Source organism: Melopsittacus undulatus, chromosome 9 (assembly GCF_012275295.1).
Source record: "Melopsittacus undulatus isolate bMelUnd1 chromosome 9, bMelUnd1.mat.Z, whole genome shotgun sequence".
Lineage (NCBI taxonomy): Eukaryota > Metazoa > Chordata > Aves > Psittaciformes > Psittaculidae > Melopsittacus > Melopsittacus undulatus.
The window spans coordinates 15265353-15409531 of NC_047535.1; the positions used below are offsets into that span (position 1 = coordinate 15265353).

General features: G+C 40.9%; 4 protein-coding genes and 2 long non-coding RNA genes across 20 annotated transcripts; 1 reads left to right on the forward strand and 5 right to left on the reverse strand.

The window, feature by feature from the left end:
• Positions 1–778: 778 nt before the first annotated feature.
• Positions 779–2711, reverse strand: LOC115945957 (uncharacterized). Its single transcript, XR_004080126.1, has 2 exons — positions 2480–2711; positions 779–2003 (listed from the first exon to the last, which is right to left on the reverse strand). It is a non-coding gene; the product is annotated as an uncharacterized lncRNA (long non-coding RNA).
• A 13-nt stretch (positions 2712–2724) lies between these two features.
• On the reverse strand, positions 2725–28452 carry RAB8B (RAB8B, member RAS oncogene family). Its single transcript, XM_034066116.1, has 8 exons — positions 28282–28452; positions 12295–12355; positions 11108–11168; positions 9633–9710; positions 8449–8538; positions 7597–7662; positions 5509–5559; positions 2725–5017 (listed from the first exon to the last, which is right to left on the reverse strand). The coding sequence occupies exons 1-8, from the start codon at positions 28403–28405 to the stop codon at positions 4925–4927; spliced, it is 624 nt and encodes a 207-aa protein (XP_033922007.1). The 5' UTR covers positions 28406–28452; the 3' UTR covers positions 2725–4924.
• A 5644-nt stretch (positions 28453–34096) lies between these two features.
• On the forward strand, positions 34097–38473 carry RPS27L (ribosomal protein S27 like). The gene is made up of 4 exons (XM_005145753.3): positions 34097–34218; positions 34438–34546; positions 36831–36941; positions 37358–38473. The coding sequence occupies exons 1-4, from the start codon at positions 34213–34215 to the stop codon at positions 37384–37386; spliced, it is 255 nt and encodes an 84-aa protein (XP_005145810.2). The 5' UTR covers positions 34097–34212; the 3' UTR covers positions 37387–38473.
• On the reverse strand, positions 38468–48389 carry LACTB (lactamase beta). The gene is made up of 6 exons (XM_031045941.2): positions 48147–48389; positions 47826–47892; positions 45592–45782; positions 44921–45266; positions 43153–43318; positions 38468–42359 (listed from the first exon to the last, which is right to left on the reverse strand). Exons 1-6 carry the CDS (start codon positions 48387–48389, stop codon positions 41816–41818), a joined length of 1557 nt encoding a protein of 518 aa, XP_030901801.2. The 3' UTR covers positions 38468–41815.
• A 13634-nt stretch (positions 48390–62023) lies between these two features.
• TPM1 (tropomyosin 1) lies at positions 62024–82467 on the reverse strand. Of its 15 annotated transcripts, XM_031045924.2 has the most exons (10): positions 82091–82455; positions 81374–81499; positions 81069–81194; positions 74855–74988; positions 72867–72984; positions 72593–72663; positions 71699–71774; positions 71119–71181; positions 70794–70863; positions 62024–62971 (listed from the first exon to the last, which is right to left on the reverse strand). In XM_031045924.2, exons 1-10 carry the CDS (start codon positions 82202–82204, stop codon positions 62889–62891), a joined length of 981 nt encoding a protein of 326 aa, XP_030901784.1. In that variant the 5' UTR covers positions 82205–82455; the 3' UTR covers positions 62024–62888. The 15 variants fall into 15 exon arrangements, with proteins under 15 accessions (XP_030901784.1, XP_005145746.1, XP_005145747.1 ...); XM_005145689.3 differs by lacking the exon at positions 81069–81194 and having other exon boundaries at positions 82091–82457; XM_005145690.3 differs by lacking the exons at positions 71699–71774; positions 81069–81194 and adding an exon at positions 72264–72339 and having other exon boundaries at positions 82091–82452.
• Positions 82468–99372: 16905 nt separating this feature from the next.
• LOC115945947 (uncharacterized) lies at positions 99373–103599 on the reverse strand. Its single transcript, XR_004080124.2, has 2 exons — positions 103499–103599; positions 99373–99693 (listed from the first exon to the last, which is right to left on the reverse strand). It is a non-coding gene; the product is annotated as an uncharacterized lncRNA (long non-coding RNA).
• Positions 103600–144179: the final 40580 nt, after the last annotated feature.

Here is a 144179-nt window from a genome sequence, read left to right on the forward strand (position 1 = left end):
AATATATCCTTTCAGCTAAATACAGCTAAAAGTTTATTACACAAACACGTAAAAAGCAGACTTAAGTACTTCTCATCCATGCATTTCCTATTCATTCCTAAGGGTGCCCACTTGGGTGCCTCAACTATTAATCTGCTTTTGTCTTGTGTATACAAAACAATTCTTTCCTTAGATTCACTAACTTTCATATCAGTTGTGAGTTACTGCCAAAGCACATGAATTTGAAAATCAAGCATTACCGCTAATTTAATAGCCAACAAGTATTTCTGTCAAATCTGGCAATATTCAGTGACAAAGCCGGATAACCAATATTTCAGTACTAACTCACGGTATTTGTGCCTCAGGTTATTGAAGTCCTTTCACATAATGCTGATTTAAAACAACAACAATGAAAAAGAAAACATTAATGGCTTAAGTGAGTTGTGTCTCCTATTACCTTTACTGGCATTACTCAGAAGTTACTTAGGAAAGGTATTTCATGACACTCGATGTCTGGAGAAATGGTTCCTTATGACGCTGAAGGTCACTGAAATAATATGCTTAGATTTAAGCAATCACTGCAGGAACAGAGGGTATTTCAGGAGCAACCTAAACAACAGTCAAGTTTAGGAACAACCAAAGCCACACAAAAACCCTTGTGGTTTGCCACTGAAGTTAAGCACAACTTTACATATACAACTCAGGTGGATACCTTTCCACAACAGATGTATGGAAAATAAGACTGGAAATGCCAACAGTATAAAAACTATGTGGAATATTTCATACAAAATACTCCAAATACTTTTCATTATGTAACTTTTATTTGAGACACACATTGTTGTAAAAAAGTTCACATGGAATAATAAAACCACTGGAGTGTGAAGGTTTGGGGTTTTCATAGGGGTTGGGCTTGGTTTTTTGTCTATACACATCAATACACAATTATTGATCAGGTTTACAAGTTAACCACATGACAAGTTCACTTTTATCCGCAGGAGCTTTTCACATTACATCTTTATATCAGAGATAAAATGTGTTTGAACATACAGAGTAGAACACTTCTATTTCAAAACTAAGCATTTTCTCAAGGACTATAGTTTTTATTCTGAATTTAGTAGCTATATAGCATTAAAATAACTGTAATTGAAGTTTTATTTGCAAAAATGTCCGTAAGGCCATAGGAATGCACTAAAATAGTTAAATCCACCAGAAACAAGAAAAATCAAATAAATGGAAAACCTGCTTTTGTGGAAGAAAGAAATACAAGTTTTATTTGTGAGAATGAAAACGACATAAGCAGTTCAGTGAATGGAGGAGAAAAAAAAGACTTATTTATCACCTACAGACCAATCCTTAAGGTTAACATTGCAAAATTTAAGTTACATTAACAGGTAACCAAATAACAGATGCTTTTTCACAAATAACACATTTATGTATTTTACACATTATTCATGTACTTTCAAATCATTATCCATTCACAATATTTTAACGTGATATGTATATTAAAGACTCCTTTATTCTCTTGTGAGAGTGATCAACTTAATTCACTTGACTTCAGCAGACTAGTACAGGAAAGGTACTTACAATAGGAAATACTTTCTGTAAAAAGAACTACAGGTCTGAAAAGTCAATGAGCATTTTAAGACTGTCCCCCCAGTAGAAAAGTGAGTGCGTTAAGTTTCGCTAGTGGTTTAAGCTTTAGCAATAATAGAACTTCCAGGCAGTAAGTAAATCAAATATTCTGTACACACTCAACAAAACCTCCTTGTGCACATTTTGCTGAGCACAGGCTGAAAGCTAAAACTGCAGAGCACTGAGAGCAGTTTGGGGTTTGTTTGGCGCTTTTTTTCTGGTTTGTTATTTTTTTTTCCTTAAACCATTTAGAAAAATATTGGTCAAGGTAATAGTGCACAGACACGGGGCAGAGGAAAGAGTGCCTACAACTCCATAGCACAAGCAGCATTTTTGTTTTAGCGAAATCCACCACAAAACGCCTGCCTTTCCTGAAAGGTTAATGGCAGTTTCTGGAACAAAACAGAAATACATTTGCTGCTTAATGAATAATCATTATATGACTTTCATTCTAATGGCCATTAGAATACTAACTACTTGACTGAGGTATAGTTAAGAGTCCTTCAATGTTGAGATTATATAGTCTTGAGCAAAGTAGCAACAGAGGCTGCACAAAACAATCATAGTGATATTAGAAAAGCCTGTAGTACCCAGCATCTGATGCGTAGGCAAAACATACCATCATCACCCACCTGTCTAAAGGAAAACAGAGCTAAAAAAAAACTCCCAGTAAAACATACAGCTGATCTGCACGCTAGGATACAGCACATTTCTCAATGTCTGACAAGTCAGACTGTATACAGAAAGAGGTCTACACTGACCAAAAGTTAGCACACAGATAAAGTGCAGCCACTCAGCCATTTAATACTGCTGGAGAAAAGGGGTGAGGGCAAAACAGCAAAAAAAAAGAGAGAAATTTGCATTTTACCTTATCCATAAGACCACATGAAATTAGAATTCTTCAGTATCAGCAGGGGACAACAAAATTGCATTAAATTCTTCTACAAATAGAAAAAGATGAACTTTACATGAACATTAAGCAACGTGAAATATTTACTGCATTATTTTATCATGCATAAAGTGAGTTTCCTATGGTCTTACCTCACATTTATGTACAGTTTAGCACAGCTAAATGTAAGAAAATAGCAAGGTTTTTTTCTCCCCACTCCCACCCCACCCCCTACATGCCCCCCCCCAACAAAGCAGATACCCCAATTCGCTGCTGCTTCAAGAAGCACTTCATAGACTCTACTACTTACAGGCTCTTTCAAAGGGAAGTTCATGGAGACTAATATTGAATGAACATTTTAACCACACAGCGAAGACAGGAAAAACAATACAAAGCATTCTGTAAACGGTGCCAAACACAGAACATGTCAGTTTTGGTTTGCAGACAACCCCTGAGATAAAAATCAAAGTATTACGACACCAAATAAGTCAGAGGTAAATTACTGAAAATAAACAACATTCATAATTGGTGTCACAACACTTTCTGTATAGAAGCACTTTTTTAACCATACAGAAAACATAACTGCTTTAGCCCATCCAAGAAAAACATCAAGGGTAGACAACACAGCAGTTAGGGTTGCTTTGTTTTTTCACTGAACCTTGGTGCCATGATAAGATCTTTCTGGTTTAATGCAGCAACAGCAGTTTATGAGATTCACCACCTAGTTACAATAACTATTTCTATTAAACCACAAATGGGGACAGGTTGATAACCACTTAAAACTTCATGGAACCAGCTACTAATGTTAAACCTTTTAAAATCAAAATTCTTTTAAGTCTAACGCTATTGGCCGTTTCACTTTCAAGATATTTACAACAGACCCAGAGATGACAAGTTCAGTACCTGACACCACAAAATGAAGCAGGTATCTGTGCTAACAACCAGCTCACTGTTTACGACCCCAGACCATGTAAGTGAAGCAAAAGCAAGCACATCAGACATGAACTTAGACAACGACAGAATGCACCTATCCCCTAGTAACAAACATGCTGGACACAAACTTGTAGTTAAAGCTTACAATGGTCCAAGTTTGGCACATCAACAGAACTAAAGCACCTGTTTTAATTGCTCATTGAGGAATTTTTTCAGAAGACAATAAAAAAGTAGTAGAACAAAGACTAGGTTATACAATGCTCAGTTGAGTAAAAAAGGCAACTATGTTTGAACTCTGCCTCTAACAGTCTAGGTCACTGTACCAGTTTTTGATGAGAAAAATAACTTAACTGCTTGAGCAGACCAAGGAAGGGCTTCACACATTCAGCATTAACTGCACAACTAAGAGTACATTACATCCCTAATATGACCCTTTCCTTAGTGCCACAACTTGATATACTCTAGTAACTGCACAGGAAGCTAGTTTTTGGACTGCATCAAGGGTTGATGCTCACACACATTAACGAACTATGCTTAGAATTACAGTAGAAATGGAAGTCACCTTTAGAAGCAGTCACTTCTGAACAAATGAATCCACAGAGGTTACTCAAAACTCATGCATTCAGCTTCCACAAGCCACTTAAGTGGTAGTGATGAGGCTAATTAGTGATGATGATTTCAGCTCCAGAGTGCACTTCCTCATCAGAAATAAGAAAGGTGCAGATGGTTTGAGCTAACAAAGGGAAGTTAAGTGAGGAAAGACACTGTGTTTATTCAAATAACTGAAAGGTGCATCTGTGAATCAGTGACTGGCAATTCAGAACACAACTTTGCTAAGTCTGGTAAAGAAAGAAAAGCAACATACTACATTCAGAATAGAATGTCATCGCTTCTGCATGAACAGATTTGTGCATCTAAGACAAAATGCATACAAATTGTTAAATGCCAATTGTTCTGGTAATTCTCATTACTAGAGTGTTGACATCCATACTGCAGTCATGGCCACAAGTATACAGCATAGGAAATAATGGAAGTGAGATAATTTTACCCCTAGCTCTTCTGCTTGAAAATAAATTTGTTTAAAAAGAGAAAAACCTGCACAAATCTGTTAAGAATCTTGTATGTCAAACTGTGCAAATACAAATGTAAGATTGTGCTGTAACAGGCAGTAAGAGGCCAATATGGATGTGCAAAGTTAAAAGAAACATAGCAGCTTTTGCAACAGGCAATAAAACAGAAAGTAAAAGAGAAAACAGGTTAACTCTTGCATTTGTGTCTCCACTTCATAGCTTCCATATCTGAGAAAGAAGAGCCTGACAGGTCAATAGGCTTAGTGAGCAAAATCCACTCGATATTTTGTGTATCGCAGTCTACGTTCAATGGAGCTCTCAGCAGCAGCTTGGTGGTATTATTTCTGAGGCTTTGTGACCCTGTGCTTTCAAAGAAGCAGAAAAGGTTCTAAGTGTGCTGCAGTCTATCATTAGAAGTTCATCAAAGTAGCGTGCATCGAAAGAAGCTGCTCTTCTTAGATCGATTTTCTGTTATTTTTACTGGCCCACCTGCCCCTGATGAACTGTTGTCATTCTGAAAGACACAAGAGCATCAACATCAGGATATGCAGAAAAAAGTAAGTCTGGCTTTCCTAGTCTCCCTCCCCCCTTTCTCTGCTTTCAAAGCAACAACCAAAACAGAGGCTTGTTGCAACCCATGCTCCTCAATTATCCACTGTTAATCACTCAGTAAAGCTGCCTCCTTTAAAAAGAAACATTTAACAATCCAGATCTCAAGGATTAGCTGAAGGAGTAACATGATTTGATGTTTAATAAAGCAAGGATCACATTGGTAACATTTTAAAAGAACACATCAGTTCCAGGCTGCCCAATGTTAATGTCAGTGCACAATAAAGAAGTTACACACTGATGTGCAACAAAGTGTGGTAAAGCACTGCTTGCTCAATTTCGATCTATTGTCCCCACTGTAATCCCCAGGAGTATCTTGGTAGGGCTACTATTCAGCCAATTATTATAGCAGTCATTGCAACCTAACTAGTTTGCATGGCAATTTGAAATACAAACCATTTTTCTGTTGAGCTTTGTCATAATGTCCCGTGCAAGTGTGAAAAATGCCTGGTGAGGAGCAGAAATGAAAAACAAAATTAAAATAGAGTTAATCACGGGCCATGAAAGACAAGATAGATCTGAAGTAGCCAGACACAATAACAATACAGTATACTGTAGGCCACTGGTAGCACTCTGAGTTGCAAGGCTTTGTGTACTAACAGGTGTTTACTTAAATCGCAGTCAGCATGCTTTAGAAGGAAAACCTGTTTCTTTTTAGTCACCATTCCTCAAATCTTTGCAGCAGGTGAACAGACTTGCCCATTGCATATCTCTAGGGCAATGAAAAAACACGATGTGCTGAAGACAAGGCTACATACACTATGTGCATATAAAGTTAGTTACACTTCCAATACCCATATTAGAACAAACCAAAACAACCAAACCCTCACAAACAAAAAATAAGACCACACTCTGGCAAAACTCAGCATCTCAGACCTCAATGTACAAAGGAACAAAGAAACTTCTGTAGCAGAAAAATTCTGCCATTCTCCAGTTCTGCAGAAGCAACCTAAAATCTTGATTTTCCCTATCTGGAGTTACCAACAATCCAAGGATAGTTCCAGAACGTAAAAAACTAAGTATTTCCCCCTTCACTGTGTTCAGAATATATCCAAGGACAGAGACTGATTTAATGCAAATAAATCACAACAAATAATACAAATTAATTCCCTTCTGAACACATGATTATCACAGTTGTGTCATTTCCCACAAGTATTTAGTAGAATGAAGACTAAATTGTTACTTGCTCAATGCCTGTATCAGCCCCATTTTTTAATGCTTTCTTCACTATTCATGTGACAAATATTCAGATAGCCGTGTTGTTCGGAGTAAGCACAAAGTAATGCTTTATTTAGTGACCTACAGGAGTTAAAATGAAATTAAAAGGCGTGTCATGAAAAAGCAAGTCAATCATCTGAAGGAACTAATGAAGATGACTGATAGGTACTTTTTATTAGGAGACTACTGCTATGCACAGTGGTATTAGCTGTTAAGTTCACACTTCCATTGTCTGTTGTAAGAATCACAATGACACTGTGAAAATCAGGTCAAGCACTTTTCCAGATGCAACACAATGAAAATAGGTTAAAACTAAATATACTGTGTAACAATCATCCTGCAATTACAAAAAAATGTTTGAGTGGCATTGTAACAGTCATGTTATTTTGAAGTAACAATCTCTTTCGTTTCCAGTTGATTTGTTAGCTGCATGATCTGCACTAAGTACATGTTTGGAGGACATCTAAAAGGAATCCAATCAGTACACAAAGGAAAGCTTTCAGACTGTTAGGTATAGGGACAACATCTAAGAATCAGTCTATACCTTATCTGAAGGAATGAATCTTGATATAGCTGCTTTTTTGATATCACGTTATTTTCTTGTTCACGCTTTTCATGGAATCAAGATCCTCCCCCCACCCGCCCTGACATGACAAGAGTGATTCATGGTAAGACAGATTGGAGCTGAGCCACTCTTCTGTCCAATTTATTTCCTTATGTGCTCATAAATAGGGGTCTTAGGCTTTTAGAATAAAATTCACTTGCAGGGAAACAAGCTGCAAGTCTAGAGACTTCCTCTTCTAACATCAGCTTATGACAGTCTGTGCTGGTATTCCAGGTTAACTTCAGTCTCATCTGCACAGCACCTATCTGGTAGCAACCTGAAGGCTCCTTGACACAATGGCATGTTATTCTCAAAGTAAATCTGGAATCCGACTTCCTGCACAAAGCATTGTTCTAAAATTACACCCGCCTGTCCAAAAGCACTTGAAATTTAGCAGCAAGGCACAGAAGTCTAAAGCAACTGTTTCCTACAATGATAATAAACCACTGTTAACACCCACTTAACAACAAATTTCAGACATTACCAGAAAACAAGAAATGCTGGATTTTACAGCAACTCTCTAAATATAACAAGATTGCTGACCCTGGAGAACAGCAGGAGCTTTAGGTCCCAGATCAGGTCAGAAAGCCCAATAGATCATGAAACATGTCTCCATAGCAATAGTTCAACAAGCACACCCAAGTGTAACACCCATCTCTTACCTCTTCCACGTTTATGCTGGATTTTGCACTTGTCTCCAAAAATTTGATTCCATAATCAATCGCTAACTGGAAGAGAGGTTAAAATTTTCCACTGTTATTGAAGTTCCTTTGTAAAACTAGTGTTTCATATGGGTTTGTAATACAATAGATGCTGTATACAGCAGCAAGCTTGAAAACTGAAACCAAACAAGCTTCATTTCTGCTCTTCTCTTGCAAAACCGTAACAGTTACTAGACAATTAGAGAAAAATATTAGAACAGACCATACCCTCATGTAAATTCAAAACAACGAGATTAATTGCACACAAAAAGACCTATTTAGCGCCTAAAAAACCATCAAGATAAAATCTTCATTGATATGGATTTACGGACCAGATAAGTACATACAGTCATCCCATAAGCAGTATTACTAGTGACTACACTGCTTTAGTTTTATGTGTAGATAATAGATTATATAGTATTCTTAATTGTTCATTTGTTCTGAAGAACCGCTGATTATGTAAGTTTTAATAGCAGAAGTAAGTAATTACCATGATGAATTGATTAGACCATATACAAAGATTCAGACTGAGATTTAGAATAATTCATGCTATAGCAAAGGTCAACATTCTTCACAGGATCCTCCTCTCAATACACCAGTATCGTTAAGTTTATTCAGACTTTAAGACTGTCAAGTGCTATTTAAAAACAATCCCCCCCAAACCTGGTATCCCATAATATATAGAAGTTTCTGGAACAAGAGGTTTGAGGCCCATTATCTCTCATATGCCTAAAACATCCCAAAATATCCAGCAGCCAATGTCCCAAGAAAAGGAGGCTGCTAAATCAGGTATGTCAGTCACCAAAAGCTCACCTTCTCCCCTTTTTCCTTGGACACTTGTCTTTTTTCATTCATATCACATTTGTTACCCAGGATCATTCTTTCCACATCTGAGGAGGCATGCTGAAAGAAGAAACCGTAACCTCTCAGAAACAAAGTACATCACTGCTTAAAAGAAACCAACGTGTCATGCTCATCCACCAGTGAACTTCTTTTCCAGAAATTATCTAATGTGAAGGCATTGCTGAGGAAGAGACTGACTTCTAAACCAGCCAAATTAACACCTACATGGTAAAACTGGTTGGAATAAATCCTCCTAGATTAAATTTGCCTGAGCATTAAACTAGACCAAATATAATGCTATGAGCTCTGTACCAGGCTGCACACATGCACAGGCATTTGGCTATTCTGGAAATGTAACAGTACTCACTTCAAAGCGGTTGGCAGACATCTGAGCTATTCGGTTGCAGTACAATTATGCAATACAATTGCACTTTTAAAACAGATTGTTAATAAAATACTTTAATAATCACTTCAGCAAAAGAACTTTTCCAGCCCAATCAGTATAGTACCAAACTATAATTTGATATACAGGAATCTGGCTTAGGAACCAAGTATCAATACTAAAGAAAAGCCCATGGGTTTTATGTTTAAGGAAAAAAAAAACTCAAACCAGCAAGATTATGTTACCTAACTATAGCTTCACTAAAATTAAGGTTTCTCCTCCACTTCATAATGACCTCTTCCTACTTGACAGTATGTCCCACTAAATGATTTATAGTAAGTTAGTAGAAAGGAAGTTTAACCAAGACCAAATGAAAAGGTCAAAATCTCTAATCAAACGAACACACCATAGTAACAACCAAAATTAGACATATCTGTCATCACCTCAGCAAAAGGCAGACACCCTAAGATCTTCCTTCTTCCCATTCCTCAGACACACCCATAAGTAGAAAAGAACAATGAGAGTCCCGTAGTAAAAGCAGCTTTGAAACACTTCATGCTTACTTTTTAAACCTTCTACTTTTTCTACCTTCTATCCCTACCTGAATAAAAAAATCTTCTCCGCGTTAATAACCACTGCTGCATTCACTGTACAATCTAACTTGACCATATATTTTGGCTACTATAACAAGAGTGAATAATTACTTGGTTATTATTGGTCCCAGGAAAATCCTAAGATAAATGTGTTAAGAAAGATTTCCCAAAGCACCTACCTCCTCTATGTTTCTTATCCAGTTTTTTATGTTGTCAAAAGACTTTTCGTTTGTGATGTCATACACCAGCATAATTCCCTAAACAAAGTTAAGAAAATCAGTTAGATGAGCTAGCACTATTGGGTGGCTTTTGATGTATGCTGTTGGTTCGATTACACTTGCAAGAAGGTCAACAGAACTTACAGACCTACAATCTTTTCTCAAAACATATGGTACTGCTGAGAATTTACCCAAAATACTACCATTTATCATCTTTTCCCCCTGTCAGAGGTAAAACACACCACCTATGTGAAGTTTTAAATTATTAGCCTAGAGTCAGAAAAAGTGTAGAAATTCTACCACAGTAGCAACGACTCTATTATTAGTCAAGTTTAGAAGCAGCAGCTTTAAGCACTCGAAGATGGCAAACCTGTGTGATCCAGTTTGCTGGGGCCAGTAGATCCTTACAGCAAAGCTGACACTAGGCACTGTCCCAAAAGATTTAGCCCTTTCAGACAGTTACATACATATACTAGAGTGGGCTCTCAACAATTAGCAAAGCATGGGGAAACACACAACAGTTGCATTAAGGTCGGATTGCCAGGTTCACTTCCATTCCTTATTGTCTTTCCAACCAATCCTCATAGGACAAAGAAAAGTCCTTGAATGGATGGGGAGGTGGGGAGAAGACCATGTCACTGCCATAACCTTTTTAAGTACTAGAAAGCTTTAACATAGAGCAACAACCATTACTGTTTCTCCCCATCTGTATTCCCTAACAGTGGCATTACTTGGACCCACAGCCAGCCCACTAATGGAATGGATCCCTTCATACAAAGTGATAAAAATATGTAATAGCAGTACAGCTAGTAATCAGCAAGTTGAGATTAACAGTGTTCCAATACAAAGTACCTCAAATCTTAGCATTAATTAAAAGAACTATTACAAGCAGTTGCAGCACAAAGACTGCAGGCTCCAACTCAGTTATTTGACCTCAAGTCATTCTCAATGGCGGACAAAATAACAGTAGCTTTTGTAGGTGATTACATTTCTAGCCCAGATTTTGCCTTCTCTACTGGTTGAAGGGAATCAATTCAGTGAAATGTACTTTGAATATTAAAATCAGCCATTAGCTATTTTTCAAATGTTTCAAATGTTGGAAGGGGTTGACTGCAGTAAAAAAGCCATGTCCCATTAGAGCTTGGGAACTTCACCTTTTATTATAATCTGCAGAAGTTTTAATTATGTTTCAAGAGACAATAGGGCTTCAAGTTTCATCACGAGAACAGGACTAGACAAAGTACCAACAGGTTTAAAAAATTAAAACCAAAAAGAAGCACAACACAAAAAACTTCAACCAAACCACAAACTTAATTCCTTGCATCTCAAGCCACAATTATCCTATACTTCAGTTGAAGACTTACATGATAAAACCTTCAGAACAGCAAACCAGTTACACTAGTTGTGCCTAATTATTCTGAATTGAAAAGACTCACCATGGCTCCTCTGTAATAAGCTGTTGTGATTGTGCGGAACCTCTCCTGGCCTGCTGTATCCCTAAAATGCAGTGAAAACAAGCATTTGTTTGAGATCTTTATACTCTTCTGTACTTAAGTGATCTTTTTAAATACAGTAACAATATAAGATACTCACTGAGAAAAAATACCATTAAGAAGCTGTTTGCACAAGTTTTTTCAGCCTTCAACATCCCCCTCATTCCCAAGCTATCCTACTTACATGGGTGGTTATAGCAGCACCATAAATATGGCACAAAAGCAGTTAAATGTGCATGCATGCATCAGAACTCAGCACTACACAGCCTCCCCTAGAATAATTCAAAAAGGCAGCTCTGATGCACCCGAGTCCTGCATTAAACAAAAATGAAAACATGCAGCAGTACAATACTTTAGTGCATTTTCACATACAGTTAGCTACGAAAATCAGCCACTATACCTCAGTGTGCTGACATTTTATCCTAGATGACTTCAAAGCAGTGTCTGTGAGTGAACAAGAGGACCAGAGTGTTTGGCTACTAGTCACACCTAGGGGGAGCTGAACCCCAAAGGCCTGACAGAAAACAGCTTTTTGACTTGTATTACAGACAACTTGTACCAACCACTTCTGGCACTTCACTTTCTTAGTCACAAGAATTCTAGCTTGCATGCAAATCTTACATCTTTGTTAGAACTTGAGAAATCAGGAGAACCCTACGTTCAGCAGTAGCATTTTAAAGAGCTTGGCACATGTAATAATGCTACTCCAGAAATACTCCTCTGCTGCTGTCAGGAGGCTCAATGTCGACTAACCCATCATGCAAGGAATGAGAGCATTATAACTATTCTGTGCCTCTAAGTACAATTAGCTATGAAAGTAGCACAGGAGATTACATTTTGTTAGGTTGTGTGTTTTAGTTTACACATACGGAGTTAATGCTTCTCTTCCACAGGGAATAGCTAAGACCACATTTAAGAGGCCAGCTTTCAATAAAACAGGCTATTTCCTGTGCTACTGAAGCACAACCACTCCAAGATCAAGCCAGAAGAAAGCATAAACCTCATGGACAGTCAGTGAATAAAAGGTATAAAACTCCTAGTGCAGCAGGCTCAAAAGCTATGAAGTATTTGTTCCTGCTCAAGATTAACTCAGTGCTCACCAAAATCTTAAATTACTTGGCAATACTTACCATATCTGTAGCTTGATTTTCTTTCCATCTAATTCTATTGTTCTGATCTTAAAGTCGATTCCTGCCAGAGAAAGCAATAGTCTGAGTTTTGCAATAAATTAAAAGGAAGTGTTCAGTTTTGTTTTGACAATTTGGTATGAGCAAACTTGGGCAAAAGAATTATTCTGAAGTTGCCATTTCTTCCAAACACAGGGAAGTGCTGAGGATGCACAAAGATTTGCAGCTGCACCCAAAGTGTCAAGGATAAATTAATCTGCACAATGAAACAGACAAAACTCAAACTCACTATTAGAGTTAGTCAAGATTACAAAAGGAAGATTTAACCTCAGAATTCTTCCATTTTACATCAAATAAGGTCATGAGCTTGAATGTATATTTTCTCCACTTTTGACAAGTCTCTGCAGGTTTTCAATTCCCTCAGCTGGCTCCGAGTTAAAAACACATACTATGTATGACCCCTTAGTTCCTTTTCAAAGCTGTCATCTACTTTTGAAAACTTGTGTTTCATGCAGTCTAATCAGGCACCACAGTAAATGGTAAAGCATCAGGAGATAAAAGCTACACACAGAGCTGCTGAAGCACACCACACATGGGACTTTTTCAAGAACACCAGTCTAGGATTAACTTTCCTAGTTTGCTCCAAAAGGTACCAATGAAACACCTTTCTCCTTCCTTCCCACCCCCTTACACTTCCACAAGGCACCCAGCAGTTCTGAGACTGGTTTTGAAGGCAGATTTCAAGCCATAGGTGGAGAAAAATAATAATTCAGAAGGGCTTAATATCTGTTAAGGTTTAGAGGGACCAAACGACTCCATGAACCGAAGCCAAGATTTCCAAACAAACCAGCCTTTACCCTGGACTGTTTTAACTTCAGCGTCTCTAAACCTACACTATAACATAATGACCAACATATAGTGACATATAACCTACACTGTAACAAGTTGAGACTGCTCAAGTCCCATGATGTGACTGCCGGATTTGTGCGTCCCAGGACAGCCAGCCCTATGTACCCTCCAATTAATCTGTCTTAAATCTAAGGGCCCATTTTTTTTCTTCACTGAATCTTAAATAGTTACTTGATATTTAGTCACAGTTTGCAAGAGATTTGGATGGGTGGGGTAGGGGTTGGGGGATTTTATTTCTTCATATGTAATTTAAGTGACAATTATCAAAAGTATCTCAATTGGGAAAATGCCATTTCTAGCTTTGAGAATTCATTTATCACTTAAACAGGAAGCTATGGGACTTAAATAATATACTACAGTAACATCTGAATATGAAATATGGACATTCACTAACTATTAGGCTTCCATTCTCACATGTGATATTAACATTTTAAAACACTGAAAATACCAAGTTTCGGCAACTTCATCTTGATGCATTAGGGATGCATCATTCAGCCCATTAGTTAGAATACAAATTACACACAGAAATATCACCTCAGCACTTTTAAGAGCATACAAAATTAATTGCATTCATTTAAACTGCTATGACTACTGCTACAATTGCAGTTTCCCAGGACTCATAAGTAGATTTACAGGCAAAAAGATCCTCTCATTAATTCATATTCTTCTAAAAATGACATAAGAATGATGTGTACTTTAAAAACAATCCCTATCATGTGTATCAGGAGTTTGGTAGCATTTCCATTTCACACTCAATAGGATTTCGCATCTCCCTCGTTGTAAAGATTTCTCTCCTAACTAGGTGCAACACTTGCTGAAATCACAAATGACCTTTGCTCTGAATAGATTTTCTTTTGGCCTCAAAGGTTATAAAGCTCAAATTAAAGGTTCTTCTGGAAAGGGTATTGCATCACAGACAACAGCAAATGATACCAGTTTTAAAAGCTCCTGTGGCTAGGCTTGGAGTCTCAGAATTAAGTCCAACAACTATTGGGAAAACTGGGTTCAGAGACTACTGTGGTTTAAAGGTAATTCTGTATGCACTGTCAGCTGCTGAAGCTAAGACACGGCAGCAGCAACAGTGAGATTCCTGTAGGAATGTTTTTCTGAGTTGCAGTCAGGTATCTGTGTGCACCAACCCATGCCTTGCACAGGCTGGTTTCTTGTGGTTAGTCATTTCCCCTGCAGCACTAAAATGATTTGTACAACGACCCCTTCGATTACTGCTAAACCTCAGGATCTGCATCAAAAGATATCTTCTTGGAACTTCATATTTCTAGTAGGAACCTCCACCAAAATTCTCAAAAAAAAATTTCAAAGCTCAAAGAAGGCTATAAAAAGAAAGGCCATAAATACCCCTGTTACAATACTAAAAAGTTTAACAAATGCAACTGCAACTTTTTAGAGGCTAAAATGAACTAGAAACGAGTGTTTCTTTTGTTCTTTCACTTCAGTAACAGGAAGTGGTGAGCTGCAAACATTCGCAGAGCAAGCCTGGTGGCATGTGCTACCACTTCCTGCCAAGTGCACTTGCATGGCTCTGTGCGAGCAATGTCCTGCTACAGTTAACTTTAATTACACCATGTAAAACACTCCCATGACTACAGCATTGCAAAAGTAATTACTGACAGTTTCTTTTATCAATGAATTCTTATTTTGCAGTCACACACTGCAAAATACAAAACTTTAAAAAGATAGCTGGATCTAATACAGAGTCATTTGTGAATCAGAAGGTTTCACTGCAAAGGATCGCAGAGCTTTCACAGTTTAAAAATGCAATGTGCAAAGTTATACTCCCCAGCAGGGAGAAATAGACCAGAAACATCTGGATGTCCATCTTAAGTTAAAATTTCAGAAGCTTTTAGAAAGCACAGACCTAGATTAATTCTCAGAATGCAAAGGCTAACAGGTAATTATTCTTAACCCCTAAAGTGGAGTTGCCACAAAAGTCTGACACACCAGCATCCACCTAGCAAGTCTGTTATGTATTAGATATGGATGTAAGAGCATCTCTTGCAATAACCACAAGCTTACAGTCTGCAAGGATGAAGTCCAAGCTGGGACCTCAGCTGTGCCTTGGTTAGGACTGTAACTGCTGGATTCGCCTTGCAGCATAGTAAATGCAGCCGAGGGATTATTCTTCAAAATCCTTTGCAGATCCTATAGGCCAGGGATGCACCCTCTCACCTGAGAGTATTTTCTGCCATAGCTTCCACAATGACAAAGAATACACTGAGCAGAGAAATCTGCAGACTAAGGAAGTCAGTCCTTAGTGCCACAAAGCCATACACAGAAAGCCATGAGTTGCATGTTGCCATATCTACCTTGCATGCTACACAAAGCTAATAAAACTTGCTAGGTAGGGTCTACCACTGCCCAGCACCACACAGCCAAATACTAGAAGCCAGGGAGACCAGCCTCATCTAGGCGTCTTTTGGTTTAAGCCAAGAAGTTATGTTCATCTCGTACAGCAAGAGCCATTCTGCTTCTACTACTTCTTCTTCCATCACTCCACTCCCAAGTTAGACATTCCTTCTTATTCCAGCCAACCTAGGAAGATTTTACCTGTAATTACTCAGTAATTTTAAAGAGACATTGGGACATGTTCCAAAGAGGTACATTGCAACACTAAATACACAGGACTGCCCAGCAGTTCATACTGAGAGGTTCCTTTTCCAGCATTAGTACTAATGGTTTTGTATTATGAACCTCCAGAAAACTACTCTGACACAATTCTCACCAGAATGCAAGGACAAACTGATCAGAGATGCTGAAACAGTTCATTTTGCTAGTTGAGTTCTTAGAACAGTAGCTTACTCTTATGGCATCACTGTTACTCTTTTGTTCTCTCCTCATCTAGGATTTTAACCCTGTAGTCATCAAAGCTAGTACCTCAAGTTTTTCAGTGCTACAGTACTGGTTTCAAATAGAGCTTCACTACAACTTTTTCCTACATAGTCCAGATCTTGTTTCTCCTTTTAAACAACATTTCTGTTGCAAAAGATGCTACAGCACAAAGAAACCAAACCAAAGTACTCTGTCTGGAACAAATCAACTGTTACAACAGTTCCAGAAAATGCTTCCTGAAGGTAAAGGTTTCTCTGGCCTTCAGTCTCCTCAGCAAAAAGGTACTACTAGAAGGGCCACATTCTTCAATAATACAAGCAGTGAAAGACAGACAGAAAAGAAATACATAAAACTAAACTAAAGAAGAAAAAAATACCTCAGTTGCCACTGGCAAATAAATACTGTAATTCTTAACATTTAGCTAAATTATACTGTTGTTAACCAGGATTTTAAGTTAATTTTTCAAGTGACTCAACATTAGCTTGCAGCAGCTGGACCTTACATGTGAGACAATCAGGTATGATCAGGTGACAACTCCTGCTGATTTTAACTCAAGGTGATTTAAGAAGTTTCCCATCACTGAGCTCATAGAATCTGTATATTAATTACATTTTTCTGGTGCAGCTGAAGCAAAAGATCAGCCAGGAAATCCACAGTTTTCAGGATGCAAATAAATGTCAACGTCTGATAGCGTACACTGGCCTCTGCATCTAACCACAGTAGATGATTTCTCCACCTCTGGCAAAGCAATACTTCATTTAAAAAAACCCAAAAAAGTAGCTATCCATGTAGTAGCATTTTAAATGGTTCAGTTGTACTTTGGTTTTAAAATATACCAGCCAATTGGATTTTAAAAAGTGATTAAACACTACAAATTGGCAAAGAAGCTGTGAAAACAAATTAATACCTGGTTTGCTTGCTAGGAAGAGTCTCATTTTAGACCCATCTATCAATGAATGTACAAGAGGCACCACAGGATCGGATCTTATTTATCAAACTAAAAACTGAGAGATCTGTTTTGCATGACCTGAAAAAAAACAACTCCTCACCCTCCCAAAGAAGTTATCCTCCTACTTATCAAACATCACCTTACTCTTTTGAAGAAGAAAAATGAATGGAAATGGTTTTTTTCCAGTGGCATTCCCTGATAAACAGAAACTTTATGGCTCTTATCACCATTGGACACAGATCACAATAAAAAGGAATTCACTACAAGATGGGGAAATGCGTCAAGGTCCAAAGTCTCATTACCCTTTTGACCAATGCAGCATCAGAACAACTGAAATTTACACATCAACTTTCAAGCTGAGCTTTCTCCAACTTCATGGCACTGATCCTTCCTATCCCACTGTGCCTTTACGTGAGGTTGTGGGGGGTTATTTAGTTTTGGTTTTTTTCAACGGGCAGAGCTGGAGAGGGAGAAAAGTTTACAACTTCTTTACTGCAAGACACAACACGTGAGAGCCTTCAAGATATACAAAAGGAGAGGAAGATATTTTCCTGCAGTCACTCAGAGTTAAGGCTGAATTAAAAGCAAGTTAGAAATGACAAGCAGATTTGTAACCTACCTTCAAAAAAAAGGAAGTGAGTAGAGGCACATGACTGAAAATCAGCACGCTTCACCTTCAGTTGGTTGAAGTCTGGGAGAGAATTACTTGGAAAATGCTCTCCCCATAGGCTTTGCATCTTGTGAACAGCAAGCAACTGAGTTGCATAGGTGAACATCAGACCTAGTGAGCAGTAGTAATTCTGTAGTACAGCTGTAACAGCTGGTATTGTTCTGCTGGCTCTCCAAAGGCTGGGTTTGAATTTGAAAGGGCTGTCACAAGCCTGTCTGCCCCACACACTGCAGCAAGACATGCTTTGGAATCAGCTGCTGCCACCGCATTTGCTTTTCATTATACTTTCAAGGAGTTGTAAGCAACTGGTACTGAGGGACACTGAAGCCCTCATTCACACACCTTGCTCACCACAAGGTGACAAGCATGCAGATACCAGCACTGATCACACATTTGAGCTTCATGTGGACACATGAACAGAACTGAAGAGTTTTCAAGGGAATATTTTCTTGTGCTACATCAGTTATTGCCTCATCTGTAAAAGCAGATAAATAAACCCTCAGAAACCTGCCTTTATATTAGATCTTTCTTGAAGGATTTCAGTAAACATAAGAAATGACCAAGTAGGGAACATGATCAATGTAAAAGGCAGGGTGGGGAACACTTGCAACACACCAGTGTGTCATACAGCCTCATGCAAAAGAACAAAGTCTAATCATTTTGAACTTGAACATTTGGCTTTAGTCCCTAGTAACATCTGCAGTGCATTTTCAGATGATCTCAGCAATGTCTTGTATCACTATGTAAATTAAAGACATAGCAGTCTTTTATTGGGACCATTCAAAAATGCAGCAGATTAACACAAAGCAATGCATTAAGGTGAAGGTCTATGGTGTTTGAAAGTTGAAAGATAAATTTATTTTAGAATCCACACAAGTGCAACCAGTTTTATTCATCCTTTCACAACTTGGAGGTACAAAGCCCTATTCTATTCCTTCAGGACAGCCCATAAGAATCCACAAAACACTTCTAAATTCAGAGTGGACTGAATAGGCTTCTTCAGGTTAACTAGCCTTTCTTTCTTCATCCTACTATTCACCTGTACAAAGAATCTAATACCCGTGTCCTACACAACTGTTCCCAGAGGAGTGTCCTGCACCTTGAAAGATAGTAATAAAGTTCTTAAAGTTTAAATATACTACACTGGCAAACTAAATACACCCAAATAGGTCAAATATGTAAGGCAATAAATATATATGTTACATAAGGTGGTTTCCTGCTTGTAAGACCTTGAAACTTACTACCAAGATCAGCTCAATGCTTATGATCCTAAGCAAACTGCCACTTCCTTCAGCATGTGTCTCCTCACCCACAGTACAGCTACCACTTTAAGCTTCCTTTCTTAAGATAAGCTACTTTTTATCTACAAGAGAATGAGGGATTCAGAATACAACTTAACATAATCAGAATTAGACCACCCTACACATTGAAACATGCAGGTTTCTGGCAGCTCAATAACTTATTGGGTAATCTGGTTATCATACTTAGATTTGAATCCAGTGCTCTTCAGCCACTTGCTCCTAACAGCGTCCCTATGAGCTCTGCCACCCCAAATGTGCATTGCAGTGCTTCAGTGGGAACACTAGAACATCCTGCAAAATTAAATTATCCTTCCACATCTTAAATTCAGAATTTACAGACTGATTTGAGCAGCCTCTGAATTGCATGACTTTAAATACCAAAAATACTCAACCCAAATCTTAAGACTATAAAACAACACAGGAATAGAAACTTACAACTGTTTGACATGAGTAAAATTATCAACTGTCACAATAGACCAACTTTAAAAAGAGCTGGGTTCCTGCAGAACGTCTTGCAGGGTTTACAACATGAGTACTATAGCTCTTTGAAAGTGCACAGAAATAAACCTATGTTTACCTCTTGTTCTATTTGAATTTGAAATATGCTACACTTGGTGGTAACTCAGTTTCCCCTAAAATAATTTTGGAATAGATTAAAACTGCACTACTGATACAGACAGCAAAGTTTGTTTATTGTAAGGACTATTTATAGACCAAGTGTCTCCAAGAGGAATGCACCAACTTAGCTGCTTTGAGAACATATTCCTTGCAAGCCAATGCGCAAATGGAGAGCAGCAAATGTTAAAATTGGCCACAGACTTGAGCTGAGGCTACAGTTCCACAGCTAACTGAAACTAGGGTAGATGCTGCCGCTGAAGAGTCATGATCAAATCCTTTTTCTCTTTTGATCAGGTTAGGTTTCCTCTGGGCGAGTTCCATGCTTCAGCTTATCATCATCTGTGATGGCGCAACTTAAGAGGACAGGTACACACAGTCACAGGTCTCCTCTGAGTAAAGACCACAAACTCCATTAAACCGATCATTAAACTGAAGCCCTGGTTAATACAGACCAAAAGGTGGCCCGTGAGTAACCTGCAAGCAGCTCCACTGTGGATCTTACACCAGGATATCACCTGACTAGCTGCAAGTCCATGCTAGTACAAGAATTGCTCTGTATTTCACCCTCCAACTACAGCTAGATATGGAACAGAAATGGCTGCAGCCATCTCCCAAGGACCTGGCCCACACTCACTGAACCTGTAATTCCGCAATGTGAGATCAGAGGATCTGTTATCTACTTTGAAGTTCTTTTGCTCAGGTCTCTGGGATGTGCAGCACATGGCTTTCTACTGCACAAGAAAAAACAAGTTTGCCACATTTATAATGGGTAAGAACACCAGATTTTTACATTTAGGAGGTGCCTTAGGAATACAAACTTTAGATTATTCTTTCAGGAGAGAGGACACGGGATGAGTCTTTACCAAAATCATCATTTAAAAGGAATGAGGGAAAAAAAAAAAGTGGAGCCTGCAATTCAGATATGCTTGTAAATGTAGAAAGCACAGAAAATGAGATCTTTAACCAAGGTTCTGCTAACGGAATATTGCTGTCAGGGAAAGAAGAAAAAAAAAACCCAAAAAACCCAAATGCCCACTTCATCCAAAATCTAGCATCTTAAGCACTCAAAATGTCAAGGAAATGCCATTTTTAAAAAAATCTTATATAACCAAGATTAACTTGACACCATGGTTTAAAGTTCATTGTTCACTATTACAGAATTATGGAATAGTTAGTGTTGGAAAGGACCTTAGGATCATCAAGCTCCAACCTCCCTGCCATGGGCAGGGACACCTCACACTAAACCATGTCACCCAAGGCTCTGTCCAGCCTGGCCTTGAACACTGCCAGGTACTGAGCATTCACAACCTCCCTGGGCAACCCATTCTAGTAAATATTCTATTCATATATTGTCCTATCCTATTAATATACTACACTTCAGTTGAGACGATGACAACAAGCCAAAAAGGTTAGGGTTATCTATACTGAACTGGTTACTCAGAGTGACTTCTGCGGGCCATACCACTCTCTGATTACAAGAGAAAAGATGCTACCTGAAAAGGAAGCATACAGTGTGTCCCAGAATTCATAAAGGAAAGGAAGATTTGGTAAGTCATTGACCACTTGGAGATAAAACACCCTTGCATGGTACAACCAATGCACTTTGCATCTTCTATTCCAATAGTACCCATGACAGGTACTGCACACATACCTTGTCAACTACAGATTTAAGACAGATAAGAAAGACTACATACAGTTAGTATGTACAGTTAAACACTGCTATAGCCCAACAACTTGGACTGCCAAGCACCTCCTTGAGAGATTCAGGGATATCACGACAGGATCAGAAGCAGAAGAGAAAAAAAAAATTAAAAACAATGGAAAACGCTAAAAGGCCAAAAATCAAAGCTGAAAGTCTGGAGTCACTGGAGTTATTTTTAAAGATGGCACTCTCAACAGCCCTTGGAAATATCATTTTATCAGAGTTTTTTTAAACCCATGTTCTTACATGGGGGTAAGGGGAAGGGGGGCCTGAGAAGCAAAGGACACGAGGGAAGAAGGGCTGCTTTATTTAACTTATATAAATGACAAATAAGGCATTTTTTTAAAAGGTTTTACCACTTTATTTAACAGGCAAACCCACATAACTTATTAACAAGGGCCACACTTGTCTTTCTAGCACATAACAGTTTTCCTACATTATGCAAGGTTCTTTTAATGGCCATTTCATCTCCTTTTCCTGCATTGCATATTCAAAGTACTCTTCCCTCATCACTTCTGCTAAGCCACAAGTTCTTCCAGTCAGCAGTTCCTCTGACTTACTGTATCTTCCTCCTTCCTTCCACGCTTGGGTTGACACAGATACCTTACTTCATCTTTAATCCCATCAGAAGTCACACCATACAGACAAGACATTTTGCTTCAGTAAAGGGAAGCTCTTTCTCTCTAGTAGATAAGGAAAGGAGGATCTTACTGGGGGTGGGGAAGCAGTGTATGTGTTCCCTGGCTGGAAGCCACGTTAGCTTTGTCCAATTTCTGATACTCAACCTGTTCTTCCCGAGTTCCGGATTTGCTGCCAGAGTCCTGTTAACGAACAGTCTGCTTTACGTGTTCTTAGATGCTGTCATACATATAAGAGAATGCCACTGACATTCAGCACCAGGCTTTTTTTCTCTGATACCCAAAGCAGTAGAGTCTGCACAGCAGCAGCAAAGCTAATACAGGTCATCTTAAACTTGGTCCTCCCTATCAGAAGAGAAGTCTTCTGAAACATGCAGTACTTCAGTTGCCTTTAAAACTTTGAACAGTTTAATCAGAAGTGTTATAGTTTACATTTAAGATGAAAGTTTATAGTAAACCCACAAGATTAAACTGAAACTACATGCAATTTCTGGTCAAAAACCCTTCAAGAGGCACTAAATTACATCCCACTGCAACCCCTTTTGCTGACTTAAGTTTTGAGTTGCAAGTCCAGCAACTAAAAGCTTCTTGCTCAATTCTGCTTGTATATGAGTCTTACACTGTGAAACTGTTGAAGTTACTATTATCCATTGCTTATTCACATTAGAAAAGGATCAGATCTACTTTATGTATCTACAGTCAGCTTGATGGACTGGGCATGACATCCAATTAAACAGCAGTATCATATCCCTTGCATTACAAACACCTAATTCCTATCACAAAACATGCAATAAAGCATCACTATAAATACCAAATCGATTCTTAATCACCTGTTATGAATTTCAGTTAAATTCTGAAATAAATCAGTTCAAGATGCATTTCTACTAAAAGGATATGCTATTGCAGAAGGCCTAGGAAATCCTTCCAAAAAAAGTAAATAATGAATTCCTAAAAGCCAAGTGTTCAGCATCAAAGCCTGTATCAATCAATATGTTTGTTCTTACATTCATTCAGTGTCAGTCTGCATTCTTAACTTTCCATTCAACCCAAGTCACAAAAGCAGGTCTGAGCTGCCCTCCTTTCACTCAAATAAACAGATATGACATAACCAAGATAGACCTCCATCTGTCAATTAGGAATAGGCATAGTCAGACATTTTTCATACCATTTCGGAGTAACACACAGCAACACAGCTGCAACAGCATTTTTAATAAAAACCAAACAACTTCACTTACATTGCTGGCCTGTTGCTGAATACAGGAGGGTAACACAATCTCATGGGCAGACGAAAATCAAAGTCTAAGATGTCTTTTGTTACCACCTAGGTATTAGTATCAAGTTTAAGGTAACAAGAGATACAAACTGTAATGGTTTTAAGCTATGATGTCTCCAACTAACATCACTTTCTGATCAACATCTGGTAACATCTGGATGACCACCCATCACACACCGCGACTGTGGAATCATTCTTCCACCTTCACATTTGCCTCCATAATGCTGTCTGCCCCTATTCCCATGTAAACCCTTGATGTCCTTCTCACACTGTACTGAATAAATACCCAAGTCTCAGGTCCTACAAACCTTGAACATTCACTTCCATTCTGTAGATATAAATAATGGTGCCATCTGAGACACAAACTAGCCTCAGTCACTTTATGCATGGCAGAGAATACTTACAATTCATTTATTATAATGACCATTAATAAAGACAACACCTTCCTGACTCTTTCCTCCCTTTGCTCATTTGTCATTGACGTGTGCTTTCTTCTACAGCTCCTGTCATCTGGAGAAGGCCAAAAGAAATGGACTGAAAGACAGCAGGGAATGCTGAAGCTTAATGAGAGGGTAGGAAAAAACACAACCTATCTTTTGTCTTATCTAACAAGTAACCATGTGGAAGAAGAATAGAAACATGCAGTGAGGCATAATTTAACTTGAGTACACCAAACCAATTTTCATGACATGTTATAGACATGGAAATTTCACTCCAAAATGGAAGTTGATAATTTTGCTTGTCAAGGATTTTCTTCAGTGTTCAGGGGTCAGCATCCACGTGCTTCACTGCCAGAGTCATGACCTATTTTGCAAGATGTAGGCTAAGGAAAAGTTACTTCTGTAAAATCAACAAAGTGTTTGAGCTCTGGGATCCAGGACTCTCTGGTGCAGCAGCTTCCTGCCAAATGCCGATATCATCTTGGATTAAAAAGAATAAATACAACAAATTTTATGTCACAGTCAGCAGCTGTTGTATTAGGTCAGAAATGCTGCCAGCTAGAAGATCAGAGTTTACTCTCATGGAAAGCAGTTTAAACAGAAAGTTGAAAGGAATGCAAAGAATATACCTTCTTGTTTGGAATGATAAACCCAATCCAGTTTTACCAGACAGCACTACTTGAACAGCAAGTTAAGGTACCTGGAGACTGCTAAATTAACGTTTCTTATTCTTGTACACCGCACTGAAATGACTAGCAAAATGCACATGAGATGCTATGAGATAAGTTTTGCTTTAGGAGCTGTTGAAGTGTGAAAATGAGCTGACTCAACTGCATTTTCCTTTGCATGTACAACCGTGCAAAAGCAGAAGTTTCCACTCAGGAAGCAAACTAAACAACATAACCTTACATAACACATTCCTGCTGTAAAAGTTTTATCCCACGTTAGCAGTGAAAAGCTGATCCTCACGAGGGACCACAGCAGCATCAGGACTTGGCCACCCTGTGAGAAGTTTTCCAAGCACAAATACAGAGCCCCGTGTAAAAAATTTCAAGTTGCTGAAGGCCAAGACCTGCCTTGCCTAAAGCTGATGAAAGCCCATCTGTGCTTTCACAGACTGAAAACACATCACCTTGAACAACCATGGGGATCATCCAAGAGAAAGATGGCTGGTTCACTTCTCATAACAGGTAGCAAAGTTTGCTGAAGGTATTAGTTGCACCAGGTAGTCAAGACAAAGACAGAAAGACTCTTGTACGAAGAGTCACCCGAAACAGAATTAAAAGCACTTATGAACACACATGCACTGCCCTTTCTCCTACTACTCATGCAACTCCTGCCCTCAAGACACCAGGCTGGAAGACCTTACAGTCTGCATCAGTACAACCATCATTAGAGCATGACCAAAGTCTTGAGGAGAAAAGTCAAGGGACCATTTGCAAACCTCCAAGCAATCCACAAGGATGCAGCCCTAAAGGCATGTTTTGCATGACAGCAGAGATATGCCAAGTATAACACAAGTATATCGTGCAAGATGACAAAGTAACTCCAATTAATTATTAACTCATTTCTATAATAGAGCAATGTTTCAACATCCCCCTCCTAATTTCTTTTTTTTTTTCTTTTGGGAAGTGCTTCCAATGGTCTGGTAACTGCAGTGTTGTGGTTTAGCCCCAGTTAAACTACTAAACAACAACAGGAGCAGGAAAGTACAAGACAGCTGGTGCTTAGACATGATGTGCACCCCTACATCATGGCAACAAAGTCTGCTTTAATTTCTGGATGTAGAATCAAAGGAAAAAAGTTGAAACAGAGGTTTAACCCCACGTATTTAAGAAAAAACTCTAAATGACTTCACTCACAAACTGCATTTGCATACATAAAATTAAAGAATAAAATTTTACTTTAACACATCTCAAATATATGCCTTCTCAAACATCTTGTTAGGAGACAGACCAGAGGATGAGGCTACCACTAAGGGCACACAATATCATGTGTTCTAACTAAAATCGTTGTGGATTGAACACACATTGTAACAGGAAGTACCATTATACTGTAAAATCCCCTTTTTGGAGAACATAAACACAAAACAGCCTGGCAGCTTATACTTCAGGAAGACTCGGTGCACTCCATTAGAACTGCTAACCTGGAGACACTAAAACTTCATATGGCAGGGGTGCCTGTTTGGGAAAAGCATTGCATCCCTCTGTCTCCTTCAACACCAGGGTTGGTTTTGCTTTATCAGACAAAGGAAAAAATCATAACTATTACAAGTGTCATGCCCCACTGCTCATCAGATGTGATAATACAATCGTATTAGTGACAATTCTGACTAGTACTGAGCAGCCACTATGCACTCACAGAGAGAGAACAGATTAGATCTACATGAATGACCTAAAAGTAATACAAGCAATACACAAGAGAGACTGAAATCCCCCAAGTACTTTTACTGAAGCACACATCAGCACTTTATGAACAATTTCATCATTTCCTGCACTGTCAACTTCACTGTTTGTAGGTTCTTTGCTAATAAATGAAAGGGACTGGAAGCAACAAATTATAAGAAAGAAAATTGAACTGTAAAATCACAAATACTGCCTATGGAATCAGAAATATGCCTCAGTGATTAGTAAGCTTCTTCAGGTTAAATAGCATTGAAAATACTACCCTTGTGAAAGTAAGTGTAAAGGAAGGAAATGGTAGAAAATCCTATATTTACTGAGTAAGGTAAGAAAAGAATCAGCCTCACATTCAAAATCCTCAAGACTTCAAAGTGAACCAGTGAGAACAACAAATATCAAGGGGCAATGCAGTTTAGGAAACACCAAGAAAAGGGCTGGGAGTCAGACACACCCATTTATGCCCGCTATCTCTTCAAAAGTATGAAGAGATATTTTATATTTAGCATACTACCAATGTAGGCCATTACTTTTCTTTAACTATACAGCATTTATTAATGTTTATTAAGTCTTCCATTCTACCACACATACAGCAGAATAACTTTGTAGGTGCAATGCTGCTCAGGTCTTGATTAGCCGGTGTTACTGATACAGCACTTTGAAAACGGCTGCAGAGGGAAGAGGAACATGGCATTTTAATTCTTAGGAAATATTTTGTTGCAATGCAGGAAATCTGTTCTCAAAGTGCTGGAAATGCCAGCCATACCTCATGGAGTCAACAGCATCTGCCTACATCAAAATTTGTTTCTTCACCATGCACCAAGTTCAGCATAATAAAATGTTTGAAGAGGATATGGCATTTGGGCAACATAAAACAAGTCACATGTTATTCCGACCCATCTTCAAATCAATTTCCTTCCAATGAAGAGTCTATTCAACTTTTCAGTGTTATCTTCCAAAGCCAGCATTACATATGTCTTCCTAAACACTAGCAACCTCCAATGCAGTTTACCCCTTCATCCAGAAAACAGGGAAAACAACTACAAGGGGCTAACTATAAATCTCAAGTTTTGCCAGACACAGAATCACAGACTGATTTTGGTTAGAAGGGACCTTAAAGCTCATCCAGTTCCAACCCCCTGCCACAGGCAGGAGCACGTTCCACTAGAGCAGCTTGCTCCAAGCCCCTGTGTCCAGCCTGGCTTGAACACTGCCAGGGATGGGGCAGTTTCAATTAATTGATATCTTAGTGAATGCTGTGGTCTAAGCCCAGGAAAGTGAAGAACTTGAAAATTTTGCTTGTGTTTAGTTCAGTGGAAAATAAGACTCACAGAAACACAAGCCACTGCAGTCTGTTTCAATACATAGTATCCTGCTGTTATTAACAGAAATCAGCTGTGCTTTAGAAACTCCTTTTCACCACCAAACTTGTGACCAAACTCAACTTTCATCGAGGAAGTTCCTCTATCTAGTCACTAAGGAGCTTCTAACTCCAGTTGACTCAGGAGCTTGAACAGTACTCCAGATCTCAAACGTGTACACGCATGAGTTTATAACAGTTGAGAAGAGATAGTTAAAAGACCTGCTGAGAGCCGTGTGATCCCTGTCACTGTGCAGCTAAGCACGACCCACAGTTAACACGAGCAGCCCGAGCCCCCTGCCATCTTCTGAGACTGTACATCTAGAAAGGACCCATAACGAAAGCGCAAGAAAACCGACACAACGATCACTCTGCAGCTCATCTAGCGCGTTGTTCGGGACGTAGGGCCGGGCTGGGCGCTGCTGCAGCCCCGCACACGCCATTGCTCAGGCCGCCCACGGAAACACCGGTCCCACGAACAGCACGACCAAAGGCGAGCGGTCAAGCGGCTCAGCCGCCGAGGCCGGGCCAACTGTTGCTGCCGTCGGGCAGGGCCCGTCCCGCACCCCGCGGCTCCCCGGCAGGGGCCGCGCCCCCGAGGGACAAACCCTGTCCCGCATCGGGGCCCGCTGCACGGGGTCGGCGGGAGCGGCGCTCCCGAGCACAGCCAGGCCGGGGCACGGCGGCGGCACTTCCTCCCGCACACGGCCCGCAGCTGCCACGCACAGACCGCCAAGCGCGGCCCGAGCCCCGGGCGGTGACATGGACGGCGCTTCCCGCTCCGCTCCCCATCCCACCACCCCAGCCATTCCTCTCCCGGAGAGAGGGCCCCGGCCAGGACTCCCCCTACCCCTGGGATGGTGGGGGCAGCCGTGGCGCCTCACCGATGGTGGAGATGAAGGTGGTGTTGAAGGCGTCCTCGCTGAATCGGAAGAGCAGGCAGGTCTTGCCCACGCCCGAGTCGCCGATCAGCAGCAGCTTGAACAGATAATCGTACGTCTTCGCCATCTTCCCTCAAGCTCGGCCCGCGCCGCAGCGGGAGGGGGCACCGCGGAAGGGAGGCACCGCGCCCCGCCCCGCCAGCCCAGCGCCCACTCAGCGCGGCACCGCCGCTACACGTCACGGCGCGCCGGAAATGCCCGATCCGGCCCGGAGGGACGAGCAAAGGGGCATGGCGGCCGGGGGTGGTGTTGCTTTGCTTCTTGCTTTCCTTCTTCCGTGGCTGGGTAAACTGCCCGTAGAAACGAGCTGGATTTGTAAACGGTCATAGATTTATCTGCTCAAGTGACACAGTAAATAATCACATGGTTTGTGTTTTAAGGGATCTTAAAGCTCATCCAGCTCCAACCCCTGCCATGGGCAGGGACACCTTCCACTGAGCAGCTTGCTCCAAGCCCCTGTGTCCAACCTGGCTTTGAACACTGCCAGGGATGGGGCAGCCACAGCTTCTCTGGGCACCCTGTGCCAGCGCCTCAGCACCCTCACAGGGAAGAGCTTCTGCCTAAGAGCTCATCTCAGTCTCCCCTCTGGCAGGTTAAAGCCATTCCCCTTGGCCTGTCCCTACAAGCCCTTGTCCCAAGCCCCTCTCCAGGTTTCTCATAGCCCCTTTAGGCACTGGAGCTGCTCTCAGGTCTCCCCTTAAGGAGCCTTCTCCAGGCTGCCCCAGCCCAGCTCTTTCAGCCTGGCTCCAGAGCAGAGCTGCTCCAGCCCTCAGCATCTCCATGGCCTCCCCTGGACTCACTCAGGGAGGTTCAAAGCTGTCATACATGGTTAGCCTCCACATTCCAAAGACACAAAAAAATCACTCAATGACATTAACCTACAATTTGATGGGGTGAAACAGGGCTAAACTATTCTGACGACTGGCTACAGCTGTATTTGTGCAAAGTATTTCAAGGAATCACTAAAAAGAAGTAAAATATTTTAGCCATTATAAACCTTGAAAACTCAAAAGCTATTCTGCTCCTAGTTATCAGTTATTCCAAACCTTTCTTGTTAAGGGTCTCAGTCTGGTGGTGTTCCTGGCCAATACATGTTTGTCTTAACAAACCATCAAAAATCCAGTGACGGAGCTGGTGTAAATCTCTGCAGAAGGTGAATTCAGTAAGAGCTTGTCATGAATGATAACTGAGCTTTCAGTTAATTGTATCAAGATCTAATTTTACATGACAGAGGCTGGGTTGTGATTCAAGTACAAATTTAATTGTTTGAGACCTCTGGGAGACCAGGATATCATCTGACAGAGAAGGATCAAGGCACTAAAACAAGGACAGTGGGAATTGCCTGTTCTTTTTTTACACACATGGAGACCTCTGCTGAGCTCAGGGCTTTTGAGATGTGGCTGCTTGGTTCGTTTTTGTATTGTATAATTAGCAGTGGGGCTGTTCCGATGTTAACATGGGTTGTTACGGTACTCATTACAAGACTAAATCTTACACATGATAATGGCAACCTGGCACTGTAGCAGTTAAGCCAAATTGGTTAATTCTTTCAGACTAGCATGAATCATTATAGGAAATGGCAAACAAAAAACCTAATCTCTGAAACACTTCCTTGTATCTGTATTTTCAGGGACATGAGTTGCTATGTATTGTAACACCCATACTGAAGATTACTACACAATCGTATTTCAGCATTGAAGAGAGTAATTTTGGGGTTAATATTCACTCCTGAGTTTTATGGAACAAACAGGCTTCCATATGTCTCTGGAGCAATATGTTTGCGATCACAATCTGTTACACAAGAGGAGTTTTATAGAAAAAGAATGCAAATTACTTCCCTCTTCAATTACACCAATGCTTTGCAATAGTGTGTCGGGTTTGGGAAAGTGCCAGTCTGACAGATTCAAGGGACAGATGTTTACTTAACCATGAACTTTAAAAACAAGATATAAAAATTAAGAGTTACATATTTTGATCTTTTAGAATGTGGAAAACCTGGAATTGTACAATGTACACTTTGCAATATCCTAGTAAAACCCAGAGGAGCACTATCAAAGCTGTTAAGGCTCAGTAACAAAGGTGCTATGATACCTGATCATGAAAACTTGTGACTATTTTACCAACACCTAAATTTTTAAGGAAAACAAAACCCCAAATGATTACATTGCTTTTACATTCATTCCCACTCTTATTTTTACTCTCTCAGATGATAGATGTCATTACCTTGAGCTTTTGAAAACCTCTTTGCCCCTGAGTTCAAAGGTAGGACTGGTTAAGTAAAGAGAACTGTGTGGAAAGATGTCTTTGATCAAGCTCTTCTGTTCAATGCATACGAAATTGTAGGAAAATCTACATCTTAATTGCTTAAGTACAGGATTTCAAAAAAAACAGTCGAGTTTAAAACATGTTGGTAGAACCAGAGCCCTGTTATTTTGACACTAACTGGAATCCACAGGTCTAAGTCCTACAAAAGATAATCTTATAAGGCATGCTTGTCCCAAATGCCACCTCACTGCAAATCATTAACATGAGCTTTGCTCTTTAGCTTTTGGACTCTGCTAACTAATATCATATTTTTTATGTATATCTGTAACAACTCCGGTTTTGGCAGATGCCCCCGCAATTTATTACTGTTTGATGACTATCATGTGACACCCCTTTAAAAATAATGCTAACTTTTTCCCCACTTGCAGTAAATAAGTTTTTCACTGCAGGGAAATACTTCTATGCTCATTCTACACTTTGTCTTACTGCATTTGGTATGTCCATATGTCCTGCTTTTAAGTCCTACTTTAGAAAAGGTGAATGCATAGGTTCAATTCTTGTGGTCTTTACAAAGAATAGTACTCTCCCTCACTCTCGTAATCTAAATGTTTGAATTTTCCAGATGTATATGCATTAGCACTTTATATAGAAGAGGTTAAATCAAGTCACTATCAGGTGAAGAAAAATTTCTTAAAATATGTTTAGTTCAGTTCAGAAAGGAAAAGCACTGTAAGACTCAGAGAATCATAGAATAGTTTGGGTTTGAAAGGACCTTAAGATCATCCAGTTCCAACCCCCCTGCCATGGGCAGGGACACCTCACACTAAACCATGTCACCCAAGGCTCTGTCCAACCTGACCTTGAACACTGCCAGGGATGGAGCATTCAGAGCTTCCTGGGGCAACCCATTGCAGTGCCTCACCACCCTTACAGTAAAGAATTTCTTTCTTATATCCAATCTAAACTTCCCCTGTTTAAGTTTTAACCCATTACCCCTTGTCCTATCACTACAGTTCCTAATGAGAAGTCCCTCCCCAGCATCCTTATAGGCCCCCTTCAGATACCGGAAGGCTGTTACCTGTAAGTTCCCTTAACTTCAAGGTTTGCTGTAGTAATGCTAAAAGTGGACCTTCTTTAAGTTCCAGAGCTCATCTAAACTATCTCAGCATAAGTATATTTAAACCAAATGAATGGTTTACACCATTAATTTATAATCCATTAAAACTGTAATACTTAATTCTGCAGTATGGTCATAACCACAGGGAGACTGTGTTGAGGATCAAACATTACCACTTGAAGTGAACCTACTTATTCTGAGTGCAGCTTAGAGCTGGCTAGTGCATGCAAGTCTAAATGGTCTTAATGACAGTACTCTGTGGTACAGACAGCATTTCTCTCCTCCTTAACTTGCAACTTAAATTCTGCTGTGTTTCCGTTCTCTAAAGAGTATACTTCAAAAAAACTTCAGTCATTACGATTGAAGGTAACGCATTAGAACTGACTCATCCAGCAGGTCACTGAACTACAAGCAGTTATGAAAAGGAAATGAATCTCCAGTACAACCAAAATAGAGAACCAGAGGAATGTGTCCAAAACACATCCTGTTTTCAGATCATCCTGTGTGCCCCTCCTTCCACAGAAACCAATTTTTAATGTAAACTGTGACTTTAAAGTCTTTCTCAAGCACCAGAGGCTCCTTGCAGGGAAGACATGTTAAGAAGGGAAAGCTGGGAGGAAGAGGGGAAGGGGGGCAGCACTTTAAAAGTTGTCTTTTTTTGTTGGTGGTGCTTCATACATTGCAAAGGTTATTTTCTTAAAGAAAAAAAAAAAACGTTTTTCTCCTTCAGATTCTGAATTAAGAGGCTTAAAGAGATTATTCCCCTTTCCTTCTGCTTGCAGATAAATTACATGCATTTGAAGAAGACTGAAAGGTAGTAGAACAACCAAGACTCGAGAACTGACTGCACTGATAGCTGGTTCACGTTCCTAGCTTCACATGACAGCATGAAGATGAGTCAAAGCCTTTCATACTAAATTCCCCATGGTATAAGAAGAAATACTTCCAAAATACCATTATTTGTGTGTCATCACCACTCCGGCACATAAGGAAAGTATGCTAACATAGCATTACAACGTCACGAGACAACGGTTGTGATGGCAAGAAGAGGAAAACCAATGGCTTGGAGCACTACAACACATGGGTCTGCTCTTGGGTTTTGGGATGGGAAGAAAGTATTGTGGAAGTCGTGTACAGAGTTAGCACTGGAGAAGCCATCCCAGCTTTGATATTGTTGTCACAAAGATATGCTTCTATAAACTTCCATCTCCACCTGTGCTCATGGCAGACTTTTAAAATACTGCCTGCTAAATGCATCAGTTCTCTCCCCCAGATGGAGAAAAAGGAGGAGGAGGAGAGCTCTGCACGCTGCCCCTTGTACTTTTTAGACGACTTTTCATACCTCCCAGGCCTATTGGTGCCACTTACCGGGCTTGTAGTGAATTACACATTTAAATGTTCCGGGCTTAAGTTAAATCCAAGAGACTTTACAGATAATATTTGTGATTATTTTCATTGACTTATGAAAAAAACCCACTCAGGCTCTTACTAAAAAGATTGATGAAATGTTGGGTTTTTTTTCCTTCCCATTATCTGCAACATTTTGATTTCACTGAGGGTCTCCAAGTTGACCAGAGCACATAAATAGGAAGTAAAGAATTTCTTCTGCATTTTGCTTTCTGATTGGGATGGGAAACTGAAAAAAACCCACCCCTGCACATTAGCACAGCTTCACCCAACGTGTCATTTACTGTGAAACACCACAAGTGACAGTTTAGTCAGCATCTAATATAAAAGTAGATGGGACTTCTAGATCATAGAATCATAGAATCAAACAGGTTGGGAAAGACCTTTGAGATCAAGTCCAACCATTCCCCAGCACTGCCAAGGCCACCACTAACTCATGTCACTGAGGGCCTTGCCTTGTACAAGGTTTGTGAAAACTTCCAGGGATGATGAGTCCAGCACTGTCCTGGGCAGCCTGTTCCAATGCCTGCGCACCCTTTGGGGAACGAATTTTTCCTAATAATACCTCTGTCAGAGGGGAAAAAAAATAAGCAGGCTTCTCGAAAAGAGAACTGGAGGCACATTAGGACTATCATTCTCTGTGCTTAACCAGTTTCTGACTTGCAGGGAGAGTGAGCATTGCGGCACTGCCCCACCACAAACTACCATGGCCATCCCAAAAGGTCACTCGCTGTCTTTTCCTGGGATTTGTGCCATTTTGTCGGCGCGGAAGCAGCCGGCGCTGGCACAGAGTTGCTCTGCAGGAAGCCAGTGCACCGTGCACACACGCTGCACTGATTTCCTCCTCAACTAAAGGGACACGAGTGACAGGCAGGGCAGTGACCCGGTGGCAGTGTGGCAGTCCCGCAGACCACGTCCCTACGAGGAGACAGCGGACCTCTTCGCCCCGCCGTCCTCCGTAATCTCTCCTCCTCCCGCTCCTCCTCCTGCGGGAGCCCCGGGCGGCTCCGTCCACCGGAAGCAGCGGCGGCTGCGGTAGGAGCAGCCCTGGTCCGGGTCCGGGTCGGGCGCAGCCGCAGGACGAGATGCCCGTAAGTTGTTCCGAGCCCCTGCTGACCCCTGCCCTTGCCTCTCCGCCAGACCCGGTACCGGGTGCCGGAGCCACCGCGGTACCGCCCACCAAGGCCGCCGGGGTCGGAGCCGTTGGTCCCAGCCAGCATTGCGGCCGTGCTCGGCCACAGGCTGGAGGCGGCTTCGCGGCGCTCAGCCTGTGCGTTGAGCCCAACACGTTTGTGCTCTGCCCTCCCCAGCTGGCCAAGGACCTGGTACACCCCTCCGCGGAGGATGAGAGGAGAAAGCACAAGAAAAAACGGCTTGTGCAGAGCCCCAACTCCTACTTCATGGATGTAAAATGCCCAGGTAAATATCTAAATTATATCTTACAGAAAGGATCAGAACTAATTCTGTACACGGGTCATCTCCATTAAAGGTCTGATTTTCTTTTTTCCAATATAAATGTGGTTTATCAGTTCTGTATAGAAAAATCAGTCCATATAGTGCCCTGTTTGCTTTAACAATGAGTGTTTTCACCCTTTCCCAAAGGTGAATGTAAACAACAAGGGTTTTATTTTTCTTTCTGGAGGTCTGGCATTTTTCCTACCAAGTAGGGACACACACATACACACACACCCCTTCAGATTTATATGTATAAGAAATGAGATGAAATCATAGAATCCCAGCCTGGTTTGGGTTGAAAGGGACCTTGAAGCTCATCCATTACCAACCCCCTGCTATGGGCAGGGACACCTTGCACTAGAGCAGGTTGCTCCAATCCCCTGTGTCCAACCTGGCCTTGAGCACTGCCAGGGGTGAGGCAGCCACAGCTTCTCTGGGCACCCTGTGCCAGCACCTCAGCACCCTCACAGGGAAGAACTTCTGCCTAATGTTTAATCATTCCCCCTTGACCTTTACAAGGACACATGCTTACATGTCCTTGTAAAAAGTCCCTCTCTAGATTTCTTGTAGTCTTTTTTCTTGCTTTAAACCATCCATGGCTCAAGTTTCAAATGGAAGACAACATTGTTTTCCTCCTTCTGCAAGCTGATTGATTCTGGAAGAGCACCCAGAAAAACTTTTCACAAGGATATATGCTGGCAACTGTAATTTTACATAGAAAGTAAAACATCTACAACTGGTTTTACCACATGCTGCTGTCAAGAAGTAAGCTGATACCTAGCACACACATACAGGGGTTTGCTTCTGCTTTTCAAAGTTTTTCACCACTTTGGCTCAGAAACATCAGTATAACCAACTTCTCTTTTATAAACTAAAACCTGGGGGTTTCCAGCACAATCGCTGGAGGATGTTCTACCAGCAAACACCTTCTGTCAGCACAGCCACATCGATGTCTAGCACAGAAACTGTCAAATGTGCTTAACTTATTTACTGTTTACTACTGTAGCCATCAGAAAATGCATAGGCTTACTTACAGGAGTGATAATCCTAACTAGAAGAAGGAATTGTTGCTGTATTCAGGTTTTCTTGTTATCCTTTCTTAGTAGCTTAGATTCCTAAGCAGCTCTGAGACATTGTTTTCCATCTAGAAGTGATGTGAATTCATTAAAACAGATTGAAAGTACAGTGTGGTTACTTTTAAAAAACATGGTTGAAGGCTAAGCCATTGATTTTGCTTCTTTTCTTCAACTTTCTCCAAACCAGTATGCAAGCACACACACACTACAATACAGTTAATGTCAACATAGGTCATTGCTTATCTTCATTATTGTTGGATTAATTGGTTACTGAGTTTGAGGGACATACAGAGCGAGCAGGCGAACTTCAATACTGACAGGAGCCTTAAGCAAGAGGTGCCATGAGCTACAGCCCTTCCTCACAACATACATTCTATCTTATTTTTCTGGTCCACACATGCAGAAAATGGAATCTGTGCTCACCTTTATCCATTTGCCTATTCTGTATATCCACATCCAGACAAAATCCTTTAATTTTCTCTCTCAAAAAATTCCTTGTGTGTAATTAAAACCACTATTTAGGGAAAAGAATGAAAGCAGTGAAATTTGTTTGTCTAGCCATGTGTGGCAGTGATTTCATTCTTTTTTAAGTCATCTAATTTAGAAGTTGTAGACAAAGTGCTGCTGATGCCTCTTTTTACATCTGGAACTAATGAAGTTATTCTGTGCAAGTCTTACTCAGATATGATGCTAGCTTTATAGAATGCAACCAAGCACATGCCTTATGTGCACTGATTATTAACAGAAAGTAAACACAGATTCAAACATCAGTGTTTATATTCACAGCTACCAGACTTTGCCAACAGCGATGTTCCACTATTACAAGTTAAATGTTTTCCTAGGTAGATGGGTGGTTCCAATCAACAGAGAAGGCTAGTCTATTTATCCTTGACTCTTTTGCAGGGGACATACAGGGTAATTACGTCTTGACAGCTATCAGGCTGTGATTTTCATACTGGGTTCAGTTAACCAACTTGCTTTCATATGCATGTTAGTAAAAGCAAGTAGTTAGATCACAGTAACCATGTTTTGCTTTGCTTCATTTGGTTTGCTGTGGAATGAAATAGAGATGCCTTTTTGGACAAGTTTATTTAGAGTATCTGGTTCAATTGCACATACAAAGAATCATGCTAGAAATCATCAATGGAAATTTTAATCATGTTGTTTTCCAGGATGCTACAAGATCACCACTGTATTCAGCCATGCTCAGACAGTTGTTCTGTGTGTAGGGTGCTCAACTGTCCTGTGTCAGCCTACTGGGGGTAAAGCCAGACTCACAGAAGGTAAGAGGCAATGTTTAGTGGCCTAAAAATTCCACTTACATAAATGCATTTATGTATCTAGAGCTTGCAAACATTTTAGCTTTGATTTTGAAAATGATACTGGAACACTTATCTTGCAAATTGCTTAGGGTTGGGCTTTGTAGCATTAAGGGGTGGAACACTAGACTGAAATTTTAAAAGGCGTCTGGAAGGAAAGAAATAGTACTCCTTGCCCTTATTTTAATATGAATTATACAACAGCTGTGTTGTCTGGTTGAGTTAGAGAAGACTTGAAGTACTAAATCTTCACCTTTTATGGTATGTGAAGTTTAAATTTATCACGTGAGTTTTCCTACTTAGGTTGGGTGGGCAGTTTTGCAAGGCAGCCTAACAATGCAAGGACTATTCATCCCTATACTCATGTGATTTCTTCACAGGCTGTTCATTTAGAAGAAAGCAACACTGAACACTTGAGCATGTGGTTTTGGATCTGTGCTCCTGAAAGCCTTATCAGTTTAAAAAAGCCTGTTCATACAATGTAATTACAATTGATTTTGTAAAGATTACATGCTACTTGTGACTAATGAGCTGGAATCTCTCTTTCAATAAATAATTTGAAGTGCAATTTTTTCCTGCAGGTTTGCAGACAACTAAGCTCTATTTTTATAGTTTTATTTTTAAACAATGTATTGTTAATTGAGAGGTGTCATTTAATATGAAAACCTTGGGTTTGCTGCTTCCTTCCCCTATTTTATCAACTACAGCAGTGTGATGCATATGGTGACAGAAAACTGCTGTAAGAGTGCATTTTGTATACTTCACTACTACAAGGGTTGCAAAGGCTAGATAGATTTAAAATGGCTCGCTTGCTTTCAGCATTGCTTTAGTCTCTCTATCACCACATAAGTAATGTGGTGATAAATGAAAATACAAAGTTACTCACTTATGTTCAGCTGCTTTTCTGTTCTGTTTGGGATTTTTTTCCCCTTCCCTCTAATCTGGTCTTGAAACTGCACTTGGTATTCTGTGCAGAGATTTCTATGCAAGAGGAAAAAAAGGAGTCTTTTGCAAAATACAGAAAGCATTTAGTATAGAGAAGGCATATGGTATATAAGCAACAATGATGACTTATTGTCAATATCGCTGACGCCAAGTATGTTAACAGCTGTGAATGGTATAGTCATTAAAAAAACCCAAACTAGTACAGCAAACACATGTACACTTTTAGTATTAAATACTGACATTAAATGATTACCTTTTTGCAGCAAGGAAATGAGGATTTACTTTTTAAAAGCCATTACTTTCCAAAAGGCTGATAAAAAGAACATTTTTTAAAAAAACATGAGAAAACATTCAAACTAAGTTTTACATGTATCTTACTTTACTAGATAATGGCTCAAGTTATGTATCAACATCTCTTTCAAAGTATCTAGTGTCTTGTGAGCTAGTTATTGTTGGGAATTTCTATTTAGCCTGTATTCTTTTTATGACTTATAAAAAATTTATGTTTCTAGTAAGTAAAAAATAAATAAACCCTAAACCTGGTATTACAATTCATTGTATTAAGCTTTATTTCATTTAATTAAAATAGCAGTGAACACATAATTACCAGATGCAAAAAATAGGTGTTTGATACAGAAATAAATGCACCAGTTTAATATACATGCCTTTTAAGAAAAGCAGTTTTATGTTAGTGCCATACTGTGTTTTCTAAACGAAGGTTAATTTAAGTGCAAGTTTATAATGAAAGCTGCTCTTAGCTGACCAGTTTCCCACATTTAATGCCAGTCCATCAAATAACTGCTTTCAGACTAAAGATCAAAACAGTAATATTAGTTCCCTTGTGACCTCAATACATATGCTAAGGCCAGACTGAATCTTAGTCCCCTGTATCTCTACTGTCTCTTACTTTACACCCAAAAGGTAAGAACTCCTGATTGATTGAGTAAACACTAAATTAGAAAAAGTCCATGACACATTTTATTCCAGGTACTGGAAGATGAAATTCAGACATCATAGCATCTCCAATATTGTGTATGCATCAGAAGGTTTTTTAAAAATAGAAGGTTTTTATGCTACAATGTTAAGAACCATGATATGCATTTAAAAAGTTGGTGGCTAAACAAATTCCATCAGGGGAGTGAGGCACTGTCATTAATATCTTGGTGTTAGAAGTGCCTTAGACACTTCTTACCTTTATTCACTTCTGTACATAGAACAGTTTGGGTTGGAAAGGACCTTAAGGTCATCCAACCCCTCTGCCATAGGCAGGGATGCCTCACACTAGATCATGTCACCCAAGGTTCTGTCCAACCTGGCCTTGAACACTGCCAGGGTTGGGGCATTTACCACTTCTTGGGACAACCTGTTCCAATGCCTCACCACCCTCATAGCAAAGAACTTCCTTATATCTAACCTGTACTTATATATATTAGTGTTTGGTGATATGCAGACAAGTATAACAGTAAACCTATGCTTTCTAGGTTCTCAATCCCTATACCCAAACAACCGTCAGTGAGGGAAAACTGTTTTCTCTCAAGTATGCAAAATGACATTTGCAAAACAGATGTATCATACAAGAAAAGTATGTTCTAAATCCTAATAAAAGTACAGAAACTACTTTTGCAGATTTTTTATATTTAAGATACTGTATTTGGTCCATTCTATTCACATATTCTTTCAAAATGAAAACAACTCAGAACTACTTACTCTTGTTCCCCATGTAAAATGGGCAGTGACTTCTGCCGTTGCAGGTTTACAGAGCTAGTAGGTACTAAAGACTGGAAAAAATGTTGCTATTGAAGGTACTCACCTCCAGTACTTCTGTATTGGAATTGTCAAACAGTATCAGTAACTTGACTGAAAAAGCAGTTCATTTATTGCCTGAGCAAATTAAAGTTTGTTCAGAAGGGCTCTCTTTGTTGTCTCTACTGATCTGATATTCTAAAGACAACTCATTAGTAATAAATAAAAAACTGAAGTTTTGGTGAGTGGGCCAGAAAACCCAAGGAAATAGTTTACCTTTTACTGGTTTAAGGCACAAAAATGATGATACTTAAAGAGTACTAAACTAGCCTTACTACCTTCAATTAAAAATGTATGTAAAACATTGACACCTCAAAAGATTAAATTTCCTGGTTTGTCAGTCTTAGGTAATAAATGGTATCACAGGCATACTGGGAAGAGAGATGACAGCATATTGTTTCATGATAGGGCAGATAGCAACTATGAAGTTAACATTAAAAGTGCTAACTTGGGACAGAGGCAGGTAAGGCTATCTTCTGGTGGCTCTTAACTAAGACACCTTGCTCATTAAATTCAGAGCAGCAGAGCTCCTGAACAGCACAGGGATGAAACTATTCAAACGTTTCCCAAAGGCTATTTTGCTTTGTCTCAGCCTGGAAATACTATCTGATGTAACTGCAGGGAAAGTGGGGTAGGGGCAAATCTTGAAATAGCAGAAATTTTCCATGCTAGTATGGAATATATAAAAATACCATACTCAGATGTCGTTATATTCCTATAGTAAAATTGAAGATTAGAAAACGCTTCTTTGGAACTTCATCACAATTTCATCTTCAACCTTGTGCAAAAGTAACTCCTTGAGGCATGTTTCCAAGTGGAAAAAAGAAGATGTTTTTTAAAAAAAACCTCTCAAAGTTTCACTCTCTACAACTATCTGAAAGGAGGTGGTAGTGAGGTGGCAGCCAGTCTCTTCTCCCAAGTAACAAGCAATAGGACAATAGGAAACAGCCTCAACCTGTGCCAGATATTTAGATTGGATATTAGGGAAAATTTCTTCACAAAGAGGGTGCTCAGGCATTGGAACAGGCTGCCCAGGGCAGTGGGGGAATCACTCTCCCTAGAAGTGTTAAAAAACCGTGTAGATGAGACACTAAGTGACACGGTTTAGTGGTGGCCTTAGCAGTGCTGGGGTTGGACTCAATGACCTTAAAGGTCTTTTTCAGCCTGGTTGATTCTGTGATTCTAAGAATAGGCTTTAAATTTTGTTGCGTTCCCGATTCCTGTATCTCAAGGAATATCTACATTATAGAATACAGTGTCATTTCTGGCTACCAAAGTCAGCATGTATATCATTTTAAAACAATGAGAGTTTGACATCTCACCCTGTTGTGCTATTCAGGTACCTCTGACTGTGGAAACAATACCCTTAGTTCACAGTAAGCTAGTTTCACACATTCCCTGTCTCCAATAAAAGTGGAAGAGAAGACATCTAAATAACAAAAAGACTTTTTTACTTACATTACTCTATCCTTATTCTTTCCTAATTCTGAGCAATGCACAGCTGTCAGAAGCACACTTCTGGTGTAAATCTGCATTCTGGAGGTAGCTTCAAGATTTGAGGGTTGTTGTTTGTGGGTTTGTTTTTTTTTTTATCAAATACAAAAAATCAACAGTAAACCCAGTTTTCTTTCAAAAGTAATACTGACCAGTTTTGGCAGACTGGAACATTGAGAATGAACAGACTACATCTTTGTGTGCTCAAATCAAGACGTGAAATCTTTCAGAAGTTTAACATTTAAGGTAGATCATCTGTCATTGTACTTCTCAGTGTGAGAAACTAGTGCTGGTGGGTTTTGATCTTGATCAAGTGCTTCACTGATGAGAAAAAAAACTGCTAACATGATGATGATTTACACAGGTACTACAGAAGTCAAAGCTGACTGTTACATTCTCCTTTCTGTAAGTCAGGAACTTCCCTGAGAAATTAATTCCAGTTAGACATAAGTTTAGCACCACTAGCAGAAGTTAATTAAGCGAATTGTTGATGCTTTTGCTTCATGTATTCTTAGTGATCTTAGAGTCTAATTACACCCTTCTCCATTTGTTTTTCGTGCAGTGAGTCGAGTTACACGTTGCTTTTTTTCCTTTTTTTAACCTGTATATTGTGCCCGTTTTTCTTTATCAAATTCCCTTGCAATCTTTAAGGCCGTGCTGTTGAGTGAAACCGATTGCATATTACAGATGATAGTAACAATTACTCCTCTAGGTGGTGCCACTAGCCCAGTATCTGTAGCTTCAGAGTCCAGCTCTTCAGGAAGAATTAGGAGGACGCTACTTGCCCCCACTGCACCACCCGTATGAGATGCATAGTGTCTCTGCTGTCTGCAACAGCCACACTGCTGTTTTTTCTCTACTACAGCCCAAGCCATTGCATATTTACCATCCCTGTCCCATGATACTTCCGTTTTTGGCACTGGGGTCCACATCATTGTGACTGTTTCTGGTTTGAGGTACCCAGGAAGAAGTCTGCCTTTAGTGTTTTTAAATTGTCCAGCTTGATAACTGTACAACAAGGCATTTCCAAATTTCAGAAGGTCACCTACTGATGAGAGAAAGCCACCACCAGCCCACTTGTAAGAGTTGTCCACATACGGTGCATTCACCAGCCGTCCTTTTTTGTTGTAAACATAACACCTGGAATTCAAGAAAATTCAACTTGTCATTCTCTGACACTATGCACAACTATTTTAAGCTGCTCTACCTTAAAAGAGCAAACTGAGCATGCATCAGCCTGTGCTTGTGGAACTTGAGAACTTAATACATTTTTCTTGCAGAAAAATCAACAAAAAATTCAGATGGGAACACAAAAATTAAGGTCACATTTATTATTATTACCATTATTATGTTAGAAGCATATTGTCAATAAAGGTACTAATCCTTCACTTACTCTTAGAATATACTAAGGCTAAAGGCCTTAATAAGAAGAGATCAGTTGGTAAAGCATGTTCTGCACTAAACAGAATTTCAGTTCTGGTTAAGATTGATACTACACTTTACGAAAACCTCTTGTTACTGTGAGACCATTACAATTCCATGGAACTCTTAAAAAGTCAGGATATTAAAAACCCCAAAGTAACTACATATTCTAACATAATCTCCTAGTTACTCCTCTAGTTTACTCTATTTCCACTTACCTGCTTATCTGTACCCAAAATAAATGCAAACTTCAGTCACCCGTCTCTCCCCACATATATGCACTTCTAACAGGAAATACCCATTTCCTACTCTGTAATTCTACCTGCTAATTACAGAAACAATGCTATAATGGTGACATAAAATCAGTTACATGACTAACTTTGAAATAACATAAGCCACTTCATTTACAAAACAGGGAGGAGGGATAAATCCCACATTCTTAATTCAGTCAGTTTAATAAAGATAGAAAGAGCAGCAACTGTGGAAAAGGAGAAGGCTCATCCTTGCTTACCTTGCTCTGTTATATATCATTGCTTCGTTGTCATCTAGTACAGTTGACAGCATATCCAAATCACGAAACATTTTTAACATATAATCTGTAAATTTTTGTCCTGAAACTCTCTCCACAACAGCACTTAATAGAGTAAAGCCATAAGTTGAATACAAGAACTGACTACCTTGAAAAAACAATGAGAAAGGGGGTGAAAAAAAAGAAGTTAGATGCATGATGCTCAGATGTAATCTGAAGCATAAAATGTATGTAATCACATGTGCAAATAAAACTACATATAGCAATGAATAATCAATTGACAGAGTCCCCCTGCACCCCCACTTTAACAGGATGTGAATCACAAGTTTATGATACTGGCTCCCAGGAATTTCTGTACAGCAGCTGACACAGATGCTTGCTAAGTGCAAGTAGCTCCAAGAACAGAGCTAAAATCTCTCCAGGGACCTGCACATACAGCCAGGTTTCATGCCAATATGTGAAGACTGACATTTAACATCCTTTCCACAGGATTTACCATGCCCCTGCTAATAAGGACATCTGGATTTGGAAAGCTGGAGCAAACCATAAAATTACTTCTTAGAAGATGCTCACCTACTGTGACTTATTTGCATGTCTACACCCTAGAGATGAAAAGACAGGGGTAGAACTTGCTCAAGGTTTTCAAAGCTCTTGATAACTTCTAACAGAGTGGTTTTAGTTCTGATTTTCTAGTTCAATAATATCATGTAAGATAAGATGAACACTACTATGTGTATTATTTAAGACAATATATTTTACTTACAAAACAATGTTTGGTTTTTATTTCATTCTTGCACTAAGAAATGTTTGGCACCAAGCTGCCAAACTGCCTACAGTCCAGACAGATCTCTCAAAAGGGTTTCTAGAACTCTCCAAGATGGTATAAGGTTAACTTCTCCCCCTTCCTACTCCCTTCTCCTTAAATGCGCATTTGCTGTTTATCAGCAATGCATATCCTTTGCCTTTTAACCTCACTCATTTAGAACTTACACCTGAAACTCCTCAAAGTTCTCTCTAGAACTAGTTCCACCAATAAATAACCTCAACAATTCTGTGATTCTATGGTCTTTCTGTAGAATTTTTTAGCTCTGCATTAGTGCCTCACTAAAATGTTTGCTTTAGAATCGACAAATTCAATAACCGGTATGTTTCATGGCACTTACTGCATTACTTAGAAATAAGACTTTTCTCCCAGGAGCTCTACCTGAGGTCCCACTTTCTCTTCTTATCTGGGACTCTCTTATAATACCTTTTAAGTCTTGGCTATGTGACATTTTGAACTGGCTGGATTATGGTGCAAATACACTATTAGAAAGTTCTATCATAGAATAATAGAATGGTCTGGGTTGGAAAGAAACTTAAGATCATCTAGTTCCAACCCCCTGCCATGGGCAGGGACACCTCACACTAGACCATGTTGCCTAAGGCTCTCTCCAACCTGGCCTTGAACACTGCCAGGGATGGAGCATTTACCACTTCTCTGGATAACCTGTGCCAGGGCCTCCTCACCCTCACAGTAAAGAATTTCTTCCTCATACCTAACCTGAACATTCCCTGTTGAAGTTTAAATCCATCACCCCTTGTCCTATCGCTACAGTCCCTGATGAAGAGTCCCTCTCTGGTATCCAAATCTATTTAGGTGTAATTCTTCAAGTCAGTAAACTGGTAAAGGTATCTTTATAACTGTGTTACCTAAAGTTGAATTGACAAAATCCTGAACACATTTTGGTCTAAATTAATAGAAACTCACCTGGTTTAAAGAATAAAGGATCATTTTTAAATATCTTCAGTGATTCAATCACACTTTCAAATTTTTCCTTCAAATAATACTCTTCTTGCTCAAATTCCTTGTCTTTCCTGCCAGGTTTTGAATTTCGGCTTTTTACCTCACCCTCGTGTTCTTTCCTCAGTTTGACAGAATCAGTCCTTTCAATCCCTTTGCCTTCTTTTTCTTTTTGTTCTTTATCCTGACATGGTTTTGTTGGTTTTAATGCTCTGTTCGCCTTTTCCTTTTCTTCCTTTACTTTTGTAATATCTTTTTCATAGTGACGAATCCCACTCAGGTGTGAGACTAACAGTCTTGTAGTAATAGTGACCTAGGTAGAAAAGACAGCATTTAAATATGAGCTTTCTTCGTTAAAGGTATGATGCACACTAAATCACCGAAGTAAAATTCAGCATGATGATGAACAAAGATGGAAGGACTTTTAAATATCATGTATTAAACCCAGTTGAAATAGATATATATGCACACACTACACATTTCATATAGAACTGAAGATCCCAATTTCCAGCAGTTTTTTCAAGCAGCAAACATCTGTTTTGTGGGAATGGGTCCAGATACAGGCACCTGTACACATACAGCTGTGCAGTGACAGGAGCAGAAATCCAAACCAGTGTTACCAATGAACAGTCACATACCTTTTCACCCTCGTAGACTTTTTCTGGAAATTCAGGGACGTATTTCTGCACTGGAGCATCTAAATCCAGTTTCCCCTCTTCCCACAGTTTAGCAACAGCCATCATTGTAAGACACTTGCTAATGCTAGCAATACGCATGATGGTCTCTGGCTTACATACTACACGATTCTCTACATCAGCATAACCCAAACCTTTAAGAAAATAAAAACACTGTAAATATTTTGCACAGAGACATGCTGAATTAATTGTTTGCAATGAACAGATTTACTGGCTTCTTACTGTATTTTTTCTCTAGCTAAACGGACATGAATTGGATTATCCCTGCTCCTGCTTCAATTACATTAACAACATTTGAATGTAGTAGAAACATTTCAATGTGGTAGGTTAATCAAAACCCACTGTATTGACCAATGGGCATCCCAAATTACTGATTTAAGATTACAGACCAACCTAATGATAAATGAAATTGAAGAGTAAGCCAAAATTTATACTCCCTGAGGTCAAATATTCAATGTAGAAAAACTAGAGACCAAAATCCAGACTGTACAATAACTGAAAATCACAAATATTCCTTCTATTGCTCTGATTTAATGGTTAAAACAGTAAAGGGTCTTACTTTACCAATACAGAAATTGAGAAAGGAAATCACTCACAAACTCACAGCAGGTACCTATGCTGTAAAGCTTCACAAAACAGTCATGTAATGCACTTTGTTGTCACTCAGCATGACTTCAATTACACAACAGCTTAAGAGTCTCCATACCAGTGTTTTCCTGTGTAACCAACCCACAAGTCTGGTAGCAAGAACTGGAATTAATAAGCTCCCATACTAGTCTTCAATTTGAGCTAGGTTTGAAGAAACCGTGCAAGTGATGTTGCAGCATAAAAAACAATGAAATGCAGTAACATACTTGCACTTCTCAGTACAAGCAAGGCCTGTTCATACTGCAGTTCATGTGGATGCCTCCTCCTTGGCAGTGTTCAAGGCCAGATTAGATGGGGCTTGGAGCAACCTGCTCTAGTGGAAGGTGTCCCTGCCCATGGCATGGGATTGGAGCTGGAGGAGCTTTAAGGTCCATTCCAACCTAAACCATTCTGTGATTCTCTGATTCTATGTCTGTCTACATCAAACCATAGTGTAATAATACCCATGCAAAAAAAACACCTTGCCAAAATACAAGAAATAAAACAAAAGACATGTCAATTGCCAGAGACCCTTTTATGCAAAGCTGACACTCAAGTGCTTGCATGGTGCTTGTGAATGCAGATACTGCATGCCTCAGTGAAAATAGCTTCCAAATCTGAAATTTCTCCCATCAGTTTAGCAAGAAAGCAGGTTCAGTGTCATGGTCACAGAACACATGCAATTTAAACCTCCTCCTGTTTTTCCCCCATGAAGAGGGGATGAGAGCAACAAAATGAGCCGTATTAGAGCAATGTTACCCACCTCCCAGCTGCCTTACTCAAGGCAGCATTGTTCTCTGTATCCATAGGCAGCAGGGTACAGAAAGCTCTGCCAAGGCTTATCCTCCCACAAGTAGCTGTCTTGCTACTGGATCTGGCAGTCGTGGTGATAAACCACAAACCTGGCATTAGTTTCCTGCATGTCAAGGAAAGGATTGTGCAGAAGTAACAGGAAAACTTCTGTAATCATTGCCAGGTAATTTGAGACCAGAAAAGCCACCTGAGTTGAGAAAGTTTGGGATTAAGTTTCTAGCATAATTTTCTTATTAGGGCACAGTACAAAAGGTACTAGAGGCTCTCCGACTCACTTCAGGCATGATGAAAGAGAAATTAAAACCTGTAATCTGTTTTATACATATATAAAAGTTAATACAACAGTTGTCAGAAAGTCATTATTACTTTGACTATTAAGTAAAGTCCTGCAGGGAGAACAATTCATTATCTCCAATACACAATTCTACCAGAGCACTGTACAGCTCTATGCCTGGAGCATATAAAAAGACTCATCTGGCAAAGAGTTGGAGAAAGGTTCTTAAACATAACCATTCGATATACACTAGCACAATCAGGAAGCTGATAAATTACCAATTCCTGGCAATTATTGAAGTTTACTAAAGAAATTATTTCTTCATGCTCTGAAGGCTCCTGTTTCTGCCCCCTGTCCAGAAATAGGACATGAAGTACATTAAATCCCTGTGTCTGAACTGCTCATTCCTAAAACTTCCATTGCTTCCTAAGAGCATGCACAACCGCTGCTCCCATATACTGACCTTCTGACCAGACTTCCTGTCCATCTACTGAAACTCCAACTAGTATACCTGGGATGCCTGCTTCATCCTGTCAGAAAATGCACAGAAGACATTAAGGAGGACCTCTGCAGTTAAAAACACCATCTCACAATCCCTACAAATACAAAAGCAATCCCACAAATACACCTGCACCTGCAGTCACCTTAACTGACGTTTAGTTCAGCACTAGTTGGGCTGGACTGGTGTAAACCGCTTTCGAAAGCTCCCCCCTCCCGGGTGAGATCCGGCTCGCACAGCAACAGACACGACCCTCGGGTCCCCGCAGGCCCCCTCGCTCCGCACCTTAATCCTCCTCACCAGGTCCCTGCCCCTCTCGATGGCAGCGCCGAAGCCCCGAGGGGACGGCAGCGAGGTCAGGTTCGGCTCCGCCTCGTCAGCCTCACAGCCCGCCGGCACCTTCACCCCCAGCGCCAGCCCCAGCGCCAGCCCCCAGCCCCAGGGCCGCGCCCCGGCCCCCCCTGCCCGGGACACCGACAGCCGCCCCGGGGCCGCGGCCCGCCGCACGACCCGCGCCAGCCCGTGCATGGCCGCCCCGCCGCCTCAGCGCTGCCCGCCAGGCACCTACAGCCGCTCCCGAGCGCTCGCTCGGCCGAGCTCCGAGCGCATCGAGCGAGGGCAGCTGCGGGGCTCTCCCGGCTCGCCGGGCGCGGGCGGCCCTCACTAACGGGGCTCTCGCTGAACAAGCTGGTTTTAACCAAGGCTGTCATTGCACTGACGCACGGGCAAAGGACAGAAAGAAGATGAAAGATAGGTCAAACCATGACATAATATGTAATCTTAACTCTGCCCTCCATAGCAAAGGATTGCCCATCAAATGAAAAAGCCTGCTGTGAAACATATGCCAGGCAGAGGTAAAGCAGGGCAAGCTAGGCTAACACGCAGATAAAACCTTTTATAAGTGCAAGGTGAGCATATTTGATTAGTGAGGAAATGCCCAAGGCTTGTTTAGAGTTAAGTTTCTGCGCAGAGCAGCACTGATGGCATAGCAAGTGTTCACTCACAGAAATGGTTTTTCATTTAGTTGTTCTCTTCAGACAGCACCTGCGGAGCCATGACAATGCCTCCAACTGATGTGTTTAAACTATCTCAAGACCTTCCATATATTTGGTTTCCAGTAATGGAAATATTTGGTTTCCAATAATGGTCTTCTCTAATAACTGGAACTGTTGGCCAAGCAGCAAGCTAGTAAGACCGAAGAGGGCCCAGACAGTGATAACATTACTCAAGAAGGCAGAAGGAAAGAAAGATTTTCACTGTTTCACACGATTCAGATTGACAGGTAGATAGCATGTCAACTAGATCCAAGTCCAACAACCAGGACTCTTGTGAAGTTTGCCAAGCAGATGGGTCTGAAGATTTGGGACCCTTACATCAGCCCTTCATGACAATTAAAGAGATCACCTGTGCCTAATGCAGAGGCAAATCCAGAAACCCTCAATACCATCAGCAGCAGTGTTAGTCCAAACATCTAACTGGAGCATTAAAATATCTTAATTACTAGGAAAATATTTTCATTACTATCCCTTTCCTATATATCATTGCTGTGAAATAATTGCAATGACACAAGAGCAGATGATGTTAGGTCCAAAGACAGTTAAAAAAAGCCCTCATTAGCAGTTTGCTTAAATCTTTTTCTAGCACTCTTATTGCTCTTCTTTTGGATTGCAGACTACCTAGTCCCATAGTCCAAGTGCAAGAGGAAAGGACAGGGAAGGATTAGTTTATATGAGCTAAGCACACCACGGTCCATGAGCAGAAAATTGCAGATGTGATACCAAAACCAGTAGAGCCCTTGGCATACTGTGAAGAATACAACATTGTCCAAACAGCTGAGAGATGCTCATCGTCCTCTCAAGGGAATGCCTCAGACTGAACTGTTCTAAGGACCTTACACCCTGCAAATCACAGGAGTAGTTAGACAACGACTTTAAATCCCACGTATACATGTTGAAGGATTCGTGAACAACAGCTAACAACCTTTAATAATGGCCACTCCATAAATGTTATAGATGCTGGGAGAGAACACAACAGCTTAAAAAATGCAAAAAAAAAGAGCCATACCTGTAAGCCAAAGCAGGGAGTCATTGCTTCTGTCCTGTGCTGTGCTAGGAGAAAACTCTGGGATGCTAACATAGGAAGTTCAGTGTCCTTCATGTCCCATGACCTCAAAACCTGCAGGATCTGGCAGGAGGCCAGGCCAAATAGCTTTCGTACATGAAGTCAAACACAGACCAGATGGTGCACTTTTCACTGCAGCCATTTATTTCTCACTAGCATTTTCTCAATAAAACTCCACTGCTTATTGCAGTACAACTTCATATCCAACTGGTAAAAGATGCTGTATTTACTTTCTCATAACTCATTTTCACTCTGTTAAACTGCTTCTGGAAGCGTTTTGCAGCAGGATTCTTCGCATTCTTATATTAACCTGCTCAGTAGGAACACTCTTTGGCACCACGCTTTTGAACAGGCCTAAGGCAGAAATGCCTCTTGGCATTTTTATCTGATTGCCTTAATGAAGAGCTTTGTGTAAAATCCAGCAGCACAACATCACCTGCTGTTATCTGTTACGGCTTCCTTTAAGCTGCTGGTGTTGTTAACTTTGAGTTATCAGGCTTATAAGATCTGGAGATCTTTCTACTCCATCTGACAGCAATAGAAAATGAGAACAGCAAGCACAATTCTGAATTTAACAAAACAACACAATGTTTTTTCTTCTATCCTCATTTATCAGTCACTCAGAGGTATAGGCACAGACTCTCAGCTGTAATCCATCTTCCTTAAGTAGCACAGCCAATAAAAGCCATCTGGAGACCCTTCTGGCATGGTGAAAAGAATTGGCATGGTTCAGCACTAAACCAGCTGATTTTCCTCTCCTCTACCTCCTTGCCAAGTTGTACTTACTGGATTTGAAAAGCCTGCGTGGGGAGATATGCCTTATTCAGACAATACAGGATGGCATGACACAATGGGTCTCTCAGCAAAGCAGGGCTGTCCCAAGTCCAAAGTGGGACAGTCTGAGAGTTTCATTATCAAAAATTCTTGAAGGCTTTATAAACTTTGAGTAAGATAAGACTCAATAACACAAGACCTTTAACCAGTCTTCATGTATCTTCCTAGTCATCTTGCTCTTGTAGTTGTAGGCTACTGTGTTCACAGGCTTTTTCATAATGGGGTGACATTGAGAGCTGGGGAATGACAAGGTGGGCAGTAGCTTTTATACTGTTTTGCAGTGGTGCAGCTCATTGACAAAAGTTGCAACATACTAATTCTGCTGCTGGTGGTCAGCAGCATGTGGAAACATCACACAAATCTTGAGGCTTCATCGGTATTTCCTAAAACCTGACTCTGTACAAACAATGCCATCACTTCTGACAGTCCTCCTCCATTTCTGCAAGCCCTTCTGTGGATCCTGATGTCTCAGCAAGGTTTAACAGATGTTATTATGGCTGCTTGTGCTTGTAGGCCTGGTCTCTGATCTCAGTATTTTTCAGATGATCACCTAATCTGCTTTTCTGACTCACTGACATGCGAAATGACAAATTCTACAGTGACATGCATGAAAACTGAACATTTCCATTAAAATTGAAAAGATGGGCAATGTTGTTAGCAAACAACATCTGAGGTTTGAATGATAGGAAACAAATGACAACTGTCAGTATTCCCCTGATAAAGGGCTGCTGAGTTCTGAAAACACAAGTCCATCTTGCATCCTATTAAATACTTACTAATTACCTACGTAACTGCTACAGACCCAGACTGAAGCTTGGAGTTTGGGTTTGTAGGATGGGGCTTTAAAAAAATGTAGGAAGTAGCAGTATAAGGACACTCCTTTGTTTTCTTTGTTTGGATTTATTGTGGGACAATGAAAAGTCCCATTAATCCAAAGAACTCCAATTATTCCAACTGAATTCCAATAATTAAAGACTGTAACTTCCACAAAGACTTCTGGATCTAAAAATGTTGAATCTAATGTAAAATAATTAAGAGCTAAAACATAAGATTATCAAGAAGGTCTGTAGCTTATATTTGCACTAGATAAAATGAAGAAAAACAGGAAAGCAGTGATTAAAAAATACTGTTTGCATACATTGGCATAGGGGAAGCTCCTGTGGATGGAAAATGTGGAATAAAGCGATAATGGTTCCCTTGATCACACTCAAGGTTTCTACTTTCAGTAGAAGAAAGATTTTAAAAAACTCAAATTCTTTCTGAATTTGAAAAGAAGACAAACAAAGGGAATCTTAGAGATGGAGATGAATCGAGCTCTGCTTTCTCTCTCTCTCTCAGAAGCAAGCAGTAGATGGCAGTAGGAAACCTCATCAGTGCAACCAGCTGTTAGCAAAGGGGGTGGTTCCAGCAGCGGAATCTCTGAATGGAGTAGATATTACAGATTCCTCGCTCATGTACACTTTTGGCTTAACTTTGGTCAATATAGCAGCTCTCAGTATTATTATTTGCTTATCAAATAAGATACAATCTGAGTGATTACAGTAAATGTACCATTCCCCCCCTAAACATCCCTCCAACATCTTAGGTGAGAAACATTAATCAGGAATAAATCTTCAAACACATAAGACGTGTGGACAAGGAGAAAAAAAGTACCATTAAAAACTGTGGGTCTTTAGACAGTGAGATGAGCTCTGCTAGAATTATGATTCTGATACCTGTTAAACTTCCTGAGTGATTTAGTTAAACATCATGGGACTTTTTCTGCATTACATGGGAACGCTGGTCCTGTTGTGGTCACAGCGTGCCCATGTCCACATTACCAGTTAACAGACAAGGCACCAGTGGTGGTCCTCAAGCTCAGCTAGGAGACTGGTCCTGTCCTCCAAGCAGCAGCTCAGATCCGAAGACTTGTGCAGCACAAGTTAGTCACTTGTTAGTTCCGGCCCCAACAAACACCATAAATGGGACAAAACTCTCCTGAATTCACTCCCTTTTCCTGTGTACTAAGGATATGTCACCTGGGAATCATATAGTTCCCGTAAAATAGAATATGAAAAAGTTTTATAGTGCCACATTGTTACTGCCTTAGCTTTACAAATTGCATGCAATCTGACACAGTTCCTAGAAATAACAGGATGAGAGTTTGGGAAATACTTCGTGTGCCAGGGGAAAGAATGCTGGAAAGACCGTGCTGTGGTTACAGACCAGAAAGGGTACACACATTGCTTTTTCTTCTCTGCAAAAACATTAGTTTTGAAACTCCAGTTTCTCAGTGGTGAGTTCCTCAAACTTTTAATTCAGGGCCTACTTTAAACCTCTTGGACTCAGAGGGAAAATAAGTGTCACCAGCTGAAAGTAAGTAGTGAAGGAACATTTGTGAAATACATCAGTGTAAAAAAAGCACACACCAATCCCCTCCCCCAAAAAATCACCCCAAAGCCCACGACCAACAACAACAAAAAAAAAGCTCACATAAAGAATTATTTCCTGTTTTTCCTAAAGTTATTCTCCAAGCAACAATCTCTTCTGGTAGAAAAACTGAGCAGACAGAGGACTGGACAATTTTTACTCTGAGAATTGGCTTCACATCTATCATTAAAATTCAGTTGCTGTGCATACCATTTTTGCCCTCTCCAGCTTTTCTCCCTACTCAGTGGGTAGAGGTACAATATACCATGGAAAATGATGGCTCACATAAGCACTACACACACAAAATGCAACAGGTACCAGACAGCACCAGTGTCTTTGACTTTTCCAAGTCTATAATTTCACACTTAAATATGTTGTTTCAAAGCAAAGTAACAAATCACAGAAGATGTAAAATACCTAAAAGATTAAACCTATTAACCAGAAGGTATCATTAGGAAGCTCATCTGCCCAAAGATAGAATTTGGAAGTGCAGGCACTTGGGAAAGCTTTCTGGGTTGCTTTAGGAAGAGCTCCTCACAATTGGGTGACAACTGCTTCTCTTTGCACCCTTCCTCCCACATATGATAAAGCTCAACATGGTAATAAGAACTCTTGACAGTCTGACACTGGTGTGTTATCAGCATTGTGGTCAGACTAAAGCTAAACCACAGCTACCAGGAGGAAAATTAATCATCTGAGACAAAACAGGGACATGCTGACTTACTCTGGAGAGCAGCACACCAAGCAACTGCTTTCAGTCATCCTGAAGTGACAAGGTTGAGGGCCACCTCCACTGTAGGAGTCTACAAGTCAGGAACAAAGTAAACAGGCATGTTTGCTTTGACAGAGTCAGCAGCAGGAGGAAAAATGTTTTCCCAGGTTTTGTATGTGAATGTCCAAGCATATTTCTGTGTGAAGAACACAACCTTGATTTGCATTTACTGTCTGTATCTGCTCATCTAGATACAAGTCTCTAGATCCTTCTCAGTATCTATTCTCTTTTCCAAACTATTCAACATTATTTGAAGCTCTAACACGTTTTTACTGATAACTATTGTCATAAGCAAATGATTCTCTGCAGTTCATACCAAATACTCAGCTACATGCACATGCTGGGTGCCAGCCCACACATTCACTGCTATTCTAGTGTGATCTCACCTACCTATGCTTCAATTACACCTTCATTTTGCTCTGCAGACACATTCAGAGCCACTAAAAATGCTCTTCGTGAGAACTGAGTGCAGATAGCTTGTGAAACTGCACAGGCTAGTGAAAAACAGGAAAAGGCCTCTTATCAAATTAGTAACATCTCGGGTATTTGGGTGGAGGCATTTGGCACTGGGCTTGCGTATTCTTATGGGAGTGAGTCCATGCATGCTACAAACTCCACTCCTTTGCTTCATATTATTGTTCCCAAGTTGAGACATGTTTCAAAGGAGCCTCTCTAAAGATGTGTAAGTGCACAATTACTATATGCTACACAGATCAGTAAGATGGGATAGTACTCAATCCCCTTTCCATACATGTAAAATAAATCAAGTTGATGGCATTTACACAGATGTGCGCTGCATTAAGATAACTGCAAAACTAAAGTAGGTATTTCTTTTGTTCCTTGGCATGCAGAGCTATGGGAAATAACTCAGACCATTTGAAAAGCTTCACTGCTGAGGGAAGACGACTGCCTGGGATGACTGACTTCTGCAGTAAGTACCAAGTGTGGGACAGTTCTGTCCATCAACTGCTTGAGTTGGAAATATTATCAGTTTTTTCTTTGACCTTGAACCAATTCAAAACCAGTTCTATGTTTTAGATGCTATGTACACTTTGTGATATACAGCAGTCTATGCCAGGTATGCATAAACACACTTAACTTACAGTTATACTATGTAGTGTGCATACATCACTCACAACAGTTTTGCTACCTGCATACTCGTCTTAAAGTCACCCACTCAGCTTGGATTCTTGTCATTCCTTCATCTTCAATTAAAACAATAATCTTGTAGTGAGAAGGTAAGCAAGGTACTGCTGCCTGCATCAGAAGAGGCTCAAAGTGCACTGATGCTGGAGGGGAAGCTGGCATCTACTTAATGGGTGACGACATTTTTCCAGGTGGTGTAATGAAAGCCAACAAGTTCCTACTGGACTCTGTGCCTGTCAAATTCAAAGAGCAGGTGTGAGTAAAAAGCATTTCTTACACAGACAGCTGGTGTTCTTGTAAATTCTCAAACAGGAAAATAAAATAGAAACTAAGAGAAATCACCACCTTGTCTGAGAAATGTGCCTGTAGATGAAATGGAGTGACTCAGTTCTGTTCACAGAGAAGTAGAGAGAATAATTTCTTCATTACTGCTTCAAAGGCAAAACGGACACGGGAGAAAGAGGAACTGAGAAAACAGATTTCAGAGCTTTCTAGGTTTATTGTAGTTTAAATAGGGATTTCTGCAATCATAGAATCATAGAATAGTTAGGGTTGGAAAGGACCTTAAGATCATCTAGTTCCAACCCCCCTGCCATGAGCAGGGACACCCCACACTAAAGCATATCACCCAAGGCTTCATCCAACCTGGTCTTGAACACTGCCAGGGATGGAGCATTCACTACCTCCCTGGGCAACCCATTCCAGCACCTCACCACCCTAAAAGGAAAGAATTTCTTCCTTATATCCAGTCTAAACCTCTGCTGTTTAAGTTTCAACCCATTACCCCTTGTCCTATCACTACAGTCCCTAACGAAGAGTCCCTCCCCAGCATCCCTGTAGGCCCCCTTCAGATACTGGAAGGCTGCTATGAGGTCTCCACGCAGCCTTCTCTTCTCCAGGCTGAACAACTTTCTCAGCCTGCCTTCATATGGGAGGTGCTCCAGTCCCCTGATCATCCTCGTGGCCCTCCTCTGGACTTGTTCTAACAGCTCCATGCCCTTTTTATGTTGAGGACACCAGAACTGCACACAATACTCCAAGTGAGGTCTCACGAGAGCAGAGCAGAGTAGAGGGGCAGGATCACCTCCTTCGACCTGCTGGTCAGGCTCCTTTTGATGCAGCCCAGGATACAGTTGGCTTTCTGGGCTGTAAGCGCACACTGCTGGCTCATGTTCATTTTCTCATTGACTAACACCCCCAAGTCCTTCTCCGCAGGACTACCATGAATTTCCTTTTTGCCCAGCCTGTAGCTGTGTCTGGGATTGCTCCGACCCAGGTGTAGGACCTTGCACTTGTCATGGTTCAACTTCATGAGGTTGGCATCAGCCCACCTCACAAGTGTGTCAAGGTCCCTCTGAATGGCATTCCTTCCCTCTAGCGTATCAACAGAACCACACAGCTTGGTGCTGAGTCTCCCACCTTAAACTGTTCAGTGGCTTTGAACATCAGTCTCTTCCTTTAGAAACTGAAACACAGCATTGCAATCCTCATTGGGGATAGCCGTTAGGTATTTTAAACCTACATACCCAGTATCACAGCAGCTTAAGACCCAGTAGCTGCAATGCAAGAGAGAACTTCTCATTGTGCAGTGACTATAAAGCTTGATTCTACAACACTGAGACTTTGTTCTGATAGAGTTGTTTGTTTGACTAAGGCTTCGTCAAACAGGCAGACCTGAGCTCTACATATTCCATACAGGTGTATGCCTGAAGGTGTATGTGCACTTGTGGGGTTCGGTATAACAATCTTCTTTAAAACAACTTAGCTACAATGACACAAACTCCTACACAATCTGCACTCAGTTTGAAGTTGGATTTTATTCATTTCTCATATTAAATCCAAACCATTAATAGCAAGCAATTTACAAAAATATTGGATCTGGAGTAAATCAGTTCTTTGCTAGCTGTAGTGTTCCTAATGAAGCAGCACACACACTGATGGGGAAGCAGAGGGAGAAGTCAGCAATTTATTGCTCAAAGGGCAATAATCTCTGCTTCTCCTCCACAGGTCTGTGTCCCTTTTATTTCAATTTACAACAGTAAGTCTCAGCACAGAAATCCTCCCATGGATTAACAACCAGTTTGGGCCTTTGGGCTGCCTCTTGTAACCACAATCATTTCCACCCAGTTATTAATCTCCAGGAAATGCCTTGCACTCATACACGGCTGCATGTGACTGCAATAAAAGCACACATGTATTTGTTACGTGTTTGCTACCTGCTGAAAAACAGCAAAAACATGGTGATCCTTTTTTTTCCTTTTGAAGTGTCATGATTTCCTGGTAAAAGTAATAGATACTAAAATCTGAGCACAGAAAACTTTAACCCAGACTGTGCCAGTGTGGCAAGAACCACTGAGAAGGATTTTTATTGATTTTTAAGGGAAAAGCTCCTGCATATTGTACTTTAAACCCAGATGAGGGGTGACAAGAATTTGCTGTTACCTGGACTTTGACAGCCACCTCCCTCTGAGGCAGAGGAATGCTGTGGCACAGGAGCAGGACAAGGTAAACTACGCAGCAGCATTTAGAGCAGGAGGCTTTATTCTCCTGTAGATCACCTTCACGCTCTCTCTACCCTCCTGCCTGGCCTTTAGTCCCCATGTGCAATTCTATCTTCTTTCCCTTTTAGCTGCTTTCTTGCCTAGTTCACCTTCTGGATATGCTTTTCTTCCTGAACAGCCTGCACAGATGATATCATCCCTTCAGCCTATTTCATGGTCTCCATGTGGCTAAAAACAAATAAGGAAGCAGTACAGCAATCTAGATAAAGTGGGAAGAAGCCTGGCAGGACCCTCCTTGCTGGCTGCAAAAAACCATAATCCAGGAAAGATATGGAAGCATTTTCACAGGCTATTTCTCCAACTAGTGTTTTTGTCAAGAGAAACACCCAAACTATTGGTGGACTTGCATACAAATGTTCTATTTTTGAACTGGAAATGTCAATGCCAATGTGACCTAAGCAAGCTAAAACAACTTGCCAGAGCTTTGCAGTTTCACCTTCTGATTCTTCTTTCACAAAGTCTTCTGGAGACACCAGACCTGCATGATTTCCTCAGTAGCATGGACAACTATCACTACACGTTAGGCCTTGGCAGATTTTATCCAAAGAAACAGTTTGCCATGAGCTTTGGCAGGGCTGGATCACACAAGCTCTTCCTTGACATGCAGGCAAAAAACGACAACAGTGTTGATGCAAGGAATAATCCTGAGAAGCAGCTCACGGTCAGGCCCTGGAATAGAAGGCATTCGAAATACTGTGCAGGATCATGGCCCCAAACATGTTTCATCCCTTTATACTCATGAGCCATATATTCTTGTACACAGTTGAGAGATGTTTAGGTGGGATTTTGTGGTGGCTCTGTTTTTTTTAATGACAATATGCTGTTGAATCTTTACCCAGCCATTCCTCAAACCAGCAGAGATAGGAAGAAACCAGTGCTGAGGTACCCTCAAAGGCCATTAACATTCATATGCAAAATACTACATCATGTCCTTTCATTTCAGCAAATTATGAGCGAAGCAGTAACAAAGGGTCTTTATGTGTCTCCAAGACTTCTATCTGCTTCCATTTCCCATTGCTTCTGCTCTCATATAAATTAACTAACTGGGACATGCAGATTGCTCACTAAGCTGCTGTCATCATGGGGGTATCTTGCGTTTATGCAACTTCCAGCAACAGCTTACAAATTAGCAAGGCTATGACTTACTAGACAGGTTTGCAACCGAAGCCAAAAAGATTAGGTAAACTTGTATAGGTTTTCCATACCTTGGAAAGAACACAACACACACTGAAGAAAGTATATTGCACACCTTCCCTCTATTAAAAGAAACTATTCCTGTGTTCATTCTCAATAAAACTCCATGAAGATAAAAAGCATTATCCTAATTTTCTCCACTGCTTTGACCTTTTTCCTGTAATTTCCATCTAATCTTTCAATGATGCTCCTGTTGTAATATGAAAAACTCAGAAATTAAAAGAAAAAAAAAGGCCACACACAAAATTAACATCTGAGGATAAAAATACCCTGTTTTACCAAGTGCTGAGCCATTTAAGAAGTACCTCCCATCCTGGTTTTTAAATGTTTTAGTTGGCTAATCACTTTCTTCTTTTGTTGCTATTAACAGGCATGGCGGCAGTTGTAGACAGCCCAGTGTAACAGCATTATTCCTACAGCATTAGCAGTATAGCAAAGTTTGCGATTTAACCCTGATTATGAGTAGCCTTAATGACAGTAGACATTGGTTAATATGCACAATACTTTATAGGTTCAGCTTTCTCACTCAGGTGCTACAGCTCTGAGAGGCTGCGCTCTTAGGTACAGGCTACTGCTTTAGGCTTCTTTCCTAAAGAAAAGGGACTTGTATGTCCTTACCTGTCTCTCATCCCATTCAGTAACTCCTGAAATGAACAACTAGTTTTGACCACACAGAACTCTAAAAGGAAAATTACATTTGTTGCCAGTTTTGTGAATGTAAGGGAGCATTCAGATAGAAAGAACCTATGTATGAGCATACTGGTGGAAGGTCAAGCACATCCTGCAGCAGGCCTCACATATTGTTAGACATCAGAGAAATCCCATGAGGGAGAAAGAGACAATTCAAATGTCTCAGTAACTGGAAAGAAAACCCCATTGCGAGTTCACAACCAACCACAAGACATGAATCTACACAGAGGCAGGTTTTGCCAGTTCTGGTGCTCTCATAACTACTCATTTCATTGGGAGACGACAACTCACAAAACAACCAAGACAATTACATAGCAAAGCTGCACAATAATGGTGTATTTCAAACTGCAACTTGTGTTTTTGCATTGAAGAAAAGGGTGAGTAGCTCACACACCTCTTGAGGAATGATGAATGATGCAGGGTTCTGTAATTTTACAAGTCTGTTCTACAACATTTCAGACAAAGTAGCTGCAAGAGGAAGAAATTACCATTTCTCTGGAATGGGGTTTAAGACCCCTATTTATTCATTTTTACAAGCCAATACTTTGTGCCTTCACTGAGTTCTGCCTGATTAGGCACTGCATACAGAGAATCCATAATGGGCAGTGGCTTCTACATGGTAGAAAGATTTTCCTGCTCCAGCAAATACATCATTACCCTTATTTATTTAATGTGTCTGTTGCTAGTCAGCAAAAAAATGCCACTCAGTGTAATTCACCATTATGGTCACTGCTCCCTTCGGCTCCCCTTGGAACCGTAAAGCTTTTATTTATCTATTAAGAAGCTTTATAGATTCATCTGCAACAGTGCACTTGAGGGAAGCCTATTCTACAGGTTTGGGGTTTTTTTTTCAGATTAATTCTTATCTCCTTCCTTGCACATGCTTGCCCTCTGAATGATGACAGGATCTCATTAAGAGACATGAAAACCACAGCCTCCTCCTTACCCTTACACACAGTAAGAGGTGAATTCAGATGCCCCAAACCACAAAGCAGTTTGTGGTCTCCTGGAGAACAGCAATTCTAAGGAACCAGCAAAGGGTCTGACCTCACTCAGACACATTGTTTAGGACCCAGCACAGATCATAGGACTATAAAAACAATCCGGTGGAGCAGGCAGCACACTGGGCTGTGTCAGAATCATGGCCAAGTGCCAGGAACTCCTGTTTGGCTCCCAGCACAGCCTCCAACTCTCTGAGTGGCCTTCGGCCCTACCCTACAAACTACTATCCAGCACAGCACTTCCTACAGGAAGCAGCCCTACTGACTCCAGCAGCATCACTCAAAGCCGCAAGCACATGGAGGCTTCCACTCTTACAGCCCAATTACCTGAGCTTCCACCCTTGTCCTAAGAAAAGATAAAGAGATGACAATAACTTACCTCTGCACAGCTCTTACTTGGAACTTTAGACTGTCAGCCTCCAGTATCACCTTAAGGCACTGTAGGAGCCTTGTAACATGTATTTTGCTTCCTCAAAACACTTAAGAGGAAATGTGAAGCCAACGAGCTTATCCTTTCCATTCAGGATGACTTGTCAGCAGCCAGTGAATTATGAAAAAGCTTGTATTGTTACTACGTTCAAAACCAGCCAGACATATATAGCACCAATACACTGTCCCTCTCTGACTCCCATTTAACATGAAATTATTATGTATTACTTTACCCTATGGCCACTACACCAGCTGCTGAGAAAGTCTCTTGGCTTGCTTGCTAAGTTGCCTGAAAGTCAGTTGCTTGCTAAGGAGATTCTTTGATGATCTGGAAGGTTATCTATGCCTGTCTCCTACTGAACTCCTTGCTGCTAGAAGGGGTGACAGCATTAACTTTCAGCAATGTACTATAGAAAAAGAAGGAATAAGAATTATTCTTCAAATTCTGAAGTGCTCATTGACAGAGCTTGTAATTCAAATAAAGATACCTACACATGTAGAAATTAGCAAACAGCACTGGGTGAAAGGATCTCTTGTGAACTTGATTCATCATTTTGGAAGGTTTGTCACTGTATCAAAGTAAATTAACACATTAACAGGTAAGATACACAAATACATGGTAGTGTTTCCAAGAGCACAGTCTTTAGGGCTCATTTCCTACAGAAGTCTATGTGAGTTCTGCAATGATCTTACAGAAGAGTTTTGATCAGGTTTGGCAAGCTCTTGTCATTTGTTTGGGAACAGTTAAATTCTGCACCCATCTGGGACAGGGACAAATTCCTGCAATATGGTCCTCAAAGGGCTCCTCATAGGAGCTGCAGATCCACATCAGTCCAAACTACTTAATTTCATTGTATTTTTATACATTAGCCTAACAACACAAAAGAGCCTGAAAGCCCATGTGTTAACAGCACACCCCATGGAGACAGATGGCACACATGCCTGTTTGACACGGAGATACACAGGAAGTGAATGTGGTGAGAAACAAATCACAGGAGAGCAAAATTTAAAAAATGTCCTAAAATGTGCATTTTATTCCATATCATTATACAATGTTTACATACAGGTATACTTTTAAAACTGCTCAAAGAAAGTGTGAAAAAAGTGAGGCGAATATCGGTTTATAAAGTCCTCCCCCTCCCCAAAATACACACAAATAAAATACATTTTTGAAACAATCTTTTCCAAATTTATGGTTTCCCCTGAATTTATTGAATCTTTCATTTCAACATGAAAAATACAATTGCATGAATACTCAAGGTGAAATGCTGACCTACACTTCTGTATTGAGTTGCAAGAAGACAATATAAGAACTCTGGAAGCCTTCACTTGTTTCTGTTGCTTACATACCTTTGTGTTATTGAATCAGAAGGCACAGAAAGTCCAAATCCTCACAGATCAACAGAATTCTGACAAAAATAAATTACTGTGCTGGACAACTCCTGACTTGTCTGATATCAAACAAAAGGCTTCAGAAGAACCTTTTGTTCAAAATAGCACCATTTGCACCTGATCTCTCTTGAACATATGTCATTCTTCTTGTCATAAACTGTAGTTGGCACTTGAGGAGGGACACTTTCTGCCACAGCCAGGATCCTTCAAAAGACTAAGCAGACTGAGTTGCTGAACTCTCTACAAAGTGTAGGTAACATTTTGGTTGGGAAATGGCACACTTAAACCATAATGTAGTATAGTTTAACCCGCATCTGGCTTGCCCATTTTGGTGTTTCCCTGACCCCTGCCTAATAATTTAGCAGATGTTCTTGTGACTGTGGTGAAAAAACAAACAAAAAAGACATATTTATGGGGGTTCACGGCAAGCAGGTGTAAAAATAATAAACAAATCATGTGGTTGCTGCTAAGAAGGTTTTCACATGTTGTTTAACTCCAGTAAAGTTTGATCCAGCATCTGATGCATACTAAGGTTTTCTTCTTTGGCATGCGCCACTTTCTCTGTTGTGGAATTAGAAAATCAAAACATGAATAGCAGTTCTTTGGAGGCACTGGTTCTCAGAACACGAAGGCATGCAATCCTCATCTCTACTGGAGGGTTTAGAAAGGCAAGAAATGTGCATGCTCATGAATACCCATGTCCCCAGACAACATCACTAGAGAATTCCAAATTAATAAAACAAAGAGCAAGTAATGCAAGTTTAGAACTGTTCACAGCTGCATTTGTTAAGAAAATGCACTGCCAACAGAGACACAATTCTTGCATGTTCTGGAAGTTGTTTGCTCATAGGAATGTGGGATGAAGAATCCCTTTTTCCCCCCTTTTTAAGCAGGGCAATAAGAATTAAATTCTTTGCAGATCCATGCTTAAAGCTTCATGTACTTCAGAGTTTGCAAAGAACAGACAAAATTAAAACTAATCTCTTCTAATTTCAGTGGTGACATTAAGAAATCATTTATTCTAGAAAATAACCCAAATCCAAGTTAGTAGCTTTATGTTGCATGCACACTTTTTATAGGTCATTTAACACACTGATACAATAAATGAGCACAATGTTCTAGAGATGCATCCTACCATAATCCAGTAATAGTAGCCTCAGACTAACGCAAGCATACCTTCAAACTGACCAAGGATTTGCAGATGGAGCTCCCATTCCTAGGGGTTTTTGTTGTTATTTGTTTGGGTGGTTTTGTTTGTTTTTTTAAGTCAACACAAGCCCAATTCATAATAATGCAAAATTACTGCATTAAAGTCTTCAGATAGCAAACCAGCCATAAGTACCCTTTATGTTCTTCTGAACTAGGGAAATGTGAATCATGGTGAACATTTTTCTTTCATCCATGTTCTAGTGAAAATCTTAAGGCCAATTCATGGTGTCAGGTAAACTGAGTGCCCCTCCACATGGAAGGCTGTTACTTTTTGGATACTGTTAGCTGAATACTGTAGCTGTTTAATGAAGTGGAAAGAAGCTATTACACATCCAAAGAGCTTACTGCTCCTCCACATAGGTGTGCATACAGATAATGAAAAGCCTCATCCAGAAGAAGCATTTTCATATGTTTCCAAAAGAAACTCAGAATTTCATCCATTAATTTACCATAGAATCAATAGCCTGTAAAAAAATCAACTTCCACATTTCTTGCTTATTTCTATATTTCATTCTTAAGTGATTCATTCTTAAGGAAATTTGGAACAAGCAGTTTTAAAACAAGTTAACAATATAGTCACACTAAAGTTTAATCCTCATTCAATGCCAGCTTTAGTTCATTAGTTAGGCGACTGTTTTGCTCAAGTTGCTGGTAGAGTTGGTCTGTACAGGCAGCAAGCAGGTTAGAAGGGAAAAAAGAGGCAGAATGAAGACAGATTAGACAGAGAAAACAGTTAAATAAGAGTTAATAAAGAAACTGGTCACACCACAGACAGTTCAGTAACACACAGAGAAACATTTTACCTTTGTTTCTAGAACTCTAGAAATTAAGGAGCTACTCCAATGAACAGCTATTATAAGCTATGAAGAACTGTCTAAGACTCCTGTTGTTGGGAACAGCAGTGAGACAGGCGAATGTGAATACAAATAGAAGAATTCCTAGAAGAACCAAGTCCTGCTTTAATCTTTTATGTACGGTGTGTGGAAGATTTGTTTTCTGAGTACCATTCTTCTTTGTTAACTATTTAAGACCTATTGAGATGAGGGAGAACCTCATCTGTCAGTGAAGGGAAAACAACTGTATCACAACCAGGGCAAGTAAACAGCAGGAGAGATGCTAGTAGCCACCTACCACTAGGTCTGACTCAGCTCCTGCCCTTCCCTGAGGAACTTGACAGCTGAAATGACACTTTTAGTATGGAGGCATGCTTCTGTTATTTGTATCAACACACTTTGATACCTTTAAACTGTCCAGTTGTACTTTGTAAGAAAACAAACCCAGACATTCAGTGAAAATGAAATGGAAGTATGAAAACCTGTATTGCTCAAATACAGCAAACGGAGAGGACAGTTCACATTCAAAGAGAACAACCACAGCTATGTTGTGACAGTGCATTTAGTGAGAGTTGATCTGCAGGGTGAAAGAACATTCCATGATGCTTTATGGCTGTCTTGCTTTCTCAAACTGCCTGTTTTCTTCTCAAGGGTCTAGATTCAAACTGCACTCCTGACCTCATGATTCCAGCTCGCTCCCCTACAGGAAATTACTGTTTCTGATTCTTTTCCACAAGCTTCCTAGAACCTCTTCCACTGAAATCCTCTTCCCCTGGAGGCTCTGGACACAGTAAAGCTGTGCAGTGAGCTGGTCTGTAGGTCATACTTGTGCAGTGAGTGGCAACTCCTCCCCAGCCCAAATGCCAACAGCCAGATCAGTAAAACCAGGGCACAATTCAGAGCTCTGATGCTGAATTGGTAACAAGCAGGTCTTGTCTCTCTTACCAAGACAATGGCATATATATGTGGAAATAATATCAAAACCTCGGAGTAATTAAAATTTCACTTTGGCAAAGTGCATTTAGCTGTTATTCAAACATGACAACATAATTTGAACTAAGAACTTGATGCTTACCTTCATTACAGAAAACTCTCTGGGCCAGAGACTTACAGTATTTCTCCATGTACAAGATGAAAATCATGGAAAGCATTACCAAGTGTACAGTCAGCCCTTGCGTGCCCACAGGCAGGATGCCTGGCTTGTGCTTTACCACAGAGGTAGAGCCAAGGGCTGACTCTGTCAACAGCCACCTTAGGCCAAGCAGGGAGTTCAAGCTCTGGTGCAGGCCCAGTGAGGCTCAGCTCAGCAAAGTAGAGCACCCAGGCAAACGAGACATCAGGGCCAGCCTTGTGCTTCTGTCACTAAGCCTCATGCACATGACTAGCCACACATGGCCAGACCTTGTGGGATGTACAGCAGAATGCACAGGTCAGGTCTAACAGTGACAAAAGCACTGAAATACCCCAACAGTGGAGTAAAGGTGAGTGCAGCAGGGCCAGCTAGGAATTCTGTATGCAGCTACCTGGGTATCTGCACTACACTGCCCTTTTCCAGTACTCTGTCCAGCAATGCATCACCCTAGAGTGCAGACAGCTGATGTGTGTTTGAAGGAAAAGATTTAAATACTGATGTTCTAAATTACTGTGTTAAAAATTACCTGGTTCCTACACTGGATTTTGCCTTTTGTACTTCTCTTAAGAAACAATGATATTGCCATGTACTGCCAATACAATAAACCAAAACACACAATAGATTGAGGGGTTTGAGTTGCTGTAGCATAGGTTACTCTGGCTCAGCTGACAAGTGACAGCTGACCCTTACACTTGTGAAGCTACACTTGTGTTAGCTTCAGCCATTTTACAAACGCTCATCCCATTCTATCTGGTTAACCTTTACATCAGACATTTTACTTTTCAGTTGCAGCACACATGGTTTACACACCCACTTACTGCATCTCAATTAATGACTATTAAGTTATTGAACCTTATTATCCAGACTAGCTATAACTGCAGATAAATATCCTGTAGTTGGGCTTCTCTCCACAACCAAGAAAATAAGGACATTTATCATGGCATCAAAACCTGGGATGAGACAAAGTTAACCAGAATGGTGGGAGTAGCACCCATTTGCAAGCCTTACTTGGAGGGGAGTTAATCTAGCCTAAACTGCGCTGCTGAATAATCCTGAGGTTTAAGAGAAAGACACATTCACATTATTCTACAAGCTAAGAACTAAAAGTCAGCTACACTATGATGACTTTATTTAGCTGTGGTGACTTCAGAACTTGAGCAATATATACAGTGACAGGCACGATCAGAAATCAATCCGGTTTAAACTGATTCGCTTCCACATGAATTGGAAAATAACTTCTCTCATTGTAATGAAAATTAAATTAAAACAGCACAATTAACTCTATACTTGCAAATAACAGTACAAAAAAAAGCAAGGTGTCCGCAGCTAATGCCGCATCTTTAACTAGGGACCATCAATCAGCTCAGAGCCAATGTTTAGGCTTTCAAACAAATCCGTGTGTTTCATTTTGCAGCAGAATTATTCCATTATTAATGATGAGGGTTTTCCTGCTCTGGTTCCGAAACATTTCTCCTGAGCCTGCAATTCAAACTCACAGAACTAAACATGAGAGTGGAAAAACATCGAAATCTCCCTGCTGAACTTCCAACAATGGCTGAAGTCTCATGCCACTCAAGGAAAGTAAAAAAGAAACAAAAGAAGTTAGCAAGAAATGTCTTTGCTGAGTAACAGGTGTGAAAGAGGGTAAAATTTTCTTGCAGGACACTGAAAGGACTATTTTGGGGTAAAAAAAAATACAGGTTTTTTATATTGCTCCTTTAAATGTGTCTCAAACATTTAAGTTATCTCACACATTTATATAAAGACAGGAAGTCTTCAGCATCAAGCTAGGAGAAAAATTTCAGATATTGAAGTGAAAAAACTGGTGCCAAAGACATAACTGCTCTCCAGCCACACTCCCATGACCAAGTGACCCCAAGGGAGTAGTGTCCATGCAGATTTTGGCCTAATAATAACAGCTGAGAAAATTCCCATTACGTTATTTGTTGCTTTATCTACATCAGATTTTGAAAAAGACTGAGAACATAACTGGTGAGTTCTGACCTCCAAATTCCTCAAATTCGCATCCCATAGACTACTAGCACTGGCTTTACACTGTCAATATCCAGGCAAAAGTGTTTGCAGAAAGAAAACGGGAACACCAAAAAAAATTTAAACCCTAATGGCAAAAAAGCGCAAATTTTTATTAATAACTGAAACAGTTATTTAAATAAATAAAAGGCAAGGGAATAGCAAAGGGAATACAGCTGGGATGTTTATTTTACATTGAGAGATGTAGAGTTTCTGTACAGCAGAGCACAAACAGAGCATGTTCTGAGACAGGTGCTAGAGAAATAAGAGTCAACTAAGCTAGAAGACAGGACAATGAACCCATGAAACATCCAAAGCTTGGAAAGATGTTTTATCCAACCCGATGAAGATGTCTTTGCAGAAGTGAAGCAAAGAAAATTATCTGCATGAAAATAAAAAGTGAAATAAGGTAGGAAATAAAAAAAGTGCAGTAAAGACTTCCAAAAAAGCAGTAACAGCACAGCAGAGCCTAGCATGCCAAGATGACTACTAGGGAAACACCACACCATGCTGGGACTGGAATGCTACACCCACATCCTCATGTACCAGTAGAGTACATTTTAAAGTCTGTTTTCCATTTAGAAAGATCCCAAATTGAATAAATACTGTAATCTCTGTACACAGAGGAGGAAGAAAGAAATCCATTTGCTTGAGAAGCCACTGAGCAAAAGCATATTTTGGGGAGAGGAAGAGGGATTTAAAAAACAACTAAAAATAAATAAAAGCAAACAAAAGATACAATGTTAGAGCCCTACTAACAAGTTGGGAGAGAGAAGGAGGGAAGTAATGAATGGATACAGGGATGAAAAAAGCAAAAGAAAAAGCATCTAAAATATGGGTGCATGCAAAACACATTTCAAGTTCTAAGCAAAGCTTATGCCTTGCTGAAAACATGCTGGCTTCCAAAAGTAATGCTGGGACTAAACATTGCCCCTCACAAGCACCTGAGAGCCACAACTCTTCCTCTTTCCCATGTCAACCCTACAGGGTTCATGCAAGTAGAAGGTATGAGCATGGGAAGGTGAACTTAGCATAGCTGACCTCTGTTCAGAGCTTTTGGCTGATGGAAGGAGAGTCAGTTTGTATCAAACGCTGCACAGACCAGTTGCACCTTACAACTGTTTTGCTGCTACTTAATATGCTCTTTATTTTCTCCTTATGACTGAAGTTGATACCACATTTTCAGTATATGCAAAATACACCTACTGCTACATGTAGAAGCAACCTACAATTCAAAAGTCACTTTGATATGGTTTAAATGACAAAAGTGCTTTAAATCAATTTCTACACTTGGAATTTAGTGATAACAGCTGAAATTTTCAGAGCAGTTAAGGAAATCTAGATAAACCCTTTCCACTGTCACTGATACAGCTGATACACTGATACAGCTACATCTAAACTTCTTTGAAACTTGTGTAGGAACTTTGCCAGAAAAAAACTGTGACTTCAGAAAAACACACTCTGAATGCAACAAGTACAGAGGCAGTTTTCTTTGGTAAACTGAATGCGATGGGCCTGGGAGGCAGTGCTTGAACAGAGGTGAACTGAAAGGATAAATGCAGAGCTACAAACAAAGGGCAACTACAAGACACAAAGATTGCAGATATGGAATGAAAGAGTAAACACCACAAGCTTATTAGGCAGCTTACAAAATCACCATGAGTATTTACCAGGCTCTGCACAAAACTCACCCACACTCTGCCACGGTAAAGATATTGTTCATGGTATTTTGTACACCTAGTCTCATTAAAAGAATGCATCTCCCACTACACAGGGAGTAAAATTTCACAAGGCTGGAACTGCACAATCAATGAGGGCAGGGAAGCAGGTGCAGGCACAAGCTGGGAAGACATTTACATGGAAGTCATATCGTTGAGAGCGTGGTCCAGCTCCTCACTGATGGCTTTGTACTTCAGTTTCTGAGCATATAGCTCATCTAACATTTCCCCAGGGGAAGGCAGAGGTGTGCAAGGAAAGGTAGCGTGATCACAGGATGGAAGGTGGAGGTAGTGGCATGGGATACCATCCAGAGGCCGTAGGGAAGGGGAAGAGCAAACAGAAAGAGATGTTGCGACAGACAAAACAAAAATCAGCATTAGAGAACAATAAAGAAATCACTACTGTATAGTTTTATGTGACAAGTTCATTAACTGCACTGCCAGTGGGGCAACCTGTGATATAGAGAAAACCAAGGCAAGAAAGCTTACAAGGGGAGCAAAATCCATGTTTTACTGCCCTGGATTTTTGTTTTAACACACATCAGAAGGGCACACAGGAGCTTAGGAGAAAAGATAAAAAACGGGCCCTGAAAAGGACACTACCATTTATTTTCCACCATGTTTGTTAGGTTTTTATAAACCACTCTGGTTTGTAACATGTCATAATCTCAGTTTCTTACAGCAATTTCTGTTCCTTCTGAAGACGTAAGATTTCTTCCCTTGCCTCCTTCCTGAGTCACCGATCATTATTTTTCAGTAGCTACCTAGATATTTCATATCCTTTATGTAGAAGTCAGCCTGCCACGTCAAGCAATCAAGCTTCTTAAAATACCAGACTTAGTGTGATGCATCTAAATAGTAAACTCCACATAACTTTCAATTATGAAGCACATTCTGCTGTTCTATTGCAGTTCTGAAAGATTTATCAAAACCCTAAACCTCTCTGAAGTTAAATAACTTGTCCTTCTGATTATGTATACAGCCTATTAGTTTTACTGAAAACCAGCAATGGGTCTATGTCACAAAATGCCTGCCCTGACCCACAACTTATCACAGTAATAAATTAGGTTAGCTTACCACATTCCCAATCGTTACAAACATAACTCAGCTCTTCATCAACTTTTTAGTAAGATAATAACAATACTTATCATCTTCTCATTTACCCTATACATTTATATACCTCCAAGTAGAAGACTATAAAACAAAAAAATTAAAGGAGTCTTGAGAACATGAGAGAAAAAGGAACAGGCAAGAGCAAAACACTTCACCTGAAGCATATGACTGATCAATACATTTCAGTCAGAACCATTTTGCCTATTTTACTCTTTAGGTAGACTCATTTATATAAGCAAGACAAGTTAAATGAGTTGGGTACTGAATAAACCCAACAAAACAAAACCAAAAGAAGAATAAGAGATCTCTATTTCTCTAATAAGTGAGAAAAACCAAAGACTCCATACCTTCTAGATCATCAATGCTCTTCTCCAGCTTGGTTACTGACCTCTCAGCAAATTCAGCACGGGTCTCAGCCTGAAGTCAAGACAAATAAGGACTACTTTAGTCTTTTACACACAGCAATTATGAATAGAGGAGCAACAATTCAAATGAGGAAAGAAGTGCAATGAAAGGAGGCAAATAATAAGGTGATACTAATCTTTAGGTGAAATTAAATATTAAACTGTCTCTAAATTACATGTTCATCCTTAAAGCATCAAAGTAATTTTTATATTAAAAGAATCAAAGTTACATTGGAAGATCTGTTATAAAGAACAGCTCTAATTTTACCTCCTTCAGTTTGTCAGTCAGGACTTTAATCTCCTCCTCATATTTGTCTTCTTTCTGTGAGTACTGTAATTAGAAAGAGAAACACTGATTTTAGACAAAGTATTCTATATATAAACCACAAAATGCCACTTTCAAGACTTTCTTGTATAGACCAACTGTATACAGGAAATGAATATGGGAATAACTAAATTAATTCCACTTACCAGACTATGATAATACACAGCTTATAAACTTCATTTGAGTTATTTTCCAGTGCTATAGGATGGAAACTCTTGAGTAGAAATTTGTACTACAGTTTTAAAGAGGAGTGGCATTTGGAGAAATTTAATGTTAGCACAGAAGTGCCATTTTAAGGGACATTCCATAAGTAATATTTAATCCTGTCAGACTACTTAACAGAAGATGTGGTCAAATATACTGACCTATTTGAACCAGCAGGAATGCTAGGTTCCACTAAATCCAAATACTTGACAACGGCCTTGCTTAAATGCTGCCAAGTGATCAGCATATAAAGAAAAACCCTCTGGCCAATCCAGATGACAGTGTAAGGGACACATTCTCACATAAGTCTCTAGCCTACCTTCTCAGCCTGAGCCTCCAGCGACTTCAGGTTGTTGGTCACAGTTTTCAACTCCTCTTCAAGCTCAGCACATTTGCTGTTATTTCGGAAGGAGGGCAGGAAAGGGGTGGATGGAAGATTCAGTCAAGCAAAAGAAACAGGAGAAAACAGGGGGAAAAGATAGAGAAAAATGAAAACAATTAAAGAGCAAAAGAACGGCCTCAAAAAGCAGCTGAATCCATCAGACTGAAAGCAACTCTTTGCGATGCCAAATTCCATTTCAAATGTACGTTAAGACAACAACCAGACAATTATCTATAGCATTTGGCTTACACAGAAACATTTACACAGCCTTTACACGTGAGACAGTTCAGCTTCTTTTTGGCTGCATAAGAGATCAGTTTTAAAGGTAAAAATGAATAAATAAACAAAAAAGAGACCAAAGAAAACCACCAAAGCAAAGTGCAAGGAAAGTAAAGAGCGTAGCGAGGACTAATTTGTTACTACTGAGTGAGCTAATTGGCTATGGAAGCTGAAAGACCTTGGGGTGCAGTTAAACCTAGAAACTGTTCATTAGTATCAGTACCTTATCCTCTGCAGCCATTAATGCTTTCAAGGTTTGATCCATTATTCTTAACTGTTCTTCCAGCTGTCGGACTTGGCTGTTAGTGAACACATGAAATGCACAAAAGCCATTCACAAAATCAGTGTGCAGGTACAGCATGCAGTGACAAAACACACGCGCACACACAGGTATGAACACATTTACTTTGGCATTGACAATTTATTTCGACCAGTAGAGTAAATGAGCAAAACATAGCTTTGAGCTGAACAAACGGTGAACTGCCACTGTTTCATGCTGTTACAGTTGTCTTGTAGCACCTCACACACATCTTGGGGCAGTTCAGCACTTACCTTTCTGACAGCTCAGCACGCTCCTCAGCCCGCTCCAGGTCACTCTCAATGATCACAAGCTTACGAGCCACCTACAGGAAAAGGCAAATGACAGTCAGGGATATCACATTGCTGCAAGCACACCTCACCAGTTTCTACACCTACAAAGCAGGGAGTTGGGTGTCTTCCCATTTTTTCGTCAACAGGCAAGGGAAAGCCGGGGAGGGGAAGGAGGAGAATTACAGGCACAGATTAAAGTGCTTCAGAAACAGATGACCTGCACTCAAGAACTGACCTCTTCATACTTGCGGTCAGCCTCTTCAGCAATGTGCTTAGCCTCCTTAAGCTGGATCTCTTGGATTTCCATCTTCTCTTCATCCTTTTGGGCTCTATTTTCAATGACCTTCATTCCTCTGAAAGACATGACAAATAGGAAATACAAAGTTCAAGACTTGCTAGTTTATCTCCAGCTCTACTATGAATGGAGTGTGACTTACAGGTGAATGAAGCATATCAGACATTCAATGCCTTTGACTATAAGATACAGTTCTATGCATCACACTACAGAAGTTCAAAGGAGAGAAACATGTCTTCAAAAGACAGAAAATTAAATTTTTTTTGCTCTTACCACAGTTCACCTGCATTACCCTTTCTCATTTTAAACTAAAGGAAAACTGATCTTATAGAATGGTAAACAAAGGGTCTGGCTTCTAAAGACCTAATAAGATGACTAAAGACACCTGTGCTTTTACACTCACCATGAAACAGCATGTTACAACCCCTGCAGGACTGACAGGCATTATGTTTATACACCAAATGGATTCCTGTGAGTTTTGCCTTGTCAGAGGCCTAGAGCACTGAACCTCTCTGTGCTATGCATAAGAAAAGTTTAACCCCTTCACAACAGAAAACATTGCTTATTGCCCCTTCCATGCACATTTGTCCCCAATGCTCTTAACTATTTCACAATGCAGAGACTCAGGCACTTTAGCTTTTTAATAGGCTGTACTGTTCATGAGATAGAAATACGTATGCAGAATACAGAGAATCAGACTCATATGGGTTAGAAGGGACCTTAAAGCTCATCCATTTCCAACCCCCTGCAGGGCACCTTCCACTAGAGCAGGTTGTGTCAAGCCCCTGTGTCTAACGTGGCCTTGAACACTGCCAGGGATGGGGCATTCACAGCTTCTCTGGGCACCCTGTGCCAGCACCTCAGCACCCTCACAGGGAAGAATTTCTTCCCAACGTCTGATCTAAATTTCCCCTCTGTCAGTTTAAAACCATTCCCCCTTGTCCTGTCAGTATGTGCCATTATAAAAGGCCCTCTCCAGGTTTCTTGTGTCCCCTTTAGAGGCACTGGAAGCTGCTCTAAGGTTTCTCTGGAGTCTTCTCCAGATTAAACAAGCCCAGCTCTCTCAGCCTGTCTCAACAGCAGAGGTGCTCTAGCTCACAGAACACCTTCACGGTCTCCTCTAGTCTTGCTCAAGCAGGTCCTACAATACGTAGGATTCATTCACAATAAAAGGTACTATCACAGATATAAAATACTATTTGTAGAAGTAAAAGAGGTCTTCCAAAGCCACAAATGTTGAGTTGCTAACTTACATTAAGTACTTCTGGAAACCGCAGCCTAAACCTGAAGAAATTATCATGCTAATCCTTTGCTCACCTTCATGTACCGATCTTGCCAATGGGAAAACTGTGTGCCTCTTCCAGAACTTTGCTACTATCCCCCTAAGATTTTCTACCCACAATGAAATCAAGAATCGCCCAACAGCACATCACAGAATCACAGAATCACAGAATCCCAATCACAGAATCACAGAATCCCAAGGGTGGGAAAGAACCTCGAAAGATCATCTAGTCCAACCCCCCTGCAAGAGCAGGGTAACCTAGAGTACATCACACAGGAACTTGCCCAGGCGGGCCTTGAATATCTCCAACGCAGGAGACTCCACAACCCCCCTGGGCAACCTGAGGCTATCATCCAAACAGAGAAGTCTGGGCTGGGCCGGGCCAAATAGTTTTCCCAGGATGTAGCAGGGTATATCAAAAGCCCTACCCCACTTAAATCTTTACAACTTTGACAGGAAAAGAATTCAAGCCTACAACATTTTGGACATCCCTACAGACAGCTTTAACCAAAGTCCATGTAGGGAAGTATGGATTACACATACTTGGAGACATAGGAGTGGTTTAATTTATTTCCCTAACCCACACCCTGGCAATTATCATCTTTATCATGAGGGTAACCATCCATTCAATAGTGGCCCCACCCACCTTTCACTCTCATCTGCAGCCTTCTCAGCCTCCTCCAGCTTCTGCAGGGCAGTAGCCAAGCGTTCCTGAGCCCGATCCAACTCTTCCTCAACCAGCTGGATGCGTCTGTTCAGAGAAGCTACATCACTCTCAGCCTAAGCACAGGAAGAACAGAAATTAATTCATAATAAGGCACACATCACCTCTCGTAAAAGATTATCCCACATACTTGCCAGCACCATTTAACAGCAGTATTCAGTAATTTCTGACTTCATCCACTAAAAAGCCCATACAGAGATGTACACACCCTCATTGAATTGTGAAGCTATTACTTTAACAGAGGAAAAAGTGATTAACGCTTCCTCTAAAAACATTAAGGAGTTTTCAGTTTGTACCAGAAAGAAGTGCACTGGAAGAATTAGGCATCATTCCCCAAATATTTTCTGTTACTGTATTTGTAGGCATTAACAGTTCATGCCCCCTCCCCCTTTTTCTCAGTCAAATCAACACAAACTAGTTATTTGATTATTCTGTGTTATCCCAAAACCATTATTTATGACCTCTTGCCATATTTTAAGAACTGATGCAGTATTTCCTTGAGCTCCATAAGAAGGGCTCAGAATAAACATGCAAAAATACACCTACATCGATACTTGCAATGAGAGAGCTAACACAGAGAGAGCAAGAGAACATGAAAGAAATGCCCAAATACCCCAGGTTCGTTCGTGTACAGGCAAGCTATGCAAGAGCTGACAGAGAAAGCACCAGCAAAGGCTACATCTCAGAAGGGCCCTGGTGCAGGCAACAATCACTTGTAACATCTTTCTTCCCCACTGCCATTTTCAAGCTTCTGAAATTTGCCTCTCTTGCATTACATGTTCATCTTCTGCATAACACTTGCAACTCATCTGTCTCTTATCATTACAAACTTTTACTTCTAACCGTCTCAAATGTACATTTAAGTTGCAAAGTAAGTTCTGTTGCAGCTTTCTCATAATAACCTCATTATTAAACCTTATTTTTCTCAAAAGGCTATTAAGCACTAAATATATATACACAATAAGGTCTTTATTCGAAAAAGTTAATTACTTTCAAGAGTAAGCTACTTTTAATTACTGCTGAAAACCATCTTGCTATAGATAAGGAAGTACATATCTCAACTTCCTATGCTGTAGGGGTGGAGGGAACAATCCTCTATCAAAACCAGAAACCAAAAGTATCAGTTTGGTATTTTTCTTTAATTAAACATGTAAAGAACTGTTCTTTGTTGCTTTTACTCACCACAGGCAGCTGAATACAGTTGGCCACAACTAAAATTTTGTTGTAGGTAAAACAAGTAAAACTAACTTAAACACCAGACAAGTACAATAACCTTTAACATAATAGTCAACAGGGAAGCAAGTATGTATTTGAACATTAACAAGTATCGACAGTGATCATGTAGACCCTTCGAGACCCACATTAATATGAATACAAAATCTTTGGCTATGTAATCAAGCAGTAGTAGCCCAAGCCTGCATTTCCAGACTTCTGGCTTCAAATAGTAAGAATTTGAACTTCCTCATTTGAGAAATAAAATAACCTCTCACAGATGTTACCCTTGGGAAATATGTAATGTTACAAGTTAATTATTATCATGTCAAGACTCCTCATCATGATAAGAGCAGACAGTATGCTCAGAAAACACTGGGTGACTAAAGTTCAAACTTTTACTTCCTGCTCTCAGTACAGTCAGGGTTTACCAACCAGCCTTATATGGCTCAAGTTATTCCCCTGCAGAGCAGGACTTCTCTCCTTATTTGGTTAGAAAGGAAAAAAAAACAGTGACATTATGGGGCACTCCCATAGGCAACAGACAAACACAATGCTCTGTGTTTTAGCCATAGCACTTATACACCACATATTTCCACAATGAGCGATGACAAGGATAAATTACCATCAGGTGTTAATGATTACTGGTGTAAGGGAGATTCTGTTCTCCACAAGGAGGAAGAAAAATGCACTCTGAAAATGGGATTACCAAAAGCCCCTTGAGATGCATACACTCAAACCAGGAGAGATTCTTTTTTTAAGGCAAAGGCTGCTAATCAGAGCCTTGGAACGTTTAACAATCTGGTTTAACAATCAAATGCTGTAAACTGGAATAGGTTTTGGCCACAGCTTTAGCTTTTTCATTGTTTGTGTATGCGTACCTTGCACAGGAAGAATGAAAAAAAAAACCCAAAAAGAACACAGGACAACTAGCTGCTCACATGCTACACATGTAAGGCACTACACTAAGGGAAGGGTCAGATTCACCTCAGTTTGCCTGCTGCTATGTTCTCAAAGTCCCCCTTCCGCAAGCACACAAGAATACAGCTGTACTCAATACAAGACACAAATTGGTACACAGCTAACATTATAGAAGATGTACAGGTCTGCAGGTGCCTGTGAGTTCAATTTTCTGCCTCTACTCACCCCAGCACTGACCCCGCAAACAAAACCTTGAATATCGTGTAAATGTGCGCTACAGAACTTCACATCATGCACATAAACCAACTTCAGGGAGGAGACAAACATTAACCGTTAGGATCCTAAGTCTTACAGCAATGTGGCTGAGCTCTAACAAGATGACTTCACCAGAAGGCTGTAAGGCTGTAATCACTTCTCCAGCAACACTCCTTCTGACACAGAAGGTAACAGCAAAGCTTCCCATTTTAGTGGAAATTCCTTAATATATGGTTTAGAACAATACATGCTACTGAAAGTAGGAAAATCAGTGTCCTTTACTACACAATGAGTAGGGATCTTTAGTTTTTTAAGACAGAAACCCTTATGAAACAAGTTCATGACTGTGACATGATCCCTCACTGGAAAAAAATATGAGCTATGTGAAGTGATTTGCAAGAATGCTGCAGTTACACAAGTGCAAGAAGACGTAATTCTCTTCTTGGGAAGATCACCTGTAAGTAATGAGAAGGCTCTTCATTTAAACTTGCTGTCCAGAACATGCAGAAAGCCCTTTATTATAAGGAAATCTAATAATCACTATTTTTCTCTACTGTAATAAACTACATGAATAAGAAATATATTTTGCATCACTTTTACACAACCACTGAAGACACCAAAAATACCACAAATAACACTGTACATTTTATTTCAGGAAACATTAAGTTATGCCTGGTAGAACTGCCCAAGGTCAGGGGCAAGACCAACAGCAGCACTATCATGCTTTGTTGTAACTGCCTCCCATAACCACTTCTTCTGTTCTGACCATACCTGCTCTTGTCTCTGCCTGGAACCTTATCTACTGCTCCTTTCCCATTTTAGCCAGGAGTTTTGACTAGCTAAACATAATACAGATGGCCACTGAAAGGGACCATATTGTGGCGTTTTCTGTGGGCAAGTACCTGGACATGGCCATCTCAGGCTCAGTCTTAAGTATATAACTTCTTTACAGTTGGTGTGCTGACTTCCCACAATTGAACCCCTTTGGATGAGGTAAGAAGACAACTATCATTTGGGGGGAGTGGGGCAGGTTTCACTAAAGCTTGCTGAGAACCTAACACAAAGCCCCGATCTCAAACATCTCACCTAAGTTTAACCTCACACCTGCTCAGTGTTTTGCTGTTGGCACCAGCAGACCTACTGCGGTCTAAGACACACATTGCAAGCTTCATGTGCCCCCCGCATCGCTCGGGTTACGGGGCCGAAGAGCGCAGCACTGCGGCGGACACCGCAGTGACCCACCCTCACCTGCGGGCCCGGGCCTGCCGCCGGGAGCCGTGGCCTCCGCCCGCCGCGCCGGCAGGTAACCATTTTGTCAGAAGCGGCGGTGCAGGGAAGAGCGGCCCGACCCGACGACAAGAAAGCAGCGAGGGTCGGCCTCGCCCCGGCAGCCGCACCCACAGGGCCGCGGCCCCCAAGCCCAGCCGGGCAGGCCCTACCTCCTCCCGCAAAGCCCGCTCCTGGTCCACCTCCCGCTGCAGCCGGCCCGCTCGCTCCTCGGCGGCGTCTGCCTGCTCCTGCAGGCTCCGGATCTTCCTCCTGACGGCCTCCAGCGAGCTCATCGCCGCCATACCCGCGCCTCGCCCGGCCTGCGGCTGCAGCACCGCCTGCCTCAGCCCCGGAACTCCCACCGCAACGCGCCGCAACACACAGCGGGGCGGGGCTGCGGGCACGGAGCTGGGAGGGGAGCGGCGCGGCTCACCGGAGGGGCGGGCAGGGAGGAGGGCAGCCCCCGGGAGAGGCCGGCGCCGGCCAGGAGGGGGCTCCGTGGGGCCGGCCCAGGCTGGACCGGGCGGGACTGGACTGCGCCGGGCGCGGCCGCCGCCGCCAAGTGGGCGGGCTGGGGCGGAAGCGCCCCCTAGCGGCGCAGGCCTTTCCCCGCCCCTGAACCGCTCCAGCGTGAGCCGTGAAGTGACACCAGCTCCTGGGACACCGGGTGTCCCGGGTGAGGTGGCTCCAGGTCTCAGGGGATGCGCCCGGCTCTGGCGAGGTGAGGTTTCCTCACCCCCACCGTGTAAGGCGAGTTCACCCCAGGAGCCCGTGCTCCCTCCCCCGCTCCTGTCTTTTTCCTAAGGCTTGGAACTATCCAAACTAGTAGGGAAAATATTGGGTCAACTGCAATGCCCTAGAGATACGCTGCATCGCCAATAAGAAAGACATCCTTAAAGAATCAGATGTATTCCATACATACCATTAAATACAGCGTTTACCTCCATGAAAACAAGACAAACGCTTGCCTACCCTCCACCTGAGGGACAACTGCAAATACAGTTGCCTTTAGCTCGCTTCCAAATGCTGTTTCCCAGCAAAGGAAAATGGCATTGGGATTGGTCAGGAAGATCGTTCGTTTCAAAAAGGGGCTCTAGTAGGATTTCTCCTGCCTTCATCTTAGGCGAGCTATTTCCAAATAGTCTACATACTTTTCCTTATAAGGAATATCTCCCCTGGATCTATATGCGGCTCCTTTGAACAAGTTAAATAAACGTCCTGCTAGGAAGCTGCCTCTCATCTATATAGCCATATAAACGATGACAGACAATCTGATCAACATTTTACACTGAACCTCTCACTCCTGTTCCTATGCAAGCTTATGTTAAGTTCTTGAGTCCTCTTTCAAAGCTATACCACTTAATTGCCACACTGAAGTTAAACTTTTTTATCCTTCATTCATTTTAGAAGTAAAATAAGATAAAAGCAGCTTCTCTTTCATGCAAAGCTGGGGTTTGATACATTTCCCCTTCTAAAAGCATCCTTCCCCCTGAAATACTTTACTTGCTTCATCTGTGGCAACTCCTCTTTTTATTATAGCTTTGACATTAATTTTCAAAGCTCAGTTACAGGAAAAGGACGGTCATTGCTTTGGAAATACTGTGCTTTCACCTAAGCCTGTAATTCAGAGCTGAGATTTACTTGGAGGGAACTGGATTGTACAGCAGCAGCCAGACAGCTGGACCTCAACAGCAGAGACAAGAAACTCACATGGTTCCATGCATGCAATACATTAAATGCATGTCAGGGGTAGACAGGTGGGTGGGATGAAGGCCTGGGAGACGCACAAGCTCTTGCATTATTACCATATAAAGTGCTGAGCTATATATATCTCCTTGCTCCCAGGGTCCCTGTCCTCTGAACAGCAAGCCTAGCAAGTATCAGCTTCTGGACCACTTTCTCTCACATGAGACTGAACTTAACTTTTCTTTGACAAGTGAAACAGTTCCAGCGATTTCCAAGTTAAAAGGAAACAAAGTAGGAGAGGATCTTTTATCTAAGGGACCAGTGAGTGAGCCAAACTCATATCTAGCAGCAGGTCTAACATATGAGTGCCTAGAAACAGCTCTCTTGAAGAAAGAACTAGCAGCCCTTGCTCTTCTGGATCTCCCTCTCCTGGATCTACTATTAAATGTCTGATTCTGCTTCACTATCCAGATTGTGTTGTTCCAGCCTGAACCATTTTCCCCATCACCTGAATGGACAATCTGCCCTTTACTTTGATGTCTACAGTGGCAAGTACACATGAAAAGCACGTATTGAGTGAGCAGAAACCCAACCAAATGCCTCTGATAGTGTGCAAACCTCATGCAAGGAGGCAGTGCTGTGTTTCCCACCTCCCTGCCCAGGAAGGGCCTGGATCCTGCCCTCAGCAAAGCTTTGGAGCACTGTTTGGTAGGAGTCCTGGCTGTCCTGTGCAGGAGTGTGTGGTTTCTGTACAGGGGGGGCTGGGGTGGTGAAAGGGATGGGGGTAACTTACATCTGTGGCCTTTTTGTCAGCCAGTTCCAACTTTTCCTGTGCATCTTTAAGGGACTCGGAGTATTTGTCCAGCTCATCCTCAGTGCCCTTCAGCTTCTTTTGTAGACCCAACAGCTCATCCTCCAGCTGTGATACGGGTGGAACGTGGTAGAGAGGGGAGGGCAGGCAGGAAAAGGTGCAGCAGGCAACGTGATCGTGCAAAGGGAGAAGTGCAAGTGCAGAAAAGACAGAAAAGGACAGACAGACAGAGAAAGAGAAAAGGAGAGACAGTTAGATTCTCTTTGCTTGTGGCAAGGGCACGATACCTTGGCAGCTTTCTCCTCTGCGGAGAGGAGACTATCCTCTGACTTGTGTAGCTCTTCCAGCACTTGGTCCCTTGCATCCTCCGTCACATGCAATTGTTTTTCCAATTGCACAATGTCATCCTCTAACTAGGTGCACAAGAGGAAATACAATGCACAAGTATGTTTCTCCCTTGGCTTAGAAAAGTGGGAAGTAAGTTTAAATCCCTCTCCCTTCCTCCCTCCTCCTCCAGGATATTCCAGAAGTGTGCAACCAATGTGGCTCCCTCCCCCAAATAAAGCCCCAGGTGTAAAAGAGAGGGATTGGAGAAGTCCAGGAAAATGGGATACACATCTGGGAAGGGGGGCAGCTGCAACTGGACAAGTCTGCTGGGTGGTGCTGGAGGGGGTGAACACAGCTTTAAGTGTCTTTTGCCAAATGGCAGCACATCTGTCCATTGCTAACACGGCTCGAAGAACCCCCTCCAGCCCTGCGCCTGTGACAAAGGCACAAGCCATGCGGCTGTCCTAGGGGTCTGCTTCTCAGCTAGGCTGCTGGAGCCGGGGGAGAAATCCTACCAGGGTGAAGCTCTGCCTTAGGTCAAGTTCTGCTAGTTCGGGGATAGGGAAGCAGCATACACCAAGGAACACGGGGAAAAAAAGGGGGGAAAAAAAAACAACCAAAAAAACAGGAGAGAGGAGTCGTCTGGAAAGACTTGCGCCCCGGCGTTCTGTGCAGACCTGCTTGCTTCGCTCCTCTGCTGCCTTCTTGTCTGCTTCGGCTTGCTCCGCTCTGTCCAAGGCGTTCTCCTTGTCCAGCTTCAGCATCTGCATCTTCTTCTTGATGGCATCCATGGCGGCGGTGGGTTAAGGCGCGCCCCGCGCGAACTACACCCGAAAGCAGAACTTGGGAAGCTGCGGGACAGCCCTGATGGAGTCCGAGACACTGGCGCGGCCCCGAGGCGGTGCGGGGCTGCTCCGAGATCCGAGCGGGACGGCGCCGGCGGAGTGCGGGCGGGCGGGCAGCGCCTCACAGATATGTACTTTCCCAGGGGGCCGACTGCATTCCTCAAGACATCCAATACTTTTTTGGAAAGGGCTTTTTTTTTCTCTCCTCCCTCCTCCCTTCGTCCCTGCCCTTTCCCTCTCTCACTCCCTCTCCCTGCTTTTTTTTGGGGGGAGGCTCAGCGCTCCCATTCGCTGCTGCTTGCCATTTGACCGTGGATCTGACTATATATGGGATGCGATGGGCGCGGTGAGGCGGGGGAGCAATTTGTTCCCGTTTCCAAATCGGCAGGACGGGATGTTTCGCTGCTACTCCTGAGAAGGGTGAAAGAAAGAGAAAAGAAAAAGAAAAGGCAGAAGTGGGGGCGTCCGGGCGGCCCTAGCCCTGCTCTTGAGACGTTCCCACCCGTGGAAGTCGATCTGTTTTGAAGCAGGCTAGCGGAGGGGCAGAGAGGGGTTAACTGCATTCACGGACGGAACGAAGTCGTTGTAAGACCTTCCCTCGGCAGCCAGAGGCAGGGGACGAGGAGGAAGAATGGGAAGGGGCATCTCTGCTGAGAAGTCAGGCTGCAGCAGGCTCGGGTGCCAGTGTGGGCCGGGCAGTACAGTGCCCGGCACGACGAGCACCAACGCTGTTGGTCAGAGCAGGGCAGAGCTTCCCACAAGGGGGAAGGGGCTGAGGAGCGACACAGACCCCCTAGGAGGTGACCATCGGGGACACGGGATGGCTCTCTACTCCTCCAAAGGCCGTGCCGGGGCAGAGCAGAGCTGCCAGGGCTGCCAGTGCTCCCCACATCCAGCATCCTCCTCTGCAGTACCTCGCTGGGGAGGGACATGCAAGAGGCCAAACACTGAACTGAAATAGAAAAGGCAGAGGAGAGTTACAACACCCCTCAGCTGGACAGCCGTGGCTCAGCTGCCCTCCTGGGGGTAGCCAGAGCCATGAGGGATGGAGCCCAAGAGAAGCTGGGACAAAGAAACGGATTGGAGAAGTGGTTCTCACCCTCCACCTGCAACACCAGCAAGAGACAGGCAGCAGAGAGACAATTAACAAAATAACATGTAATTAAGTGGAGACCTATTTTTGCTTCTGGTGGGTCTCTCAGACTCAGCACAGTGAGCAAGACCCAACATGCTCTGTCCCCGTGCCACAAGCTCCCTTGTACAGTGCAGAAAGTACATCGACGTGCACAAGCCCCAAAGGATTTGGGTTACACAAAGAGAAAATTAAGCAGTCTCTCATCTGCACTTAGTACTTGCAGCAGAAAATTCCTCCCTGGTGCTGTCACTGATGGGCTAAACTGATGTTACTTTGTAGCAGGAGGGAATGTCCTACAGCTTCCGGCCTGTCGTACTTGCCAGGGCAGTGAGGGCTAGATTTGCAAGGAGGCCAGCTTCTGTAGAGCTTAAACAGCCTGCACCATGAACCTTCAGCTCTACAAGACAGCAAAGCCCCCTGAGCAGGTACCAACAGGTATCTCCCCCTACTCCTGAGGAGGGCCACACTCTGGATTCAGCTATGAGCTAGATAAAGTTCAGGGAGGCTTGCGGCTAGGCACAGGGATTCACGTGCATGGATACTACAGAGCATGGGAGACCACTGGGAAAGCAGAAATTTTCCTTATGCCTACTTAAAGAAAAGATGATTTCTCTCTGCACTGGTTGAACAGCCAACCCTCTATGACAATAATAGTAAAATAGTAATGAGAATAGTAAAAATAATGAAGTAAAATGTTTCTAGAGAGTGAAATTCTCTTTTCTACACAATGTTACTCATTTATCCCCATCTATCAGTTTGGAAAATACACTATTTAAGCCCACCACAATATAAACAGCATTGCACCATCACAGAGTACTTAAAAACGCCAAACAAGAGAGTATTGGAAAAGTCTGCAGATTTAGTTGCTGCCAACTCCAAAGTGTTGTTTTTCTCTTGGCACTTGTCTTGCTTTTTATCGTATAGCCAGTTAGAACAGATTAAGGCCATTCTGAGCTAAGTATAGTGACTATTGAAAAGACACCTAGTTACATATTGCTCAACAACCTGACTGCATGATGAGATCATAGAATCCCAGACTGGTTCGGGTTGGAAGGGTAGGGACCTTAATGCGCATCCAGTTCCAACTCCTGCCACAGGCAGGGACACCTTCCACTGGAGCAGGTTGCTCCAAGCCCCATCCAACATGGCCTTGAACACTGCCAGGGATGGGGCAGCCACAGCTTCTCTGGGCACCCTGTGCCAGAGCCTCACCACCTTCTCAGGGAAGAATTTCTTTCTAATAGCTAACCTAAATCTCCCCACTGTCAGTTTAAAACCATTCCCCCTTGTCCTGTCACTATGTGCCCCTGTAAAAAGTCCCTTTCCATATTTCTTGTAGGTCCCCATTAGGTACCAGTATGTTTTGTTCCTAGTTTAGGAGAACTTACTCCTCTGCTACAAAAAAATCCTAAAAAGTGTAGGGTATCATGGCTGGAAATTCACTCAAGTAGCTCTTCTAGCCTTCGGGAAAGCAAATGTCTTGCGAAATTAAACAAACAGTATCCTGTCTGGCTAATTTGGGAGTGGTGCTGATAGGCTCTGAAAGAATTTCGTGCAGCTCCATTTCTCTAGAAGAATGTTAGCCATGACATGGGAGCCTCTCGGATACGTGAGAAACTGAGACTTGGGCAGAAAGAAACTCTAAGGGGTTTCTTTTAAATGCCTGGAGGATGCTACCACCTCTGCAGCAGAACAAAATACTGAGGTTTCACTTACCTCAAAATGTCCAGTTAAAGCTTTGTTTGTATCAAGATAACCCTGTATCTACGGGACTGCACTGGATTATGGTGATTTCATTTCTTCTTTTCCTTGTAGAGAGAACATGAAAAGTAGAGACATGTATCAACATGCTTGCTATACCTTTCATTAACAATTTCAACTGCTTGGAAATTTCTGTTCCAGCTGGCTAAGAAAGATAGGCTTGGAAATAAACTAGCTTGGATAGTCTCTCCCTTTTAATTGATACGTGATGAAAGACTGGATACAGATTGGTTTTGCATACTGAAACAAAGCGGCAGCACAAACTTTGCTTTTCTGACATCATATCCATTCTGTAATGTTACCTGCTACCTTTTTTTCCCCCACAGGCTATCTCCTCTCTCTCATTGACAAATGGTGCAGGTAACTCCCCAGCAACAGTTTTCTTTGCTTCTCGGAAGTACCCACTGAACTTGTCCTGAATGCTGTTCACTTAATCAGGCTCTTCAGAAAATCAAGACAGCCCACATAAAGAACCAGAGAAAGCTGTTTCTGTTCTGAAACAATGTTTCTGTTTCTGAAACAAGGGTATTCCTGAAGGATATTCTGATTCTGAAATTCACTGCTTCTCCTATGAGGAGGTGATGTTGCACTTCAGGCTTACTCACAATATGGTATTATTTCCCAGAGCAGGGCTGGAACCCTTTTATTATCATGATGTTTCTGTCATGTCATATATCCCTTGATATAGCCAGAAATTTGCCTTGAGAAGGAGGTACTTTTTCGTGCATGAATCGGTCTGGTCAAAGGGAGTTCACTCTGTTGAATCTGGTAACAGACAAAAGGGTAGGTGAGTACATTCATTTGAAAAAATTTTCAAATGTACCCTTGGAGTTGCTTTTCCTTTCCTTTCTCCTTCTTCTCCTCCCCCTTCTCTTTTTTTTTAGGAATATGCAGGATATGACACCTAACTTTATATTACAACTGGTTCTGCCAGTTCTATGAAACATGCCTCTTAAAAGATGATTAAGGATTCAAATTAGGTCAGGCAGAGTGAACTCCTAAGCCTGTATGTGTCATTTGCAAAGTGGAGTGTTCCCTCACAGGGAGGCAAATACAAATAAAATACAGACCTAATTTCTCAAAGGTCTCTGAGGCCTCTGTAGCCCTCCTAAAACTGGAAGGTTCATTTTGGAGAAAGGGAGCAACAACAGGAGTGTGGCATATCACCAAAAAATGGGGAATTGAAAACATCTGTATTCACCCGGAAAACAAATAAAACCATAGATACTGATGGATATTGGCAGGTTTTACCACTACACTTAGTGTATTTTATCCTGTACGGAACTCTGGGAGCTTTGCACTGAGGAAGCTGAGGGAGAACATTTCTAAGAAGAATATAAATGGCTAAATGTCCCCTGAGGGGAACTGGGCATATATGCTGCAGCCCTATGGCAAGAAGAAGCCCTGAAATAGAAGGTAGGAATCCTGATGGTCAGTTCTCTGCACAGCTCAGTAGGCAGCAAATGGCTACAGAAATACCCCTGAACATGCCAGTCATGCTTAATATAAGCTGTAACTCTGTAAAAGGCTTTCTATAACATTTCTAAGGTAATGGTGAAGAACATTTTAGCTTTTATAATTGAGAACTATTGGATGACTCGTTGGAAAACAAAGCTTTAAATTCTTTTAAAGTTATTTAATTATTTACCTCTTCAGAATGAGTATGTTTCTGCCCCATTTGTCATTTAAGAATTCTGTGAACTCCTCAAGGGTGAATGTATTTATAGTAGTCTTCTGCACCTGCCCTGATCTATAATCCAAGGGTCTACTCAGATACCACACCAAATGCTAAGAAGCTTATGACCTAACTCATGACCTAAGATCTTGAAATAGCTCTGAGAAGGTCTTCTTTCTCCCTTCTCCCTCCAAGACTCCTTTCACCCTAATGACACTATTGTTACTACTTTCAGCTGAGCAAACATGTCTCCCAAGGTTTTGTGTCGTGTTTCCCTTTTAAATCAGATTTTTTTTTACCTGGTAGTTCTGAATTATTAATGTAATTCTCTGATGAAAATTAACAGAAAACAAGTAATGGGAACAAAAAGATCACTTTTGGTAAGATGTTTTCCCACATCCTTCTTTTTATAGATTTAGGCCAGAAAAAAAAAAAAAGGACAAACAGATAATTTAAAACTGCTTGCTTGTATTTATAGATTGTTGAATTTATGTTCCACTCAGTGAAGTCTCTATGAAGTCACTTACTTGAATCTGACCTCAGTAATCTTGTGTTTAAAAAAAGCCTTGTAAAAAAATACCCAATCCACTTTGATTTAAATCGTGGTATTATGAAAGGGAGAACAACAACAGTGAAGAGGACAAGTGACAGAAAAGTGCAAGTAATAAGTAATGTGGGAGGGAAAAAAAACCCAAAAGACAGACCAAAATGAGCTGTACCCAGACACCAAGGTGAAAAGAACTGTGAATCAGCAAATCCTAAAGGAAGTGACTTTCCTGGTCAAAGAGGCCAATCATAACCTTAGCATTGTGCAGAAATTGCATTAAATTTCATGGATCTCCTTCGATTTACACTGTGCCAAATGATATCAGACCCAGTGTGATGGAATGCAGAGTGAGAAAAATACTGTCGAAAAAACCGCTGTCCTGGACAAGAAGCAGCCCTATACCTTCAAAAGACATAGTTCCATCCTTGTTAAGTAGTTCATTTGCCAATCCTTGGAGCTATATATAGATAAATACACTATCTTTGTAACATCTACTGCGACATCTACATGATTGCAAGCTGTACTGAAGTATAGCTTTGCAGTTCTCTCAGGCAGTTGTCTTTTTTCCCCCTGGCAGAACAAAGAACAGTTACCATTACGTATCCTTAACAGTTAATGTTACTGATCTTATTGGTACAGCAATATACAAAGACAGTAAGTAGTGGAACAGAGCAGGAATGGAAAAAAGGAGACGGGAAACTTCATGGTATTTCTGATGTCTACCCCTTCCCACAAGAATACAGAGGGAGATGCTGTAGAGACATACCAGGGCAGAGAGTTATTTCCCTTCTCTTGGCTGCAACTGAGAGAATTGAAAGTGTTTTAGTAATGTCCTGAATTCATGTCCCAGGGAACATGCAGCAGTAGCAACTACTGCAGTACAGAAGGCTATAAAAGAAGTTGCTCCAGGAAGTGAATCAGATGGGGTGTATGAGCAGTTCTGTCAGGAATTAGTTTTTGTTTTGTGGAAGTTCTCATGTGTCACACAACAACGCAACAATCTGAATTTGGACACAAAGTAGGAGAGTATGCACGTTCATGCAGCCTAAAATCTACTTGCCTATGACTGATGATCTAGGAAGCTAGGTAACAATCTTCAGGGATTCCTTGCCAAGAAGAAATACCAGCATGGGAAGTTTCCACTGTGTGACTTTGGGTCTGGGAAGAACAAACTTTCTGATCACAGAGCTATCATTACACTTGATCTTCAGCAATTATTCTATGTCAATTAAACTGTGTGTATAGCTCCAGAAAGTGAGTAATTAGACCATCAAAATGCATTATGTAAACCCACAATGTAAGGAGGTTATTTCTGGAAGACAGTAAACTTTCTTATCTGAATAGTCACCTTTCTGGTAGGAAAATCCTGAGAACCCAACCGATTGTGCCTTTGCATAGTGTCAATTCTTGTTCAGCCACGTCTGGCTGAAGTTTTCTAATGGCCATCAAGATGACACACGAAAGAGCTGCAAAGACATCATAGAAAGAAAGGAAAAATTCTCTACTGAAACCTAGTGAAGGTTGTTTTTTTTTTTCTCTGATCTGTTCAGAGTTCTTTTTCTCTATGAGGAAAGAAAGAGAAGAAAGATGCATTCAGCCTGATTTTATAAACAATCATTCATCATGTAGCAGAACAAACAATACTTTATCCCCTTATATTTGTACAGCCTGAAACTTGCTGCCACAGCAAGAGAACTGTGAAAGTGTTTAGTCTTGGTTAAGGAAATAAGAGTGTAATCCAGGTGCTAATTCTGTCCTTTTGACATCTATCTCCATGTATCCCACCACTGCAGCTTGTTTTTTCATATCTTCCGTGACAGCAAACATACATTTAATGTCATTGAGTTCTTTGACATGTTACTAACATGACAGATGAGATTCAGGAGTAGTAAACACAATAAATCGAGTCCATTGAAATTACAAATCCATATTTATCTATCATTAGCTTTGTATCCTCTTTTTTTTTTGTAACTCTGAAACTTTTCACTAGTTACTTGGCAGTTAATGCTTTTCTAGTTAAAGAACTTATTCGATGCTCCCATTAGTCTTCATTATATTTTTCTTTGGAAAGCTGTTTGGACAGAACTCATAGCTCTGTATACTTTACATTTACATGCTCCTCCCTGCTCCAATCTAATAGAAAATGTAATTCCAGGATAATTTTCCTAGGATTAATTTTGATTTGAATATACCTTCCTCATCCCTCAGAAAACATACTTTTGAGTCTAACACACGAACCAAATTACCAGATGCAAAGGGAGTATCTGAAATAACAAGATGTCAAATTCCATGAAGAATATAATTTTTCTTCATTTTTCTTCATCTTTGAGTTAGTTAAAATTCTCTCACATACCATGATGCCAATATGAATAGCTTTCCATTTGCTTGGGAAAGATACATGGAATGTTGGCTACAAGGCTGCCATGGGATTCCCATACAACAGCCCTTGGGTAATACCAGAGATGACAGCCTCTGCATGCCCATTGCAAAGGTACTGCTATAGCTAATGCAGTATATCACAACATGCATATTTCAGCATGCAGATGGCAGTTTCAAGCATTAAGGTCATAGCAGAACATTAGAGCTCACAGCTATTTTTCATTCTGAAGGCAGAATGGTTTCTGTATTTCAAATTCCCAGATCAATTTTACTGAGCAATAGACTGGTTTGAAATCTGCCTAGAGCCTGGTGTCACACATCACCCAGCTAATCACTGCCACTGTAACAATGGTCAGAACAGCAGCTTGCAGGTGTCAACAATAAAACCCTCTGAAGTGGTAATCCTGTGCATGTCAGTGTGTTTAACATCCATCTCAACCATCCTATGGTCTGCATGAATTGTTAATCAAGTAGAATTGAAAACTGGCACTCAAATGGCATAACTGCTACATCTGGGTAACAGGCTAGGAGCCAGACAGAAGCTAAAGTTTCATGAGAAGCTATTTTAACATTCATTTGTCTACAGGGACAAGCAGCTTAGTGAAGAATTTGACTTTTACTGGAGCCTTCCTGCCAGAGTGACTCTTCCAAGTTCATAGCTGAAGTGAACATTTTACAAAGAATCAACTGCACACTTTTCCAGCACAGTCAACAGTGAATTTAACCAGAGGCAGAATCCCCCGTGGCCTTTTTGTCTTACTTCGTTGATTACAATTTCACTTCAACTGTTTATGGGAAAGGATGATGATTTCTAACAGAGGCTGCATGATTTTACATTCTGCTTCTGACACCAGCATATCAAATACAAATCCTGATGAAGCTGTAGGCTGCTCACCACTTCTTTAGCATGCAGCTGTAAAGGCTTCAAAATACAATTGCTGAGAGTTAGTGAGATTTAGATATTCTGGACTCACTCACCAAGCTATAGAGATGAGTAGGACCTCACATTCTGACTCCTTTCATCACCAACAGAATGAGGTTGTGCATGCCAACAACTGCTGCTTCTAAAGACCTTGCTGAAAACTGACAACTGCTATGCGTCTAAGCTGTATAAAACAAGAGGCAGTTTTTGGGTCCCTGACAAATTGCCAGTTCAACTTTGTATAGGCAGCTTCTAGTTTTTCCTATTGCCCCTGTGATAGTCTGAATGGTTTATAAGGCAAGATCTGGCCAGCATTTGCTCATTTGCTGGAGTTTTTATTAATAAAACTGGGAACATACAGCAGGTCTGTAACATGTGCACACTGATGCCAACTGAACAATAAGGAAAAAAAGGGTGAGTTTTTAAACATTTTACTAATATATTTGAATTTCAATGTATAACAGGTAAATTGCATTTTAAGTCTGTTGGGTTGCTAAAATAAATCCTGTGTCAGAAGCTGAGGTTCCTGCTGAGCAACTAAACCTTAACTTGCATTATGAAAGCCATCCACCATGCTTTTGTCAGTGCTGTTTCACAATACAAAATTGTTTTACAGTTGCTTTCCTTGCAAAAGCAGAGCATTCATTTCATTCTCTTGTTCTCCACAACCTCTCAAATCAGAGAAATCCATCATACACACCACACAAGTCCTTCTTGTTCACACTAAGTACTTTCCAAATTTGATATAAAGCAAGATACAGGTCCCAGTTTCTGTAATACTCTGGGGTATAAATGCATTTCCTCTATTCAAGACAAAAACATACTTAAAACTTAACTGGTAGTGTTCGGTTTGTTTTGGTTTTTTCTTTTTTTCCCCCTTCCCACAGCATCACTTATTGCCAGGTTCACTTTGCAGATCCTTTGGGCATGTATGTATCATATAATGAACACCTTGTGAAAATCCCCAAGAAAGTGTCAGAACTGGAAGAAGTTTGGCTGCATTAGTACACAAAAGTATATAGGCTAACTAGCACTTACAGCACTGCCAGGACCAAGCTCTGCTTACCATCTCTGCTTGGAGTTCAACCTGGGCTTGACAATATGGAGCTAACCTACGCAGAGCAGGCACAGCCATTGTTTTCTCCAATTACATAAGGCATCTGCAGGATCCTTTCTCTTCTACAGAATACAACCTCAAGCTGGACACAGAGGAAAAATACCTAGTTCTGGATGGTGAGTGCTCTACAAAAAAGAGATGTAATACACTTTAGCACCACATGTTAAAAACAGAAATAATTAAAGATAGTCTGAAATGTTACATATGGGATATTTCATTTTAGTGAAAACTATATTTTAAACCAAAACCAATAGGATCCTTCTGCTTCCAATCTGAGGTGAATCAGTTCTAGTATTAGTGTAGGAGCTTGGTGTTGAGAATAAGCTTTTTATTTCTTTTTGTCCTTTTTGAACTTTTTATGACTTTCAATTTCACTCCTTCCTGCACGCAGTTTCTTTAAAAACTGGTTTTCAAAGCATGAAGACATTCAGCTCTCAAGCATTCTGACAAAATGTTTTGGGGGACAATATTTTGAGGGTTTTTTTCCCCCTAAATAAATTATTTATTCAATAAATGACAATGCCACGCTTCGTAAGAGCTTTGAATGTTGTTCTTTAAACATGGTAAGCAAGGACAAATGTAACTGCATGGTTTGGATTCTAAAAATATGACATGATTTTCTTAATTATAAGTTTTATAGAAACTCATGTAACATTGCAGGGATCAGGAGGAAGGAAGGAACCCTACTGTAAGTGAGAGCTTGTCACTGATTTCCAGTTGGTGGCTTTTCCATGCCACTTACCTGCTTTGTGCTTCTGTTTCTGAGTGTGTATACTGTGAGAAGTTTGAAACTGGTTAAGAAAATGCTACTTGCACTGCAAGAATTGTACACAATCTAAGTAGGTACCGTCTTCCACTACTCTGCTGGTGTAGCAAGGATATATCCTAATTATTTCTAGCAATCTGTACAGCATATCTCAGCATCAGTATCAAGGGAAGAGAGAAAATATTAGTGAAAAATTATCATCAACGCAAAGTATCTTTAAAATCACTGGAACTGGAAACCATATGGAACCACACCAATTCCTTTAATAGACTCTTGTATTCGAGCTAATACAGCTGGTGACAAAAGGTTTAGACTAACAAGGCATTAGACTGCAGGCCAGACTCTGGTCAGCTTTGCCACAGACTTTGTCAGAGCAACCTCTGACAAAGCGAACATACTCTGGGTGTCAGTAAAACAGTGATTACAGTTCTGTTCTTCTTCTTTCATGATTTGAACATGAGCACTCATTCCTCAGTACATGTTTTCTCTGATCTTAGGGCAACTGCTGCTGCTGCAAAACAGTAATGAGTAACACTAAGTTCACAGGCAATGCATGAAGCAAAACTCAGGTCCAGAATAGTGGATTCTTTGTTACTTCATGGCACATAGTTTTGTTTGAACTTACAAAAAAATCTCAGGGTTTATGTTACTCAGTACTGGAATTCAGCAGAGAACCTACACTGCTTAAAGCAAAACTAGACACTCCTGATAAAAGATATGAACAAATCAGTGAGTGATTTTCCCTGCTGAGCATTCTGCAGCTCACAGAATCTCAAGGGAACCATCCATTTGGGGCTTCTCCACTGATAAGTAAGAGAATTTTCTAATTTTGCTTTTCTTAATCTCTCTCTAAATGAAGAAGATATTTTCTTGTCTTTCTTCCTCTTCCTTTTCTTAGTTCCCTTATTATTTTAAATGAAGTCATGAAGTATTTGCTGTGTAAAAGATAAGTTTTTCTTGCCCAGACTAATAGAAATTTGCAGTAGAAATGTGGTTACAAGAGCATTAGGACCAGATAAATTCTATTGCCTCCACAATAGGTTTTCAGCTATTTCTGGAGCAAATGACCTGCCTGTGGAAGACACTTATAAGGACTGGGAGAGATAACAATTTTCAGGACATCGTGGGATGTTTAATTTACATTACACGTGAGCACAGAAAGCCATCACTGAGGACAGAATGTATAACCAAGATGTCATTTTCCATCAGTTCCCAAAGAAACCATCCACTGCAATAAAAGTCAACAAGCAGAACCAGTTACAGACTTTTGCAAATGCCTAACTGAATGAAAATGAATGAGGAAAAATAAACCTTCAACTACACTTTTATCTATCCCTATCATAGGCTGTGATAAAGTACATAACATAAAGAACATAACAACACATAAATACTTTTGCTAAAGAGAGGCAGAATGGGGGCAAGGTAGGAGGCAGTGTCCTGCAGCCCTTTTAGTTCCCTAAATATTCCCTCTGAAACCAGAACTATGTCAGGAATCTCTGCCTTCAAAAACACAAAGTCTTTTTTCTATTTAAAAATGGCCAAATGGATTAAATTCAAATTTAAGGAAAAAAATCAAAATAATCCTGGACTGTACCTTTTAATGCCAAGTTTCTGCCTGGAATGAATTTCTGTGGTTGCATATTAAACCTCTAAAAACAGCATAGAAATGTTGACAGCTGTATTAGTTACTCATACTGGTCCTTTACTTTCACAAAGTTGTTAAAATATTGTATTTAATTACCCACACCCAATTATAATGCCAAAATAAAAAATATATATATAATAAAAAGAATCCCCACTCCATTAATTTTCAAGCAAAAGCTCCAGTTTGTGTCTGCAGCACCAACACGTGTGATCTTTGGCCACAAACCCTCAAGCTTTTCATCAGTACAATGCAAAACTTCAGGACTAGGTGAAACCTTTTTGGGGTCAGGGACATTGGTGGCACAGAGCCATCTTGTTCCACTTGGAGATACTGGGAAAAGGGGCCTCGCTGCACTGTTCCTGCCTTTGAAAATCTGCATGTGACCTAGCTGGGCATCCTGCATTCAAGGTGTTGACTACATCTCCCATAGAAGCTTATGGTATATGAATTAGCCAAAAATACCACTGAAAACAGCGATTCAGCGGAGTAAAGGCCTCAAAGACACTGCAAGTTTCTCATTTGAAAAACCCCGTCTAAGTCAGTTTTAACATGTAACTGGTGGGGCCAGACGACATTTGATTGTCAGCAGGGAGTCCTCCAAGGTTGCTGACAGGTCCCTTGAGAACAGCAGATTCAGATTTCTTTTTAGATGAGGTTTTGGTGTTCATCACTAGAACTGCTTTAACATATGCAATTTCTCTACTATGTTGCCATTTAACTACACTGACTGGTATTTCTCTACTTACCATATGTGGCTTAAGATTGGAAAGAGGAAAATGATGGTTCAGTGTTAAAGCTATCATGCAAGCAAGCTTAATAAAACAATGTGGAGGGCCAAGAGTCTTTTGTTCTTTATTATTAAGTGATTTCAAAGCACACCCAAAGGAGCAGGGGATGCAGAGCTCATAGGGAGGAATTGCCTCATCGTCCATTAGTCACAGAAACAGGAATTTCCAGATTTCAGGCTGAGCTGATATGAGAAAGCAGGAGCAGGATAGGGTAGGGATACACCAAAGGCAGATTTTAAGTGGAAACAGGATAGAGTGTTAATGGATAGTTTGACCAAACTAAATTTAACAGCTTCCAGCAGAAACTCAGTAATGAGAAGTTAATTTCTTTTCTGAACACAAGATATTGATGATGCAGTTAAAGATTCAATACCTTGGATGTTATAACTCCTAATTGTAGAATACAGTAGAATATACAGTATTTTAACTTGATTTTGTTCACACTGGGCAGTTAGAGTAAAACAAAACCAAACCCAAAATTAAGCAGCTCTCTCCTGGTGGAACAAAACTTCTTACAGAGGAGTTCACCACAGGATGGTGCAACTGAAATCCAAAAAGTCTGCAGGAATACACACATTACTGCAAAGTAAAACTGTTCTCTTCCTGGTTTCCATTGTTATTTTAACACCACCAATATTTTACAATATCATGAAAGATCTTTACTTTTTTTAGCTTGAAACTTTTCTACAGAACAAAAGATTCTGGAATGGGGTTTCTGTTGACAAACAGGCAAACACTGATGACATGTTCAGTTTGACAAAGAAGGGAGAAATCATTAAAAGAGAATTTTAGAAAAGAGATTAGAAAATGAGAAAACTCATCAAAGTATTGATTCTAAAAATATATGAAATTATTCTGATTCATAACCCTAAATTCAGAGTAGGTAAAAGCCCTTCAATTCAGCTACTTCAACAAGAGCAACTTCTTCACAAAAATCACCAGAAATGGTTGAAGATTTCCCAGTTAAAGGTTCTCCTCTGTAATTCTAACTGGGTAGAAATGAACTAAGTGACAGACTAACATTGGGCATATTCTTCTCAGAGAGAAGTAATGTACTTCAGAAAAAACATTCTGAATTTCACCTACTGATAACTGAGGACAGCTACTCAAGGGGGCTGATTGTTGACAGTTTGGTTAAAATCTCTATTCACTGGTCTGCTGAGCTTAAAAAATGTTAAGTGGAAAAGTGGAAAAGAAAATCACTACATTATTAAAGAGCTGTTTGAAAGTGAAAGGGGCACCTTCACCTGTACGAGTGGCTTCAGCTCTGGTGAGAAAGTGATTAAGAGCACAGCTGAGGATAGAGACTGGTGAGAGAACTAGACTTCTCTATGGGAAAAAAAACATGCGTAAAAAGAACATAAATGTTTCTTTTAGAAAGGCGACTAACAACAATTAGGCTATATAAAAATAATAAGTGGGTCAGGAAAAAAGATAGTCAGGATTTTCTTTCTGGCTACTCTGATGTTAAATAGGAGACATTTAGGAAGGAGCTAGAAGACAGCAATTTTAAAACGAATGAGAACTCAGATAAAACATGGTTAATCCATGAAACTTACAGTTGCAGAATAAAAATGAGACTACTACTTCAGTAGATAAATATTAGGACCAGTTATGAGATCATCAGAAATCCAAATGCCATGGGAATTTGCACAGCACAGCTTTTTAGCCCTCTATTCTGCCCCTTTGCCCTCTCCAAAGAAATGAACTCGAGCAGAATATAAAGTCCCATGCTTCAGGGAGAGAAGTCAGTAACTACAAAGAAATCTAAATCACAGGCAGGTCATGTCAGAATTGTACTTTCCAGAATTTGGGTATTACTCTCTTTGAAACATCTGGCTCTGGCTATAGAGACAGACTTCTGGGCTACATTCCTCTGAGCTAGCATGGCAAGTTTAGCTTTTGCCTTTATACTGTGTGTATTTTGCTTTTCTGTCTCCCTATCTGTTAGAGACACAGTCAAAGCTTCCTGTGTTTATGGAATGTCTGCAAAAACCGCTAGTTTTTTGGGCAGGGAAAACTGACCACAAGTGCTGAAATGTTCAGATGTTGTCTCAAAATTCATCTGATGATTAAAAACAGGCTTTGGGAACAGAAATCTCTCTCTGACTTCACCAAAATCAGTGGGCTGATTTAAATGCATACATTTTTCAAAGAAAAGTAAGTGTTCGGTCTTTTGTTGTTTTTTGTTTTTTTTTTCTTTTTTTTTTTTTTAATAAAGGAAGAAAAGGGACACCCCCACACACATCACAGTAGCAAGAACTTAGATTGTGTCAGCTTTGAACTTTGTAAGTTCTGCTTCATTTCTGTTTGGATCTCAGTTGGGCATTTTCTCCCGCTGTGCACACACATGCAAATAATCTTCTGCATTTTCTGTGGAGAAGGAGAAATAGCAAGCAAAAACCCAAACACCCTCCCCACTCTGCCCAAAATACTCACTGTTTCACCAGTCCTTTGAAGGACCACCACACCAGCTTGGGTCTCTCCCTTCCTTATACTCTCTGACCAAAGAAATGAGAATTGAATGGTCTGGAATAGCAATTGCTAGAACCACACTCCAACATCCTCAGCAAAAAAAAGTGGAGCATCAGTGCTGCAATGATTCCACCCCAGCAGGTATCTCCTTGAAACCAGGGTGAGCTGGTATTCTCTACAGCAAGCTCTAGCAAGGCATTGCTGTTAGCCTTACTGTAGAACAGAGTAGCTGAGGTGCAGAAAACAAATGTTACTTACCTACTGCAGACATTATCCTGAAAGGACTTAGACTCAGGTCTTCTAAACATAAGAATAGTGATCCAGCTGCTGGAACATCTCCTCCTGTATGTTCTACTCACTCCCTACCTTGCTCTCATGACTTCTGTATTTAGCTCAAGACCCCAGCGAGGCATAGAAAAGCATCATGTAACATCGAAAAAATAACCATTTCTCTTTCCTTGGTGCCGTTTTTTTTTGGTGCAGTAGTACAGAAAGAAAAGGAAAAAAAATGAATAAAAGAGGTAAGCTATTCTTCTTCAGATAAGGACCAGACAATACAAAGCTCAGCACGGAACTGCTGTAGGACAAATGCTGATGAGACCCTGAGTCCAGTAGCTTGCTTTGCTCATGACAGCTGATCATAAGTGATGTCTCAGCTAGATGCTTCCCACTGTATTTTCTTCTTATTGCAAGGAAGCTGTGTATTGAACCTTATAAAGAGACATAGGGAACAGTGCTAAAAACTAAATTTGTAAGGAAAAACGTTCCCTCTCTGCCGTTTCTGGGGTTTGTTCATCCAAAACAGAGGTAGAGTTGGTACTTGCCTGTGAATTGGCAGCATAATTTAACTCAGGAAGTGAAGAACATATTTAATTGAAACCGTAGAGGAATTGTAGGCAGGAAGAATATATTTACTCACATGGGACTTCAGCTAGAAGACAGGAGTTATCAGCACTTGCAAAAAGTAGTAGGTGGATTATACTACAAGAAACATTGATGCAACATGAAACACAATTCTCTCAGAGCCTTCCATAATGACATGCCAAGGAAGGAAGACATGGGAATTTCAGCTTCATGTTTGCTCAGCTCAGTTTTTTAACCATTGCTATTTAACTCTCTTAGCTCCTATAAAAACAGAAGAACCCTAAAAGTGGTGGATCATAATCAACACAGCACACAAAATCAGCAGCAACAGTAAAAACTCTGGAGCCGAAGCAGTCTGGTTCAATTGCTGAAAACCAGAAGAGGGGTTTAGCACATTTACCTGAGAGTAAAGTAATTTGTGTAGGGCCCTCCTGCTAGGATGGTCCCATATTCCCTTTAACAGTCTTGAAAAAAAAGGTGCTTCCAGTTTTCAAATAGTTTTTAGTCAGTTTTACAAACCTCCAGACTTTGCTCCCTGAGCAGACTGCCTGTGGAGCCATTCACTAACCAAGGGTATTTTGGAGCTGCTGGTTTCCTTTAATACATGAATATATATATCTCTTTATACATAAGAAATTGATGTTACTCCTTGCCTTTCCCACTGCAACTCATCTTTGAGCTATTCTCACTTGTCTTGGCCAACTTAATTAGTCCAGTCAGGCCAGGCTCATTTCCCTGACACCAGCATTTAACAGCTCTGGTCAGCAGGCAGATATCTGGGGGTAGGTTTCATGTGGCTTAATTCTGAAATAATGAGAGGGAAATGAAAAAAGGAAGGTTAGCCTATGGTGCCATCCATCCATTTGAGATGTAAGTACAGTGCAGAGTGACTTGATCCTGTACTTGACACTTTCACTCCTGCAGTGCTAGAGCTAATGTGACAGCTGACAGCAGTAAAAGCTATGTTTTCTTGCAATAATAAACTGCAGAGTAACAGTTTAGTAGGAGATGTGGAAAGAGACAACAGTTATGGAACAGTGTTCTTGGACTACAGAATGCCAGTAGATGCAATACTGATCATTTAAAAGGCACGAGTCCAATACAATAATTCTCCGACTGCATAAGCTACCAATTTATTACATTAATTTATTTCCCATTTGCAACTATATGAAAGGGCAAGGCAGAACACACCCTGAAGATCACAGCTGCTCCACAAGGATCATGCTATTTTACATGGAATATGTTGACCTTCTGTGGTGATGGGCAGCAACATGGGCCTCTAATAACTTCATGTTTTTTAACACCTTCCAGACTTCATTCTTGCAACCCAAATGCAGGCATTCTTTCAAATGCTTGTGCTTCTGGAAAGCATAAGGAAAGAGAAAATGGAATTCTATATTTAAATTGATAGGCCTTCACAACAGGAAGACAGATTACAATAATGAGGGATGAACAATCATCAAGGGTAATAGAGAGAAACCCATGAAAGAAGGATTAATGAAGAAGCTCTGGGAAACCAACAATAGGATATATTTGAGGTGATAAGTTTTTGAGAGGATTCAATTAGATTATTACCCCAAAAAACCCTGTCTGGTAAACAAAATGATTCATACTGGGATTATCTCATGATAAATTCCCGTTGAAAGAAACCAGTTCTGTAACATAATTAGCAATGAAAAAACAACGATTTTCCTACCTGTGAACTAGATGGGTTACACTGAATCTGTCTTCCAGACACAAAACTGACTCCTTTTGACTGTTTTGAGAGTGAGTCTGTTTCCAAGCCATACAACTAATTTCTTGAAATATCAATGGGAGTTTGTGCCAAATAGCTTTTAGAAACTGATAGCTTGAGCAATACAAGATGCAAAATTATGAAGCTACAATATACTAAAGATCTAATTAGAACGCTTTCGAAATATTCAAGTGCAAAGCTCTTTTGAGATTCATAGATTTTTATGCCATCCTGTCATTGTCCTTAATCACAGAATTTAGTAGGCAGAATTAAATCAGAAGACTTCTCATTATTATTAGGATATATAAGTATAGTGCAAAGCAAATGAAATCAGAAGGTTTTTGCTTTGACATCGACTGCAGTACCGTCAGCCACTGGATGACATAAAGTGAAGCAGAAAGAAGGTGACAAAGGAGACCACAGTGGAGAATTTTGCTAGTAATCTGAAAGCACTTTGAGAAGTTCAGACAGAGAGATCTCTATATAAAGTAACACGGTTTTACATTCAAATGAGAAGCCACAGAAAATGTATATATTTAAAATCCTAGAATTGGGAAAAGATTTTACCCCAGTGCCTTTTGGATATGGACTGAGTGATACAGTGCTTTATCAAAACACAGACCAGTTCAGATCTTGGAAGTGGAAAAACTTGCATTGTCCTGAACCACACCAGTTAATAAACTCTGTTTCTCACCACAGCTACTCTACCTGTGGCTATATTGCATCATGCTGTTTGGGTGCATCCTTTGCATTGGGCAGGCCGAACTTCTGAAAGAGAGAACAGGAGGCTGAGCACCCAGCTGACAGTACAACGCTAACAATGCCAGAGCTGGGTCTCAGAACTGTACCTCAGAAGAATCTCCCATTTCCTGTGCATTGACTGCCCTCAAGACAAACCCACAGTTTGGTACAGCTTTTTAACACTAGCAGGTTGAGTAAAGTGACTTTTAAGCACGTGAATGTGGTAGCTAGTTAATTAATGCAGGCTTTAGGACAGATAGTAAATTATATGGCAAGCTACTGTTTCTCTGAATATTGTGATCTGTAGAGCCATAAATGAAGTTTCATGTGAGCAAAAAGAACAGCAAGAAGATGACTTAGGGCAAAATTCTTATGCACCCCCATCTAAAGTTAAGATTACAAAGAAATCACTTGATAAAAAGCACAGCAAATGTGCCAGTTGTCTGTGAATCAGGTATCCTAAATCAAACGCAGTAAAACAGCATCTCCTGTAGAAATGTCACAGCTAGATAAGAAAAATATCTTGCCTGAGGCTTTTTCTGGCTTAAGACTCTCTAGCAATCACAGGACTCAATGCAGTGATCCTATGAATTTCCCACAGCAGGCAGTGGGAATGACAAACATTCTTTTCAAGGCTAGCCCCAGCAGTGGACCCCCTGCTAAAACAATCCCTTAATCCCCTCCACTCAGTGCTGACCTAAAGTGACAGAGGATCAAAACACAACCTCTGGAATGACCTTAGCTTGCTCTGTAACACCTCACCAAGGGTCAGAGATGTCAAACAGATCTCTTTTGGGCCCTTGCTGTTGTCTAAGGAATGTTCTTTATCAGATAAACAAGAAAGCTCCTTTAGAAATAAGTAACACATACATAAGGACTACAGGTCATCTTCTTTATGAGATCTACATGCAAAGCAGAGGGCAAAATTTACATGTAAACAATCAACTTATCAAGGCCACATTTTCTCCATTATTTGGAGAATGAAATTTAGATAGGAAGCAATTGCTATAATTTCTCAATTTCCCCAAACATAGCAGAAGACATTGAAACAATAACTGCAAAAATACGAAATTGAAAAAATGAAACACCTTAAGTTTGCAGCAGCAGCAGATGCTTAAGTGTACTGTTCTCCATTTTTAAGCCTTAGAGACACAGAATAAGGCCTGCACAACTGCAGAGGACTCAGCCACAGACAGTGATGCAGATTTCCTCCTACATAGGTCAGAAGAGGAGAGAATTTCGGCAGTTTTGGAAATATAATGAAAATGGCCCTCACAGAAGCCTCTGTTCTTGAAGCTAAAAGAAGTTGATTCACTTTTAGGAGAACTATGAAGTAGCTGCTTCATTCATTATCCCATTAATTATGTGTCTCACAAAATTCAGTGACAGCAAGAGGCACATGAATGTGGTCGCAAAAAAATGCTTTACTTAGTCCTTTTGAGGTATTTAAGTTAACTTACAAGCTATTTATATCTTCGAGGATAATGGTTTCTCTTTTGGCATAGGTGCACTGTCAGGATTCTCTAGCTATCCGGTTTCCTCTACACAAGATACTTTGGCTGAATACAGATTAGAAAACCTGGAACTTTTGAGTCAACTATCAAGATTTTGATCAGTTTCAGAGGGTTTATACCATACAGAGACTCTGACATTCCAAACTGGAATTTACAGGTTGCTAGAGGGACTCAGGGATGACAGCATCGGAGACAGAGAGAAAAACAGAAGTTAATGCTGAAGAAAGGAGGAGGAGTAGAAGTAACATCACTGAAAAAAAAAGATCTCAGGAGCATATAGCTTTTTCTACTGCTTCTCACATTAATACAAAAAAAAGCACACTTTTACACCCAGACTACTGAAAGTCAGAGGTATGTAGAAGAAACTCTACAACCTAACTGGAATGAAAAACCCCACAAAACAGACCATGCACTTACTTGAGGAAAGCACCAAACACAACAAAGAGCACTGAAACTTACAGAAGGCTAGTTCAAATTTAGCTTAATTTTTATCATGGTGACAGTGTACATGGTGTGTGAGACGGTCTCTCTGTTGTTTTCAGAACAACTTGGTGGTCCTTGGCTAAAGAGAAAAGCCTGCCTTGGAGCACTGCTACAGCCTAGTATTTGCCAGCATGCTGGGCAGATCCAGCTGAGTGTACCATGTACTCTTAGTGTATGTGATGCCACAGCTCACAGCTTGCTCTGTCAGTTCAAGGGACCATGGTCAGTTCAAGGGACCATGCTGTGACTGCTGCATCCCTGCAGAGGTACCAGTCATCTACCTGCTTGATGTCAGTCTTTTCTCCAGCCTTTCACACTAAAGACAATAATAGCTGCTGGATCTAACTGCTGCTTGCCAGAGAACAGACAGGCTGTGGTATTCCTTTCCACAGTAGCAGTATCTCTGCATGATCAAAGAGGTTAAAGCAAATTAACCATGATGCAAGCTAAAGCTTTGGCGAGGGAAGATCATGGAGGAGTTTTATATACTGCTCATGGCTTACATATTCAGGAAACAAGGAGACAGTGTGGAACTCATTTCCACACAGTCTGGAGAGCAAACCTTTAAGGGTTCAAAAGCAAGTAGACAAACTCATAGGGAAAAAAGAATAATCGACTGTTATTGAACACAAAAGCATTGTCTTTTCTTAAGGTAACATTTACTCCACAAATTACTAGACACTGGGGAAATACCTGGGGAAGGATCTCTGCCTTGTTCTTCCATTTTCTCCCAGGCAACCAGTACTACGGAGAGGACCTTAGACTCAGGATTGCAAGAGTGTGGCCACTCTTCCACCATTATTACAGCAAACTGCAACTGCTGACCACTTATAGGCAAAGAATGACCTTGGTGGAGTCCAGGGAAAGCAGGGAGTGTCAGCATCTTTAGAAAGGAATTTCCTTTCCTGCTTCCATAAAGAGTAAGGATAAAAGTAAGCTGTTAGTAGATTCGCGATCCTGCTGGGACATTTTCATGCCTTTATTAAAACAAGTATGGAGCTTCTTTAAAAATGGGAGGTAGCTTTATAAGCACAATGAGCAAATGGTCATAGAACCCACCTTGCAAATAAAATGTTTACATCACTTAGAGAAGATTATTTAGATGAAATCCAGAATATGAACTGGCAATAAAGAACGGAAGCCCAAAACAACTTAGCATCTAATTGTCTGCCATAAACTCAATATTCACACAAATAAAAGTGAGGGGAAAACAGGCACAATTCTAAACTACAACACTTCATCCCAAAATTTGCCCTGGTGTGTCACCATTCTGTTATTTACCCTGCATTTGTGGACATTGTTCCAATAAACTTCTAAGGAAGAGCTGTCATACTGTCTGGTACAAGAGTTTTGTCCTTGGCCAGTCCCTGGGCATCACTCTTATCCAGATTAGAGAAGTAACCAAACACTTCATTTTGATGTGATGGTGTCTTATGAACTATTGCCACAAATAACCAATGATGATGTAACACAGCATTAGAATTGTTAGATACAAACTTCAGCATCAAAGACCAAAATGCTGCAACAGCTCTATGAACATCATCATTATTGCACAAAAATAAAGGGAATCCCCAGCTTTCCTGCTAATACTGGGAGAGAAGGCTTAAGACTCCAGTTCTACCTGCTAAGTTGAAGGAGAATAAGTTTTTAACTGTCCTCAGAAATGGGATAAGTGGACAATTCTTATTCTAGTCCATAAGGAACAACAATGTACAATTATGCTACAGACTGACTGATTGAATCAAAACACCTGCAAGATTTTCCTTCTCTCCAGCTCAGTTCACCAGCAGCTAAGCAATGTGCAAAATCTCAGCACAAAATGTTTGGATCTCTTGATGTCTACTCAAAGGACAGGAGAGTCACACAGCAGCAAGAGCTGTATGGGATACCATGCACCAGAACTCACTTATAAAAATAAGTGAGCATGAAGTCTGTGTCACTGCTCTGGCACATCCTGCTCTCTTTCAAGTATGGATACATTTGCAGTGACCCAAGAAGTCAGAGAATTTTAACCCAGAACCTGGAAACCTTTCTAGGCTTTCAGAGCAATTCCCTGTTCTATCACAGTTTGTTGTCAGAAGGAACGTAAAAACAGGTCAACATGTCCACTGGACTTAGTGTTTCCATTGGCAGAGTAGCAAACAGCAATCTCCAAAAATCAACTTCTGGATCAGATGACAGAATACAAAGGGAGCTGCTGCTTTAGAAACACTGCTGCTTCTGGAGATGTTGCAAGGTTCTGCAGAGGGTTGAGCCTGAAGAGTTTGGCAAGATCAAAGTCCAGAAGAATAAGGCAAAGAAAATTCCAAGTGCAACATGGAAAAACAAAACTCAGCAATCTGAGATGAATCCTGACTGCTGATCATAAGCCACTGGAATGAAGATTCATATGCTGTTCCTCTCTACCTGATTATATACCATTTTGAATTTACTGTAAGTCCTAATTCAAGCTCACATTTGCTTCACAGCATTTATTTCAAGTCAGGCTATTTGCTAAAGAGACAGTTGCCACTAGACTCAACAGACGCTACTTTCTGCCCTTAATCATCCTGACTCACAACAAACAGAGGAAATGAAAACCTAGAGCTTTTCTTCAGTAACTCCCACATGCCAGACCTTTCTGATGTCCTAAATCCAAAACCAGCTGGTTTATTCACTGACCGACTGTGTTCTAAAGTGCTGAAGGGCCTCAGAAATTATCAGGCCATTTCTTGGGGTGTATTATCTGATGCATGGAAAGGACACTGCCTCTCTGGCAAGGAGGAAGCCTCTGGGCTATGCTGCCATCATTCTTACAGCATTAGTTCCCACAAACACATCTGAGGTAGCTTGGTAGCACTGTTGCCATGGCGATCCAAAGCTAACACAAGACCACAGCTTATGTATTTAGCCAGTTTCTTAAATGGATTTTACAGCCTATTCTACTTTAGCTATATTACTCCCAGTGGTAAAATAGCCTGTTTAAGGACAGAGGTATTAAACCTTCAGTCAGTGCCTTCCATTCTAATTATATTTTTTTGCTCTAGTCAAGTCTCTGGAAGGAAATGCCTCCAAGAAAGCAATTTTCTAGGCACTTTCTTTTTTAAAATACAAAAAGCAGAGCTGGAGAAGCAAGATCATGTGTAAAGCAGCTCAGACGGAAATGCTGGGATCCCCTGAGAGGCTGGGAAACATGTGGCTTCGGGATGAAAAGAACCAAGCCAAGAGCTAGCTGGCTACTTCTAGCTTTCACACCATAAATCGTTACATTCCTTAACTGCCAGCCGCGCTTTCACACATAGAAAGAAACTGAAAGAAACTAAACACCATAGGATGTAGCAGGCAAGATACAGCTTAGTCAAGAGCACGCTTCATTATGGATCCTTTCATACTGTAGCAAAGGAAAAACTGGCACAAGGCCCAGCATCTCTGTAAATCAATACAGCTGTTTATTTAAACCAAATGGCTGGCAAGGATATCAAGCTTTGATTGTTGTAGCGATTTCCAAAAGGAAATTAATAACATTTCAGGAGATGACAGCAAACCCATGTAAGAACAAACTAATTATTTCCAAATAAGTTTTTATTCATTATAGGGCATGCTTTCAGTTCACTGCTTGAAGCACAATAATAGACAGTACCCATTATTAGAAGAATTGGTTATCATAAAATCCAAGAGACAACCAGACAGATATTCCTCCCCAAGTGTTCCTGACATCAGAAAGTTCCTAAATATATTTGTAGTCATGAATGGCATGGGCTTAAGCTTCTTAGTAATGTGTGGGAATCAAATCTCTAGATTTAACTGCTGAGTGTGTTAAAGACTGGCATGGACATATGCTGCTGCAGTGAAACATAATCCATTGGGTGAGAAGCCAGACTTGGCATGTCTCTGACCCAAGGTCTGTCTGTGTATAGAGGTAACTGCAGTAAGAACACTCATTTTCTGCAATGCGATATCTTGCTCTAATCCATTTTTTCCCCTTTGTGGCCATGATACATAAATATCAGCAGCAGATACATAAATCTCTCTGGTACAAAAACATGGCTAAAACTAAGAGTAAAGGAGAATTGGCATCTTTTAACTTCCCCTCCCACCCTGTTCTGGATCTGGATCAAGATTTTGGTTGTTGGTTTTTTGCTTGTATGGGTTTTGTTTCCTATTTCAAAGAGATTGTTTTTCACTGTACAGGTGCCCCTTTTCTAGCTATATTCCAAGGTTGGTTTTTTGGTTTTTACTAACCTCCTAAGAGATGGAAACAGATACTCTTAAAAAAAGCTACGACCTTTGACTTTTTAAGCTATGTTGTCACACTTCATTGGAAAGAATTTAAGATGACAGGTCAGGATAAATTTGACAACTTCAAGTGAGCACTGGGAACATGAGACTAAAGTCTCTTCTTTTTACAGTGAGCAACAAAATTGCTTGACTGTGGGTTAGACGCAATTGGCTCAGGAGGGGAACACAGACATCACTTGAGTCCATCGTGAGTACAATAACATGAACCTCTCCTTGAACATTACTCATTAGGGGATAGGGGATTTCTTGTTTGAGCAGCACCTAAAGATCAAGAGTGAGAAAGCAGGAAATTGAGCAAGTGTAAATTCTTCTTTAGCTTGCACTTTGTCATGGCTGTTGCAGAAATCACAGATTCTAACTTACTCATCTGTTAAAAAAAAAACCCAGTCTGTAATTCCTGACACACAGGAAGCTTTGCTTACAACTAACAAACAGAACTGCGGTATTTTCACAAGTAGCCTCCTGATCTGAAAGCAGAAAACTTTAGGAAGAACGATTACTATAATAGCAATGGCCAATAATCTGCTCTACAGAGACAGGATTCCTTTCATGTACTGCTAATGCACTTGATAAGAACCGTGAGGACCAGCTTGCTATTTTTAAGTCTGGTTTTGCAAAGAAGTAAAAACCTGTGTGACTGAGGATTGTAGACTTCTTAAAGATAGCAGCAGAAAATCTCTCTGTCACTCTGTTGTAGAGATTTGTAGGGCATAACAGTCAAGAGGCAGCATTAGGAAGTGTTTAGTAGTTCATCATTCACTCCTCACTTAGACATATTGCTAGAGCTTCTTGGACACAGTGATGATCCTAAAAATGGGTCCTTCAATTCTCAGCAGAAGATACGTGCACTTTAGGTATCTTATAACTCAGACTCATTGTGAGAGGTGCTAGAGAAGCAGTATTTTGCTCTGCCTTTCCACCCCCCCTCCACCCCCCCCCCCCTTCCCCCATTACTGTAATGCTAGTGGTAGGAATCTCAGACAATCAGCACAGGCATTTTAAGCAGGATTATAGCCATTGTAAACTGAGAGAGATAGCATTGGAGACCTTCTCATTGGTAAGGATGCTCCAGCTGGCATCCTCCAGGACTCTTTAACCTGTCCCTTTCCCTCGCAAGAGCTCCCACATCCATGCTGACAGGCAGATGCTCTATTGCACCTGCACACAGCTAAGACCATATCAACCACTGCCTCACACAGACTGTAACTGAGGCCTGAATTCCATCATTAAATGATTGTTCTGCCTACATAACACATAGTCAGCAAACATTTGCACTCCATACCACAAACAACCTTATGTTACATCTTGCCTTCTCCTCTAACTAATGCTTCAGTCATGGATTAATCTTCGTCTGTTTCAAGAAAAAAAGACAGAATAGGAAATAAGGCCTATATTGCTTCAGGCATTACCTGAGCTTGGACTCAAAATAACAGTGCTTACTTAAGTAAACCCAAAGGTGTATCAACAAACAAAAAGAACATGAAGTGACTAAAAACAGAGACTCAGAATCTGATTTCAGATACCACAGCATCAGTCTGGAAACGAGTGAGATAACTCCCTTGCTTGGCTCAAAATAATAGTAATGGTAGTCAACATGAACCTTGTCAAGCTTCATGGCAGAGAACATAATACCCTCCTTGCCCAATACAGTAATGCATAATTAAGTACATAATGCATAATTACGTCTTGCATTAGAGACAGGAAAGCAGCCTATACCTCTGCTAGGGCAGAAGTTATATCCTAAAGAATCTGACTGCTGCTTTCAGGAGTCTACTCCCTCAGGAAAAATGTGCTTATTTTGGTCTTTAGTGAGGCTGTTGCAATATTCTTAACCCTGTAATCAATGATGAAGCACAGACCTAACCTTACTGCTGGTCTGAAGATACAGACTTTATAATATTGCATATATGATCAAGCACAGGTAAAAATCTGCTTCTCAATATCCTGAAAAGCACTTATGGCCAACAAAACTAGAAATTATACATATGGTATCAGGAATGCTGAGTGATCCTGGCCACTAAAATGCCAAGTAGGTTCTCACATTTAACTTTTTTAACTCTTTTCCTGACACTGATTTTTAGAACATGCATGGAAGTTAGTTTTCTTATGTCTAGTGGCTGGGGCCCTGTACAACTCAGGGAAAGATCACATCATTCCAGCCACTTCAGTCTCTGAAGTCCAGATCTCAGGGTCTGATCAGCATGATCAAAGTCATGCTGTGACTATAAATCAGTAGCATAAAAGTAATTCATAGGTGAAGGACTTTCAGTGTTTAGATGCTGCAGTGTGACACATGGCAGGAAATGTATTACTGACTCACCTTTGCATCCAATCATGTTGCTTCCGTTAAAACAAACAGGAGAGAAAAAGGAGGCCTAGAACATTTTAATATATACACATTCTTCAACTAAGGGACCACAGAAAATTTTAGCCTGACTCTTCAGAAATCTGGTTCTAGAAGTAGCACAAGTATATCCATATTGCTGTACACATGTGCCTTACACGCAAATTTATCTTGATGTTCATGCTGACTGAGGATATGCTATAACCCATGCAAGACATCTTGTAAGGACTGTTACAAAAACGAGAGCAGAGAAGACTCCTAGCTCAATTCAAACACTTTCTCAGTGTAATCTTACATCCACTGGGCAGCTGAAATGAAGTATGGTAGCCAAGAGCAAAAGGATGGTATCAGGTTCTTGACTGTACAAAACGCTGCATGGTTTGGCAAGCTCACTGTTCCCATTTCTATCACACCTCCCTCTTTCATCACTTCAAAGCTGAATGCCAACAGTTACAATGGGAAACTCAGAAGAAGTCAACAAACATGGGAATGCAGAGGCACAGGCTGTGCATACTGTGCAAATCACCATTTTCATAAGAAACATCAAGTGGGAGCTCTGCCTCCTTCCCCAGACAAGACAAGGAGCATTTGCAAAGGCAGCAGGTAGAAACTTGGGTTTTGACAACACAACATTTTCATTTACTATGGAACATGTGGAAGTCTTGTTAACGAAATACAATGTTGCTCTGCTTTCAGGAAAGACCATCAGGGCTGAATAGCACAGTTCTTGGGAGGGGTGGGGGGAGACAGAGGGAAAAAAAGAACAGGAGATGGCTTAGTAAAATGTTATATCTGGATTCTACACCAAGAAATGTATTAGAAACGCACAACTTGCAGAGCTGCAGTACTCTAGAGATGTGCACATCTGTAACTCTCCAGCCTGGGGGAAAATGTGTGGGAATTGTATAGAAATTGTAAGGACTGATTTTGAAAAAAAAAAAAAAAAGGAAACATATCTCCTGTCACATTTACACAGTGTAACTGTAAAGTACAGGTATTTTAACACCATTTGACATTACCATTTATGCAGAAGGTTGTTTAGACTTCCTAAATTTCAGTAAGAAAGAGTTAGGTGAAATAATTTATTGCAATTATGAAAAACACATTTCCTTGCTCATGAAACCAGTATTTCTCAACAGGAAGATTTTAAAATCTGGAGTTCTTGCACTGGAAATTGTGCTCTCTTTTTCTATTTCCTGCTGAACAAAGAAAGCAGACTTCTGTAGCCCAGGGCACTTCTATCCCAATTGTTGTGCATTAGTGCATTAAGGAGATGCTCTTGCAAAAAAATTATTTTCTTTTTAGTCAACATTTTCATTGTGCTTTTAAAAAAACCCTGTTGACTTAAAAACCAACCCAAACCCCAGCACTGCTTATTATGCAGGATCCCTTTACCTCCTACCCAACCCCTTTTGCAGAGGACTACTTAGTAGGCCATTTACCTGTAGTTCCCTTCATAAACCCAGGAAGCAAGAATAATCATTTTGAGTTAATGATCACCTAAGACTGATACTGCAAACTCTTTAACAGCTGATCAATGATCAATACAAATGTCATCATGGCTGCTCAGCCAGTAATTTGCTGGTAATTTGGGTTAGGGTTAGGGTAATTTGGGAAAAAACCCCAACCAAGTAGCAGAGGATTCTGTCAGATCCAGTCAATTTCTGAATCTATTCTACCAGAAAGCATCAGTTCTGTAGTCTACAGGGCAACACAGCTCAGAAGATACTTTGAATTCTTAAAGAAATAACTGCAGAAATACATTGTGATTTCTGCTGTCGTTTGATAGGTGTGGTATTGAGCCCTGTAAAGTTGTCTTGGTGCTTTGAGATCTGGGCCTTAAGGTTAGGTAGCACTTCTTCCTAGCTACTTCATTCAACATAATCACCTTTATTTTTCTGGATGAAATCTGCTGCTTTTTCACCAGTGTATCTGACCCAGTCTTCACACAAAAACAGCAGAACATGGTACTTTGAGGTGTCAAAGGGAGAAAACAGAACTGGTTATATTTGTGGGCAGTAACTACATCCACACTGCTTTTTGACTCTCTTATATGGGCAGCCACAAAAAAATAAAAGCTAAATGCCTGAAAATGGAGCTGGAAATCCACACTAACTGGTTTGAAAGGAAAGGACACAGTAGCTTAGTCACAATATGTATAGTCCAAGAGCACTCTAAAGACACAAATACCATCACATGTCAAGTGGTATTACAAGTGATACTACAGGATTCAGTATCATACATCAATAAACTCCAGAATTTGTGGACACGGCAGCAATCTCAGTGATGCTGATAAAAGCTTCTTTCACCACTTCATAATCATTCCAACCACTTTTGGATATTGCAAACTACAATTGTAGTTATTAAACTACAATACCTGCACAGAGAAAAGATCTCTTACATGTAATGATGTTCTGCCTCTTTACTGCTCTGGCTTGATGTAATACTATCATTTTCTGGTCTTCACAATATTCGGTAGAGTCTCTACTTGTTAACCTGAAGGGTGGATAGTATAAGCAACCATAATTTGTATGACACATATACACACAAAAGAACTCCACCTGGAGTGTGAAATAACTTTTGTGAGCAGCACTGAGGGCAGTCACTAATGCAGAGGCATAGTCTAGGTTTTGCCAAACACCGTGCAGTGTTACAAGCATTTCCTTTCATGTGCAGTGGACAATAATCTCTGTCACCTCTGGATATGAAACGCAGAGAGGCTTTTAGCCCTGGAGACCAAAACCCCTATGACAGTGTAACAAGCCATCTGCCCACAAGGGAGGCCATTATAATTGTGTCTGCAGTTTTCTATCTAGGTCTTAATCCTCTCCATGTACACCATGTATGTGGCAAATAGCCAATATTCCTTAGGCAACCAGAACACTGCCAAAGAGTGACAAAGTAGCCCCAAGTTTCTTTCTCTCAAGAAGAGTTTTACATTTGTAAAAATATCATGCTTGTCACATCTGAAGCAGTTGACAGGACTGATTTTTCACTGAAAAATTTCAACCTGAAATTGGAGCAGACAGTGTTTTAGTCTGAAGACCCAGGGAATTTTGTCTTTCATCCTTCCAGCCCTGTCACACCGCAGGCATTTATTTTAACAACCATCTTGACACACATTTAAAACATGTATTTACCTTAGTCAAAAATCTGGAGATCAAGGCTTCTTATTTAATGCTGCAGAATGACTCATTGTGCCTCAAATGTCTGACCTGGTGAGACATTACTAAAGATCTGTAACTATTTACACTAAATAAATACACATATCAATTATAAAAGTTGTTTGCTCTGCAAATGCAGGGAGGGGTCTCAGATTTCCAGTAATTCCCCTTCACCCAGTCCTACATGCTCACCAGGTCTTTATTATTACAGGTCCAAGGATTCCACACATCCAAGCCTGATAAAAAGTGGATGGGTTAGTGATGAGACCACAGGGAAGTGGAAGCCAGTGTTCCAGCATGCTTCCCTGTTTGAGGCTAATAATAATTCTAAGGACTTGGTATCAGTTCAATCATGTTTTAAAACAGTATGGCTTTCAGCTAGCTAACACATAGGTGCCAGCATGCTAATGATTCCCCTCCAGAAAGCTCTTCTACAGTCTGCCTTCAACAAAGGCATTAGTTGACAGGAAGTGGTGTTCAAGACCAGGTTGGATGAAGCCTTGGGTGATATGGTTTAATGTGAGGTATCCCTGCCCATGGCAGGGGGGTTGGAACTAGATGATCTTAAGGTCCTTTCCAACCCTAACTATTCTATGATTCTATGATTCTTCTCCTCTGATGCTTTTTCCATACTACTGGAGAACTCTAGGTCTAGGAAGGGGACACTGTATAGACATCATTTGGAAGTTGCTTTCCTCTACAGTTTGCTAGATCTTCAGCCTGATGAACTTGGTTCTAAACACAGTTGTTTTCAAGGGTTTAATCAATTGACTGCTATTTGTCATAGGGTCTGTAGGCAGTATGGCTGGAATCCTGACCTGGAAGCAGTCATGCATTTTGCTCTCTGTGAAGATCTCCAGTTGCCAGGGCTATAAATAACAGTAGTAAACTTTTAGACAAGGATCTTCCCTTGGTTATCAATCTGTTCTTATAGAAGGCCAGGATCAACCTGAAATCATCTCTTTTGGTAGCCTGAATGTTTGCACAATGCCTATTTACATTACACCTGGTTCATACCAACACAATGAGCTACTGACTTTCATTATTGCTACATTACTAAGCTTGAAAGAATGTAACTGTTAGAAATCAAGGAGGATCCCACAGCCCTCCTCTGTTGACAGCAATAAATGTTCCTCTGTAAGCACCTGTACTTTCTTAAGCATCAAAACCCAGAGCCAGCCTGAAAGGAGATAGGAACAAGGGCATGTGCAATGTGAAACCACCACAGTTAGGCATTAGCAAACACCTTCACACAGGCCTGTGAACTGGAAGGCTGACATTCATTTACTTGCCAACTCAGCTTCTTAGCTTGCTTCCACAGAACCTAAAACTCATCTGCCAATATCTTCTGTAAGGATTATGTCACCTCCACCCAAATATCATCTCTTTCCCATAATAAGCTTACAAAATACCAAGAATACCTGAATATTTCAAAGTACTTCTTTAAATGCAATTATTATTTAATGAAAATATAGGTTCTAGACATATAACTTGCGAGTTATGAATGCGATCTGTTTTGCAATTAGCGTTTCCCCATTAACAAGTGGCCTATGGCTTACTTGGTCCTCAATATACTTAAAAGGTTTGTCTCCTAACAATCCTACATGAAAGCTACCATAACAGCCTATGCCTTGTTTTTACAAATAGCTATTTAAGCCAGAAAGCATACCTAATTCCTGAGCCTTTCTGCACATGGGGAAAGACACAGTATGTGATATCTGACACTGAACTGGGCTGTTGAAGATCTGCACTCCCTTCCTTACTTGATTGCATGCTTAGGGACTGCATCACATTAGAGTTCTTTTGATTATTAAGTAGATTAAATTTACTGGTGTTTGCATAAGCTCCTTGAGGCAAACGCTGTCTACTCAGTGCTTCTACAGTCCTCAAGGAAAGGATTCTCTCCTTTGTAATTGATTCCTCTGCAGGTAACTGCAAAGAAAGCAATGTATGACTAGTGACCTTGCGAAAACAGACCAAGGGGAAGACTTGTAGAGTGTATCTCTTCCTCTCATCTGTTTTTTAATGACTTCAAATACCTGAAGGATAGATTCCGTGATGGACACACATCCTAAGGCTTTCCAATGAATGGAAGAAAGTGTACTCAGTTCAGGAGGGTTGGAACTAGATGATATTAAGGTCCTTTCCAACCCTAACTATTCTATGATTCTATGATTATGCACTAGCTTTGCATATGCACCCCCTCCTTCTACATCAGTCTCTTAACAGATTGTTTTAGCTTAATCTCTACATTTCGTATTATCTGAGTTTTTGTTTGGGTGAACCTCTGCTGCATGCATCCTAAATAAAAGTTGGCTGGATAGATGGAAAAGAATTAATTGCATGAGATTATGGGGATATTGCTGATGCTCCTAAATAATGAATCAGACTCTCCCAAAAAGGTGACTATTCCAGTACCCTAATTTCTACAGTTTCACAGAATTAATAAATTGTTAGTTTCTTTCCAGGTTTTGCATTCACATGACATTTCCAACCTTTTTGCAACACACAGTAACTTAAACAAACAACCTCACCCTACCCCCGCCAAACACATATTACTGTAGGAGCCAGGACTTTCATTACACTGGTGGTTGGGTGTCACTGAAAGCCATCCTGTAATGCATGACCCATTCTCAAACTGAGCAAGCTGGCAGACCTGGTACAATAGAAATGGTCTGTGTTTCAACTGTGCAATTTATTGCTCACCAGTCACAACAGATTATGATTCTCCCTGTACAGTTTTATTACATACTGAAGAAACTGTACACAGTATGCACTGATATTTTCAATGTTTGTTAGTAGAACCCAGACAAAAAATTAGCATCCTAGAAACAAGCAGATTGTGCATTTCCATATGAGAAAGGGGACCTGTGACACATTTACAGCCTGTAAGTGCCTTATCCAACATCTCAATTTATTTCCTGCACAATTGTTTTGGTCATGGGAATTCTGCTGTTTGTCATCCCAGGCATGAAGGATATTAAACAAAGTAATCAACTGAGTAAGCTCAGAAATACAGGTTGTTTTATCACATCAGAACCACATATTGCTGTTCTTATCTCTCTCAGAAACAACACAAGTTTGTCTGCAAACACTGCAGATGGAGATAACCTTTTAAAAACTGCTGGACAGAGATCCCATAGGAATGCTTCAGCTTACTGTATTTATTGCTTCCATTTGTTATTCTTTTTTATTATTTATTTTTTTAATAGAAGGTGCTATGAAATTTCATGTGCTTGCTCACTCTTGACTGAGGTCACAGACACAAACACCATGGTTAGACTTCAAAAGCCATAAAGTGGCATTGACTTTGTTTCCTTTGAACATGTCTGGAAATACATGGGGCATTTTCAGTTTTCTCTGTAAAGGTGAATTCTTGCCATGCCGCTATTCTGAACAAAACATAATTTACCTTACCACAGCTCAAAACACACAAGAAATCAAGTAGGGCAGAGATAACGTGCCAGAAGCCCAAGAAGCAACATGCTTGAATACCTTATCCACAAAAGTCACAGCAGCAATTGTGAAAACAACATCATTAGCTTTACAGGCAACTTTATAGCTGCCTGGCTTGCTATCAACAGAGCAACAGGAATTAATAAGAACTACTGTACTAATAGGAGCTACTGTGGAAGGCATAGAGTAGTAGAAGCCTACTTGCTAAAAGGAAAAAAACCCAGTAACTTTCAAAGGTGTGAAAGGGAAGTTTAAAGGCCCTTATCCATATTTATTCTTATCTGTGAGCAGTGCTTTTAGCTCATTTTAATAAGCATTAACTTGGCTTGAAACAGTGAAAATAGGTAAGATCCTCTAACTGCATTAAAGCCAAATTTTCATAAAATGATTTTACGGATTCTTATTTAACACCCTGTTCTGCAGGGAGTTAGGGTTGCTTCCTTTCCTTGCAAAAACTTACTGTCACCACATTCACTCATTCCTGCAGTCCTTGTACCATTACTCTGGAGTCTGCTCATATTAACTATAAGTTCATATTAATTATAAGTGTTACTGAGTTTCGTAATTACAGCCTTCCGTGTTTCAATTTCTAACCAGAACTGCAGTGTCTGATTTGGTCGTAACTTCCATTGTATGAAACAACTGTGGCTTTGTAGCGTACTGCAGGAGACAGTGCCCCATTTGGTTCAGATTAATAAAAGCAGGTATGTTTTCCTGGTTATCTTCATTCACCTGCAGGAATTACAACTTTATTCCACAGTTTTTAAGGTCTTTCTCCCTGATTTCAGTGACTAGGTTTACTCAGCATTTAAGGAGCACCATGAATGTTATTCCACAATAAATCAACACCAGTAACTAAAATATTTGCCCAAAAGACTTAAAAAAAACCCCAAAACCTTAGCAAAAGCAGTCCTCTAGATTTAGACAGAAACATTAAAAACTGTTGAGAATCAGAGAAATGAGGGCCTCCCTCACTAAGCCTGTACTTTGCTGCCCTTACTCAAATACATGATCAAACTACATCAACTACATTACTTTCTACTCTTCAGCTGAACCATGGTGACTGTCAGTAGTATCTGCCTGTTGTGCAGATGATTATACGATTTAATTTCAACATCATATATTGGCCAGGCTTGATGTTGACCAAGTCAATAGCTACAGGACAACTTGTTGACTTGGTGCAGCTTGATTGCAGATCTAAGCCTTACATAGCAACTGGTATGGGAGAGTTATTAATCTCTGAACTCTGTAGAAGCAGGCCTTACATTAGCTCTAATAACAGCAATGAAATAATACTAATAAAAACCAAGACTAGGGACAGTAACAACTAGCACATCTGTTTAAAGTAGTTTAGACAATGCTTAATCAATGAAGCAATACTCCAAATCAAGGGATAGTTTATGGTCCTAAACTCACCACAGTACTGGGCTGAATTCACTAAACCAATGGCCCATGGAATTGAGCTGACACTACTCTCTGCGACTGTAGCATTTTATCCTCCAATTGGTATTACCACCATCTACCACATGAGGTTCATTCCAAATTGCTATGGAAAGGTGCTCTGAAGGGTAAGAGGCACAATCCTCTCTCCATAGGCTCCATAGGAGAGAGGAGATTTCAGACTAATTTCCAGACAGATACAATTAAGGTTTTCCACAGAGGGATCTCAGGAGATTCTACAACATGTGTATACCAGTCCTCCTACAATTGCTCAGCAATTCCTCATCAAAATAGTCTATTAAATTCAGAATTTTTAAGTAAAATATGTCAGGAACAGTTAAAGTTAGTGGTTTACTGGTGTTTCAATATTTCCAGCAGAGTCCCTCTACTGCACAGCATGAAATGCAAACTTTACTTGAAATGCAAAATGATTCCATGAGATTTTCATTTGCTTGTGGAAGAGAAGGAAGAAACACTAAACATACCTCAAGAAGGTCACATACTTCTTCCTGTCATGCAGAATAAGGATTCCAATCCCTTCAGCAGTTTCTGAAGAATGACAAGGAAACTTGCATCCAGCTCCTCAAATTCTTTCTGCATCTGGTTTCCAGCCTGAAAAGAACATTTTATATAGCTTTATTTTGCCTATCTCTCAAGATCTTTAAGGACTGTTTGTACTACAATAGAAGCAAAGTGACAGAAATTCCACAGTCTGAATTCATCTTCTATTAGGAAAGGGAGTCTCAAAACTATCTCTGATATTGTAGGATCAGGATCATCAAATCTACCATAACTGATTCTCACATTTGACCTTACCAGCTACTCAGAAATTCCTGTTTGAACACCTTCCATCTGGTTTTCATGTAGCGTACAACTTAATTTCCTGTGAAGTACAACACCAAATGCAACTCTCCTCTTATTTCTGATTAGTCAAACAGCTGCATGCATGACCATGAAACAAAAAACCAAACCAAGTGCAAGTGATGGGACAGCTTTTCTGGAGCAGGCAGTTAGAATAAATGATTCCCTCATTCTTCCCCTGTTCCATCAGCCCTGAAACTGTCTCTCTTGTAGATATCTGCACCACTTATGTCTTGGTTTTGCATGACGTTCTGATGCAGAGTCACTGTGAGCTACGTTTCATCAAAATCTAATGCACACAGAAACATAAAGAGCATTGCACTGAATTCTTTTGGAGAAAATGCTACTAATAATGAACTATTAAAATGAAATGCTTTGCTGCTTATTGTTTCAACTAGTATTCTGCACTATGGGTTAATGGAATGTGCAATCTAAACACCACTAAGATTGAACAGTGTTTCAATATATGCTTAAGTATCCTTCATAGTCTTCTCTCTCCAGCTTCTCAACAAAACACTGTGGGGTCAACACGACTGGACATAACCTCTGATCCCTAGATATAAATGTGTCTTTATACTTCGAATGATAAAGAAAGGGTCACAAACATGGAAAAATCTGAAGTATTGCCACTTTAGATCACTGCCAAGAGATGCAGGTATACAATGTCGGTTTTCCCTTCAGCAGCATTTCAGACATCCTCCTCAGAGCATTACACGTTTTTCTAACTGCTCCATGAGTATGTTTCTTCACTTCATAATGCTCTTGACATCTAAATTGTAAGCTATTCTACAGCATAAATTGCTCTCTTGAGTTGCTCAATCCTGTTCAGGTTTTCTTAGCATTATTACAACAGCACTTCAGGAACCAAAATGTCAAAGCATATAGAAGACTTACTTCTAGAGAAGGAAGTTGCTACACCAGAATGACAAACATTTCGTATCGCATTCCTGGACATGAAGGTAATCCATTGCTGAACACTAGCGATACAATAAATACAACATGACTTGAAAAAAATCCTGTTTTCAAATGCAAATTCCAACATATTCAGTAAATCTACTTTAAAATCTATTGTGACATGTAGCTTTCTGCATCTTTTTCAGGGGAAAAACAAGAATGAAGAACATTTCAAACTGTGTCCAAGCTACTTCTGCTTTTTAAGCCTTTTTAACTTTTCTAATGCAGCAGCTGTAAAAAGTCATAATTTCTTGTGGGAACATGTCCTGCTTCATGTTGACACTAGCAGATATAAATAGCTGTGAGCTGTACCGATAGCTATTTTCAGAACGGACAGTCAGGCATAGTGGTATTAATTCATGACAGCAGGAAAGGGAGGCATTAGCCCAAATGAAATATGAGAAATCCTTCATGCAAGAAAGGCTGGACAATGTCTTGTAAGGAAAAGCTAACCCATGCAACTTCTCCTAGTGAGGTAAGATCAGCAATCCCATCCGGAATCCCAGCTCTCTGACATCACCAGCTCTTTAAATCGCAGTGAGCTGAAAGAAAGGAAATTGCTGGCAATGCTTTGATGACATCCCTGAATACGGCTGCTTCTCACCTTCCCTAAAAGATACAGAAAACAAGACTCGTTCCCTTTTAAAAGGAAGAATGATACCTTCCTACCCGTGTTCTGCATTTTTGTTTTTTCCCATGAGAGCTACTGCTGTTTAATTCATTACTTAATCAAACACCCAAGCAGAGGCCCAATAGTAGTTAGTATAAAGCCTGAAACTTCAAGAGAAGGCCTTGAGCTCCTTCCTCACATTTCCCCTACTTCTTGTTTTATCTTAGACTAGCAATGCCTGATTATAGCCTTGTACCTCCTAGTCAGAACTTGGGAGCACACAGAAGAGGTCCTGACAGATGAAAGCTAACTAAACATGGCTGACTTGTGGTTTTCGACAGGGTTTCTGAAGAGTTGTTATTTCATAATTACACCCCACTGCTTCTTGCACAGTGATGTGTACATATGCCAGTTCAGAAATCATCATCCCACATTATGGTTAGTGCTGTCTCAGCATCTGTGACCAAGTTTTTGCTCCAAATACTGGTTTTGTTACAAATGAAAGCATCAAGCAGAGGTTTAGTGATAGCAGCATGCAAACACTAGCACTCTCGTGCTACTGAAAAACTGCTCTGTAGCTCCCTGTGTATTTCAGAGTCATACTCTTTTAACTGCAAAAGCAATAAATGATGCAGTAGATTTTCTCTAAGGCCATCCCCAGAAAGCTGGAACAATTATAGAGCTCTCTCTTCAGTCTGGACTTGTACAGCATTTAACATACAGAGGTTCTCTCTAACCCCATTCATGCAAATTAATGAACCTAAAAAAGCTGTAGGATACTTTCTATGTAGTCTCTAGGCAGAAAATAGGTACAACATTCATGAAGTTTTCTGCATCTACCCAGCAAAATAACAGAAGGTCACAGAAGAGCTGAAAGTTTCTATCAATCAGGCATGAATTCTTCTGTGTACCTGTGACTATGTTCTGCTTCAGCAGTATCATTGTACATTAACTCCTCAAAAGATAAATACAGACACAGTAAAAAGATCTTCCACCAATACTTTCAAAGGAAATCAGCATCTCATAATACGATCTACCATCAGCCAAAAGAAAGAATCCCCAAACAAGCTGGCTGAGAGCAAAATAACAGGGGACTATGCCATTTAGACCTTTCAAACATCTTGGAGAGCTATTTGACAGAAAACTATTACAAATGACATGACCACTGGGTTTATCTGCTTTTATGTTTGTAACTGCAGTAAAGTGGAATTCCCAGTGAGTTCCTGAAGATTTATGCTCTTCCTGGCCAGGAACTGGGCCAGTTTGAATTACTTAACTGAGGTGTCCAGAAAACAATAGCAACTTGTGTACTCAAAAAACGGCCAGGAAGCAAGTTTCAACTAGCAATATCCAGAGATCCATGATGGTCCAGAGAAAATGGCTTCAAAAAAATCCCAAATAGATTTCTAAGATGTACGCATAATATAAAAGACACCAAAAATCGTTATTTTGGTGCTATTTACAGACAATTTTACAGGACTTTGATTAAAGTAAAGCTTGAGTTAGAGTAAAGCTAAAGAATTTAGTCTTTACTCAAGTAACATATACTGCTTCCACAGATTTCCTTTCCCATTATTGTTTGCTGACTACGTATTAGAAAGGTCAATGTCCTGATGCTGTTTATGCTGATAAATAAATTCCACATGGTTGTTCTCTGATGATTCACACCATATAGGGTAACAATGTCATGCCACACTTCAGAGATATACAGAAACAGTAAAAAATACCAAACACACAAATAAGAGTTAAAATTGTCTGTGAAGCTGGAATTCACTCCACATTATACCTCTGCTTACATACTAACCTATTTAGCTATAGCTAGGGTTCCTTTCACAACAGTAAATGGAAAACATAACAGCACCCATTATCATCTGGCTGAACTTACAGTTCAGTCATGGAAATCAAGGTTTCATTCTATTTTATACCAGTGATATATTATATTCTATTACCCTGCACGGAATATCCTATTCTCTACCACATTCTATGGCAGTGGCCTAGCAAAGCTGTCAGTTCTATTCCCTCATGGCCACAGAGCTGAACTCAGGGAGCCCTCTCTTACTTCCACATTCAGCCATAACTTGGAAAGATATACCAAAGGGGCCACTGAAAAGGTTCACCAGCCAAGGCAGGAAAAAGAAATATCCTAACCACAAACTGTTTCCCAGTCCTTTCTGCAGAGTTGACTTACAAACCCCATATTCAGATCTAGAACAAGCCAACTCAGAGGGCAGAGTAGCAAATTCACTTGTCTGCCCTTCCCATCTAGGGAGCCAGAAAGAAAGGGGAACACCCATCTCCTGAAAACCTCAGCCCAGATCAACCAGGCCAGCAGCAGGAGTGGTAACTGCTTGCTTTCAGAACACCTTTAACTTGCCTATGGTATGACACAGAGCACACTGACTACTGGCTTTAAAGCCACTTGCTGAAGTCCTGAACAGGGAAATGAATGTGTGAATACCTAGGATTTTTTGCTTAATCATTCAGCTATACAGGCAGTGTATCATTCCAAGCAAACAATTCTGGACAGAGAAGAAAAAGAAGTCTCAATACTCTTCCTAAACACATGACTAGAGATGTTCCTTCTCAAAAAATGAACATTCTTGCCTCAAACTGGAACTAAATATAGTAATTTTTATTTTTTAAATAAATTTATGTGGTCAAGCTATAGCTCTGAAAGGAAACCTAACCCATATAAAGTTAGGAAAAATATGAAACAATCTAAGAACTTTTTCCAAAACAAAGGCTAGATCAAAAGAGAGACTCTCCAAGACAGAAAGAGCCTGTGAAGAATCAGTGGTGATCCATGAAGCAGCTCAGTTTGATTCATTATTTATGTATCATAATAATACTTGGCAATTTTAACAAAAGGATGAAATAGCATCTTACACATTTTGACTAATCAATTTGAACATATTTAAAGACAACCAAGGAATGTTACAAGCCAGGGTTGGTTTGGGTTTTTTTTCTATGGGTTTTGTTCTATTTTTAAGTCAACTTTCCCAAATTAACCAAGAAATTTCTGGAAGGGAGCTGAGGAGATCTGCTTTGCTGGCCCCAGTTTCAGATGGGGTGGCATGCCCTCTGCCTTGTTTCCATTTCATGAGAAGAAACTGAAGCTGAACCTGATAGGATGAAAGAGCTCATTTATCCTGTTACCCGGCCCTGAAGAAATTACAGTTTCATTACTACCTTAATTTACACATATATCTCAATGTACGATACAAAATATACCATGAATAACACAACAGAAAGTATTCCAAGCAAGAAAACCCTGAAAACATCTCAAGTTCTTACAGCCAAAGTATAGAATTGTGTCTGGAATTTGAGGTTTAATTTGTGAGTCTATTACCATGCCATGAATTATTGCATACGCCTCCAGAAGGAGGATAGACCTGTTACACCCCTAGTGATAGAAGTATAGCAGATTAGTAATTATTCTAATAGTGACTTGTCATGAACTATGCACGAACAGAAACAGCTAACCTAACACTGACACACCTCACGACAAATCTGTTCTGTGATTCACAGATGAACTGTGATGCAAGCCGCGCTGCCCTGCTCCCAATTCATACTGAAAATCTCAGGTATATTGCACAAAACTGAAGTCCAGTATCTTGTTCCACTGTTACTTTTTCAGTTCACTGTGGTTTGTAACTTGGAACAAACAAGTGAATACCAATATATACCAATATATATGCCTTGGAACAGCCTCAGGGCCCAAGAACAGGCTCTTACACATGATGCTCTGTCTACAATAAGCTTTCTAGGATTTACAAGAATTTTGTGTTATCTATCTCAGGAAATCAACTGGAATAGATATTTGAAAAGAGCAGTATCCTACACAGATGTTAAAACAACTCAATTAGCTTATCCTAGGATTTGAAGGACAGGAAGAATATCAGTCCAAGAAACACCTAAAGGAGGCTAACCAAGCATAAAGAATTGGCAGCAAGGGGACTAATAATTTTCTTGCTGTGTAGTTTCATCCAATAGTTTCCACTTGAGTTTCTCTTTCCCAGGAAATCAGAATGCACATACTTTACCTCCTCTACGCATGTCAGCAATTCAAGTTGCTCACATGATTTCCAAAAGCCTCCCTATTTATCTTCTCAACTTCCACAATACAATATTGATGTGGTTTGAATTAGACCTTCCTGATAACATTTAAAGTTCTCTTTGATGCAGAGTATGTCTCACTGATTGTATTTGAAAGACATCTTGTAATTTCTCTAAGCAGCATAACTGCATTTTTGATTCATCCATTTGTTTATTGGAGTTTTGATTTATGCATGGAGCAACTGAACTACTGAACAGAGTAAATAAAAACATATGCCTGTCAGAATTTAAGGCACCCCTGTGCTCAGCAAATGTGCACTGCCTTTCTGCACTTGTTTGATATCTTAATAAATTCTTTACAACTGGTCTTCCAGCTATAAGCTTAATCAAGACTCTGGAAAGAAATATTTGAGAAATCTGGATCCATTTTAGGTCCATCTCTGTCCACATTTTACTCTTCAGATGTGTCACAGATGTTAGATATGACCTTCTAGGTTCCCCATTTTTTCTCAGAGAGAGATCTCTGAAGATGATGCTGCATAGGCACAGCAGCCAGGTCACCACACCAAGAAGAGACACCACCATCACTCAAACCTTCCTGCAGAGCCATGTCCTTTTAAACAGCCCACTCATTTTCAGGAGGGTGATTCAATTCCTACCCAGGCAACAATGCCAATTACCAATTATCTTGGTAATTTCTCTGCTGTTCAGTAAGGCCTGACTCAAACTGGTAACCTTATGACAATATTATCCTCACCCCTTTTCTTGTGATGCTTATCTTCTGCCATTGACTGGGGAAGTAATCTACACTCCCCACAGGCTGAGGAAAACAGATCCTACATCACTTCTCCCTGCTGGCAATTTCTGAAGATGTTGCTTAGCATAGAACAAGATAACCAGTATGTTGTGCACAGCACCAAATCTCAACAATTGACAATGGAGAAAAAAGGACATCTCATTTTGTTATCATTTTCTTTCAGTTTGATGTATGTCAGAACTCAAAAAAAAAGGGCTTTATTCCTAGGAGGATAAATAAAGTTTGACAGCAGACCCTGATTCTATGCTGTCCTTCTTCTACACAAACACTGGATACAGGGTTGCATGCATCCCACTCTGCTAATAGATTCTTGGCTTGCCTGGGATAATACATTGGGAAGGATATTATGGGTCTGAGCCAACACACAGCCAACAGTCTGCCGTTATCAGAAGTATGTACTTACAGCTATCATCCAGATCCTCACATCCCAGCTTAAGGGAAAAGGGGCTGTTCAAATGGCTACTTCCTAAGAAGAGTGTGTAAAACAGCAAAGAGGATTCAGTTCCCAGCTTTGGGTTTGTTTTTTGTTTGTTTGTTATAATAAGGCACAAGGGAATTCACAGCTTCTCTGAATACAGAGCATGGTATACTGGAAAGTGATGACTGGGATAGGACAGCTTTCAGTTCAGGTCATCACATGTTTGCTTTTAATTAACCATTTGTTAAGAAAGATATTTTCTACTCTGACTCCACACACCTCCAATCAGTAATAAAATCTCTCACTTGCCTTTAGCAAACTGACCTCAACCTTATATGGAATTCAAACAGCTCACAAAGAATGCAGTAAACCTCTTGCCCCTTCTCTGTTTGAGACAACTATTCTTGAAGTGCTTAGCAGAATGATGCTACAGATCCTTTAAGAAATACAGGAATTTGAAGCTCAGACTGCAGCCTGGTTTGTAACTATGAATGGAAAATGCAGTTCTACTGTCTAGGAATTTTTCCAAAAGTGTAATTTTACAGTGGCAAATAAAACATGCTTTGAAATACTAAAAGGACATGGCAATTTTATCAGGGGTCCAGTACAATGAAGTCACAGCCCAAGTTTTAGCTGAACAAGGAAGATGATCTTGAGCATCACCAGGTCAATCTGTTTCTGGGAAACAGACTGGCGGTTAGGTTTCCTACAGAGCTTGATGCAGCACATGGCTCTTGCATGCTGAATCTCACAGCAGTGAAATTGTGAGGCTGCTCACTCCAGGAGCTTCTCCAGGAAATCCCTAAGCATGGGGATCCATTTCTGCTAATAGATGGGGTTCTCAGCAGACTACATGTTTAGGGCTCACCTTTGGTAACAGTGGGGGGTTATCAAGAAAACAGGCAGTCTAAGTGAAGGAACTGGCTGCAGGCTGGCTGGGCCCAGCTGAAGGACTTGGCAGGGACAAGTACTGTCTGTTGCCAGGGAAGGGGATCCCATTTCACAGGTCTTTAAAACAAGACCCATGACAGTCCAGCTATGTGAACACACTCTGAAAATAAGTTAGGGGAGCCAAATTCTACACAGACATTATAAGATTTTTGACTACAAAAAGCCCAACCAAACAACTTCCTTGTCCCCCCTCCATATCAGAGATAACTTTTGCAACTAAGTGATCTTTCAGAGCTGGAATCATCAATGCATTCATATAGAGAATATAAGAAATCCTGTATTTACCCAGCACAACTTCTGCCTCACCTTCACTGTTAAAAGAAAGGTATGGAGTAAGCAAACCTGATTTAAATAAAATGCTGAGTCTTTCCAGAAAGGCATCTCACAGCAGGGCTCCTTTGGAGTGCACATTCATAACTACAGGTACAAACACTCAAACCTTAGTTGCCAGGTTAAAACTTCCATATCAAAACAGTATAAAGCTGGAGGTGAAAAGCCCCATACATTTGTGTTCTGGAGAAAGAGGTGCACTGCCTTGCATGACCCTAGATGTATGTTAAAGGATATGTGTGCTTGATCTGTAGATTGAAAATTTCTAGAAATTAAAGGAGGCATTAAAGTCTTTATAAATATGTGAGCAAAACATCTGCCTCAAGCCACCCCTTTTCAGCCCTTTCTCGCAATTAGTCTTTCAAATTCAAAATCTCCTTTGCACTTAGACAGCCTGCCTGTGAGACACTGCCCTTTTTTCACCACCTTGCAGTGTTTGGTATGTAGCAAAACACAGCATGCCTGGCAGGCCATTTTACTGAGGAAGCAGGATACACTTATTCTGGATATCACATTCTCTAGAGCCCCAGGTTGTTTTGGAGATAGCAGAGAAAACTTCACCTCTTTGTGCAACTGTTTGCCCTCCAGGTAGATACCTGATAGGGAAAGGCTGCTCAAACAGTGGATGGAAAGAATAAAGTCCAGGTTTTCTGGCACTGCAGATCAGTTCTTTGTTTCTGCCTGCCTCTTGTTAAACAGGCATAGGCTTTTAGTGCTCTGGCTTATACATAGGGGGCCACTAACAAAAGAAAGCAAAGTAGAAGCTTGACAGAATTTGATTTCAAGACTCTCACAAAACAAACACTTTGAAAAGAACAAGACCCAGCACAGAAAGGTACTTAGTACTGACTCAGGACTGGTTTTTCTCTCCCCTTGTCACATTCCAAGGTAAGTGATAGGACTGAGCAACAGTGGACAATGCAATCTAGAAAATCCAAACCGTTTGGAGAGAGCTCAGTTACAGAGGATGTACAGAAATATTGTGTGAGTTCTGTGTAATATTAAACTTTTATCCTGTCAAAGCCCCCCATGCACAGAAACCCAAAGCAGTGTAACAGCTTGAACTAGCACAGCAACAGCAGGCAGAGCTCCACAACTCTACATGACACAAGGAAGTAAGCAAATAAACCAGTAAAAAAGTGCACTACATCTAGGATAGGGATAGTCTTTCTCTTTCAGAAAACTCTGTACCTTCTGCCAGAAAGCCACTCCTTTTTTACTTATGCAACTAATGTGTAATAATTAAAGAGACACCTGCTTCAGTAATAGTCTGCCAAATAAACTGAACTATCCCTCCCACAACTAGATCAACACCTGTTAGGAGGGTGGAGAATTCCTGATAGCCACAGCCAGCCTGTTACAACTTGTTATATGCTGCTACAGGGACCATAATGAAAGAGCAGGGTTTGGTTCTGTGAGAATTTCTGTTGTGGTACAAATCCTGCTCTGCTCACTCAGAAGTATGCTTATACTCTGGCAGTCCAGGGACAGCATAGGCCACCCCTCCAGCACTGGGGAGAAACTGCTCTGGCCTAGAAGTAACAGAACAAACCATAGAGTGGGAAAGGTAATCTTTCCCATGACAGTCCCAAGCAAAGACCAGGATTGCTCTGCTGATGGGGGATTTGTGACAGAAATTGTGACAGAAAAGAGCAGTGAATATCTCATCTTCCCATGGCAAACTAGGCCCCAGTAAACAGCTCTGCATCTATTAGAAGATTTCATGTTCTCTTTTCAATCTTGCTTTCTGTATTTCGCCAGTTCGGCGTCTGCTGTGCTCCTTCCTTAGGGGCCTGTATTTGCTTCACTGTGAATAACACAGATAAGAGATGAGCATTCTCCTGTAGGAACCCTCCTGAGCAGTGTGCTGCTGTTTCTTCATGCTCTTTAGCCTGTAAATTCCATAAAAATATAAAGCAAGTCATATACGGGATACCCTGATTAACGGCCTCCGTTCTTGTGCCCTGTTTCTACAATAGGAAACTGCCCAGAGATCAGCCTGAGCTTAGGAAAATCTCCAGCCTACACTAATTCAGTAAGTCGGCTCTGCCCCAGCAGCCCATTGAAGTGTTAACAGCACCTGACAGAAACCCCAGAGAAGGACTTTATAAAGCAGAAACTCACCCTGATCCTGACATACCAGGGTGATTGGGGCCAGCCCTGCTCAATGGCAGCCATTTTAGGTGCAGGGCCTCCATGCAGTGAGCTGAAAGGACTTTCTCCCGTTTCTTCTGAGAGGCACCCAAAATCTGGGGGGTAAAGGAGAAGGAAACGAGTCTACCAACTGGAATGGATCTCTGAAGAGCTGGAAGCTGCAGGGAAGGCCGTTCTGACAGTGAGAAGCCAGCTCCAGAGCCTTGCCACATGCGTGCCCATCAGCACTGAGCCATAGCACAGCACTGAGGCAAGGGAAGCGTGATGCTCTCCAGGCTGCAGCGTTCAACCTCCCTGTCACCTCCCTGCTGTGCTGAGGGCTGTGGTAGAAAGGGAAACCAGCCCAGTCCCCTCATGGAGATCCCGCCTTTTCCTCCTGTGGCTTCTGTCCTTTTCCCAGTCCCCAAAGTGTGGGAAAAACCCCAAGCCTGGTCAGGCCAGGATGCAAAAGGCGGGAGGAGATTGTGGCCCAGCAAAGACTAGTTTTCACCTCACAAAAAGGGGAAAACACTCTGGGAGAAGTGGTGCCAGATCTGTTTTGATTGCAGCTCCAAAAGATGCTAGAGGAAGGCAGCTGTGCTGCCAGCTCCCCTTCCTCACACTGGATGTGACTTGGGAGCCCTGGAGACCGAGTGCTGCATGGCTGCAGGCAACCGCATCTCACTGCCCTGCCGAGCCCACTGCCGACAGCGCTGGGCACAGCACACCTCGGGCTGTCAGTAAACAGCAAGGCATTCGTATGCCTGCCCACAGAGTGGGGCATGCAGCAACATTGACACAGTGGGACCTGTGTGCCAAAGCCCACAAAGGAAGGGCAGTGAAAGAGCCACCTTGCTCAGCAACATGTAGGTTGTATTATACAGTATCAGCCACAAAATCTTTGTAATGTGTATAGATAAAGCAGGCTATTGTGCTGTTGTAAAGATCAGAGCTCAGTGGCACAGGGAGATTGTGAAATGGCCCAACAGGCTTTGACTGCGCTCCAGAGACTGGATCTGCGCTCCACAGAGATCTGAAACATTATCAGCTCTTCCCAAGTGCCCTGCTTTCGTGCCTGACTGGCATCCTCCAGACACAGAAAGCAGAAGAGGAGAGCTATCCTTGCACACCAGCAGCTTCAGCATGGAATCCAGCTTGGTTTACCACAAAAATGGAAGTTGGGGCAAAGATACCAACCTATGCAAGGGAAGTGCTCAGGCACAGCCTGTTCCTTTCTGCCAGATTGCTCATGAGGGCAGTAGACATTGGCAGACGGGCACTGGGACAGTAGCAACAATCATGGCTTATGAGGCTATAGTGAGATGAGCTGGTGCCTGCCTGTCAAAGCCCCAGGTCAGGTAAAATATGCCCAGTCTTGCAAAGAGCAGAGCTCAGAACCCAGCTCACCTTGAGTCACCTCGGAAACACCCTCAGGAAAGCAACATTTGAGATAAGATTCTGAATACCAGACATAGGAATCCCATTATTAGCTTTGTATAAACTTGAGACCGTGGCTATCAGCCTAGCTTGCTTTCCGCTATTTTCTTGCTTTTTTCCTTTTTTTTTTTTTTTTTCTCTTTTCTGCTCTGGAGTACCTTACCTGACTGTATCTGTTCCCTATCAGGTAGGATAAACCTCACAGAGTTTTGATCATGTGTGGCAGCTCAAAATGCTGTATTTAAACCACCTGCTCATATCAGAGTAATGTGATGACCACGAGCTTGTTTTCACCTACTTGGCCAGCTTAGAAAGAACAGTGACGGCTCCTCAGAGTTGGTAGAAGAGTTTTGAAACCGTATGAGGTATTTATCTGGTCACTGTGCAAATCAGAGTAAGGACTTCTCTAATGCCAAGACAAACAGAAAATAAAGCTCTCCTATAGTATGTAAGGGTTACTAAAACCAGCATCTATATGGAAATGAATAGCTTTCTGGAATCTGTAGAATTACGAATACAAAACTTCTTGCAAATATAGTGTAGGTTTAACACCAAAATACAGAGATTTTTTTCATTACTACATACAGTTTTACAAACAGTTGTCCCCAAACATGCCCACACACAATTGACTGACTGAAGAGAGATACTGTAACTTACAGTGTGCTAACAAGAAGTTTTTAGTGTATTATGTGAAAATAGCAATACACTCACAGACTTAACTGAGGCAAGCAAATACCTCTAGCAGGATAAGGGTTTATCAGCCTTCCATGTTCTCTCTTAGTAGCCTCAAAGGGAGCATCACACAAGGTGTTCAGCATTGCTCCATGCAAACAACAGTGCTGTGCTACACGTACTACTTTTCCATCACCATCTGAGCATCGCTGCTCAGAGCCTCTCTTGCATGGGGAGACAGGTCAGCTCTGGTTTGAACAAAGCATAGGGGTGGATTCAGTGAGGTGCTGAACCGCCCGGAGGATCCCCGGTTGTGTGCAAGACAGCGACCACAGCCAAGGTGCCAGCAGATGGCACTCAAGAATGTGAGCAGCACTCCTGGGCTCATCGGAGCTGTAAGCTACAAGGTTGTATGGTGCACTATGGAGTTCTTCCACATAGGCTCTAACAAGTCCAATTTGTTTCTAGACTGAACCCATACAAAGTGAGAAATAAACGCTTTCAGTGTTTCACATCTTTCATCAGGGAACTAATTCCTGCCTCCAGTTGAGGAAATCTTTGTATGTGTACTGCATGTGACCAAAGCACTCTATAAAATAGCCTCTTTCTAGATTTAGATTAGGGATGAGGTTTTTTGCTGAGTTTTTTTGCTGTTATTATCCTTTTTTTTTTTCTTTTTTAATTTTCTTGCCTCTTCCTTGGGTCCCACCAGTTCGGTTAAGGAAAGGGAACTTGAACAGTTGTAGGTTGTAGTTTAAGTTGTAGGTTAAGACCTCTTTAAAGGAAAGCCTTTGTCTCTAGCCCACTATTCTTTACAAAGATCACAGCAGTAGGTTATGCCTACTGGTCTTAGGAAAGGAGTCAATCTTCTTCTAGAGGCTGATCTCAATTAACAACACTGGATAGGCTCTGTCCACTAGAATTTTACTATTGGAGTCAGAAATGCTTGGAGGGAAAAATCAGGCTCTGCTGTTTATGTCGCTGAGATTAACCCTCCTCAGCTGTACCAGCTAAACTTCTGCTCGCAGGAGCGCCAACTTCAGTTGTGTGGAGGATAAAGTTATGTCTTAGAAGAGAGGCTTTAAGTAAGGAAAGGAGTCTTGTTACTCCATAATTCATGAAGTTAACCTCTCAGTTTGCTGACAAGAACTTTCTTTTATGATTTATACCTGGACTCTAGGGAATTAAGAGGGTTTCTTCCCTTCCTTTATACACCATGATTGGCTTGAACATAGCCCACATTCTTACACTCTGGAGTTTTCAGAGTGCCTGAGTCATACTTTTTGCCAGTGTTTCTTTGGTCTAATATGGGCAGGTAAAAAAGAAGTCTGCCAATGCCAAAAGCATTTTCCAGAACTCTCCCTGTAAGGCTTCAGACTGAATATGAAAATCTGGGCTAAAGTCCAGCACATTGAATCCACAGAGGTTTCAAAAGCTAAATGGAAGAATTAAACAACATTTCTGCAGTTTCAAGTGTATCCATAACACCATGGGGTCGAGTGTGGCATGTATCTGAAGCTCTTTGAAAGGGTCAGATGCAATTTCCAGTACAAATACAGTTGTATAGTGGTTAATAACTTGGCATTTAAGTTATGTCTGCTGAAAGCTTGGTATACAAGTGAACACGACAGTGCTTGTCTTTTGGTCTCAAAAAATGGTTTAAATTGGTAATACCATTTCAAAATACTTTTGTGGTTTGTTTTGTGGGATTCTGTTTGCTTAATATAATAACCCACGACAGTAGGGCTCAATCAGGAAGATGACATCTGCACACTGATCTGTTCCTCCCTGAGAAAGCCGAAGTGAGCTCTCTGTACACATACACAAGCATGCAGCAGCTCTTGCTTCCAGCCTGCTGTGACATGTGTCTGCACAGAAAACTTTCTTGCCAGTTTCCAGACATCTCACATGCTGCTTGTGAATGTCTTAATTATTTGGGTTTAATAACCACAGCTGCAGTTGGGATACATTTGTGGGGGGGGGGTTCCTCCAAACTCTGCAGCTATTCTGACTGAGGGAACAGTTGTTCAAAAACAGGGACTGAACTAATTAACAGAAAGTTAAAATCCCTAGTGTAGAATGACACATCCGTGATTATGCTTAGGCTAAGAAGTAAGACAGTGGCCTGGCAACAAACATGCAGAGATTCAACTCCAAATCCAGCTTTCTGCTTGCCTTCTGCCCTGCTGTTCTGAGTTTTCTTTTCCCCATCTCAGTTTTTGGCTAGTAGCTGTAGTTAAACCAAATGGATTTAATCAAGGTATTCAAAAAGCTTTTAAGCTTTTCTCTTAACATTTGTCTGTGCAGTACATATGCTTGTATAATGCATTATGGCCTGTAATGTATGGTGTCAAGGCCCTTTCAGTCAGATTGAGAGTTAAAACAGCCTATGTCCTGAAGACCTGACTCCTCTTGAAAACAGATGATCCCTGTGGAGCCTCTAGAATCAGTGGAATGCTAACAGCAGTTTTGATTCAGTGTTGTACAGACACTCAAGAGGAAGCTTGGGGCCTCTGTACTGTTCAGTTAGTTTTGTCTCCACCACTTCTGCAGGCTTCGGCTAATTTTCCTTTTACAGTGAGGGGCTTGGTTGAAGTGAAGATAGGAGGTAACTTGGGAAGGGGTGGGGAAGTAAAAAAAAATGCCAGGAAAGATGGAATCTCACTTGGCAGATGAAGAGAGGGGAAATATAAGACATTGACACATAGATACAATGTGACCATCAGAATGGAGTTGTAGACAGCCATAGACTCAAGTGGAGAATGTATCTATACTGAAAATCATAAAAGGTTAGGATTGAAAGTAAGCACTTCATAGCTGTCATGGGCTCTGAGAAAAGACCAGACAAAAGAGGAGATGGCATGAGATAACCAGCACAACTAAAGATACCAACTGGGCCAATTAAGAGGCATGGAGAATAAAGCTGCAGCAATAGAAAGCAAGCAGAGAAGTCTGGATGCTGCTCTTGAAAGGGCAAGCAGCTTTCATAATATGTAACAACCATGATTGTTCCCACTGAAGGAATAAAAGCACAATTCTGAGAAAGCATAGAAATTCAGCAAAAGTTTGCTGAAAAAGAACACAAGATTTAGTAAGTCATATTGGCTTCTGTGGAAGAGGAACAATACATACAAATGGGATGCAAGTTTTACACTGCCAGGAAAGCAGACCTGAAAGATAACTTTTCCCAAATGCATAGTCAGTAATCACAGCATGAATTGATCTTTAAGCATTTAGCCAAAATGTCACCAAGGCAAATGGTAGCTTGACTGGAACTCATGGTGGAATGGAGGGGTCCAACACTTGATTCAGAAGCTGACTCTCCCTGGTCTGAGTTTGAAATAAACTCCTTTTTTCCTAAGGTAGAAAAAGAAATCCAAACGTTTCAGGATGTTTGCTTCAGACAGAGTTTTGCCCTTTTTTTTTTTTTTTTTTTTTTTTTTTTTTTTCATTTTCCTTCTGATCAGAAATACCTCCAGTTAAAACACCTTAATGACAAGGGGAAAGTCACGATTCTGACCTCACAAGACATTTCATACCAGGATGGCTTCTCAGACTTCAGCTGAATTCCTTTCAATTATGCTTGGGTAAATGACTTTGGAATTAGGCCCAGGGTGCCCATGACTTCACACTTCTCTGGGCATGTGCAGAAGCTGGAGCATCCCTAGAGATCACTCCCACTTCAAAATGATTGCTATGTGGAGAAAGAGCTACAGACAACTGTGGTACATTACACCTGTGTGTTCTTCCCTCTCTGAATGCTGAAAGTGTGCCTGTCTACATTAAAACTGCTGTTGACTGTGTGCGTAATTCAGTGTTTAACAGAAGTGAAACAGCTACCACAAATGGCAGCTCACACAGTCGTCAAAGTGAGAGAATGGCAAACATGCACGCATAAGCGAACAGCATCCTTTGATGGAATTCAGTCTCAATGAGAGAGCCAGGAGTTGTTCAGCCCTCTGTCTCACCTTTAAGATACCAATGTGAGTGAGAGGTCTTGACAGGCAGCTTCTGAAGAGAAGCAAAAGCATCAGACTGAGCTCACAGCTGCAGTCAGTCCTGGCAGATACAATTTCATAGCCATACTTGGGATTTCTCACTGGGTCGAGGTTCTGGCTGCTCTCGCAAGCTGAATAAGGAAGTGTGAGTGAACACAGTCTTGTGCTGCCCTTCTCATATTGGGAGTATCTGAAATATCATCCTAGGCAATGGCAGGAAAAGTTGAAACTGTAGCAAAATACTGGGATGCAAATTTTCATTTTGACCACTTTCTTTTCCTGTCTGAAATTACTTTTTGGAAGGTATTTCTCCATAGTAGTCTGAATGGAAGAACTGTAAATATTGGAGCAAGTTAGATTACATCTGAAGGTAAACAGGGATCTTCAAAACATGCTTTTGTGGAAAACTTCAGGGAAAGCAAGGCTGAAGTCTCCTGTCATTCCTGTCATGGACCCCATTTATAATTTGCAGTCTCACACTTTCCTTCATTTACTTATCCAATGTTAACTTATCTTTCAAAGGACAGTGAACGTGTTCCTGTTCATGTATCTAGGCACAAATGACAAATATTAACTCATGTATTTCTAACATCCCATTTTGTGAGATTTTTAATACGTTCCTTAATCTGAAAATATTTTTATTCCTTCTGAAGGTTCATCTGGTATTCCTATGAGAGGTTTTAATCTTGGTTTTCATTTATGGATGCAATTAATCCATTTAATGGGTATTTTTATAAAACTGAATAAACATTATACTGAACTAGCCACATCAGTCCGCATGAAAAAGTGGACATCTGCACAGTCGGCTGGTCATGTCAAGGTGGAATGCTAAGAAGCAATCAGAAACTGCATTTCTTTGCCAAATATATTCTTTGAATTTGGTTTTCCTCAGCTTTCGGATAGGGAATTCTGCTGCTTAGAACAGCTCCAGCTATTTATCCTTGGGCTTGCTGCAGCTCATAGTTTAAATAACATGGGCAGTAGCTGAAAAAGTTAGCATACTGTAAAGCTAATGCAATATTTAGGAAATACTCTTTACTGATAGTAGCAGGTTTCAGTGAAATGGCACTGACTTGTGCTAGCTAGACAACCAAGACAGTAAGTTTATAAACACGATCAAGGGAAGCTATTTGTGTATGTGCATATACATATTTATGTGTCTGTGTATGTACTAATAGTCAAGTAGAATCATAGAATCATAGAATAGTTAGAGTTGGAAAGGACCTTAAGATCATCTAGTTCCAACCCCCTGCCATGTCACACTAAAGCATGCCACCCAAGGATTCGTCCAACCTGGCCTTGAACACTGCCAGGGATGGAGCATTCACAACCTCCCTGGGCAACCCATTCCAGTGCCTCACCACCCTAACAGGAAAGAATTTCTTCCTTATATCCTATCTAAACCTCCTCTAAGTTTTAACCCATTACCCCTTGTCCTGTCACTACAGTCCCTAATGAATAGTCCTTCCCCAGCATCCCTATAGGCCCCCTTCAGATACTGGAAGGCTGCTATGAGGTCTCCACGCAGCCTTCTCTTCTCCAGGCTGAACAGCCCCAACTTTCTCAGCCTGCCTTCATATGGGAGGTGCTCCAGTCCCCTGATCATCCTCGTGGCCTCCTCTGGACTTGTTCTAACAGCTCCATGTCCTTTTTATGTTGAGGACACCAGAACTGCACACAATACTCCAAGTGAGGTCTCACGAGAGCAGAGTAGAGGGGCAGGATCACCTCATTCGACCTGCTGGTCATGCTCCTTTTGATGCAGCCCAGGATACAGTTGGCTTTCTGGGCTGTGAGTGCACACTGCTGGCTCATGCTCATTTTCTCATCAACAAACATCCCCAAGTCCTTCTCTACAGGGCTGCTCTGAATCACTTCTCTGCCCAACCTGTAGCTGTGCCTGGGATTGCTCTGACCCAGGTGTAGGACCTTGCACTTGTCACGGTTAAACGTCATGAGGTTGACATCAGCCCACCTCACAAGTGTGTCAAGGTCCCTCTGAATGGCATTCCTTCCTTCCAGCGTATCAACCGAACCACACAGCTTGGTGTCATTGGCAAACTTGCTGAGGGTGCACTCAATCCCACTGTCCATGTCACCGACAAAGATGTTGACAAGACCAGTCCCAACACCAATCCCTGAGGGACACCACTCCTTACTGGTACTAAGTATCTGGTACTAAGTATCTACATTAGCAGGCAGAGTGGTATAAAAGTAATAGATCTGTAGAGCAAATAATGTGGTACTAAGGACCAGAATTTGTTTTATATACACTTTAGGGAGTTTTATTTCAGATTTTTCTCTAGTTTTTTTGTGGACTGAATGCCTGTTTGTGATCTGACTGCATCTTCTGGTTTCATCTAAAAGGCACCCAGTTTGTGCGCTTCAATGACATCCAATACAAACAAAACCACAGGACAAGAGGTTAACAGAGAGATTCACATCAAAACTACAATCCTAATCTAAATTAAAATACTAATGAAGATACATGTTATGTCCCACTGGCCATCCGTAGCACACATGGGTGATGCAGTCAGTGCTGTACCATTCTCCTAATAACTGTTTGCAGAGAAAGTACCATTAGATGCCAATGATATCTTGTCTATTTTCCCTTGTGCTTAAATGCCATTTCAACTTTACTGCTTGCTAGTGTGGCTTTAGATCATATTTAGCTTTCCTGTGGCACCTGAAGTTTGAAATATCACACTGTAAATGCACTGTGCTGCCCATTGTCTGTGGAGCTGAGAAACTGTTTGCTTTCCAGTCTTTTTTATGAACAGTCTGTAAGTCAGCTTGGTCAAACTCTGTTTTCCACTGGCCTGTAAATTAGAAGCAAAAATAAAATACGCTAAGTCGATTCTAAAATACCATGACATACCTCACTGATTTACTAGGGAATAAACAAAGGACAGATCTTGCCTTTTATAGATGCAAGCCTCTCTGTGCCAGAGTCGTATAATCTGCCTTTGCCAAAGTTTAATTACACACAGTGTTTGTGGGGCTTTGGAATCACAATTCCAGTTAACTTCCACAGAAAAATAAATCTGTCTGAAAGTACCTCACCAGAAAAATTGTTCCATCACAGGCAGGCTGTCAGAAAGGAATCAACCTTAATATATTTAATCAACAATAATATATTACCTATGAATACAGATGCTCTGCCTCTTCCCAAGAGACAGTACACATATGTAGGCATTTGTGATTCACCAGAACAAATACCTTGCTCCATCAGTGCCAAGGTCAGTAGGATAATTTCTGATGCCCTGGCAGGGCTAATTATTTACAAGAGAACAATAAACCTCCAGAACTCAGAACTACCTTAACACTGCAACAGTCAGGATGCACAGCAGTCGGTAGCAGGAGGACAGGGATCATCTGAAGTTATTTACCCTGTAAGCTCAGGACACAACAAATGCAAAGGTTTAGTTTTATCAGCATTCCTACCAAGCATCCTAATGCCATGTACCTAGGTAAACTTCACATACCAGGATGCCTGGTTTATACCAGTATGTCAGAACCCCCTGTTTATTGCTGCAATAGTTCCTGGGAATATTTTAAAAAGTGAAAAAATAATGGATTTAATCCCTTTTTGGCTAAAGATATGCATAAAAGAACAGATTTCCTGCCCCTTGGAATTAAGGGAGTTTTGGCAAACACTTCCCCCTCTTATCACCACTCTGCTTCAGATGCAAATAGAACTGAGGCTGTGGTTCAAATTCAACTACCCAAGCTTCCCAAGCACAACACAAGCATTGCCAAAACCTTCACTGACAGTTTTCCAGGACAGGCAGGGAATTTTCAGGCAATCTGAGTAGCTCTTTCTTCAGCTCCCTGTATATTCATTTGGTGGCTACCACCAGCTACTGAAGAGGACTGAGGTTTGGCTGTTCAAGAGGCAAGCGGCAACAGTAAGCGGGGCCTGGCAGAGAGCAAGGTGATGTAAGTTCTGGAGTGATTTTTTTGGCCACAGGAAGGAGCTAGAGAATGGCTTTAGTGAAAAGCCACTAGTCCAGAGCTATTTAAAAGCTGCCTCGGCAGCTCACCTGGCAACAGTCTTCCTCACTGCAAAACATATTATCCCACTGTGTGCTGGCTGTGCCCACAAAATTATGGCTATAACTATCACTGTTGGATTTCTACTGCTGAGGCAAGAGCACAACTTGGAATCCTAGCTATGGCAGCACTAATGAAAGACAACAGTTGGAAGTATGTTTTTGTAACCTATCAAAAAGACAATGATTTATAGAATTCCAAGATATTCCTGAATTTGGAAGAATTTAGTTCTACAAACTATGGTTGTGGGATACACAGGCCCCATTACTTAAAATGAGAATCCTGGCTGCATTGCTAGTAAAGCTGAAGAGTTGTTTTTAACACATTATTAACTTTCCACATCAGTCACATAATTTTACACAGCCTTGTGCTTTTAGGAACTTTGCCACTGAGAAGTTGCCTCCTGCCTTTGTTCACATCAGCTCCTGTGAAGTTTAAGGATATTGGACTCCCATGCAGGATAGAAGCCAAATGTTACAGGAGCACTGTACAGCAACAGATGGTGATGCAGAGTGGGTGACTGAGTAGCCCCAGGCTCTGTCTGGTCTATGGACATGAGCAAGGAAAAATATGTTTTGCAGATCATTTGACGTTTCTTGCAGAATAACACTGTGTTGTTGAGCTCATAGTTTAGATTTACATGCCCATTCCTGAGATTCCATACTTACCCAGGAACAGCTACTGACTTCTGACACTGGAAACTGTTTCCAGTCCCTGCACTATTGGAATCAGCCAGGAGAAGCAAGGTCTGACACATCTGAACCTATGGCTCTAAATGCAGTGCTATTGACTGTATCATTTCATTGTTACCTTGCAAAAGTAGCTGCTAACCATACAGAAAGAGTCCCAACCCGGCAAATGACAAAGTATGAGGAGTGGGGGAACTTCAAGAACATGGGAATAAATGTAACGGTTACTAAAAGTGTCAGAGGAAACCAGCTGCTTGGGAGGAAACTCCAGCTTTCACTGCATTTCCAAAGGCACCCCCTGTGCTGAGAGAGGCTCACATTTGGTCATTGCAGGAGGCCCTGAGGTTTGAATGCTGTGCTGTACCACAAGTTTGCATAGCTATGTTTTCTCTGTTGTTGAAATTGCTTCAGCCTATCAAAGAACCAGGAGTTACCAAACTTGGCCGGTGGCCTTGCACAGTTCCTCTGAGTCCCACTAACAACACGGGGGCTTGAGCAATTCCATCTTTATGTTTTCCAACATCTGGTTTACATTTTCCTTATCTCTCTCAAGAGCAGGTACTAAAAGATTGATTCAGTGGGTCAGATTTCCAGGATTGCATATACTACCATGACCTGTGTTAAGATGACTCTAATGAAGCTATTTCAGCTTACACTAGTTCAATGTTTTGCCAAAAATCTTACCTCAAAATGGCCACTATTCCATTTTGACACCTTTGCACTTCTGTGCCCTCCAGATGACTGGTGTGAGGAGTTGCGGAAAGAAAGAAAGAAAAGCCATCTGGCTATTTACATGCAAAACTGGATATTCCTGATTTATTTATGTTCCCAAATCATACATCCTTGCAGGGAAGAGAATTTTCCTTGCTTTGAATTCTTAGCATTGTAGTCCAGAATGTACTGTCTGAAAATTAAAAAGCAGGGAACCAGGAACATCATATCTTCTTGCTTGTTAGGACTGGGCTATGCAGATCCCTTAGTCCTGGCAGAAGGCAAATATACCCCAACAGAGGGAATCCTGTAGCATTCACAACTAGCAGATTAGGTAGGGGTTGTCCTCAGTAACACATTTGAAGCACTTGACACCAGTGAGTGCCAGACAAAGTGTGTTACTGAGCCGTGGATGATAAGCCTATCTCCAACAGCAATAACTGCTGTAACTTACCCAACACATTCTCATACCAATTAACAGCTTAACTGCACACACATTGCCTAAAGGATCTAGAGAATTTGACAAGGGATTAGTTTAGATAACTTGGTGTTATTTTTATCATGATCCTGCCAGTGTTCTATCTTCCCTCTAAACAGATAGACTTAGCAGCACTGTCTGGGAGGGAGTAAGCTTCAGTTTGTTACTGCTGCCTCCAGGTTAAGTTTTTAAATCTCAACAAGTAGAAACAGGGACACTCCTGAGTAATACTCATACAGCAGCCTGCTCCCTCACACTGATCTGGCAGACAGCTAGCATGCTGTAGAAATGCTTCCAGTATAGTTGCTTGGATAGTATGGCAGGGAGCTGTGATGTCCTTTTCAGTCCAATTTACCTGCACTTTTCTGTAGAGATAAAAACATGAGTACAAATCAGAGGCTGATTAGAACTCTTTCAGAAAATAGGGACAAACATGGATCAAAAAGGTGAGTTCACACTTCAGTACAGTCCACTGAGAATTCATTTCACAGGAGAATTGATTGGTGTCCAACCCCTTGGGATAAAAAATGTTCATTCAAGCTGTAGTGTATTAATTGACTAAAAAAAAATCAAGCTAATGCTTTTGATCTAACACACTTCACTCTAGAACTGCTGTGCTAGAAGTGATACTTCTGACATGCTGACACATGAAGAGACAGAATGCAGAGCAGCATGCCACACCACTGCTGCTGAGGGGAGGAAGTGTGGTGAGAATTAAGAATACAATTATTTAGTGTGGAATTCTGCCAGGATAATACAACAAACAACACCCAGCTTACAAAACAGAAACTCGTTAGATCTTCAGTTGCAAAATGTGGAAAGATTACAAAATCCTAAGACAATAAGCTTTCCCTGCTTCAAGGCAAGGACTGGGAATATTCTGAGAATGCAGTAGCTATGATTAAGACTCATTCAGTGTTATTGTTGCACATTCAGAAGGGTACCCTGTGACACGTCAGGGCCAAGATACAGTGCATCCATCTGCCAAAACACCACCCCTTTGTCTCTCACAAAGGCAGGAGAACACCCAAGTTTTAAATGTGACAAACACTCTGCTTCTACCCTCTCTCCATTCAAAGCCTGACAGGCATGTTGGAGTCTCCCGGCAGAGCTGCATGGAGCACCTGCATCAGGCTGGGTAGCACAAGGCCAGCCAGACTGCTTACAGCTCTGTCACCATCTCTGTCTTCTGCCTGGGAACAGAGTGTTAGAAGTTGAAGACTTCTGCACTCATGCACTGTATTACTGGAAATTTCCCAACCCAACTGGCATTTCCATGTAAAGAAGCACAACCTGGTTTCAGATCTATCCATGTGTTTATCTAAATAACAAGGCAATCTTAGAAACGTTGGGATTCATAATCCATGGATTCCTGTGCACCAGTCTTAGTTGGAGCAGCCCCTAAAAATGTTAGAAAAGCAAGAAAATACAATTCAAACAAGTTAAAGGCTGAAAATCGGGAGACCATACTGACTACCCGGGTATGAGAGAAGCACACAGAGACTGAATTCAGTTGTTCTGAAAGTCTTTGTTTCTTTTTCAAAACAGGCAGCATCTCTTTAAAGCGCTTGACAACTCTGAGGATTGAAAGCAAAGCTTTTTAATGCACGCTAAGCAGCAGTCTGGGGATGATAGCAGGATGCAAAAGCCTTCTTTACAAGCAGACAAGAACTATGAAGAGAAGTTGCCAAATACAGAACTGCTTCAGCATCCCAAAAATGCCTTCGCAGATATGTGTGCCTAAGTAGCAGCAAGTTTTCACCATACAAGAAGTAGATTTCCACAACAAAGAACCTTATTGATGCTGCATTTTCACTGCAAAACCAACAAGTAGTCACCACTCCAACCTCCCCCTTTTTTATTTAGTTAAAATAGTGGCTTGGAAAGTCCCAGTGTGACAGAGGAGGCTCCTGCAGCACCAGCACAACTGAGCCCCTGCCAGAGGGTCCATTAGTTGGCACACGGAAAGGAGCAGGTCTACACAGCCCTGCTTTTGGAAGGGTTTCACAGCCTGGGCAGATGGCCCTGGTGCTGCAAGATGACAGTTGCTGGCACACAAGGTCACAGTTAAAGGCCATTTGGAGTGGCCAGTGTGTTAATGTGGACATAGCATATAAGTTAAATAAGGACAGAGGAGGTGTATTGTGTGTGGGATTGTAGTCCTAGGATTCTGGCAATGGAGAAAAAGAGTAATTTCATTTTTGTGTACAAAATGGATCTCTATCTGCTTATCACAACAATGATTTGTAGGTGTTGTGTTGGATCTGAACTGTGGGCCATCCCAAGGTATGTTTAAAGAAGACAATATTCATTGGTCTATCTCTTCACCCAAATGTCTCGGAATCATAGAATGGTTTGGGTTGGAAAGGACCTTAAGCTCATCCAGTTCCAACCCCTCTGCTATGGACAGGGACATCTCAGCCTACGCCATGTTGCCCAAGGCCCTGTCCAACCTAGTCTTGAGCACAGCCAGGGAGCATTTACTACTTTTTTGGGCAGCCTGTGCAACTGTCAGTACTGTGAGTTCTTCATCCTCACAGGAAAGAGCTTCCTCCTTCTATCTAACCTGAACTTCCCCTGGTTTAGTTTAAACCCATTGCTTAAACCTTGTCCTATCACTACAGCCTCTGATGAAGAGTCCCTCTCCAGCATACTTGTAGGTCACCTTCAGATACTGGAAAGCTGCTCTGAGGTCTCCAAGCAGCTTCTCTTCTCCAGGCAACCCTTCTGCAGGGGTTATTAATAAAGAAGAAGCAAAATAAGTTAAAAGGTAACAAGAGGCAAAATTAGCATTGAAGGTTATCCCATTTTTCAAATTACTATGCCCTCATTTGTATTTAGTAACAGTCTAAAAGTGATAGCAAAATAACTATTTGCTGAAGTTAACCCTGAATATCTTTCTCTACTGAGAAAAATAAATGTCATTATCTACACTCGGTAAGGAAGCAAAGAAAATTGATTGCAAAGAGCCATGTAGCTCAATGGCAAAAGAAATCCAGCTCTCAGACCTGAGAACTATAGATCTTTAGGGGAAGTTTTGCACAATGAAATAGTGAAAGTACAATTTCTGCTTCGGTACCTCTGGTACTTGCGATAGTGCCAGTGAGAGTGGGGAAAAGCTTGGCATATTAAGGCAGACACATGAATTCCACCCAGCTCTTTGTTCTTTTGTTTCCCAACATTTGTTGAATTCTTCCTACTTTCCATGGTTTATTTAAGAGCTCTTGCAGATGTTTTAGATTTCTTCTAATCACAGCTAAGCACTACTTATATTGTTTTTTTAAAAACAATATGCAATATATAATTTTGTATTAAGCTCAATTTTCCAAAGCCCCTGTTCCCCTGTGTCTTTTGTTCTCATATGTTACCCATTACATAAATGGGTTTGTTAACCAGAAAGTACTCCACAAATATTTTCAAGCTTTGCTTATCCTGCCTGTCTATAGACAACTCATCTATCTCTGTAGCAAAAGGATGCTGTGTGGAATTGTGGTCACTAGTGCATTTGCATTTTCACATTTTGC

What these genes read in the sequence shown, in the direction of transcription:
- RAB8B (XM_034066116.1), bottom strand. Translation starts at nt 28,405, where the DNA reads ATGGCGAAGACGTACGATTATCTGTTCAAGCTGCTGCTGATCGGCGAC. An exon ending in CTTATTACAGAGGAGCCATG is followed by an intron (nt 9,711 to 11,107) that starts GTGAGTCTTTTC and finishes AACTTTGTTTAG; the next exon opens with GGAATTATGCTGGTGTATGA. An exon ending in CCAAGGAAAAAGGGGAGAAG is followed by an intron (nt 7,663 to 8,448) that starts GTGAGCTTTTGG and finishes CCTCTCTTCCAG; the next exon opens with TTAGCGATTGATTATGGAAT.
- RPS27L (XM_005145753.3), top strand. An exon ending in CATGGATGTAAAATGCCCAG is followed by an intron (nt 34,547 to 36,830) that starts GTAAATATCTAA and finishes GTTGTTTTCCAG; the next exon opens with GATGCTACAAGATCACCACT. An exon ending in TAAAGCCAGACTCACAGAAG is followed by an intron (nt 36,942 to 37,357) that starts GTAAGAGGCAAT and finishes ATTTCTTCACAG; the next exon opens with GCTGTTCATTTAGAAGAAAG.
- LACTB (XM_031045941.2), bottom strand. Translation starts at nt 48,389, where the DNA reads ATGCACGGGCTGGCGCGGGTCGTGCGGCGGGCCGCGGCCCCGGGGCGG. An exon ending in ACCTGGTGAGGAGGATTAAG is followed by an intron (nt 47,893 to 48,146) that starts GTGCGGAGCGAG and finishes ATTTTCTGACAG; the next exon opens with GATGAAGCAGGCATCCCAGG. An exon ending in ACAGGAAGTCTGGTCAGAAG is followed by an intron (nt 45,783 to 47,825) that starts GTCAGTATATGG and finishes ATTTTCTTAAAG; the next exon opens with GTTTGGGTTATGCTGATGTA.
- TPM1 (XM_031045924.2), bottom strand. Translation starts at nt 82,204, where the DNA reads ATGGATGCCATCAAGAAGAAGATGCAGATGCTGAAGCTGGACAAGGAG. An exon ending in CTGACAAAAAGGCCACAGAT is followed by an intron (nt 74,989 to 81,068) that starts GTAAGTTACCCC and finishes TCCTGTGCTTAG; the next exon opens with GCTGAGAGTGATGTAGCTTC. An exon ending in GAGCATTGATGATCTAGAAG is followed by an intron (nt 62,972 to 70,793) that starts GTATGGAGTCTT and finishes ATTCCACAACAG; the next exon opens with AGAAAGTGGCGCATGCCAAA.